General features: G+C 31.7%; 3 protein-coding genes across 5 annotated transcripts; 2 read left to right on the top strand and 1 right to left on the bottom strand.

The window, feature by feature from the left end:
• The first annotated feature begins 4134 nt into the window (after positions 1-4134).
• Positions 4135-17912, top strand: LOC139510753 (testin-like). Its single transcript, XM_071297283.1, has 7 exons — positions 4135-4337; positions 9269-9366; positions 10483-10717; positions 11398-11625; positions 13431-13646; positions 15662-15820; positions 17173-17912. The coding sequence occupies exons 1-7, from the start codon at positions 4299-4301 to the stop codon at positions 17401-17403; spliced, it is 1206 nt and encodes a 401-aa protein (XP_071153384.1). The 5' UTR covers positions 4135-4298; the 3' UTR covers positions 17404-17912.
• Positions 17913-36876: 18964 nt separating this feature from the next.
• LOC139510744 (prickle planar cell polarity protein 3-A-like) lies at positions 36877-91595 on the top strand. 2 transcript variants are annotated; one of them, XM_071297273.1, is made up of 6 exons: positions 36877-37247; positions 38920-39008; positions 67068-67251; positions 86918-87169; positions 87995-88198; positions 90100-91595. In XM_071297273.1, the coding sequence occupies exons 1-6, from the start codon at positions 37173-37175 to the stop codon at positions 91474-91476; spliced, it is 2181 nt and encodes a 726-aa protein (XP_071153374.1). In that variant the 5' UTR covers positions 36877-37172; the 3' UTR covers positions 91477-91595. The 2 variants fall into 2 exon arrangements, with proteins under 2 accessions (XP_071153374.1, XP_071153377.1); XM_071297276.1 differs by lacking the exons at positions 36877-37247; positions 38920-39008 and adding an exon at positions 66942-66963.
• Positions 91596-98111: 6516 nt separating this feature from the next.
• On the bottom strand, positions 98112-108221 carry LOC139510733 (uncharacterized). Of its 2 annotated transcripts, XM_071297260.1 has the most exons (8): positions 108004-108200; positions 105608-105731; positions 103917-103990; positions 103090-103176; positions 102094-102162; positions 100891-101020; positions 99300-99450; positions 98112-98796 (listed from the first exon to the last, which is right to left on the bottom strand). In XM_071297260.1, exons 1-8 carry the CDS (start codon positions 108032-108034, stop codon positions 98401-98403), a joined length of 1062 nt encoding a protein of 353 aa, XP_071153361.1. In that variant the 5' UTR covers positions 108035-108200; the 3' UTR covers positions 98112-98400. The 2 variants fall into 2 exon arrangements, with proteins under 2 accessions (XP_071153361.1, XP_071153364.1); XM_071297263.1 differs by lacking the exon at positions 102094-102162 and having other exon boundaries at positions 108004-108221.
• Positions 108222-114014: the final 5793 nt, after the last annotated feature.

The raw sequence follows: 114014 nt of genomic DNA, 5'->3' as shown, positions 1-114014 counted from the left end.
AGACGTCCTCCAAACGTAACAAATATGTTGTCAATTAAAGAATCAAGCATCTGAATAATGTCAGTTTCACGGAATTTCATGTTTGAATCAGAGTGATTCTTTACAAAGTAGGATGTATCCCTTCCGAAGACAAGATACTTGTATCTACGTTGGCCATTCTTTTTTTATGAGACTAAGCAATACCAACTCTTTCAATTTGTCTTTTAGTTTTGAAAAGGGAAATACTAGGTGTAAAGTGTAGAAAAGTTAAATGTTTTAGTACTATCTCAAGATGAGAGAGTCATAGATTGTATGTACTCTAAAAGATCTTTGGAATTCCTTAGTATCCACATCTGATTCACACCACCTATAGAATAAGCAGATTCACAATAACTTTTGAAGTGTGATCACATCATCATGAAATTTTCATTATGATGTGAACTTGTAAACCCTTTATTAGAAAGGCCATAACCCCCACCTAAGCGTACAAATCCTTGAAAAGATATACTGATTGTGCCTTAATTCTGATTCTGAGAAGAAGTTTTTTTTTAATGTCAGACTACAGATGATGTCAACCTTCGACAAAAAATGCACCAAGAATGAAATTATATTGGCATTTAAACAATGCCGGACTATCCTTAATTATCAAAATATTATGTTCGTTTTCTTCTTTCTAAATTTAGGTGAGTGACACAGGCTCTTTGGACCCTCTAGTTTCCATGATTTATTTTGCGTCAAGGGAAATTTTTTAAAACCATTACACAGATAGGTTGTCATGTCCTAGTACTTTGGCGCCATTATTTAACAACAAAATGTTTATTTTTGTTTGGATTTATCTAGCAAACTACGTGTCATTTTTAACTTTGAACCAAACAATGAAGTGTATGACATCTGTAGATTTATACTTTCATATGATTATAAATATATATTTAGATCTGTACTTTCATCTTGGAATAACTTGGACCCTTTACGTGAAGGCGTCCGTTTGGCTGTGCGCAATGATGTATGAAAACGCAGCCACTTTCTTTATTTATAGTAAAGGTTGCCACGCTCAATGCACGTTAAATAATTCTTGCAACCACTGACAACTCTTCAGTTTTATAGATCTGTAGGTAACCTGTTGCAATAAAATTCTTTCCCCTCTCCAACATGTCTTGGCTAATTTTAAATAGCAGTCAAACTGATTTCAGCCACTCGTTCTGGTAGACGGTCCACTTTGACGAACAATTGTATTTATTGTTAAGTTCGCTTCCTGAATATGAATGGAACAAAGATTTGCAACTGAACGGTATACTCAAATTATACTGGAGCATTTTTGTCAACCTTACACCACTTTGAACAAAACCATAACGCTACCAGCAAGTGCATACTCGGAAAACAAAGTAAAAATAACTTTGGTCTTGGCATATAATTTTTTATTCCAGACCGACTTCGTGTCTGTTTTTCAATTTTTGAACTTCATAATTTCATTAAGAAGCGTAATTGTCTGTATTTTTTTCGCTCTGTCTGTTGAGATTGAGCTGATAATGTGTTAATTAGTATTTACATCGAGTTTGCATTTCGTTCCAAATATGATATCATTCTAAAGTAATAGTGATCCAGTCTTTTCCTTATTTCAAAGGCAGGAAATTCTACTCTAGTTATCCCAAAAAGATACCAACCAGTGAGATAACCAGAATATGTTTTACTTGCTGTTATATATATCATACTCATCTGCAATTTACATGTAAACACTGTTACCTTAATTTCTTGTGAGATTTGCTAAATTTAGCAAATTTAGAATTTATCAGCTGTCAAAACATAGTGCGCCTTTCCAAAGTCGAACCGTTTGAGCTTCCGGATATATCATATTTTTTTCAAATGCAAATTAAAGTTTGTTTTTTCTGCTGATTATACAACCTTTCAATCTCAAGACTCACTCCCAACTAAAAAAAAATGAATAATACAACTTTTTTCTCCAAATGCCCAAATTTCAGTTGTAGTGTTTTTTTTGATAAACAGAAACATTTGCTGATTATGTTTAACCACATATGTAAATGACACGATGATTTGTTTCCACCATGCGTATGCATGGTTGAAAACTATCTACCGTAAGACGTACCAGTAATGGAGCAGAAGCATTCCACAGGAATCATAATGAACTGTTTTAATCTCATTCTTCAATGTTTGTGTTTTTAGACAATAAGGTCAAGTTATAAGCTACTACATATATTAAATTGGGAAGTACCCATGTAGCAGCAGTAAGAACAAGATATGTTTGAGAAAAGGAATCATTTGCCGTGTAAACTGCGGGTTACAAGTCCGAATAAAGGAGGAGGAACGTCATTTTACTTCTAATTGGCGCAATCGTATGTTTTATTTTTGGCGCAAATGATACCATATAATTTTAAAACAGTTGGAGCAAACGTAGCATTGGAGAAAAAAAGTTGTGGCGCAAGAGGACGCATTTTTGGCGCAAACGGATATCTCCCTGTAATTGATCCTCTTCATATTTGAAGAACACTACGTACACAGGGTTTTTGTATGCAACCATGTGCGACAAAATACGTCACGATATATATAGAGGCGTACAGCTAATCATATAACTTTTTCATTTTAGTCGATAATGGAAGAGCCTTTAGAGAGATGGACCATTTTCAAAGCTTATTTATATAGTCTTTCACATTTACAGATTACCTTTATTCGCTTTCTAAGGAGATGCGGGAATAATGAATACATGCTATTAGAATTATCGTTTTTATATAGAAGATCGTATCATCATACAAAGTACGAAAAACAGATTATTTAAGGGTATCATCTCGATATCATGATAGAACAATTTACCCCCCCCCCCCCCCAAAAAAAAAAGGACAGACGTCAGGTAATAGGATCTGTGTTCGTTATTACCATTAAAACAATTGTTTTGGCTATCGTCATGTAAAACATATTTTTTGTCAACTTTCCCGATTGTAATCGCAAATTACGATTGATTTTGCATGGTAATGATAGTGTACATAAGATTTTTATCTGTATTGCTGTTTACATCTGCTGAACCGATGACCGGTTATACGGTGTGCTATAAGAGGTATAGTTTCTCAATCAGAAATTTTGTGAAATTTCAATTCTTGAAACTTTGATCACACCCTAGTTAACTAAGAAAAAAACGCGCTGATATTTTTTACAACATCTTTGTCTAAGTCAAGTAGTTCAAGGTCGTACAATCACGGAGAAAGAACTCCCTTGCTGGTGCTAAGCCCAAGGAACAAGTAAGAAGTATACATTGGTGTCTGCTCTTTTTTGGGTTGTTGTCTCTTTGACACATTCCCCATTTCCATTCTCAACTTTATATCAATCATGAAGATAGTTGCTATATTCCATACAAGATATCAGAGAGATAACTCAGCGGACTTACCGCTAAAAAAAAAAAATGGATATCGGGGAAAAGTTCACATAAAATACAAAGAATTACCAATATCTTAATCGAATATCACTTTTATTAATGTTCTTCATTTAGATAAATGCTGAGAACTTGAAACGCTGACACCTCGCAGTACTACGATCAATTCGTCCTCTACAAATAACCATTATTTCAAGCTGATTATGAGCTACTGTACAGCTAACAAACATGAAATTTTGATGAAATATCAAGATGGGTTTATCCACTGTAAATATAGATCTTTTTCGCAATAACTAAATGAGAAAGACTTTGAAAAGGGGGTTAGCATATATTTATTCCCACATAGCGTGATAAAGGTTAAAAGTTAAAACATGTGTGCAAATCAAACGCGCATTTCATTTTTCCACGTGTTTTGTCAACAACTGGTATCCAAATTTAATGATTGTGCTCTACAATACTGAAGGCAATCGTATGCATATCATCATTAACATCTATAGTTTATGAAATGCAACTACGCTATATAAATATAATTGTTTAATAACTACTCCCTACTCTGGCCTTCAAGTCAGTTTGAAATCAAAGCATTCTCATAGCGATATATTTTTCTGGTGTATATTCATCAATCTAAATAAGATATCTCGAGTAGATAAATAGAGATCAATGATAAGCCACATAGGCATATCAGACGTATGGCATTATGGTGAAAGTTTCATACACTATAGTTAAATATTACTTATTGATACATATTGAAGTCATTTTCTCAACGAGAGGTGTGGTGCACAATTCTATTACGTCATCAGATTCGGCTGCTGTGTGATTCAAGATAGTTTGCGCATGTTTTTGAGGATTGCTAAAAGTGTAAAATCACGAACTGACCATAACATGTATATCGCTTGTTTCTAAAAATTTGCATTCAGACGTTGAAAAATATACACAGACATTGATGGCGGTTAACATTCATCCTGGAATTTCTGGAGATCAAGTGAGTTTAATGTGTTTTCTAATTATTTTAACATGTTATATTTCTTATTTCTTAACACTTTGGTATGACAACTTAAGCGTAAACATTCTAGGAAAAAGCTGAACACAAAAAGTTTATTTTATTTCAATTATACCAAAATATAAATAATGACCTCGTATAAGTGATAATCTTTTTGTTAATTATTTTTAATTGCGTAGTAACATAACATAAGAAAAAATCATCTGAATTCATAAAAGTGCATAGTAAAAGTTAGAGGACATCGTAGTCGACCCGAGTCTTGAAAAAAGTATCATTTCATGTATGGTTTTGAATTACACACACATGCAACCTAATCACACATGCAACCACATGCCTTTTAATTACACTTTGAAAATTATAATTAAGAAAGCTGAAATCTCTGTATAACAATCAGTTGACAACTTGCCAATACATTATCGTTATACTTTGATTTACTCTTTCAACCTTAGCTTTTAGTACATCTATATCGTCAATCTTCACATACATATGATGGATTTGACCATTTGGGAATACTTTGACATACATGTTCAACCCCTACCATGCCTACCGTCAAACAAAAGTGAAAAAGATAATAAAAAAAGAGTAAGAGAAATGAATTTGGAAAATTAAATTGAGAATGGTGCGAAGTGAGGGGGATGGGGAGCGGGAGGTAAAGATTGCACTAAGTAGAGAATCGTGTGAAAATAAGGATAAGATGGGAAAAAGGGGAGGTTGGAGGGGCGGGGTAAAATTAAACTCTGACATAAATGTTCAACACTCCCGTCAAACAGAAGGGAAAAAATTAAACTAAAAAGGAATATTAAAGGGAAATGGATATAGAAAACTTGAGTTGAGAATGGTGTGATAAAAGGGAAAAGGGGGGGGGGGTCGTACGCTGATACAAATGTTAAACCCCCACCGTCTAACAAAAGAAGACAATGTAAACAAAGAAGAATAAGGGAAATGATATAGAAAACTAAGTTGAGAATGGTGTGGAAAGGGAGGGGGATTTAAGATTTTCTCAGTTCTCTAGGAAATAAAATATGTAAATATGTCATAGACAATAGCATACTGTTTTCCGCAAACACATTCGGAATCAGAATGGATGTGTCCAATGAATTTATTTGATTATTTACTCATGAGCATATACCCAATAGTTTGTTAGATGCAAAGTGATGGCTATGTGAGAACCTGGTATGGCACTGTGTACTGTTTTTTTACACGCTTTAATGCTTTGAAGTTTTTTGGTTATGTTTATTTTAGTTCTATACCTTCGAATTTCATTTTTCAATAAAATAACTATCTTGATATAACAATTAACAATTCAATCAAATGTTTAAGAATAAGTTTGGCCTGCCATTTATACCCTCTTTGACCCTCTGTCAAAATCTGACATTAAAACTACAGATGTTTTCCCAGTAGGACATTGTATACAGTGGTCAAGAGAGTTCATGATGGAAGGTTACGATAACAGGGCAAATCAGACTTTTGTTTTTATTTCTATGGCATCTGGTTTCTATAGAAACTGGTAATCAGGTACAGTCAATATGAAAATGCTAATGACTAAACTCGCTTATGTTTTCATGTATACAAGTAATTCGAATATAACTATGATTTTAATAATCGGCTGAACTATGCTTTAAACTATGCCAGACTATTATCAGTGATTTAACTTATATCCATTTGATTTTTATTGGAAACCCTCATAAATCAAATAATAACACCAAATATATCGTAACGCAAGTTAAAAAAATCCGACTCGGCATGTCAATCGGTCTGTACAATGCACCTGTTATAATGTTATCATCCTATAATATGATTAATATTTGTCGCTGGACGTTTAACATCCATCATCCACTAAGTAATAATTAAGGGCCCGTTAGTCACATAATAAAAGAAAACACTATAAGATAAATATTTTTGAACACTTGTGTCCAAAACAATTTTAGTTAATGGAAGCCAGTAGATTAGAACAATCAGTTTGGGGGTATATTTGTAATACTTCAAAGTGCATCTTGACGTTAGTATGAAAATTATACCCCCGCTTTTAAAAAAACGGAAGAGGGGGGGGGGGGGGGGGTTGGGGGGTTGGGTACTGTTTTACCTCTGTCCGTCCGTCCGTCCGTCCCTTGAATATTTTTCGTTACATTTTTCTCAGGAACTACACTACCAGGGTTTCTGAAATTTTTTTTCTCAGAGTTTATATATGTCAGCTATACCGTGTGATGCGTTTTCAGATTCATCACTCAACAACTTCCTGTTTACCGAACACTTGTATCATTTTACACATGATAGCCAAGTTGAAAATTTTCGTCACAATTTTCTCAGGAACTATACTAAAAAGATTTCTAAAATTTGGTTTCAGGCTTGATATAAGTCCGATATACCGTGTGATGCGTTTTCAGATTCATCACTCGACAACTTCCTGTTTACCGAAGTTGAACACTTGCATAGAATCACATTCAAAACAGTGTGGCTGTGGCCATTGATTGACGACCTAAATTATCCCATTGACTGGGACATATTATGTGAACGTTTGTCTGTAATGACCACTGCTCACTCTGTACTGGTTAAAGACACTCAAACTGTGGGGTCACCAAAGGTTCTCAACACCTAAATAAAGTAATTCCAAAAATTAATCAGGAATAACACGATGTTTTGATTTATATCAATAATATAAATCAAAACATAAAGTTATTCCTGATTAATTTTTCGAATTATTTTAATATTAAAGGCGTTAAGAACCTTTGGTGACCCCACAGTTTAAATTTTATAATAAGTAAGTAGTGATCAGTGGTCATTACAAACAAACGTTCACATAATCTATCCCAGTCAATGGGATAATTTAGGTCATCAATCAATGACCACAGCCACACTGTTTTGAATATGATTCTATTTTTACACTATTGATATTATCCACTTGCCGCGGGGTATCATCAGTGAGCAGTAGCTCGCAGTTTCACTAGTTTTTAGTTCATTTGATATCTGAGCATGACAATGTTGGACACTGAAAATGCACAATTAAAATCAGTGAGCAGCCAGGAATTATTTCAACGGTATTGGACTTTTAACTATCAGCAAATGAGTCTCACAAACAAAATTCATACAAAAAAAAAATGAAAATAACATTTTATAAATGTCATGCTTTCGAACCGCTTTTTTTTAAAACCTACACCAGGAACGATCAAAGCCGAATATTTGAAAGCCAATGATGTATAAGAACTGGAGCAATTGAGGAGCTATTTGACCAAAAATGACATTAAAAAAATAAGCCAAATCGACCTATGGTCAACTTTGACGAATGGAGATGATACACAAGTTTCTTTATAATTTAAAATTTATAACGGACAATTTTATAAAAATATTTTATAATTTCCATTTTACGTAATTTGGGTTCAGTGACATGTAGAATAGAAAGCGAACATTGAAAACGTCCTCGCATATCTACAACTTAAAAGGCGTCTATAAAATACATTGTAAGCGAATGAGTTGTTCTAAGTTTATCTTTATATTAGTGCGAAACCAAAGTGATAAAATTAACAAGCTGTCTTTTGAGTATGGGTTTTTTCATCATGTACTTCAATTATTCTAATCATTTATTACATAATATACAAATTACACATTCACACAAAAGTTATATGAAGAATCATCTTATATACTTCAAAGTTTAATATTTGGCATGGATTACGTATTTATATTAATTTTGAGTTGTACAAATGACTTATGTTCAGTTTCATGACGTGCACATTTCCTTGCAGTCTGTAAGTGTTTATGAATGTAAAACTTGTGCACTGAAGGGAACATTTATAGCTTACTATACGGTATGGGCTTTGCTCATTGTTGAAGGCCGTACTGTGACCTATAAATATTTATTTCTGTGACATTTTGGTCTTTTTTGGAGAGTTGTCTCATTGGCGATCATACCACATCTTCTTTTCATATGTTTGATAATATTAATGTACGAATTAAAATTGAATGTCATTAGGAATATACATGTATATTGTTCTTAAAAACTTTAACCTATGGTATTACCGTATATTAGTTCGTGGAATATGATAACATGGGCAAAAATGTATTTTTTAACTGGAAGTAGTGCACGTGGGAACAAAAATGTAAATATCATTCATACATGAAAAATTAACTACTGTGACGCAATGAACGACATTAAAGATCTTCAATATGTAATATTAGTGCAGTGCAGTGCATTACATGTAGACCTGTAAATCGGAGCATGCACATCTTTTCACTGTAATTGAGAACACTTACTTTATTCTGCTACTCCACTATTACATGCATGACAAATCAATAGTGCAAATTGTATCCAGAATAAGATTCTCAGTTTAAGCTCGTCTAGACTCTGGGAAATTTACATTTTGTACGGCTTGACACAGTACGCAGGCACCTATCAATTATTGTAGTTCATATGTTGACATCTATAGGTATTTTTAATTCTATGTCATTGGGTTACTGTCTCATTTAACTATACACGAACCAAACACCTCCCACTCAAAAAGAGAAACCTGAGAATCATTGTCTAGGTAGGCAATGTCCCTGACTAGTAAAACGTCCTTGGAAGATATCAAATTAACTAGAAAGAAGAATTTCTTGCGACTGGATTATCTATTTCAACTACGAACTATTTTTATCAATGTTGAGAGTGAAAATGAAACCCCCCAAAATGCATCTAATATATATCTGATGATATTTATTCGAAATACTTATAAATACTTTTATTTTATAATACTGTGTTTTCTGGAAACTTTTTAGACGTATATATATAATTCATCTATTGTGTACATCATCTATTTTCCTAACGACCCATGGCCAACGCTCTTACAAATAAAGGATTATGACTTCCAAAAATAACCAGGAATAGAACATTTTTTTTTATAAACTATTCAATGATCTAGACATTTTTCTTTTTTCTTTTACAGAAGAGCCCAATACTTCATTCTAATTTAACAGAAGAAGGAAGACCAAAATGTTTAAAGTGCGATGACAAATGTCCCGGCCTAGAACAACATTATTGGAGGTAAAACCCGAGCTCTAGCTCGAACTGTAACTCGAACTTCAACTCGAACTATTATTCAAACTTCGATTCGGGCTATCAATCGAACTCGATGGTTTTCAGCACTTGCTGAAAGCAGAGATATATATTCCAACCATACTGCATGTGTTTGTGGAATATTTTTAATAAGGTTCGCCCGAGACCAAAAGTTTGAAAAGCAAAATACATCAAAACATTCTAAGCATCAAAACATAACCGCGTCGTTAATAACAGTCAGCGAAAGTCAACTTCTCCTAAGAAATCAAAGGTTTTAACTATGACGAAAACAGTTCAGAATAACACTGTTCGAAACAAACTATAATGGCAAATATCTATAATACCGGTATAAAACTTTACTGGATGAAGAATGTGATAACAAGTACATGTATATGTATTCATTGACAGTACATATCCAGAACTGAGCAACTTGTAATAAATAAGGTATAAGTGTCAATGCGACAACTCTCCGCCCAACTCATAATGTTTAAAACACACATTACTAGGCACATTATAAGTAATGTGATGACAAACAGGGCAAGCACAGCATAGATCCGAGGCTGAACTTGTGTTGTGACACAAACATGTGTCTATAGATTTGTCAGTGCTAGCAATTGTAACATGTGACCACAAATATCCAGAAAGTGTACCTTATATCCATTGGGAGATTACTATTTTTATGTAAGTTGTGATGGCTGGAATCCACATTTAGACAACTATTGAACTGTTATACTTTTAAAGCAGTTGACCAGGGTTATGAAAAATGCACATACTGAATATCGTGACAAAGAATATTACAAAATATAAGCCAAGAGAAAATAATCCACAGAATCTAATGCTTGGTTAACAAAAGTACAATTGTAAATAGAAGTTTAAATCCGTTGCTGATAAGCAAGTTCAGTACAACAGACGCCACACCATAAAATTAATGACTGGTGCAACCGTGTATGCCTGTTGTCACAATTGTTTATGCTGTTTAGGGATAAATAAGTGAAAGAATTTCATTAACTTGTAGTTCCTCTTAATACGGGTACAATCTTATTCGTGTTTATAGGAATTCATGTTATCTGGCTTGCAGTTGTTTAAATCTTTTTCTTTCTTCAGAAAAGTATGTCGAAATTGCCGATGCTCAGTTGACGATCATGCAATTCAACCAACAGCCGAGTCAAACGGGCGAGAGCCTATCAACTTGCTGCTTGATACTATTCCACGACAAGGAAGCCAACGTGATCTTTTGGAACGTCTAGAACGGTTAAACGTTGATGATTATGACACTTTGTCACACATTACAGATCCAGAACACGACATTGTGCTGTCCAGAATTATTACAGAAAATATGGTATGTTATCAAGTTATTGTGATTTGTAAATCATTTCATAAATTTGTTGTATTTTATATAATCTCTGTCATTTCAGCAGTTTTTTTCCAATATTAAATGTGAAATACAATCGGATGAACCAAAAAGAACATTGAGGATTGCAATATATTGGTGTGCAGTTTCACATACACTGGAAGTTTTATCAATATTAACGATATAGAAATAGGAAGAAAATATTGTCAACAGTTAAACTAAATAAACATACTACTGATATAAACATAAGGTCTTCCCATTGCCACTATTTTATTTAGTATTGGGAATGCCTGTGTATTATCTTAACTTGAGTTTGTCCTGTGGGTCTTTCTTGCCAATAACAGTACGGAAATGATGAATATGTTAAAGAGACATCAATCCAACCAAAGAGCAGATAACAATAAAATTGAGAATGGAAATGGGGAATGTGTCAAAGAGACAACAACCCGACTATAGAACAGACAACAGCAGAAGGTCACCAACAGGTCTTCAATGAAGCGAGAATTTCCCGCAGCCGGAGGGGTCCTTCAGCTGGCCCCTTAACAAATATATATACTAGTTCAGTATTAAACAATGTATGTCTTTTTTTTAATGATAAGAGGTAATTTTTGGGGATCAGGTTTTGACGATTAAAAAGCAAAATGATTCATTTCGATTTTTGTTTCCAGAAGTCTCAAAAATTCATTGCCATGCTTCCAAAAGACAAACAAATGTTTGCTGCTCAGTTAAGGAGAAGACAACTCCAACGACAGTTACCATTGCACGATCTTCATCAAAAATTTTGTGCTAGTCTAACGGAAACAGAAGTCCATAAATTCCATAAATTTGTTTCAAAAAGAAAACACAAAAGTGCTGGTATTGGACGGATTGGAGATGTGCCGAAGGAGTCACAGTTTGTGAGTATTATCGAAGAAAGTTATCATATCATTAGTATTCATATTAAGTTAGCATATCATTAGTATTCATATTAAATAAGCATATCATTAGTATATATATTAAATTAGCATATCATTAGTATTCATATTAAGTTAGCATATCATTAGTATTAGCGTATCATTAGTATTCATATTAAGTTAGCATATCATTAGTATTAATATTAAATTAGCATTTCATTAGTATTCAGTTTAAGTTAGCATATCATTAGTATTCATATTAAGTTAGCATATCATTAGTATTCATATAAAGTTAGCATACCATTAGTATTCATATTAAGTTAGCATATCATTAGTATTCATATTAAATTAGCATATCATTAGTATTCATATTAAGTTAGCATATCATTAGTATTCATATTAAGTTAGCATATCATTAGTATTAATATTAAATTAGCATATCATTAGTATTCATATTAAGTTAGCATATCATTAGTATTCATATTAAGTTAGCATATCATTAGTATTCATATTAAGTTAGCATATCATTAGTATTCATATTAAGTTCCAATTTCAAACGGAAACATTTATGTTCCTGCTGCCTCATTTTACCGATTCAGTTATACTGATATGGCTCCATTCTCATCAAAACTATGTTTAAGCTATACGGAGATTTTTTTTCGAGAGAAACAGTATATTTTTCCTATTCTCATTGCGTAAAAAATATGGCATTATAAATATCGGGAACGGTGTGACATCACACACTTTATTTCTCGTTCATATCGCCAAAGATCAACGTATGAGATTTTTTTTAATACCTGCTTTGATCTCGTGTAGTTGTTGCACCTCCAAAACATCAATGTAAAGACTGTAAACGACCTTTCAAATTTTTATATTTCTTTTTATACCAAGCAAATAAATAAAACATCTGTTACAGGCACAGAACTATTTCATTGTTATCTATTACAAAAATCAGTTCCATCAGCTGTGAGTTGTCTGTTTCAAGAAAACAAATATACTCTGACATCACCCCTTAACCGGAACTGGTTTTCTTTTGTTTTGATCATTATCATCAAGACTTGATTATAAAGCATATCTGCTAAAGCATATCCAGATGATTATAATGATAATTTTTCGATAATCAACCTGCAAATCTTTTCACATAACACTTGTACGCTCAGCTTGTACGATATGCAGGATCAGTCTATCAGTATTGCACCTCTCTTTGATGTAAACAACATAATTTTATAATTAAACCAACAAAAATTGAAATGTTGGTAAGTCTACAAAAAATATAAGAATTAAGGGGAAAAGTAGAAATCTGATAAAGAAAAAAGTACCACAAGGCAGTAACGGCGTTCCATGAGTTTCCATTAGATTAAAATTATTTGATTTTGAATTCATCATGTTGTCATGATTAATTTCTTGTACATTTTTTATCGATACCATGCTAGAAATATCCATTGACAAAACAATAGATCCTTTCAAAATCAAAACTTCAATATAAATGAAAGTCTTTGTAAGTATATGTCAATAAGACGAACATTTCATAAATGGCCATTATGTGTAAGAATATACAAGTATTCTTTTAACGAGTAGTGCCACTGTGGATGGTTAATGAATTTGAAAATGAATCACATTATACATAGCATGTAAACATGAAGCGTTATACAACATTTCGAAAAGCTCTGATATGTAGCTCATGAGAATATGGGAATGACGGACGGATAAAACCAGTATTACTAGGAGCCTATAATAGTCCCAGATATGCAGAACTTGAAATATCTTTACCTAACATATAATAAATATGAATTACTATGTATTTATAGACTTGTCATAGATGTTCAAAAGTAATGGAACCAAGGGGGATAACTGTGATAGCAGACCGACTCGGCAGCACTACATATTGGCATCCGGGATGTTTTACGTGTACGACTTGTAAAGAACTTTTAGTGGATATGATATACTTTTACAGAAGTGATGATATATATTGTGAAAGACATTATGCAGATTCCATTTATCCTAGATGTGCAGCTTGTGACGAGGTAAAATATCCAATAATAGTTTATTTATACATGTATTCATTGTCAAAGCATAAGTTAATTCATACTTGTATTCATTGCCAAGGCATAAGTGTATTCATACATGTATTCGTTGTCAAAACATAAGTTTATTCATACATGTATTCATTGCCAAGGAATAAGTGTATTCATACATGTATTCGTTGTCAAAACATAAGTTTATTCATACATGTATTCATTGCCAAGGCATAAGTGTATTCATACATGTATTCATTGTCAAAGCATAAGTTTATTCATATATGTATTCATTTCCTAAGCTTATCTTGTGACGAGATGAAATCTTCACTAATAGATTATGCTTACATGCATTTCAGTATTGTCTAAGCTTATCTTGTGACGAGATGAAATCTTCACTAATAGATTATGCTTACATGCATTTCAGTATTGTCTAAGCTTATCTTGTGACGAGATGAAATCTTCACTAAAAGTTTATTCTTACATATATTCATTGCCCAAGCTTATTTGATGAAATATTAATTGACCAATATGTTTTATTATTTATATTTATACCTAAAAAATCAACTTGAAAAGTAATTGCAAACCATTAAAAAGTCCTAATTATAAACGGCCTAAATGTGGTAAACTACATTTATTTAGCATCAAAAGTTGCTGTATAAGTATATGATGACGTCGTTTTAGACGTACTTTCTTTGAAATCTGACCAACAACTCTAATTTGATATTTGAAAACCAGTCCTAGCTATTTATAACACAAAGTGTGTTAAACTGTAGTTATTTAGCATCAATAGTTGCATGCTATATCAGTATTTTACTATAATTTAATCTTTAAAAATATATTTCATTGAAGAAAACAAAAACGATATAAAGTAAAATGAAAACTTGAACGAAAAGTGCAGCAGATGACGGTATGTTTTCTTTGAAGTGAACATAATGTTCATTTCTCTCAATTCCTCGGAACGTTTTGGTAATTAAAAGACTCTCTCGAGCCAATATACCGACCCAGGGAGCACACTTGCATTAAGACATTATATGGAATTTTCATTAGAGAAACAGATTTGTTGATACAACTCTGCCAAAAATTGTGAAATTTCTACACTATCGATTATTAATGTACTTGTTTTTGTCATCTTGGCTTTCTAATGGCTATGATGTGATTCTGTTGTTTATTTCTGTTACATAAATATTTGAGAAATGAAGTAATTTTATTGACAGTTGGTGTTGAAACATTGACCTGGATAAATGCCAGTTATAAATGAAATGTTTGGGAAATCTGCTCTGTATGACATAATTAATTTAATATGTATTATTCAAAGTGCAGTTACTATTACAATGAATTAAACTATGCTAAGGAATTTATTTGTATAACTACATTTTCCCACATTTTTCATTTGTTCTTTTTCTTTCTAAGTTGAACATGAAACAACAGAAGCGGTTTAACTTACAGATTTGATATACCGGTATAAAATCGCTGTATGTAATGAAAATCACATAAGATACTAGCTAAACTAAATACAACTCGACCTTTTTAAACAGATGGAGCCAAAATCGTTCTTAAATTGCAAGTTGTTCCTTCAACATGGTCGTTTCTGAGTTTACTTTGGGACGTTTTCTTATTTTTTTTTTTAAATATTATGAAATTGTATTCTTAACAAAAGTTCTAAAAATGTGTGTAGGCTTTCTACCCATAAACCACCTATTGAATGTTTTTTAGATGGAGTAGTTCTTCCATTCATTTCATTTCTGAGGAATATAGTAGGTAGTTGAATCATGGACAAGATATTTTATAAACGGTACACTTACATGTATGTGTAGTTCATTCATGCTCAAACTGCTTTTTCTTTTCTTTGTATGTTCACCTGTTTAATTATTGCGTTTTGTTTGTTTGTTTGTTTGTTATCTAGAAAATGTCTTTATATCGTATAATGCTCTTTGTGAGACCTTTATATGGAAAAAAAGCATCTTCTTCCAGCCAAATTGTTGTGGTGAAAAGAGTTCAGTCCTTCATATTTCTATTTACAGGTCATATTTGCAAGGGAATATACACAAGCAGAAAAGCAGGCATGGCATGTACAACATTTTTGTTGTTGGTTTTGTGACGCACCACTTGCAGGACAACGTTACATTGCCAACAATGGAAATCCTTATTGTGTCTTTTGTTTTGATAGACTATACAGCAAGGTAAGCCACTTATGAATTTCTGTCAATTCTTTATTTGTTAAAAAAGTGAAATAATAAAAATACCGAACTCCGAGGAAAATTCAAGACGAAAAGTCCGTTTTCAAAAGGCAAAGTCAAAAGCTCAAACACATCAAACGAATGGATAACAACTATCATATTCCTGACTTGGTACAGGCATCACAGTTTTTTTTAATGTAGAAAATGGTGGATGAAAGTCGCATTCAAACAAACACGTTATGACAATATTTAGCATTGAATAATCCATAGAGGGGTCTTTGTAGGACATCCTTTCTTCGTTTATTTTAATTGCCTTAAAAACTAAACGAAACTAAACTGGAACCATCTTTCACGGCATCATACAGGCGAAAGTAGTTTACCGATGTTCAAATCACGGAAATCGATTAAAGATTTAAGATTTAAAAGACAAATCGAAATAACAAACAAAAAATGATAGAACAGCGAGGACTATAAAGGAGCGAAACCGAGTGCGTCGACAAGATAGAACAGCGAGGACTATAAAGGAGCGAAATCGAGTGCGTCGACAAGATAGAACAGCGAGGACTATAAAGGAGCGAAACCGAGTGCGTCGACAAGGTATATAGAACAGCGAAGACTAAGAAGGAACGAAACCGAGTGCGTCGACAAGGTATACGCATGCATCAATCGCCATACAAATGATTTGAGTTAAAAAGACCAAATCGGTAAAACTTCAAATTAGACGACTATGCTGGTATCTAAAAATATGAAAACACACCAGATACATTCTTTTGTAATAATAGGAAGTCAAAGCATGTGTGTTTATTTTTAATTTACTTGTATATTATGTTGAAAATTATATTGTAATTATTCTGCTCATTTTTGGCACCGTGATTGGCATATAACATATTTGTTCGTTTATTTTTTGTGGATGCGTATGTATATTGTATACAAGTTGCAGAATGTATGAAACAACCCCCAATAATTTGTTATACACCCTCCAAAGGAGTCCTTGAATTCCAAATCATAACATATCTTTTAAGAAATATGTGTAGTTAAAAACACATCGTTTTAATAAAACAAATAAATATATCGAGAATATCAAGTAAACAATATAATAGTTATGATAGTTTTATGTAAATGACAACTGATTGCTTAAAATGGCTATCAAAATTAAATATTAGCGACATATATCATGATTGTGAAGTGAATATATATAATTGGTATCTTAGGGAACACCACATTATGCCTTTATGCATACATTGTACATTATTACTAATTATATCAATACGGGAAGATCGTAGTTGTGACAAATTGTCTTAGTGATCCCAATTTGTAATACGAACTTCATTATTGATTTCAATTTCAATTTTCAGATTTGTCATACATGTGGAAAGACAATAACAGCTGATTCCCCCGGTTTGTCACATGGAGAATTTAACTGGCACGCCTGTCCACATTGTTTTAGTTGTAATGGGTGTGGCAAGAATCTTATAAACAAACAATTTTTACTGAAGGACGGATTTTTATTTTGTGGTCAAGATTGTAAACAGAAAAATCCATCCAAACATAATAACCATGTGTCGGCAACCCATTTCCATGCATAAAATCAATTTTCATTTATGTCAACGATGCAAAAGCTTGAAGTTTTAAACAGAAAAATCTTGCTGTAATATCACATTTTGTGTTTCATCAAACCTTGTGCATACTTCTTTTTCTGTGTGTTTCAGTGATGCAAAAATGTGTTTTGATTTTTTTTTTCATATTAACATCTTCCAATTTCTTACCTTATGGTGCTTCTACGATATCTCCCAACATATACTATATACATTTCTTATAGTGGTTCCCAATATCAGTGTTCAGTTGATTGACTTTCTATGTAAAGTCGAGCAGTTAATTGATTTGTTTATTTGTTTCTCATCTATGATAGGTTTCATGTTTGTATCATGCCAAAACAGAGAATATATTATCATTTTATTGGAAATGGAAACTTGTTAAAACATTTATTTTTTTCATAAAATATATATTAAAAAATAGATAACAATTACTGACTTATTCACGAAACAAAGGATATGTAGTGAATTAATAAAATTATGAATTGCTACCTAAAAAAAAAGCAAAATTTAAAACCTTTATTTGAAGATATACGTAAAGATATACTAGAATTAAATTCCTTTATAAGTTATTTGAAATTTCCGTCAATTTCATATTTTCCGAATATATGAAGACAATGTGTACAGAAGACACCAGTCACATGATTAGTTGACATAGCGCTTTCTTACAATTGCAACGTTAAATTTGTCTTATAAAGATTATATATGGTCATGAAGAAGAGTAAATCTGAGAACAGGATGGGAAAGCATTGGTGGCCTTCAGTTGTTGCCTGCTCTATTGTCGGGTTGTTGTCGTTTTTACACATTCCCCATTTCCATTTTCAATTTTATTCTTTGTTAATAGTTTGGAATTTACATAATAAAACAGCGAATGAAATGTGTGCACATTTATAAACCTTGTATCAGTGATGAGTTTTTAACCGGATTTTTTAAAGAATAATTGGTTAGTGGTTTGGGGATGTACGGCGGGTGGGTCTGACTTCCAAACAGTGTCCGTTCATTCACATGAAACTGCTTTCACGAAATATTTTCAAACTAAGATATGTTGTGTCGTATGACTGAATGAAGTTCAAGTTAATTTCACGATTTTACCTGTTCTCAATATTGAGTTGTAGACCGTTTGGTAGCAAAAGTATTTCTCGAGTTTTATACGAGTTTGAGTTATTTCCCTTTGAACAAAAAAGGTGTAATTTAAAATAAGTAATTTCTATGTCATTTGGTCTCTTGTTTATTTTTAGTTTATTCTCTTTGAACAGAAAATCAAATGGTGTATTAAATAAGTAATTTCTATGTCATTTGGTCTTTTGTTTATTTTGAATTATTTCATTTTGAACAGAAATGATGAAAATAATAAGTATTTCGAACAGCGATATACTACTGTTGCCTTTATTCATCAAAAAATAAATTCGTGGGGTTCTTTGATATGCTGATTATGACAATGTACAGCCACTTGTATTAACGTAAATTAGGACAGTCGACTGGCAGGCTTTCTTACACATTATAACAAAAAATATCAAAATCTATGTTTTTACAACATGAAAGCAATAAAAATTTGAATTACAAATTTGAATGGTTCTAAATGACATTCAATGGTGAAGAAAGGCAAAAGGGTCACGAAAACACTACACACTCTCAGAAGTACTAGTAGCTACAACTTTTTTTGTCTCTTTGGCACATTTACTGTTTCCATTCTCAATTTCATATCACTTACAGTTATCAAAGGTACAAGGCTTATAATTTAATACTAAAAATATCGTCTACACAAGACTCTCCAGTGACGCTCAAACAAGTACAAAGTTGAAGACATTGAGATTCAAAATTCCAAAATACGGCTAAGGTATGCCTGGGATAAGAAAATCCTTAGTTTTTTGAAAAATTGAAAAGTTTTGTAAACTGAAAATTTATAAAAATGACCATGATATCACGGATTTTCATGTTAGCACGGAAGTGCTGACTACTAGGCTGGTGATACTCTCAAGGACGAAACGTCCACCAGCTGTGTCATAGACCCAGTGGTGTAAATAATTATCAAAGGTACCAGGCTTATAATTTTGAAACGGTAAATATGCTAAAATTCTTAACATGGTTTTGCAACATGTATTTTCCTTCCTATTTCCCAAATAGCATAATCGTTATTAAATGTGGTTGACAATATCTTATCTGCGTGTATCAACACTGTATCACACTTCTACACATTTGGGAATTGCTTGTGAAATATATAAATCTGGATTAAATAAGGCAACATTAGTTAACCGATATAACATAAAAAGATACAAAGAAAGAAACCAAACAAAATCCAAGGGAATCGAATTTACTTAAACAAAAGCTAGATCGGCTACAAGTCATATGTACCGGAGACGCCAGAACAATATCGGTGGACTACTGCAGTGCGAATCCACACTCAGCCAAAATGTAACAATCGGAAATAAAAATGGATAATATTACACACGACTATTCTGGTATTTAAATACCTTACATGTAAGACCATGTTGCTGGTGAGTTTAGACACAAAAAAACAATAGTTTGGGTCAACCACAGTGATGATTTCCGTCGTTTTCGTCATACCTCTGTTCGGGCAGGTTTTCTTTTAGAAACCCACCCCTGTTTATCAAGTCCGTACAATGTAAACCTGTACGAACGTTACGTATCAAAGAGACATGAAAACATTATACGACGGGGAAGAGGTTATGTAACTGATGAGAACTGGGAAGTTTACAACTGGAAACCAAAATCATCACGTTTTTAGTTGATTCTAGTTTGGAGTCGTCCATTTGTGTTTAAAATTTATATAAAAGATACATGTATAAAATTCAGCATAAACTTCAATTAATACTCCCAACTGTATAATTTAACATACACAATATTTAGGTAAACTATCAACCTATAAAAGCATATATTGTAATCAGTGAAAAAGACAAATGTCATCAAATATAAAAATCTGTAATTTTGAATTAAAAAAAGAAATTCGAGTTATCTCCACTTTACTGTAAATTTGCAAAATAAACTGGTTAATATAATGTGGACGCCTTAATATAGAATGGTATCTGGCGATGTCACTGTGACCATACATTCATTATAGATACCAGGATTAAATGTTTTTTGCAAAATAGATATTAGTCAAAGCCTTGCCTATCTAGATATTTTTCGCATATTAAAATCTTTGTAAAGTACACAGTATGATTATTTTTTCTGATTATAAAGCCTTAATTCAATTCTAAATATTAGTGACAAAGCCAAATAATGAGGATATTTTGGTAGTTATATGCTTCTTTGTGTTTGGGGGACGACCATTTGATTTTCGGGAGGGGACAGGAAGATTAGGAAAAGGTATATCCTGGCATGGTAAGAACTGAAAATAAATCTTGTCCACAATAAATTGAAAATGAGTATCCTGCATCACAAAATGTATTAAAAAGAGAAAATATAAAAGCTGAGGGAAAAAAATAAGCATGCGTAGTAGTCGATGACAATAAACAATAAATCCGCTCCTTTTTCTACCCAGCCAGAATAAAATGGTTGTTTTCTAAATGCATGGAGTGTGAAAATCAAATACGTAATTAGAGGCAACAGTAGTAAACTGCTGTTCAAAAGTCATCAATCGATTGAGTAAAAACAAATCCGGGTTACAATCTAAAACTGAGGGAAACATCAACTACTAGAGGAAAATAACGAAACAACAGAAACACCAAAGTGCAACAAAAACAAACAAGAGAAGACTTATAACATTTTTTTTAAAGAATCCAGTCCTTAGCAAGGAAGAAGAAGAAGAATTAAATGACATAAATAATAATGCCTGGCAGACAAAAGTCTAAGAGATATTTTATCTACTTTAATATACGCATTATTTATTTATTAATTATTGTCTTTAAAACCGTCACAGAATAAAAAAAAAACAAGGTTAAATTGGTGAAGTTTGTTCCGCCAATTACGTGCAATATTTGTAGAAAAAGTAAGATCTATGGTAATGCGTTCATAAATTCAGGTTAAAAAATGCAACTAGTTGTGGATTCTTTATAATCAGTTAAAGCGAGATAATAAATATAAGAATAACGAACTGGTTGAAAGCGACTGTGTTAGATGATTTTCTATATTTGGGTACAGTTTTTTCTAGAAAAGGTACTTTTCACAAAAATAAGGCTAGACTTGTACAACAAGCTAGAAAAGCTATGTTCTATGTTTTATGTAAGGCGAGAAAGCTTAGTTTGCCAATATATATTTTGTTACAATTATTTGATGCAATGGTGGAACCTATTTTGTTATATGGTAAAGAAGTATGGGGTTATGAAAATAATGACATTATCGAGTCTTTACATTTAGAATTTTGCAAGTATATATTAAAGGTTAAAAAATTTACGCCAAATTATATTGTATATGGCGAACTTGGTAGAACACCCATGTCTATATGCATTAAAGCTAGAATGGTTGGTTTTTGGCAGCGAATTTTGAATGGCAAAAAAGAGAAAATATCTCGAACATTGTATGATATGTTGCATAAACTGAATGAAGGTGATGTGTACCATTCTAAATGGTTATTATATATAAAAGATATTTTAATTGAATGTGGTTATGAAAATTATTGGTATGACCAATCTGTATTAAGAAATATAAGCCTGTCTAAAAATGTAAAGCAAGTTCTTCATGAAAAATTTGTAGAAGGTTGGAAATTACAAGTATACGACTCACCGAAGTGTATAAATTACCGTATTTATAAATCTGATTTTAAATTTGAGAATTATCTCACCGTACTTCCACCTGACTTAATGTATAATCTTATTAAGTTTAGATGCGGTAGCCATAAATTGCCAATTGAAGCTGGTAGATTTTTTAGTATCAATAGAGCTGAAAGAATTTGTGATCTTTGTAATAAGCAAGAACTGGGTGATGAATTTCATTATATATTTAATTGTAACTTTTTTACTCAAGAAAGACTAAAGTTTATACCTGATCATATATATAAAATCAAAAATACTGTAAGCTTGTCAAATTTAATGAGTAGTCAAGATAAGTATGTACTTGTTGGGTTGGCAAAATTTTGCAAAATTGTTATGTCTGTATTTAAATGATAATATATGGATATTACTCTTTCATCTGCATACACCTACTTCATATGTATATATGTTAGTTCATGCATTACTATTGTTTGTTAAATTTATTGTTTGTTAAATTTATTGTACTATTATGCCTCATGTGAGGCCTTTAGTGAAATAAAAAGTTTCAAAAGTTTCAAGTTTCAAAGACAGCGTGTTATATATTTTACGAAATTTGAAAAGAAAATCTAACATTCTATGATTTAAGGTAATTGTGTCATTTAAGGAGGCATATTTATTTTTATTACATTTCTAAAACGATTCTAATTTGTTACATCCTATTGTTTATGATAGAATATTTACTCCTCAAAATAATAAATCAGCATAACTCATAGTTATTTTTTAGTTATTATTTTACATAAAACTTGTTTTTTAGTTTGTTGTTTGCGATAGGGTATCGGTTAAATTGGTGAAGTTTGTTCCGCAAATTACGTGCAATATTTGTAGAACTAGTAAGATCTATGTAATGGGTTCATAAATTCAGGTTAAAAATTACCATGGCAGAAACAGAACAAACAATATATTTCACTTTGTATGCAGATTTGAACTACTTGCTGTTTTGATTGGATTATCCAATAATCTTTAAATTAATGCCATATAAATTGGATTAACTGAAATAACCTCGATCGGATTAATCTGGATAAAGAACCAAATCTAAAATTCATTTCTGTTTGAACTCCCGTCCCCTTTGCTATCATATGGTTATACTGAAATGAAATTTAACAGCTGTACGTTCCGAGTATGGTGGCAATTATTATAGATAGAATCACAGTTAAAACCCATCGAGCTACATTTGCTCATAAGAGTTAACAATAAAGATTCGATGGGAACCTTTATTGCATCACAGCTACCAAATACTGTGGATTCATTATTATTCGTTGAATACCATTTTTTGTAGGTAAAGGAGAACCACGAATCTAAATGTTCAACAAATAACATATTTTCTATAGGCTCTACAGGCAGATATTGGCAAAACCATGAAATCAAATATTCGTGAAAATGCCAGTTTTCCTCAATCCATACAAATTGATACCGACGAAATTAAATGAATCCACTGTATAAATAGTCAAAGATCTGCACGAAACGAGATTTTAAAAAATTTATTTATAATATTACCCCTATGAAATTCCCTAAAAAATCGTTCAGTGTTATCTAAATCTGTACTATGACCTTCTGCGTACTATTCCGTCTATGATTGGAAGATATTGCTGAAGTTACTTCAGAAGTGATAAACCTCGATTAGAAACATAGTCGAATGGAATCGAGCAAAAATCATTGGACTGAATAGTTTAAAAGAAAAAAAATGCCAATTTATGACTAAGTTTTCCTAGATGACAAGCTTAAGTTTTTTGAGCCTTTATTCCCAATTCTTACTCAAATCCGTCTTGAGAAGGAGCATTCCTGTCAATGAGTCCTATGTTTTCTTGTATTATAAACAGCAAACAAAATGTTTACCTGGGCGATTAAGTACATCAAGCATAAATGATTGCACTGTCCTGTGATAATATGAAGTTAATACAATACAGCACAATATTTAGGATCATTAAAAAATATTTTACTTTCAAGTCATCTTGTAAGTAAAAATGAACATAATGTTCTGTTTTTATATACTGTAGATGTAAAAGCTGAATCAAAATCATCATATTACGCAAGCAGACAATCAACAGAAAAAAGGACACTGCCGATAACTGCCATGGTTTCCTAACAAGGGCATGCCCATAATACTAATTTATAAAGCAAAATCCTTGACGCTAATGTTTTGTTTCTCTAATGTTTTGTGCTATCTTCACATTTCTTGATCGGTGTGAGAAAAACATTTCTCCTCACTAGTAAACTATCTGTTCTTGGCAAATGATTAGTCGAAATTTGATTATGACATCAAAATGTTTTGTTTTCTTCTAAATTTCCTATTGTGACGTCATGAAAAAAAGGCGACCTTGCCTGGAAACGTCGCATATAAAGAAAACAAGTTTCAGAAAATCTTTGAAAAAGAATGATAAAAATCATCAGAGAAACAGATTCCGACACTATAACTCTCGACAGTTAAATTTTAATTATTTAAAAGGCTCGGCAAGCTTCGGACTTTAAATAATAAAATTTAACTGTCTGGAGTGAAGACATATCGTAATACACTTGTTGCAGTGTTGGAATCTATATTTTTGTAATGAAAACGTTACACACATTGAAATCAAAGACACAGCTAGTATTCTACAAACTCACATTTAATGAAACAATTTGGGAATTTAAAATTAAAAAAATAACATCTCAAAGAGAATACTAGTAGTCTAAATAGCCACTAGTTTAAACATCGTTAGTCTATTGTACAATAAGATAATCACGACGGGAGCACAAACTATCGGTATTTCTCGAACTCCTACCGGACGAAGTCGGTTAATATGTTTTATGAACAACAGTGCAGACATAAAGGATCTATATAGTTATCGAATGTACTAGGATTATAATTTAATACGCCAGACGCGCGTTTCGTATACACAAGACACATCAGTGACGCTCAGATCAAAATAGTTATAAAGCCAAACAAGTACAAAGTTGAAGAGCATTGAGGACCCAAAATTCTAATAAATAGTGCCAAATACGGCTAAGGTTATCTATTCCTGGGGTAAAAATATCCTTAGTTTTTCAAAAATTAAAAGTTTTGTTAACTGGGAATTTTGTAAAATGACCATATGATTGATATTCATACCAACACCATTGGTTTTTTGTGTGTTAAGGCATACCACTGTAGAGGTGAACTGACTCGAGAAGGCCACTATAGAAAATTTCAAATAATGATTTCAGTCCTCTTCTTACGTGACAATTCGTTTTTTATTTATTGGTTTGTACACATGCCTCTGTTTGAGTTAGAAGACAATCTTGAATGTCAAATGAAATGAGATAAAAAGTGACATCAGAGGAATAGATTGTTGCAATATTCTAGAATGGTAACTTGACTATTTGAAAAAATGAGTTCATGGCGTAAGCATTTTAAAATATATATGTAGGACTCTCAAGTGCGATGGTGCTCTAAAGTACGATGGTCACGCTAAAGTGCGACGGTGTACGCTAAAGTACGATGGTGTCTCACGCTAAAGTGCGATGGTTGTTTGTTCGCTAAAGTACGATGGCATATCACGCTAAAGTGCAATGGAGCAATAGGGTAAAGTTCGAGGGCAATAAACTGCAACATATAAACAATGACTCAAATGCATCCACTCGCTTCCAATAAAAGCAGGATACAGGATATCTATGCGAATACTACTTGAATCTATAGGGCCTTTAGTGAAACGGTCGACAGCAGGATACAAGTTCTTCTTCCAGCACACGACACAAATACACATTTACTTCAGTCGACAAAGCACGTTTAGGTGTCAATTAAGTCATTGACATTTGGGTGAAAAGTTCTTATTAATCAAATATTTTTTATTTGTCTTCCGGTGTGTTCATTTTTAGTTTGTATAAACGATAGTTAACGTCATAATCCATCTACGTTTCTTACGTCTATACTTTCGCAAACAATCGGACTTTAGCGTATGGAGGATTCGCACTTTAGCGTAGACCATCGCACTTAAGCGTCCCTATCGCACTTTAGAGTCCTGCATATATATATATATGAAACAATGATGCAAAACTATCAAAAACCAAACCAATTGATAAGTCATAGCTCAAAAGCAAAAGCCAACGGTATATCATGGAAATGAATATTAAAATAAAGAAGCTTTTTTGTTTTGTTGATGTTTTCAAGATAGTTGAACATATACTACAAGTAAGAATATTGTAGTAAGTCTATCTAGGCCTTTCTGGTTTGTTTTTTAATTCGAGCTTCTCTGACGAGTCTTTTTTTTTAGACGAAACGCGCGTCTGGCGCAAATGCAAAATTTCAATCTTGGTAGCTATGATGAGTTTATTTACAATTACATAGAAACTTGTATTTGCTTATTATTGGTATTCAGCAGAAGGTACAGTTGATAATAAGATTTTCGTAAATTTCAAGCTTGGAGATTAAGGACTAGATAGTGTTGTGATGACCATGTATATATTACTTAGCTTATTGCAACGTCATTTGCTTCCATTCATATCCGTTTTAAACCATTTTGAAATTGTGTGGCAATCTTACAAATGACGCATTGTGGTCTCATAGTTATGTGTTATATGTTTCAAATACTATATACAGTTGAAGTCTTTCGGACACTAAAGGACGGGTGTATGTATATACTTTTGTGGGGAGGAAATATGCAAGGTGAATGGTGAATACCAATTTTTATTTTTCAAAAATCATTTTCATCTTGAAGTGTTCAACTTTGTCAATCGATACCATACTTTTACCTAAGTTATTATTTGGACATATATTTTGTGGTTTTGACCTACCACATTACATATTTAATGACTTAATCTTTGTAATAAGGATTAAAGATTATCAGATTTCTGTGGTTTATAAATTATATTCGCCTGGTTGAAGGTGTATATGCCTCAATGAAATAATAAGTGTTTTAGCAAGAACTTTCTTTCATTACATTAATTAAGAATATTGTTTCAACTTGTCAAATTACCATCATTACCAATTTCTCAGTGAGAAAGTGGTTGGTATTGGAATCAATTTCTGCAATTATGCAATATTATTTTCATCTGAAAGCGATTTCCAGATTGCAGTCTGGATTTGAATGAACAGTTATATTTTTCTTTAATTATAAGAGCTAGCATCTTGTTGACATTTCGTCACTATTGGTATCATTTTGTAACTGAGAATCTAAAAAAATATTTAGTGAGGAAAAAACTGCATTCTTCAGCTGTCATGAAAATGGCGATCATGACTGAAAGGAAGTTGCTAATGGGACTTACATTTAAAATCGATCACCTAAAGTAGATGATGTAAATAGTTTTTCATCGATTTTTATTAAAAAAAAATAATTGATATTTAATTTGCAAAATGGCGGACGTCGGCTTGACATCATTATGTACACATAACATGCCATTTTTCGGTACAGGTTCTGATTTACCGTTTTTGCAAAGAGTAAATCTGTATTTGGAATCAGTTGAAAATGCTAAAATAGAATGTGATCGAATATTAGAAAATAAAAATATCGTTGAAGTAAAGGGTATGGAAACATTTGACAGAAAACAAAGATTTAGAAGGACACTGCGAATTTTTCGTGCAAAGGAAAAAGGACAACAAAAGCTTCATAAAGACAGATGCAATAGTGAAACAAAAAGCATTGTTAAACATTTGTCTATGCCGAATTATCCATACTTTTATACGGGCAAAGATATTGACATTGACGTTGATGTGTCCCAGGGAAAGACATCTCTTCGTGTTGGAGACAAAAAAGGCAGTTCTAACATAAGGAGTAAAGGGAAAGACAAACATAATGGGAAAATATCACATTCGGTCAAATACAATTGGAACAACCCTGAAGAAAAAACAATTGATTTAGATCATACCAATAAAAGCTTTAGCGTTGGAAATAAAAACTTCAAGAAAACTTTTGATATGAAAAGTTGCTTCTACAACAAAGAAGATTTCGAAAACAAAGACAGTTCTGAGAATACATCTTGTAGAAATACAGAAGTATTGATCCCAGAAAATGACGAAAACATTTCCGCCGGAAAAGACAACAAAAATAATACGAAAAAAGACCCGATTTATGAAAATCATTCCATAATTGAGGAAATGAGTAGACTGGAATATACTGATGATCTATTGAAGGTAGGTTAAGTACTTGATGACTTGACTGAATGTCTTATACACTTTGACAGATCAAAAAGAAACTGAAGCAAAATTAGTCTCAGTCCGTTGTCACCAACTATCATGCCATTTAGGTAAGTGACTACAGGGCTAAACAATGGGGAAGGACACTGTTTTCACTCCCTTTGAAGTTAATGTCACAGTGTGAATGATAAAAGAGTTTCAATACTAAACTTGTTTAAACGTATCACAATAAAGTCCAAAAAAATATATTGAATCATTCACACTGCTGTTTAAGCCAATAAACTTGATATTTATAATATTGGTTACTTGTGAATGTTTCCATTGACGGTAAGCTAAACCCAAACTAGTTTTTGGCACATTTTGTTTTATTATCATTATTGAAAATAGCCTTCTCGTGCATGAATTGTTCAGAAAAGTACCAAAATTCTGTCAATTCCAAAAGACGAAGAGCTAATGATTATTCTGAGATGCGTTAGTACATCATACTTTTCTTAAAGAAAAAAGTACAGTGCGACAAAGTACTAGAGACAGTTTTAATCTGGTTTTAAATGGTCCTTTTAGTCGAACCCATACATTCAGTGTACCGCTTCTACAGCATAAATACCAGGATTAAAAGTAAATATTTCTGCCAGACGCACGTTTCGTCTACAAAAGACTCATCAAATAAAAAACTGTTTAAAAGACCAAAAAAAGTTCGATGTTGAGGAGCATTGAGGACCAAAAATTCCTAAAATGTTTTGCCAAATACAGCAAAGGTAATCTATTCCTCAGATTGAAAAGACTTAAAAAAAAATTTTTAAATTGAAAGTTTGTTTAACAGGTAATTTATAATTCTAACCATATCAACGATAATTCATGTCAACACAGAAGTGCAGACTACTGGGCTGGTGGAAATATTTTCTTTGATAAAATATTAATGCATGTATCTCGCTCGTATATAGCTCTTATATCTTGTCCGGGCTTGATTATACTTACTGGTAATTGTTTTTTTTTAATTTTATTATATCATCTTTTTAACGTTTTCATTGGTTTTTTTTTTATTTTAAAATATGTTGACCTGGAGCATAATTGATCATATGCAGGTTTATACTATTACTTGTGGATGCCCGACGCGTGATTTGTCCAAAAAATGACTCATCAGTGTCGTTAAAACGAATAGTAAAAGGGCTATTAAAAGAAATAAGTTTAAGAGCCTAAAGGGCCAAAAATTAGGAAAGGTTTTTACCAAAAACAGCTTAGGTATAATCAACATTCCTTGGGTAAAAAATCCTTGGTGTCTCGAACAATTCAAAGTTTTGTGAACAGTTAATCATTTGGAGAAATGAACATCTGGTAGAGTAAACTGGAAGAGGAAGTACTTTGATTTACTTCTTTGAACTATGGTAATTTATAATATGACCAATGTCTCATCTTTCTTTATATGCAAGAAATTATGAAAATAATGGAATAAAGGACCAGGTTAAAGGATCAATGAAGTCTATAACATACTTTTACTTTTAAAAGTAACCAACACAAGTTTTAACACAGAAATTTTCACATTCCTATTTTGGTTTATAGTGGGCAATATTTCCCTTTTTTTCTGAGCAGCAAAATATCAAAATCACCAATATGATTGAACAAGGGTCTACCACTTTTGCCTTTATAGATTTTGCTATATATCTATACATGTATGCATCATAATGACAGGAATAATCATGAACTATTTCGGCACGGTATGTTACAGAACGATAGAAATCTTTCTGTCAAAAACGGTGATCATGGATTAGTTGAGAGTAACAATATCTGAAGGTTTAACGGTTACATCAGATTCATAATAATGTTGTCCTCGAAATATTAACCTTTTTTATTTCTTTGTCGTGACTCTTAGTTCTGAATCAACGTATTAGTTTGTTCGCTGTCGTCGTTCGTCTTTTCCACTTTTTAAAAGTTTACCAATGGTGTTGTTTGTCTTTCGAGTTGTCCGTTTTATCTTGCACCCTTGGTATCTTTTTATTTCAATGTTGCACATCACAGTGCTATCAACACAAAGTTATATCACAGTCATGTGTTCATATAAACTGGCAAATATTGATGAGAAGTCGGGTTTGGTTTGTTAAATGACATCAATGCAAGGAAATCTGTTTATTATAAAGTGATAAACTCCGCAATTGAATGCTAACAGAATATAGTCCGAATCTCAATATATAAATAACACATAGCTGAAAGGGTGATAGAGCAGATTGTTACCCCGCAGAAAACATTGTCAACCGCGGCGAAACCTTGAAATCGTGCAGGTTCATGTTTGTTTTATAAACTATGTTTCTATGATGCTAAATGTTGATAATATCTGAGTGTGGTTCGATTTAAGTACAAAAGAAACTCGTATATGTTTAATATCTACTCACTAAAAAGGTTTCAGGGTGTCTGCAAATGTGGTTTGGCAACAGGAGAAGCTAACAATTAGTCTGATTATTACTCAACTGTAAGGTTGTTATTGTCGAGAACAGGCTAACTGAAAAATGCATACATATATACATGTATATAAAGTGTTGGCTGCTTATAATGTATCATCAGATATAGGTAAAAAAATAATATGTATTAAGATGTTCGATTTCCATTGGCCAGATAGTTTCACGGGTGATCTTTTTGCGTAAGGGAATTCATTTAATTCATACATCACCCCGAGAACATTATTGCGAGTCAACTGGACTTGTCTCATTCTCTTATATCCTGCATCTTTGACGCGGAAGCAGCACACATGCAGGTTTGACTCAAGCAGAGATTTAACTCAGTGCATGCCTCCCCTAATAGAGACAGATATATGAGATATCGATTAGAACCGAAACAAATCCCCATAATGAAATAAAACAGCAAACAAACAACTTGATCTTAAAACATAAAAATATTCAAAATCAAAGCATGATGCTAGAACAAAATATAAAACAAACAAAAAATCAAAAAGTTAAAAAACAAAATTACGTAAACAGAAACAAAAACAATAAAACCAACCTAGCTTACAGTGTAAGCATGTAACACATGGTTAACTTACGTAAAACAAACCATCGAAGACGATGATTTTACAGAATATACAGTAAATCCAGCACAATTTATGATGCATTTCTACATCAGACTGTACATATATACTGATGAAGGATATAGATATGTATGACGTCTAGATAATTACCAACGATATTTCTTAGAGGGCGTCGGATGGTTATGAAAAACGGTACCATACATAAAAAGTAAATAATATATACGCTTAAAAATCATACAACAAGAAAATTACCAAACGAAAAAGCAAATAATTACAAATTATAATGAATATTGTTGATAACCGTTATCGTCATCAGTATGAAGTGTACAAATGAGTTTTATTAATCTATGGTGATTTAACAAAACGAAAGCTTAAACGCAATTCACATTTAAGGAGACGAAAGATACCAACTCATAACTTATAAACTCACGAGCAGAAAATAAACTGACAACGACATGACAAACAAAGAAAAAGTATCCAAAACACAACATAGAAAACACTGAGCAACACGAGCCCCACTCTGAAAGGGTAAAAAACGGAACAACACTTGTATAATTAGAAAATCTAAAGCAAATCAATAGATGCAGCTTTGTATGTATATGCATCCCAAATGAAACTACACATTGTTTGGCTTGGTTAGTACTGTTAACAGTTTGAACTTCACCTTTTTTTCATTAATGGTGCCAACGTTTTTAATTTTCTTATCCAAAATCCTTCCCAACTGAATGACTTTCTCCTTCCTAGACCAAGTAACGTTGTGGTTAATCATGGTCAGTCAATCGATGTGTGCCATATATGGTCAGGTGTTCTTAAATGTCGACTGAAGGGAAGGGCTAGGTACGTTTATGGTCACTACGATGGCCGTTCATACGTTTGTGAAATGGTTGTTTGCACTAAACAATACACTGTTTACCATATTTACTCAGTAGATTAACATTTTAAAACAATGTGAATTGCATTATTTTGTTATCATTTTACAATTTTAATAAAGAATCACTGGGTATTTTTAAAACACACTGTTATTAAACTAAATAGTCCTCACTGTGTCATGTATTTATGTTGTTTGGCTTTTTATATTGCTGTCTCATTGTGTAAATATAACGGAATTTGATGAGACTGTCATCAAAGTGAGAGGGTTAGCGCTATAACACCAGGTTTAATTCACCATTTTCTACATTTGAAAATGCCTGTACCAAGTCAGGAATATGACAGTTCTTGTCCATTCGTTTTTGATGTGTTTTGTTATTTGATTTTGCAATGTGATTATGGACTTTCCGAATTGATTTTCCTGTAAGTTCAGTATTTTTGTGATCTTACTTTTTGGGTATATATACCCCATAATATCTCATTTTATTTATACTAAAAACTATTGTTAACCAGTACATGCTTTCTTACTTTTCCTTTCAAAATCCATAGTAAAAAGACATTCAGTGTTTTTTCTTTATCTCTTTGTTTATAAATTGTTTTCATGTTTTCATGGTTTGAGTAGGATATGTGATAGTCTTTTGAGTTCATTTTAAAGTGCTTCTTCAACTTCGTACGTTATCTTGCCTTTCTATTTTTTATGCGAGCTTCACTGACGAGACGTATGTGAAAAAACGCAAGCCTGGCGTACAAAACTATCACCAAGGTATACATGGTGTTTTAAAACCACTGAGTTGATGCCACTGTTAATGGAGGTTTCCTCCCGTCTATTTCACCACCCAAGTAGTCAGCATGTCTGTGTTAACATTAATTATCATTGTCATGGTTATGAATTATCTGTTCACGAAACTGAATTGTTTTAAAAAATATACTTAAGATTTTCTGCTACAGGAAAAAGAGTATCTGAGCTGTATTTGGCAAAGCCTTCCAGAAAATTTGGTCCCAGTGCTCTTCAACTTTGTACTTTTTTTATATTTATTTGTTTTGTTTTATACTAGCTTCACTGTCTTTTGTAAAAGAAACCGGGCGTTCAAAATGATAAACCTGTTATCTTTGATGAGGTCTAACTTCTTGCAGTTTGGATCTTCATTTATACTATTTCAAAGTAATATATCATACTCATCCAAACTCGTGTTAGGTTATATTGATATAAAAATGGGTCAAAGACTCAAACTCAGTTGTGCAGAAAGATTCTTCAACTCTTTACTATTTTGATCTGAGCATCACTGGTGAGTCTTATGTAGACGAAAGGCACGTATGGTGTTTTATATTATAAGCCTGGTACCTTTGATAACTATTAGCATGTCGAAATATCCTATTGTAATGTTTATTTGTGTATTTCTCTTTCCTGGATGTTCTTGCATTCATTTGTACTGTAGTCCTGTCAAGTAATGTTGTCATTTTAGTGTTATATTTAACATTGCCATCAAATCGCGAGGTTTGGCTAGTCGCAAAACCAGGTTCAACCCACCATTTTTTCTTAAAATGTCCTGTACCAAGTCAGGAAAATGGCAGTTGTTATTTTATAGTTCGTTTTTGTGTGTGTTGCATTGTCGTTTTGGTTTTTAGTTGCACTTCAGTGTTTCTGTTGTTTCGTTGTTTTCCTCTTTAAATATAGTTGATGTGTATACCTCAGTTTTAGTTTGAAACCCGGATTTGTTTTCTCTTAATCGATCACAGGCGGATTCAGAAATTTTCATAAGTGGGGGCCCGCTCCAGTCACGCTTCAGTGATTCCCTATATAAGCAACCATTTTTTTCCCAAAAAGGGGGGGGATCGGGCCCCCTGGTCCCCCCTAAATCCGCTTCTGTCGATTCATGACTTTAGAACAGCGGTATACTACTTTTGCCTTTAGGGAAAACGATACTATTACATTTTCCCAGCATTAGGTTGCCTTTTTGTGTACCCAAGGCAGGTGAAGGAAGTCGACTTAGGAGCGCTGTTATTTTATGTAAGGGTACAATATAATTTTTTTTAAATTTATCTATGAATAACTGCAGTGTGTAGATTTACAATATGAATTTTGAAACCTATTGAAATATTTTCTAGGGAATTATTTGAAAAGACTTGGAAAATTTCATAAATTTGGTGTAAAATGACGGTGGGCATGCATAAACAAGCTCCGTTGGAAGTTGGTCATGATACTATTTAGCTTCATTTTTTTTTTAAATAGAATAATAAATTACTAACACCACACATAACTGTTTTATCCAGGTTCTCATTATAAAAAGTGGTAAATTAAAAAAAATGTTAGTATAGTCGCCCATGAAGAATAAATAGTACCGTTTTCCCTTTATCTCTACTGAACAAATAGCTATATATATGTTTGATCTATTGAAACTTTTCTCGGGACATGATGTCGTTTTGCCATTCCATTTTTGCATGGATGTCTCGTGTTCGCCTCTATCTAACTATCTAAGGGTTAAATTCAATGCTGGTCAGGTCAAACCAAAGATTTGATCTTTGCTTCTTTTTCGTTAAGAACTTGGAATTTATGAGTAGCAGCAAAGATTAGTCGGTCAGAAGACAGAGTATCATAATCACGTTTTCTTTCGGTATGTTACCTTGTGAATTATCTTGAACGTTGAAAATCTGGCTCAGCGTGTCAGTCCAAAACAAAGCACTGTCCATATTCATATCACATAAAACATGTTCTAGTAAATAAAATGCATTAGTCTTGCCCACTGGCATAAAATAGCCATCCATCGGTCATTTCTGACATGAGAATAAGTTTTAAACTTTGTTAAATTAAGACAAATGTAGATTTTGTCTGTTTTTGAAATCTGCATTTTGTCATTTTTACGATAAATCAGTTCAAATCTCTAGCAATATGTACATCTTTTCGTAAAAAAGTTAAAAACCATTCTTTTTTTCTGTTGGTATTTCTTTAAATCTTTGTATTGATTCTCTCAATTCTTAGTGAGAAAGGGGAGATTACTCTATCGCACTTGCAGAATCAGAGATAAAAAAAAATATCGCTATATATTTAGAATTTCTTATTTCTAAATGTTTTATCAAGGGTTGGGTGAAATGTAACAGCTATTCAATAACTAAAAAAATTGATACTTGCATAAAATAATAGGCTCTTATAGTATAACCAGAGACTAATACATGCCTGATTTTCATATGATGAAGACATAATCTTTCTATCAGTTTAGTCTAAAGCTGGCATGTCAGTAACTGCTTGTATAGTCTTTTGTTAATTTATGTATCATTGTCATTGAGTTTAATTTCTTATTTTACCAATTCTGAAATCGGACTCATATACTTTTTAAAATTGAGTTTTACTGTTCGTATTGCTGTTTGTTTGTTTATTCTACATTGGCTAAAGGTAAACGGGGGAGGGTTGAGATATCACAAAACATGTATCCCCCGCCGCATTTTTGCGTCTTTCTTAAGTTAGGAGCCTCTGGTCTTTGTTAGTCCTGTATATTTTTTGTTTTAAATTTTAGTTTATTTTTATGTTTTGGATTTTGGTGTGACGTCGATTTTTATTAAACCAGTACACATTTTGTTTCGGGGCCAGCTGAAACTGAAAGCCGCCTCCGGGTGTAAGATTTTCTTTATGTGTAACAAACGGAAGTTTTTAACGACCTTGACTGGCTATACAGCCCTTGCACGGTCTTTGTGTTAAAGACCCGTTTAATAATATATGTACAGGGGCGGATCCAGCCATTTTAAAAAGTGTGGTGCCTAACCCAGGATAAAGGGGGGTTCCAACTACATGTTCTCATTCAAAAGCATTGATCGCCAAAAAAAAAGGGGGGGTTCCAACCACGGACAACCCTGGATCCGCCACTGATGTACCATTTAAATTTGGTATTAAAAGACCCCAAATCATTCTAAATTTTGGCTACTGTATGCTATCATGGAAATTCAGTCTTTCCTGTCACTAAAGTATTTCTGCTGTAAAAAGATTCATTCCCGTTTCAGTGTCGTTGAAAATGTTAACAACTGTCAAATTTATAAACTGAATTTAAGCAGGTACAATCTGAATTGGTGGGCAAAGCGAAAGCTACTTTTTAATATTATTGGAAGGTTAATTTTTAAAAATTTATATAGGCCTAACAGTTCAATTTTCTATGATCTGTAACGGCTAATGGTTTAAGACTGTGTACGAGTTCCAATTTCTAAATGTTAGGCCCAGTTTAATGTAACCAAATTGTCCAAAAATGTAACATAAAATGATGGCGAACACTCGATCAAACAAGAACTATCATTCAAAGCAGTGACATATAATATCTGAGATTATATATATTATATATCTCTGTTTAAACCAGAGACTACTATAACACGTAATGTGTTGTAGTACTAAACCTTCACAGGTATGGGACTATTAATGTATTAGTCCTGGCACAGGACGTGAAAATACCTGATATATTTATGGCTGTGAAATCCTCAAAAAGAAATAATAAATAAAACAAGATTTTCTGAAGAAAAACACCAACAGGTCGTCCTAATCCTTTTGTTAAATCACTTTTTCTCACGGGTTGAACGGGGGAGATTACACCATTTTAAATGGTAAAATTCTTTTAATATAATTAATTAGACATCAAAGACGTTATACACTACTAAAACTCAAACGGATTAATAATTTCACATTTCTTGTAACTTATAATCGGTTTAGCTTAATTAGTAATTAAGAACCGCAATCAAGGTGTAATCAAATGAAATCCGATAGTTCCCAACAGCTGGAGAACTCATCCTAATGTGACGTGCACCTTGTGGGCGGAGTCAATATTCATGAGCGTTTAAAATTATCAAAATCTTTTCCACTGTCATCGGACAACCATTGAAGACAAGGATATTTTATTCACGAAGGATTTTAATATTTAATTTGGAATTACTTTTCAATTTTAATTAGTGAATTCTATTGTTTTATAATACTTTTAGTTAGGAGTTTTCAAGTGTAAAAGGGGTGGGCTTGCTATTTGTGAATATAAGCGGCGTCCACATGTTGGACAAAACATTTGATTTGTTTTGAAAATGTGAGTGCTATTTGACAACATCTTTTTGAAGAAAAGAGAAAGTCAGGATGGCTGCTTGTGGTGGTCATTCCCCGAGTTTAAGTCCATCTTTCATGGCAGATGAAAAGGGATGTTACAATTCTGTAAGTAAAGTAATTTTGATATTAAAAGTTCAGTTATAAAAATCAACAACGGGCACCTGCAACGATCTTTTATTCATGAAATTACCATAAAAAGAATTAGTTCATCGTGTTATGTTAATCTGAGAGCAAAAATTTAATGGACTTTATTTATACATTATATAAATCTCTTAATGAGATTAAGATTTTAACCTATGTACACAAGTTAACTATACCCTTTTTTTTAAATAAAAAAAGATTTATTTAGATAGCATAATTACTTCAGAGACACATACAGTGGCGGATCCAGAGGGGGGGTTGGTTCCGGGGGTTGGAACCCCCTTTTTTGGGCCGATCAATGCATTTAAAAGGGGACATAGTTGAAACCCCTCCCCCCCTTTATCCTGGGTTGGGAACCCCCTTTTTGAAATGGCTGGATCCGCCCCTCATTTATGTCTCTGCTTACTTACGGCAACTTTTAGGCATATTTACTCATATGAGGAAGAGGATCTTTTCCCATTCTACATTGTTCACTTTTTTGTAAAAATTTATTACTTTTCAATATATTAATTTCTTCAGCTTTTCCAATGTAATCTCAAAGAACCATGATTTATAAATTTAATTAATTACCTACGTAACTGACTCACAAATATAATTTTGAAATTCAGTCAAATTTTATGTCTTAAGAGTTGAGATAAATAAAGTTGTTCTGAGATATACCGGTTAATAATGTGAACAGATATTTTATTTTACATGAATGAGGGTAGTGTTGCCTTTACCGTCAGCGGTCAAATGTTAATTTTGGGCTACTGTTGGTGTCAAATTGATTAAAATTTTACTGTAATTTGTCAAAATATTCTTATTGTCAGAGATCTCAAATAATTATCCTAACCGTTGATTTTGGAAAAAAATTAACATGATTTGCCAAAATTATTTGATTTTTTTATTGTCTAAAAAAAGTTGTTATTTATTCGTTAAGCAACAAAAAGTACCGTTAACGTCATTGGCAAGCATTTTTACTGTTATTGGTCATGAAGGTAACCCCACCACCCTCATGAATACTTTGTTTTGTAAATTGATTATTAGTCAAAACTTTTCTTTGAATACAAAATTTACCATTTTAACTGATCAACAACGTTTATGTACATCCCTAATCCTTTCAAGTGCCTCACAAGAAACATGGTAAATGTTTTTGCTAAAATGTAAGCTGCAATATACATGTAATTTAAAAAACTAGATGTGTCAAAGCGTCACGAATGGCACCGTCTCGAAAAGTTGAAAAATCTGCAATTTTAATAACACATGTGGACACAAACATGATGGTTGTCTCACATATCAAAAATCAGCTCAAAATATGGATGCCTATAGAAAATAAGTGCGTATAACTGTGATTTTCAACAAGTTGTAAAGCCTTAATTTTGGCTAAAATTAGCAGAGCGGAACGAAACTTAAACTTGATCTGTAACTCATCATGAGTTACTCATATATACCAAAAAATCGGCACAATATCTGAAAGCGTTTAGAAAAAAAGTCTGTATAACTGTGATTTTCAACAATTTATCAAAGTCCATAGCCCGTATTTATTATTTCAGCAAAAATTTTAAAGATGTTAAAACAATTCAAATAATCAGCAGTACAAGTGTAAAGGAATTTCAAAATATGAAAGATTATCACTGTACTTTCTTTATATTTTCAGGGTCCCCCTTTAGCACATCAAATTAAAGCTGGGAGGCCTTGTTCTAACTGTCCAAATGTATGTCCTGGGTTTGAGCTGCATTATTGGAGGTAAGTCAGTTGTATTTTAGGACAAGACTTCATTGTTGATTTAACAACTGTCCAGGAGATCCCCTACAAAAGATGTTCTACAATAGGTTTATAGTTCTTGAACTTTGTAGAACTTTTTTGAAACATCAAGAACTGTTCTTGAGTCACTAAGAAAGTTCTAGAACACAATTTTGTCTTCTTGTTACATGTAGCTCTGAAATGTGATAAAGAGCAAGTTTATAGTACACCAATCATGCTGAATCAGCAGTTCTTATTTCATGAACCTGCTGATGGATTATATTTGCCACTAACCATATATTTCAGATTCAACATTTAACATAAGGATTGAACTTCATTTGTTTCTTCCATATTTGAAGAAGTCATTTTCGTTGAGGAGAGGGTAGCATTGGCCAATGGGTGAAGGCAGATTCAGCGAAATGAATCTCAAGCATTCATTAAAACACAATACATTATTAGTTGAACATGCTATAAAGTGTCACTTTTTCAAACAGCATAAGATTTGAAAATCGAACTATAGGTACGGTATGTTAATTAATAGATTGCAGTCAGCTTAAGGGGCAAATTTATTAGTTACATGTACCCTGTTTAATCAGTACAGTTTGTTAGTATAGTTGTGGTTTTAACAGTCTATTCATTCATGTTATCAATGCTTTCTGACATTTAAATTTGGGTACAAATTTTATTGTCAAAAATCATTGTCAGATTTTTTTTCTGAATAAACAATTCATTGAAGATAATATTCAAAGGTCTAGTTTCCAGTTCATAAAGTTTACCAAAGCCACAATGTAAATCAAATATTTTTTCTTTAAATTTGTGATATGTTTAGTTAAACAATTTTAAATGTAACTAACTAAACATATGCCTTTTAGAATACAATATACAATAAGGGACGTTCAAGAATGGACCAGTTCCACTGGCTATTATACGTGTTTTGAACAAAAGGACAAAATTCACATTATTGTGTGATCTGACTTCATTTTGTCTTGTAAATCGTACAATTTAGTTTGACTGCTTTCATGTAGATATTTTCCATCAAATAATGCAACAGATTTCTCAAATGTTTAGTGATCAGCATTTTTTATACATTTAATTAAGCTACTGATGATCAATACTCCAGAAAAGAGATTTACAAATATGATAAGCTTGTCTTCCATGTTAAAGGCCACATTATGTTTTACAGCAATGAAAAGTCTGTTTCTTTGCTTTAGTTGTTTTGCCAAGTGGCGAAGTGCCTATATGTATTTCGCATTTCGTGGTGTTTCATTTAATATCTTGCTGGAAATGTGGTACCCATCGTGACATGTAACAGTTTCTAATTTTTTTTTATAGAATGTGATACATTTTTCTGTCTCAAACACTAATTTGACAAATTAGGATAAAAACTCAATATACATTTGATGCTTCGAAGATCTCTTTCATGTAGCTCTTCCATTCCTTTTCCTTAAATAAAAATCAAATCGAAACATGATTAGAAATGACTCTGATGCCAAACTGAAAGTTATATCATATTGTAAAAAAATAATAAAACCGAAATTAAAAATTCATAATATGATTTTAGATAATTGAATCTCCATGTTTGACATTGTCAACATGTATGTTTTAAGACCAATGCATACATGTAGATGTTTGATTTGTTTACATTTAAAGTATTGAATCAATGAATATCTTCAAACTACAGGGGTTCAGGGAATTTGTCATTTATTTGTTTAATTTATTCCAGTAATGTCTCTTTCTTTGGCAAGATTCCATATGGGTAAATCAACAAATTTTGACTGAAGATTTATTAATATACCTGTTAATGTGTTGGCTTTTTCGCAGTCATTTTTTTTTTCAATTCAAAAAGGTTTTAAACCCTGATCAATAGTTTTATTACACCTAACTATTTTCAGGGTAAATTAATACTTTGTAAGTGTAGTTTTGATTAAGCAAGGTTTTCAAGGCTTTATGAATTTGATCAATACATTTATATGGTACTCTGATTGAAATTTATATAACTTTTTAAAAACCCTATGTAACAGGGAAATTTAAAATTTCAGTTATAATATTTCATGACGTAACACAAATGAATACTTCATTGATCTTCTTTTATATACAAATATACGTGGTTAAAACTTAAAACAATAAAGTTCAATGACTAAAATGGATACTAATTGTCTTTAAGTCAGTCTGTTACAAATTGAAAAAAAAAAATTAATTGTGCCTGTAAAATTCTGTTTGGTTTCAATTTTTGGGCATGAAATCTAGATCAGTGTATATATTACACTGTATTTAAAAGTACCATTTAAATCCAATTAACTTATTAAAGTCAAAACTTAGCCACTAGTTTCAACATAAAACTGCTTAAAAAATACTGATACTGATGGGAAATTTTCCAAATGTACATGTACATCTTTCAACAATGAAGTGTGAATGTCATAATACCTTGTATACATGTATGGGTTGACACCAAGTTCCTTAATTTATTCATTTATATCATTTATTGGTGATTTATGAATATCATTATAAATCAATATAAGGTTGTCAATTACCTCACAATACCTGAAGGAAATAGACAAAGTTGTCACTTTGTCATAACCAGATGTGTTTATTTTTATCTCAAGTTTCAATTAATAAAGTAATAAGGACCCCCAGGTATGGTTACTCTAGCTATGCACTGAGATTGTTTGGGACAGGAATTAAATAAAATTGAGAATGGAAATGGGGAATGTGCCAAAGAGACAATAACCCGACCATAGAAAAAAACAACAGCAGAAGGTCACCAGCAGGTCTTCAATGTAGCGAGAAATTCCCGCACCCGGAGGCGTCCTTCAGCTGGTTTAAAAAAATGTACTTTCGAAAAAAAAGAAAAATGATTTTTGAATAAGGAAATAAGGAGTGTGTAAGTGCAGCCATATGATATAACATTGTAAATAATAGGGTGGCTTGATTTTTAGTCCAGACAACTAATTACTACATCTAAGAATATATTAGGGAAAAATTTTCCACTCCAGAAACCACTAAAAGCTGCACATAACAAAATACTTTAATTAATTCTCACGCAACATGCCTCTAATTGTTTCTAATGGTAATTACAGTCAATTATAAAATACAGGGAGAAAATTAAACAATAAAGCACATGCAAGTCTTCAACATGTTGATGTAAAAGTACTACAATATGATAAAGCACATGTGGGGATTGTTGAAAAATAAATTCCACTTGATTATCGTATTGATAGGGAACAATTAAATGAATTCCTACCAATCTATTTGTCCTTGGTGAAGCTAGATGGGAAATTAATACCATAGTGGAACAATTAATGAAAAAATGTTAATGGTTTTATAATTGTTGTGGGTACTAACTAATGTTGGTTTGACAATTAACTTTCTACTGTTTGTACTATGGTACCAAATGTTGCTTGTTTTGATAGCAATACTACAAAGGATTAAAAGCATTTTAAACACATTAACATGATTAAAGCTGGACATTCAGCATGCAATTGCTAAATCATAAAAAAAAGTTAGATACTTGTTTTATATATTGATTGTTTATTCTAAATGTCCTGTGGTTATGTATTATAAAAGAAAAAAAACAATAACTGTGATTAAAGTAAAGACCATGGCCAGTATATTGAAAATAGATATTGTTTGGCCCTGAGGCTTTGGTATAATTACCTGCAAAACTTATAAACACTGGAGTCCATCATGTTTTTTTATTTGCCCTGAGAAAAAACTTATGATTATTATTGCCTTAATGCACACGTTTACATTGCCAACTAATTTGTACTTTTAAAACTAGCAAAGAAAAAGTAATACTAAAGTCTTTATTTTTATAATCAGTCACTTATCAAGGATTAATATGTATTATCTAATTCAAAAATATTTTGAAAGTAGTAAAAATAATGAAAATACACACAATGTCATACTGACTTTCCTGAGGCAGGCCAATTAAAGCCAAATCTTTGATGTTTAATGGTATTATTACTGGACTCAGGTGTGAGGTTGTGGGTCTATTAAGACATTTATAGGACATAATCATACTATTTTATGTCTCTATATTGTATTATCTCTTACTTATGTCTTTATATTCATTGTTGATGTAAATATTGTGATGTTTATTATCTGATTAAACTGGCTTGGGGAGGTCGAAAAGCCAGGTTTCAAATCTGACCGTTGAATTGTGAGATCTTTATAATCTTTGATGTTCCACAGAATATATGAAGAAATATTATTTTGTTTTATTAATGTTATTTTGGCATAACAACATCCCATGTTTAGAAAGCAATTTAGCCCAGAGTTATGCTGCAACAAGATCAGGTGAATTCACATTTTAATATTATAAATATATATATTACAATGTACTTCACATAGATCTACAGTCAAAATTTACTTTACAGCATTGTGTACAGTTCACACATGTTAAGTCTGGCAAAACTAGCCTGAACCCCAATGCTAAGGGGGTTGAGAGTCCATACATTTTTGTGCTAAAATTGAGGATTAAAGTTCAGGGTAAAAGATGACCTTTACTAAATGCTTGTAAGAAGTAAAAAGTCAATTGAAAAGCAATTCATGTTATGTTGAGAATGTCAGATACTTACATCACTGTGACCACATGCAAATTACATTCCAAGATGAAATTATTCATAACAAGTCTAGACTCCAGGTTATTCAGAGCTTCTCTGCATGACTTTTTTGAAGAAAAAAAATTGTGGTTGGGTTGCTGTCTCATTTACATTAACCCCATATCTCTGGCTGACATCTCCTGTTATATGTTTAATATATTTAATACAGGATGAAATACATAAAACAATATTCTCTTTTTTAAAGGAGCGAAGTACATGGATAAATTTTGAAATTTCTTTAGGGATTGGAAACTGCAAGAAACACAAGACTACAAATGTCAATCATGAAGCTGCATAAAACCAAACATCAAATATTTAAAACATAAACTTAATTAATTCCCACAAGTAATATTCACAAAATGTATTACGTAATATCATAATCTGAACAATCATTTGAAACTTAATAGCTTCCATCTCAAATGTAACATAATTAATAGCATTGTTTGTATTCTCTCTTTGGGGAGTTTTGTTAAAAATTATTTTGTCACTGGTCAATTTTTATCGAAATCTCTTTCATTTTGATTTTCTTGCCATTCAGAACATGTACAAATGTAAAGTATTATTGGGGTATTTTTTGGAAAACATGTCTTGTGGCCCGAAAAGGATAAAACTGTGAAGTAGCACCCCATTCTCAATACCTAATGTACCAATTCCAGGAAGGTTTTGAGTTATAAAGGTTTGAATCACCATACTATTGTACAGCATTGACATTTTTAATTTAGATGAATTGTCTTTAGGGAACATTGATAATTCTTACTCCCAATAATCTTGCTATAATTTAGAAAACAGATGACTACTAAAGGAGCATTTCTACAACAGAGAAACTCGTAGAACCATGAAGAATCTTCCAGAAAATGTGCAAATTATTGTACCACATTAATAATCATAAATAAGGAAGAAGCGCAGATTTAGATCTACTTGTGTGTAGTCTTTAAAAGATCTGTTTTGTACAGATAATTTAACCTTTTGGAAAACCTCTCTCACTCTGACAATAACTTCTAGGTGCATTATTTGTAGCATTTGTTGAGATAATTACACAGAAGCAGCTGATTGTGTCTAATTACTAATATATTACATGAAAGGGTGGGCACTACCCTAAACTATCAACACAGATGTTATAAGGCATTAATCCTAGCTATATTTATATACTTAACATCCAATTTAACTTTGCTTAATTTAAATATTTATAGTATACATCCTGTCAACCATACTTGAGAAGCCATTACACAATCATTTGTATACTTTTCTTAAAGACCCAGCAGTGTAGTCCCAAACAAGTATACTGGTTGCTCATTTATCAATGATTTGGGTATCAATGGAGAAGCTTTTGAAGTGTAGATATATAGGAAGGATATGCACATACATGAATATTCTGTCTTGTATCTATCCAATACTCAGATCACATTTTTTGCATATTTTATATGCAGGCAAATTTTGAAGTTTGAGATTACATGAAATATAATGCAAGACAAAGTATCATTTTATATCTACAAAAAGATCTCGTTATCACCCTCTAAACTGTTTACCTGGACAGAATTTTATTAAATTTGTGGATTGTGTCAAGATTTCCCATTGTTAAAAAGTTTAATATTGACACTATCATGAATGGGAGTGTCAGTGTTAAAAAGCACATTTTAATAGAATTTGGTTATAATGCAAAAGTTATGTAATGTGAAAACTATGTCTTTTCAAATAGTCTGACATTCCTTAATTTTAAGATTTTATGGTTTTGTAATTAGTAGAATATGAGTTTGTTTGGAGTACAGGAAATGCGATAAGAACAGATATTTGGTATTTTTTGGACGTCAAGCTGTTAAACATGAATTGTCTCCTCAATTGCTCAAAGAAAAAAAAGTGAAGACAAATTTTTCTGTTAGATTTATCAAGAATATTTATAAAACGCACTGGTTTGATTGGTCCACAGAGATGTCTGTTAATCCAGTATGCATACATTCATCTAAAAGTATAAGAAACTCTGTTTAATTTATTCATATTCTTTTATTTTGGTTGCACCAGACTTAGAACAAGTCATGCAAGTCAGATAGAGGATTGAGCATACAATTTCTTTAACAGTATGCATGTTTTAACAGTGCTCCCACTGACCTGGTAGATGTATAACCGCCCATTTTTATCTGCACTGGCAGAATGCTTCTAAAGTTCATTTGGTAGAGTATGTGCCACTGGCGTCCTGGATTCCAATGCTCTCTGGTTAGGTGGTAAATTTTGGAATAAAGTTTCTGCTTTGCTGATACAATTTAATTAAGGTCTAAGGTGTAAAGCAGTGATACACATTCTTATTACTTGTGTGTGAGCACGCTTAAATGTACTAACATGAAAAACATGACAGGTGCCACATGTTGCACAGGATATTCTTATGCTTCCAAAGCACCTTGGATCACCTCCAGTGTATAGTGGGGTTTGTGTTACTCTGAGTCTTGGATCACCTCCAGTTTATAGTGGGGTTTGTGTTACTCTGAGTCTTGGATCACCTCCAGTTTATAGTGGGGTTTGTGTTACTCTGAGTCTTGGATCACCTCCAGTTTATAGTGGGGTTTGTGTTACTCTTGGTCTTTAGTTTTCTAAGTTGTGTTTTGTGTACTTGTGTTTTGCTCATTGTTGAAGGCTGTGACCTATAGTTGTTAATGTCTGTGTCATTTTGGTCTTTTGTGGATAGTTGGTCTCATTGGCAAATCATACCACATCTTCTTTTTTATATTTTGTCTGTTTGTCTTTTTCTTTTTTTTAGCCATGGCTTGTTAGTTTATTTTAACTAAGGAGTTTGAATGTCCCTCTGGTATTGTTTGCCTCTCTTTCACATTGTAGTTTAGTCCTGGCAAAGAATTTTCATTTTGAGGATTATAGAACTTTCAATATTCTTCAACTTTCTGCTGATGAAGTTGTAATTACTACAATATACCTGTCCAGAGAAAACAGAGAAGAATTTGTGGTTAATCTGGTTACTAATTGGCACTTGTATGTTGATTTGTTTGGTTTGATGTACACTTATTATCATTTGGTATTGTGGCTGACCAATGAAAGATGAGCTTTATCAGTAAACTATAACAACTGACCAATAATAATATTGATAAACATTGTTAGGGTAATTGTTTCTGTGTCTAGGTGCAAATTACATACATATCATAGATTACATATTTTGTTCAAGCTGTGGAACCTACAGTATACAAAATTTAACCTTTCTTTAAGGTTACACATGTGCATTCCAGGGATGTGCCAAGTTCAGACTGTTTCGTCTTGTTACTGTTTCATTTGTTGTGAAAAATATAAGGCCTCAGTTTTGACCAATTGTTAAGTTTTGTGTCCACTTAAGACAGCAAAGGTTGGAAAACTGTTTAAGAGATCTTCTACTGCTTTTGTATCTGGCTAAATTCTGCCAGTTAAAACACACCTCCACAAGTTGGGCCACACAGTATTGAAATTGTGGAAATATATCATTGGAAAAACATTGCAATCCCATAACCCCAAAAATCTTTGTTATATATATTGTATTGTTTGGTTGAATCCTCTCATTGACATTTACCACTTACAATGTAATGTGGTGGATTCCATCTTATTTATTTTCGTTGGTATCCATTTTCGTTGATTGTAGAAAACTTGGGTTTTTTCGTGGATAGAAGATTTTCTTGGTTTAGCAATATCTGTATACAAGCCGTTTAACGGTTATAAAATTTGTAATTCAATAAACATTTGAAGTCATGGTTCACCTGCGCCCACAAAACCCACGAAAATTTGTGTCCTACGAATAATGAGTCCACAGTATCCCTGCTGGAAATACAACACTTGTCAAAGTAGCATGTATGGTTATGAAAATGTGAGCAAACACCAATATGACAGCAGCCCTTCAATACCAATTCACAACAGATTCATATTTAATATATCAGGTAACACAAGCTGAATTTGAGTTGTAACAGTGATACATACATTGTACATACATGTACTTTTATGTCCATAAAAAAATTTAATACAAAAAACTTAAAATTAACAATTGGATCAAAAGAAAATAGCATAGTTATTTATTTATAACAGCCTATAGGTTTTTTCGTTTCTTCTTTCAAAAATCGTTAATTCTGAATATATATAAGGAGAAACATACATTTTTTTTACCTGAAGAAAGGTTAGACAAGGTCGTATATCAAAGAATAAACAAAGCAGACTAATGCCCTTCAGTTTACATACACTAGAAAGGATTTAGTTTGATCTTTTTAAGTCTGGGGGTTGTTTTTTCAAGTATTAAGTTAAACATTTTTGTTGAGAAACATTTCCTCAGATATTATTAATGCATATATATATATATATTTGTGTTGTAATATATTGGGATATTAACCCTTCAAATCAAGTCCGTTATCTCAACCGTACTGTGTTAATGTCCTAAGAAATTCTTATGAATGAATATTTTATGATTCCGATAAACAGCTTCAATTGTGAATAAAAGCCATTAATAAATTCCATTTGAAAAAGTTGTTTCAAATTTTTTAAGCAATTGGAAAAGATTTAGCCATCTTCTATTAAAGAACATTAAGATTACTTAGAGCTTAGTGTCCTGCTGTGAATTAAGACTTTTCCCTTTGCAATGTGGTAATAATCATTCTATTGGACACTGGATTTGTGAAATTGACAATTTTGTAAAGATTAAAGGTTATGAAGAATCACATAACGGTATTCAACCCACATACCACACACATTACATATAACTGGCTTTTTCTCTTGTTTAAATTGTTTTACATTGTCATTCGGGTCTTTTAGCTGACTATGCAGTATGGCAAGTCAGGAGTCTGTAATTTAGAAGTTGTTGTTTGTTGATGTGTTGCATCTTTTTTATGTTTTCTGGTCTGTGCGTCTGTTCGTTCGTCTGTGCATCTGTTTGTCCTGTTTCAGGTTTAAGTTTTTGGTCAAGGTAGTTTTTGATGAAGTTGAAGTCCAATCAACTTCAAACTTAGTACATATGTTCCCTATGATATATCTTTCTAATTTTAATGCCAAATTAGATTTTTACCCCAATTTCACAGTCCACTGAAAATAAAGAATGATAGTGTGAGTGGGGCATCAGTGTACTGTGGACACATTCTTGTTTGTACATAAATTAGGCCGTTAGTTTTCTCGTTTGAATAGTTTAACAATTGTCATTTCGTGGCCTTCTATACAAGTAGCTTAATGCAGTATGGGTTTTGCTCATTGTTGAAGGCCGTGGAGTGATCTATAGTTGTTAATTTCTGTGTCATTTGGTCTCTTGTGAAGTTTGCTTATTGGCAATGATGCCACATCTTCTTTTTTATATTTGCTCATTGTTGAAGGCTGTAATATGCATTATCACTGGAAGTTCAACACCAATCAATCAATCCATCCATCAAACAATGACAATATCACCATCTTTGACAATTGTCTGACACATATATATAAAAAACAGGCACTTGTCTGGAAAAAAATTACCTATATAACTTAAGATATTTTAAAGGTATAGTATAGGTCGGAGTTTTTCAGAGACAAGTGCCCGTGGTAGAATATATGTATTTGATCTAAATGACTAAAATATTTGATGTCAACTTAGATTATATAATACATTCAACCTTATTGTACTGCACTTTTTCATTAGGTCTTTTAACCTTTGCACTTCTGAATGGAGTTCTAATATTATTGATATGTTTCAAATCTGCTGTAATCTGTTTTTAGAATCTGTTTCTTTTATCGTAGTATCTAAATAATGTGTGAAACTCAACATTGAATGTATTGTCATTACTGTTATGATACTAATTTTACAGATTGTTCTAAGCTCTCGGTCTTTATTAAATATCAGAGTATCCAGGAAACGCCATTACTGATGTTTTCCTTTAGTATTACTTGGTATTTGACTTTCATTATTACTTTCCTGTATAGAAGGTTTATTATCAGCTTAGAGTCAGTAATAAAAGATTCAATGAAACCTAAATATGTTCAAGCTCATCAAACAGTTATTGTAATTTAAAGATATTTCATAATGTATCAGTAAAACTACATCACCACCCAAGTCTGTTAAAGGTAGAATTACATTGACTCTTTTGAGTAAATATGTTGCATTCAGAGGTAGTGGATTGAATGATTTAACTGTGCATATTCAAAAGATATTGTCTTTTCTCAATACCAACTCATGCTCAAAAGTTTCACCCAATTGCAGTTGCACCATACGCAACTGCATCTTTATATGTAAAATTCTATTTGGACTTAAAAGTTAAAGTAAGTCTTTCCAAAACTTTATTTTAAGCCACATAAGAAAATTTTGGTGCACCCTGCAGAATTGCAGTTTCATTTCAAACTAATCAACTGATAAATAAAGGTAAATAAAAATTCAAATTTAGTGAATATTTTATCCTTTGGTGTAGTAAAAGGACAAAACATTTTGTGATTCACAGGGACTAAAATTTCCATTAATTTTTATGTCTAAATTATTGATTCATAGACAGATAACGAAAAATAAAAATATTGTGACAACTTTGTTTTGAAGTTTCTGGTAGCAGTTGAAGTGTTGACCTTTTTCTGTTTGAATAAAAGTTTTATCTACCTACAATGATTATGTCATTAAAGGTGATAATCCATGTTATAAGGTAAATCTAACCAGAGTAAATACATTTTATCTGTTTGTAAATAGTGTGATGAATTTAACCAAACTTTCCCATTCTATAGTAAAGTTAGTGATTCAGTCGCCCCCATCAATGTTTGAAGTGGTTTGGAATTCGATGAGAAATTCCCATTCCCTATTTTGCACATTAGACCAATCTTAATTGTAATATTTAGAAAAAAGTGAAAAAAAGAAAATAAAAAACTACTAGTGGTACACATGTCTATTTCATCATTTTTTTGGTCCATGAATTCAGTCATGCTTATATTTTTTTGGTCCAAACTTTGAGTTTGTACATGTATATGTGTATAGTGTAAGAAAATATCAGTGGCAGATCCAGAAATTTTCATAAGTGGGGCCCACTGATTGACCTAAGAGGGGCCTGATCCAGTCACGCTTCAGTGATTCCCTTTATAAGCAACCCAATTTTTTCCCCAAAAGGGGGATCCCGGCCCCCTGCCCCCCCTGAATTTGCCTCTGAGCATTAGACAACGAATCATAATGAGTCAACACAGTTCATTTTAAAAATTTTATGATAAAAAAAAACTTTAAAAGAAAAATAATGGGAAAGTTTTTTTGGCTATTTGATATCAAGAGGCATTATAGTATTAATAAAATAAAATTTTGGCATTGATAAGATTTTAACATAATACAAATTAGTACAAGATATTCAATATAAAATACATGTCATTTTAATGTCTCTATTATCATTAATTATTATCTAATTATTACTAAAATAAAGTTTAATTGTTATTCATCATGACATGCCAAGTTTGTTCCCAATCTTATCAGATTACAAAATCACCAAATTTAAAGATTACCTTAAATATCCTGGACTTATTTGTTGAAATTACCTTTCAGGCAATTAAAGATACAATCATGTCAGAACTAAATGTTCCCCATTACACTCAGAACCTGTTTTTGTGGACTATTTTGACAATTTGTTTCTAATTAATTCTTTGATATTATCAAAACGTTTATATTGAATGGTCATTTTTTCCCTTATAAGAAAAATCTGATTTGGCAGAAAATTGGAATTTTAATAGGTCAGGCAAATAGGTGAGGAATTAAATTAACATTGACTTAAATCAAGGTAAAGTACTCAATGAATGATTTATAAACATAAGGAGGATAAAGGAACTGGGGTTTTAAGGTGTTATTGATTGGTGATGTTATTTGACATAAGCCATAATTATTATTTTTTATTAACACATAGCTTTTAACGGCATCCAACTTGTTTTTAAAACAATGGACCACTTCTCTTTTAGCTAATTCTGGTCACATCTAGAAATTTGGTAACCAACCCCTCTATTCTGAATGCATTTTATGAGAACCATTTGCTGTCGTTGAGTTATCTTCCTTAAGTAACATTTAAGTACTGGTAATTTTCTTATGTACAATCCTTACAAAGCATAATGAGAAGTTCAAAAAGAAGCATGACATGATGCATGATGGTTTATTCTTTTATTATAGTTTTGAAAAAAAACCTCCAATAACTTCATTTGTCAAGTATTGAAAAATTGTACAATGTACATTGTATTGTTTACATTACAATATAACCAGTCGCAGACAGTTCTGAAGATTAGCACTTTACTTGTAAGGTGAAATTATATCCAAGTGATATTCCCTCTTCTCAAGAAGATTCATTCATGTAACTCTGATTTGTTCAGATTCAGTACAGATAAGATTTAATAAGTTTATATACAAAGTTAAAGCTTGATTTCATTATATTTAATTAGACCAACAGCCATAATCCTTAGTGTTTCATGGAAAACACATGGATACAAGATGCTAATCTTTGAGTCTTATCTTCAGCTACTGTTTAGAAGTACATAGCCTCAGGATGGAATTTCATTGCTTCACTTCCTTTGATCAAAAATCAATCAACCTTATACAGGGCTATAACCAGAACATAAGAATCCCCTTGTCTCTCATGTCTGCGGTTTTATGACCAGCATTAAATTTCATGTTGAATACAGGGGAGGTAATATGTTGACTGGGTTTTGGTAATTTGAGGGTGTTGGGTTTCATACTAACCAAATGATTCTAGACAGTAAGGTGGTCCGTTTTATGACCCTAAATAACAGGTTACAGTGTAGATTAAGGTTATATATAATCTTTATATTAATTTGAAAACAGTAGGGTTTTTGCTCATGTGAAATTTAACAAGAGTTTAAAGTAATAAATTGAAGAGGCCTTGTGTACTGTTTTGTTAAATATAAGTTCATGGGACCTTAAATATAATTTTATATACTATGATTATAAAATTTGCGATTCAGGTACATAAACATATGTAAAATCGTGAACTTTCAACTAATAAATTCTAGATTGTATGATTGCAGAATCAATCATAAAAAAGCAAACATTTGTTATAAAAAATGCTGACTAAAGTACAATTTAATAAGGTAATCAATATTAAGTTTTATTTACAGACATTTTAAGACTTGAGAACATTAAAACAAAATAGATAATTTGATTTTAAAACGAGATTGACAGAGTTTTTTTTTCGTGCTGTTTAGATATGAAATTTACAGGTGTTAGAGTATTTTGAGATTTTCTTGCCAAAGAACTGATTATAGGAAGCATGTACACCTATCTGTTTATAATCCTTCCTTTCTCCTGCAAATAATCCTCTCTTATCCTATCTGACACTTTAATGACAACTTGATTAGTAAAAGTCCCAAAATAAATAAATTAAGTTATTTGGGAAGTTCATGCACCTATAAGTGAAAATATTCCTAAATTTTTTTTGAAAGCATTGCAAAAAAGTAAATTATGAAGGATTTTACGATATGTTATTTTGTTTTGTTTGTAAATCTCATTCATGTTTAATTCCAGTTGCTACTCTTCCACTTTCTTCTGTTTTTTGGTCCATGGGTAGATCTCCTCCTTATTTAGGAGGAGATATAAAAGTAAGAGGGTAACACCTGTTGTTAGTAGCATTTGTAGTATTATTTATACTTTAAGTGGTAATGTACTGATAATATAATATTGTCATACACTGGATATTTCATTTCAAGTGACCTTTAAAGGAACACTTGAACCGGGTCAATTGGGGGGATAAAGTTTTATTAAATACAAAAAAGTGACGAATAAGATCACAAAACAAATACTGTAGTCCTTTTGTGATAACGTTTGATAAAACTGGTTTTTGTCGAGCCTGCAACTTTTGTTGCAGAAAGCTCGACATAGGGATAGTGATCCGGCGGCGGCGGCTACGGCGGCTACGGCGGCGGCTACGGCGGCGGCGTTAGCTAACTTCTTAAAAGGTTTATATTTTAGAAGGTGAGAGACCTGGATGCTTCATACTTTGTATATAGATGCCTCATGTTACGAAGTTTCCGTCAGTCACATGTCCAATGTCCTTGACCTCATTTTCATGGTTCAGTGACCACTTGAAAGAATTTTTGTAATGTTGAATTCTCTCTTATTATAAGTAATAGGATAACTATATTTGGTATGTGCGTACCTTGCAAGGTCCTCATGCCCGTCAGACAGTTTTCACTTGACCTCGACCTCATTTCATGGATCAGTGAACAAGGTTAAGTTTTGGTGGTCAAGTCCATATCTCAGATACTATAAGCAATAGGGCTAGTATATTTGGTGTATGGAAGGACTGGAAGGTGTACATGTCCAACTGGCAGGTGTCATCTGACCTTGACCTCATTTTCATGGTTCAGTGGTTATAGTTAAGTTTTTGTGTTTTGGTCTGTTTTTCTCATACTTTATGCAATAGGTCTACTATATTTGTTGTATGGAATGATTGTAAGGTGTACATGTCTAGAGGGCAGATGTCATCTGACCTTGACCTCATTTTCATGGTTCAGTGGTCAAAGTTAAGTTTTTAAGTTTTGGTCTTTTTATCTAATTTTATATGCCAAAGGTCAGCTATATTTGGTGTATGGAAATATATTATGATCTATATGTCAGTCCCGCAGGTTTATTTGACCATGACCTCAATTGCACGGTTCATTGCACAGTGTTAAGTTTTTGTGTTTTGGTCTATTTTTCTTAAACTATAAGTAATAGGTCAACTATATTTGTTGTATGGAACTTTTGTTAGCTGTACATGTCTGCCTGGCATAGTTCATCTGACCTTGACCTCATTTTCATGGTTCATTGGTCTTTGTTTAGCTATCTTGGTTAATGTTAAGTTTATGTGACAGTTGTAATAAAGCTTTATACTTAGGACTATCAACATAATATCAATGATTAGTAAAGAAGGCGAGACATTTCAGTGTGTGCACTCTTGTTCAAATAATTTGGCAATTTTACAATAACTATCTTAACATGTCAATATAAATATTGTCAAAGGTTTATTAGGCTAGGTCGGCTTTTCTTATTTTTTTTTAATTTCTATTTCTTTGTTGACTTTTTTTAATGAAATTTTTAATATAATTATATTCTGACATATTCTTTTTTTTATTGAGCCTTCAAAATTTAAAACTGAAGCTAGGTTAATGTAAATTTAATTATAACCAGAGACATATAGTACATATTATATGTCTCTGACATAACAAACAAAGCTGTTTCAGTTCACAATTGTTTTGAATCAACCATGACCTTTGTATTAAAACTTCTACTACATTATTGCATTATAGCATATTTTTTACCCTTTTTAAAGGTGTTTATGGTGTTTGATTATCATCATTATACCACCATGAAACAACATGATGGCCAAAATACTAAAGGACCATATACACAACATTGGAATGAACAATATCTCTAGATGTCTGTAAAGCAAAAAAAAATATCTATGAGTGTCCATTGTTCTCATTAAAGCTTTATAATTATTTTAAAACTTCACTTTATAAAAAGTCCACCTGATAAAATAAACTGGTTTCGAGTTAATATTTACTTTTTAGATACTGGTTTGTTCATTCTAAAGTGGTTTAATAACATTATCCTTTGTAATTCAAGTGTCTTGGTTCAAAAAGATTGACCTTTTATTAAAATATTCAAAAGATGGCACTATTTCAATATTTTGAGAATGTAAATCTTATACAAAAATGAAGTTAATGTTCATGATTTAATAGCTCAAAACTGGTTGATATTATCATTGCATTAAAATATGTTTACATGAGAAAATAGTCAAATGGTAAGGGAAGGATCATGGCCATGGTGTAATGTTAAAATATGAATTAAGGCTTTAACAAATGATTGGTAATACTTTTGGATGTGTTACTTGATAGACAATCGTCTATTTGTAATGACTAAAGTCTTCAATATACTTGGGGAAAATTTTGATAAAAGTTACATGAGGCTCTCAGTGAAGCTTTCATCTAGATTTTGATTTGATTTTTGGTGTTTTAACACCACTTTTAAGCACTTCATTTAGGCTATTTCGAGGCAGCCAGATTTTCTTGGTGGAGGAAACCAGAGTACCTGGAGAAAACCATGACCTTCGATAGGAAAACTGACAAACCTAAGTCAACTAAGATTTGAGTTGAGTGCATCTGCACGAGCCTTACATCTAGAAAATAAATGTCTGTGTGGAAAATTGTAGGATAGTTGAAAATATTTTACATATGCATTAATGTGAATGATGCTAAAATTCAAGACATAAAAAATAACACAAATTATGTATAGTTTTCATGTTTAATCAGTTCACTGTTGCTGTTTACTCAAAATGGCCACCTTACATTGAAAATATTGCTGAAACAACCGTCAGGAAATCTGCCATAGAAAAATCAAATGTGAACCATTCTTGTCGACTGTATACTTAATGATTAACTCAACTCAAAGGAATATTTTCTTTTCATGTATCTGAATCATTAAAATAAACCCCTCTTTGAAAAATCCCCACTTTGCCTTAATACATCCAAAAAGGAAGTAGTCCAATTGACTTAACATGTGTAAAGGGAAAACTATTATGAAACCTATACTATCATTTAGTGGGAATGTTCACAATTGCCTTTAATATTGAAGTTTCTTGCTAAGTGTACATTTGATTGTCATCTTAACAATCCTTATCCAGGATAATCCTAACATGAAGCTACAAGTGTACTCTAGAAAATACTGAACTCATTTGCAGCATCTACATTTTCTGATTATATCGGACCATATATTTTTTTAAATGACTGGCCAGATAAATGCTACTGTACTATTTTCATCAACAAAAGACATTCCTATATAACTTGTATAAATAAACTGTCTGATAATAAGAAATTATTAATGCTCCAGACAGACTTCTTTTTTAATGGACAATTTGTCAAAGTCACATGCTAGTTTGATGTTATAATCAACCGGAAAATTGTAGTTGCAAGGCACAATTCTCTGGCAAATTTTCACCCAATTCATTTCTATCAACAGATGTTTTGTTACCAAACTGGTGAATATACAATGGAAATTTTATGACAATGTTTTCAGGCTTTAAGCCAAGTTCTGTAGGAGGTAGGATCTATGGAAGACTTGGAACTGTATAGTACTACCCAGTAGCAGATGTTTCCTGTTTGAGCAAATCTCTTGTTGATTTAATGTGCTGAAAAGCAACCAATAGTTTTTAGTTTGAAGGTGATAAAAATGTGAGGTATTTTTGATTAGCTTCATTTTTTATTTGACATTTATCTTAAAAAGTAACAGAATTCAGCTACCTGTTTAAAAAAATGAACATTTTTTGCTATAAATCATTATTCAAAATTTTATGTAACGTTATAAATAATTCTGCAAGTGAAGTTTAATAAAAAAATCACAGTTTATAGGTTAAAATAAATTCACACTGCCATTACTTTAATGCTTTTGAGTACTCTTTGGCATACCTTTTAATTTTCAATAAAATTTAATTTTTATATCCCATATCGTTCATGGTGTATAATTAAAATAAATTATAAATATTCATTTTTCCAACCATTACCAGTACTTAAAAGAAATAAAGACGAAATTGAAGTGACTATAGAAATCAAGTATTTTTTTATCTTCGGTGTGCGTTGTTGCATTTTGGTTTTGCTGGCTAAAATTTGTTTATTGAAAATCTACCTGTACCAATTTCCTAATCAGTCTTTGAAAACACATCAGTTTTTGTCAGACTTTCGGTACAAGCCTAAATGTCTAAGTTCTTAGGTTCAATAAAAACAATTACCCATCAGCGTCATTTGGTGATTCAGCATTGGAAAGATACATACTATTTTCACTTGAAAGAATAACTCTGAAAAACAACAGAACAGCTGCAGTGATTTTTTTCAAGAGAATATATGTAATTTGAAGTGTGCAGCAACATTTATCTTAAGCATTTTGTTGGTACTTCTAAAGCAGTTAGTTTTAGGTAACTGCTAAAACATAAACTGACAGTGCCATTTGTCGGGTTTATACAGATGCAGGCAGTTTTATAACTTATCTATTTCTACTCATCAATTTGTATTTTAGCAGAACAGACAAAATCTGCAAAAATCATTTAAATTACTATCACTTTCTCATTTCTATGGAAACAGATTGGGAAATCTTCTACTTTCAAAACTTGTTTGAATAAACCAAAGGGGATCGACAGACACACATTGACTAATTCTTGCACAATTACATATCTAATTCTGGCATAGAAATCTGATTGTTTCAGAAGAGATGTTTGTTTGGCAGCAGGACAAAGACCTGTCATCCATGTCTGTGCTTATACAATTAGGAATTGCTCAGATTTGCCTTATGTCTGTCAGTCATCTACAACTGGAGATAAATACATGTCATTTGCTGTCTTTCATGTTGTGATTTACTTATTCACAATTTCCAAGTTCTTTTCTATTTTTCCTTCTCATCAACTTTTTTCCAAACTGTTCATTTCTTTTAGAAAAGATGGCTGTCCATTTAAGATTGAACAGGGCAAATGATGAGAGTTACAACTTTTTAGATAAAGGGCTTTTTCGTCTAAATGATAACAAGTTACATGTATAATGAAATTTCATGAATGCATATAAAGTTTGATACTTAAAGTACAAGGAACATAGTGCATAAAAAGATATGACTTAACTTTGAAAACGAATTGAAAAAATTGTATTTGGAATCTTGAATGCATTTTATATATATATTTATATATTATCCATTTAAAAATCAGATGACTTGTTTTCTTTGCCAATACATTTAAACCTTTGCCTGTTTACTTTGAACTATTTATCAGAAATATAAGATTATTATCGATTACAATCTTTCTTTCAAAGATTTCAAGGATATTTTTTAGATTAAATTTAAACTTTTTTATATTGACTATTTATAAAAATGTAAAATCTTGAATTTCCTCCATGTTACTTTGTTGGATATGATGAAAAGATAGATGTTATTTTGATACATCTTTCCTTATCAAATAAAAACAACTCAATTTGTATTCGAAAAAGATTGTTGATAAGATTTTGTCAGCAGATACATGCTGTTGTGTATTACCCATTTATTATGGCAAACCCTCGAAAACATTCTTAATTACAAAACAGACCCTGAGTCTGAAGGTTTTGGTGCAGTGCTTTTGTTTTTCCTCAGTTGTTGGACAAACAGTTTAATGTCTAGATTCTATAAAATATATATTTACCTAGAGGCAGCATCTGTCTAACAAAAATAAACTATGATACTTAAAGTACAAGGAACATAGTGCATAAAAAGATATGACTTAACTTTGAAAACGAATTGAAAAAATTGTATTTGGAATCTTGAATGCATTTTATATATATATTTATATATTATCCATTTAAAAATCAGATGACTTGTTTTCTTTGCCAATACATTTAAACCTTTGCCTGTTTACTTTGAACTATTTATCAGAAATATAAGATTATTATCGATTACAATCTTTCTTTCAAAGATTTCAAGGATATTTTTTAGATTAAATTTAAACTTTTTTATATTGACTATTTATAAAAATGTAAAATCTTGAATTTCCTCCATGTTACTTTGTTGGATATGATGAAAAGATAGATGTTATTTTGATACATCTTTCCTTATCAAATAAAAACAACTCAATTTGTATTCGAAAAAGATTGTTGATAAGATTTTGTCAGCAGATACATGCTGTTGTGTATTACCCATTTATTATGGCAAACCCTCGAAAACATTCTTAATTACAAAACAGACCCTGAGTCTGAAGGTTTTGGTGCAGTGCTTTTGTTTTTCCTCAGTTGTTGGACAAACAGTTTAATGTCTAGATTCTATAAAATATATATTTACCTAGAGGCAGCATCTGTCTAACAAAAATAAACTATGATACTCTTTCTTTGTGTCTTTCTGCTTTGTAACATGGGTGTTTTGGCCCATATTCATATTTAAAAGTACATTGATACTAAAAATTGCCATTCAATTTCACTGTTCTGAGAAAAGTTGTTTCAAGCAGCTTAATAATAATTGCATTACTTGAAGTCTTCTAGAATTTGAATCAAGTTACATATGAGTGACTCTCACTAACCTTTACATATAAGCTATCAAACAAAGTTTAATTATTTTGAAAACAACCAAAATTGGTAATTCATATCTTTTTCTGAATATATTTTGTAAGATATAGAAATTTTTTAAGGTCTGTCCCTTACACCTGTCTTTTACTAAGTGCCAGTATTGTACAGCTGTATATATATATATAGATAATTTCATAGGTTACACAATTGACTGTAATTTATTATGATTAAACAAATCATTGCCATTGAATTACTATAATTTTAGAAAATTAGTAACATGTCTGATTGATAGACAATCAATTATCAAATTGTTATAATGTTTCATTCATCCTGGTGGTGTAAATGTAACACCTAGTAAACTCACACCTTTAAAAGGTAAAGAGCTGGAAAAAGAGACTATTATGTGAAGGTATGTCCCACACCTAATTATATTCCATACTTGTAAATGATGATATCAATATATCACCTCACCCATTGAAAGTTTGGATTGCTTTTAAGCATTGTGTCCAGGTCATTTGCAACTTTTTGTTTCTGAATTTCTGAGGATGGACATGTTGTATTGAATACTTGCATACATGTATATGTATTATAAAAGAAAAATCTGAAAAATCGGTCATTCAAATCTTGATGTTAGGTAAGTTCCTGATTCAAAGTATAAGATAGTGTTTCATTGAGAATTTGAACATTATGACATTCTGTATTTATTCAGGATTTTTTCTTTACTTAAATCAAGAATTGTTTTTTATATAGATAGCAGTACACATTTTTTCTTAAAAGTTCAAGTTGCAGTGTTTTTTTCTGCAGCTACTTCTTATATGTCGGAGACTTAAAGCATCCTATTTGTACTTTTGTTGTTGTAGTTACTGGATCCTATTTGTAATTTTATGTTAAATAAACACCACTTTTTGATTTTGACTAATGTAGGAAATGGAGAATTAACAGTAGCAGGAAATGGCTACTTCTATATACCTTTATTTCACCTGACTATACAGGTGTAATCTCTGGTGATTTAGATAATCCAGGTACAATTGTTGCATTTAATAAGAAAAGGAAGCTGATATGAGATAAAATGTTTTTTATTGTTATTGTGGAGAGGTGATGGTATGCATCTTAAAGTACAAGAGGTAGAAAAGTGATAGTATCTGGCTATTTGTGAAATCAACTTTCAATTAATTGCAACAAACAACGAATCAGTCATGGTTATGGCTATTGGAACAACAATTTTGGATAATATGGCTTTCAAAAAGTACAAAAGAGTTGGATCAGCCTTGACACAGACTTCTGATTCAGAATATTTAGCATCAGTAGCATTAAGGTGGGTTTTCAGAAAAAGAAATTCATATTAGCCACTGTTTTGCCATTATGTCCATTAGTTGTCAATTTCAATCAATATTCTCCTCAGCATTAGGTAACCATAAAAAGTTTGACCAATAGGTCCTATATATGTACTTAAGTTCTGAAAAGTACTGGAAACTTAAAGGAAAACGAATGCAATTTTATTAAAAAGTGGCCATTAAAGAAGAGCAATGGAATTCTTTTTTATTGTACTCGTTTGAAGTTTATGACCCTTTTTAGAGATATGCAACTGACAGAACCTACGTATTATTTATTAAAATATAGCAAAAATTAAAAAGCAAATCGTGACTTCTGCCATAGAAAATATATATCTATTGCTGTATGAATCTGCTTATTATAAACTGAACTACGCAAATTCTAAAACCAACATAGTATTTTACACAAATAAACCAATTAATGCACGTCTGGTTTCTGCAAAATATCATTGGTACGATAGACAAATTTGTTTATTAAATGCCAGCATTTCCTGTTGAATGCAATGGAAAAGAACTTTGCAGAATGATAAAAATGCATGTTTGATTGAAATATATAAATATTGCATCTTACAAAAATAAATATTTTGATATTTTTTATGGACTTCGTACACCAGTGACAGATTCTTGTAATAACAGATGTTCTGTAGCTTTATTGGTCCGTGTTTTTATATAGTTTTGTAATGCTATTAAGTTATTATGAAATATAAACATAAAAATAAAAAAGACAGGAGACAGACGTAGAATTTTAACTAACTGTTAAAACATATTGCTTACTAAAAGTGAGGTTTTTTTTGTGTCTCAGAAGCAAGAGCTAGAATTTCTTAATAACTTATTATTTCAGTTCTGATCTACACGAATGTATTTAAAGCCCTGGGGAAACTGACTTTCACAAATAACTCAGATATTTTAGAAATCATCGGAAGCAATGATCTGATCAAAGCAGTAAACTTAAACTTTTCTTAATTACTACTTTAAGAACTAAAGCTTCATTCAGATGCAGTGTGCATATAATGTGAGGTTAATAAACGATAAATTTTTGATAGAACAAGATAGCTTTGTGTTCAGGAATTAGTTTCATTAAGCCGTTTGATTGAGGAACACCCTAGTAGATTTAAAGATACTGAGTTTAGATAAAGAGAATAGTGTCAAACTTGTTTTTGTAATTTTAGTCCATTTTGTAATATTTAGACAACAAAGGTCACCAATCTGGGGTCAAATCTTAAATGGTGACAAATAGATAAAACGGAAGTGACAATGATGTTTACTGAGATAATGGTAAAAAGAACCTTGATGACTTCTAATTCAGGGGAAAGAAATGAGGAATTTGATCTCATTTGTTGCCCTTTTATCCTCTGACTGATAGGTAGAAAACAAAAAGTACATTTATTAAGAACACCTGAGTGCCACTTTTCACCTGGTAATGAGCAGATAATTACATCAACACCTTTACGATTTATTAGATTGTACTTTGTCTTCATTTGTCTCTTATTAGGTAACCACTGAGTCTACCAGGGTACTTTTGAATTACAAACTTATAAACCATACTGTTGTTGTATTTCTGAGTTGCTTAGTGTAGTATTGATGATCTACAGACTAATATAAATATGCCTATCATTATTCATACATGAACATTAACCTTTAATTTATAAAAGCTCTTTTAATGAAATGTGCAAAATAGCAAAAAAATATGTAAAGGGAAATTAAAAAAAAAACATAAATGTATGTACATATATCAATGTAATAAAATTAATTGATGTGAATGTGCAGTTGTAATATAGCTGACATTTTAAAATAACAAAACTCTTTCATAACATTTTTACCCATTACATGAATTGATGTGATCATTTTATTTGGCAGCAGTTGGTTTTTGTTTTGTAAACCAATATATGCTTTTAGTGGAAAGTTTTATCAGGAAATATTCTAGAAACCAATATCTGCTAAGTTTCCATGCATGTTTGATAGCTTATTGAAAATTCTTTCTTGTGTAAATGGAAAGACAGAAATTGTTTTCAGCATTGTTCGTAGATCAAATCTGTGTTTAGATCGGACAGAGAACAAACTCTTTACATCACATAGTGTTTGTTTTACCATTAATTTCCCTGATAAGCCTATTTGTCATGGAAAATTGACGAATTTCCATTTATTTATGGAATTTGTAATTCCAATTTTCTTCACAGTTTTGATCTATATAGAAATTTAGACGAGAATGTATGAATCATACAGAGTTTATGATATTATAGGAAGTTCCAACAAATTTGCTTCCTAAATCTCTGGTAATTGTTGTTCAGACCAGACTTACTTTTGACCCCTTCATGTATATTTATATTCCATCAAATGAGTGGTTTGAAAGAAAAATATAGTCTTTTTTTACCTGGCATCTTTATTTAATTTAGTTAAAATTATTTAAAAAAATTAAACCATTGCAACTGCTCATGTTTATTGAAATATAAACAAATTGACTGAAAACCTTTGATTACAGAAACAAATGATTTATTTGTTCCATAATTACCATTGACAATGAGTTTCAAAACTAATTTGCCTTAAAAGAGTGATAATCAAAGAACTAGAAAGATCAGAAAATAAATCCTTGTATACAAAATTCATCTGTGAAATTTTCAGAAGCAGAAATTTAATTATGTAAAATTTGTCAAGCAAAAGTTATGAAGCACTTTAATCAATGTTTTATTTGCATATTCTATCAAGAGTTTAGGTTTATTTCCCTGATTATAGATTCCAATCTTCTTAATGATAGAAATGACGCCTCAATCTTCTGTGAATATTAGCCTTAAATCTTGGTTCCATTAACCCTCATTTTAAACAATGGTTATATGGTACAACTGAATTAAGTGGCTTGATTGATGAATTTCATTGAAATCAAACACATAGTAGAATGCTGAGACTTAAGTCTGCTCTTGAAACTGTATGGGAATCAACAGTTGTTTTCCTATTTGCCAATCCATATTATCAACTAACCAAAGACTGAGATATTCTTTATGCCCACTCACTCACTATGATGGACTGTTAACCTGAAAATGTCCTTATGAAGGTACATCCAAAAATTTATAGTTTCCATTTGATAATACTTCAAAACTCAAAGATTATAAAATGAAATAGTTTGTTTGATAATTTTTCTGGAAAGCATCTTTATTATGTTTGAAGTACATTTGAAGACAAAAACTGTGTACATGGGTGTATTCGAATAAGTAGTGATTTTACAATATAAATGATGATTGCAAAAAGTAAAAAAATCTGTCTGAATGCATCGAAATCTGTACCACACCGATATTGTAATAATAGAAAAGATAAACAGAAGTTTGAGTACATCATATTTTCATTTATTTATGACAGGTGGCGTTTTGTTTGACGTAAAAGTAGACTTAAATCATTTATTCAATAATTGTTCAATTGAAAAGGATGGCAATGTTTAAAGAGCTCTTTGGAGAGTGAATTCTTTCATGAGAAACTTCAGTGTGGCATATTCTTATTTCTATTTGCCTGTAGCTTTTCATAAAACATTTCAAGAGTAATACATCAAAATACATCAGACTTAATTAAATACAATGACTGCAGTATTTCATAATCTGTGTTTGTTTGAGGTGTAAATCTGATGTGACTTTGAATTATTGCTAGAATAAAATTCCATTTTCAAGATGTTTAACATTGATTCATTGTGACTTGGAGCTAGTTAAGATTTTTGTTTGCCGATACAATATTCGATTCATTTTCTAGTATATATTGCATATTTCTTGATAGACAAAAGCTTATAATTTCACATAATTGCATCGATCACGAATTAAATGGAATAGATGGAAACATTTTTTTGGTTCGATGAGTTTTTCAGTCTCGTGAGACTTGGTAATACCGATTCTATACTTACGTTGTATTTTTCTATGCATTATTCATTGCTCTGACATTACCAGTGGAGGATCTAACTATCCAGATCATTAGCCAACAGTTATAAAATTAAAACATAGAAACAAAGGGATGAGGGAGTTATTGGTTTACTGCTTCAGGGCTACAAAGGTCAGTCTCAGTTTGAGATCTTCAATCCAATGAGCAGTTTGAAGTCTGAATTTGAATAGTACTTTCATCAGTTTAATAACCCAAGTACTGGTTCATGACTTTAGCAGACTTCTGCTTTTATTCACACTCCAATTATAACATGCTGTAAACACAGCAACCACCAGCTTATTTACTCTTTGTTTGTTTCACAGTACACAGGGTTAAATTCAAATAGTTGTTAAATCATACTGGAATAGGAATGTTGGGAGTCCCAATGATAAACAAAAAAACTGGATAAGTTGGAGCCTATAGGAGGAACCTAACATAACTATATTTACTGTCTGAGGTTTGAGTCATCCAAGAGATCACCATGTTGTGTACCATTCAGTTTGTACTAAAATGCAATGTGTTGTCAGCCTGCTTTGTTATGGAAGAAATCGTTTTTTGGTTTCCAAATCCATCAAGCATTGATAGAATTCATCTGTTCTTTAGTCAGGTTGTTGTCTCTTTGACATATTCCCGATTTCCATTCTAAATTTTGTGCCAAATTGAAAAATAATTGATTTTATAAAAAACAAGACAGAATAGATTTCAGTTCTTGTCCTCATTATTCATGCAGTTGAAGGTTGCATTTTTACTGGAATTGAATTATCAGTTTCTGAAGAAAATTTGTGGAGCTGACCAATTCCTTAAAGCTCTTAATTATTATTTCTATGCTACTGTCATCCATGGAAAAAAGTGTTTTTTGTCAAGGCCATTCATGTTTTGCATGAATGAAATTTGCTGTTTTCAGTATTCTTAGAATTCTATCTTTAGTGAAGTGATTGTGTTCAATTAGTCCTGTAGACACTTGGCCTTCATCACTTCTCATCAGAATCTGAATTATCACTTAAGTAGTAGATCATCAGTGTTGTCAGACAGAGAGCTATTAAGATTGAAGTGGCCAACTGTGTTGGTCAGTATTACATCCAATGGGGGGTCATAATCTCTGATGAAGGAGAAGTGTCAAATAGACATTGATGACATAGAACCATATTTCATTCTTGAAAATGTTGGAATTTGTTTACTGACAATTCATGTAAAAATTCCTTGGGTACCAATTTTAGTGAATTTCTTCATCAAAGAAAATAGTACCATAACCATAAAAATAAATGAATCCACCATAACAACCTGAAAAAGAGATCACATGTTTCCACTTTATTTTCCACTGAATAATAGCTCATGATTTATGAAAGATTTATCATTTTATGAGAATGTCCAAGTATAAATGCACTAAAGACACATGGAAATAATGGTAGATGACATTCTGTAGTCAATTTTTTTTTGTAAAGATCTAATATAAATTGTAATTCTTTCTTGGCCAATGTATATCCCTGATTTGTTCAGTTCATAAACAAGGGTATCTTTTTGCTTGTTTGCATGCATACAGGATTAAAGCAGAATGCTATCATGTCTTTTCTCAGTACTTTAAAGCTTTTAGTATCTATCAGATTAGACATATAAGTAAACACTCCAGAGACTGAGAGACATGGAACCTCATCTATCTCTTTCCAAACCATTTTCTGCTGATGTTGCATTATTGATTATGGATATTTCAGTATATGAGATTAGATGAGGTTCATTTGCATTTTAAAAGTCTTTCCTTTCAGATAAAATTATTGTGTCTCTTGGTAAGGTAAAGGATCTTCTGTTTCCGCCTTTCATTTAAGGGGGAAATCTCCAAGGAGTTATAGACTTACAGAAATTCTTAACTTTTGTTGGATAAAAGAAATTATATGGATATGATGCCTTTTCATGTTTCATAGGAACCTTTCCTGAAAAATATGAAATTACGTAATACAATATTGTTAGGATGGTAAAACAAATTATTATGTATTGATTGTTTCTGAAGAGTAACAAAAACTGTCATATATACTACTATTATAATTATGAAAAATTAAATGTTGGAAGAACGTTAGCATGTGATGCGAACTTTAACATGTGTAAATTATTCTGATTCGTAAAAGCATTCACACGTTAAAGAGCTGAAAATGCTGTAACTTGCATCAGAAAACCATTTAGGTATGATTTATTCATGTTTATTACGGGGAAAACTCTTTTCCAATGAATTTCAAATAGTAGCATTCTTTTCCTGATTACAAATATTTGTCCTCTTATTATTGTAGAAAGATCTGTAAGCACTGCAAATGTCCACCAGAAACCCACGATATGACGACAGGATGTGAACCAGATCAAACATTGAATCGGTTGATCCACCATGATGCCAAACGTAATTCTACCTCCGATGATGATAGTGGATGTCCTCTTGAGGAATACACATGGGTACCACCAGGACTCAAGCCAGAACAGGTAATGTCTATTTAAAACTCCTTCATTAGCTTTCTTAATTTTGAGGTTTCAAAAATAATAATTTTTGTATAATCCTAGCTTTGACTAGTCTAGCTGCGGAACCGTAACTCTTATGGTCCTTTTTTATTTTTTTTTATTTTGCAGACCATTCTATGGGTCCGCAAATAGTCAAAAAATAACATAAGGACCTAAGAGCTAGGGTTCCGCAGCTATGACTAGTCAATTTGTGTCTACAATGTAAGAAATCTGAACTAGAGAGGAGAAAGATACAATATGGATAGTCATACTCATTTATCCAAAACCAACTGACAAACAACAGTATGTAAAACACAACATAGAAAACTAAAGAATGAGTGAGCAACATGAACCCCACCAAAAATACAATCTCAGGTGCTTTGGAAGGGTAAGCAGATCCTGCTCAACATGTGGCACCTGTAAGTTCAAACCCTGTGATAAGTCTAATTCCGTATGTGACATTCAAGGTAAAGAGGACAGAATGGAGTTACCATAATTAGAACAACTCCTTCATCATTTGTGAAAATATTCCACAGTGGCCATCAACAAAAACTCATGATGGTGTCTGATCATGACTGTGATCATCACAAATTGTAAGAAATGCTGAGATTCACCGGAATTGTAGAATATTTCACATCTATAGTTAACAGGAAATACGATATCATAATGTGCTATTTTTTTTTACCAATACAAACATGGTGCTTCTTGGCATATAAAAATACTTGTTTGATCTGTTAAAAATACTACAGTTACACGCTGAAAACACTAACAGTATTGAAAACCTTTTGCAAACTGGCCCATACATTGATGTCTATTTTTGTTGTCTTTTTTATGCTGTAAGGTTGCTGCAAATTTATGTATTGTGACGTCACTGCATTTCCTTTCAATCACATGAATTTCATTATGCTTATGAATAATAATGATAGGTTTAGAAACTATGAATATGAATAAAGACTAATATTTCTCATAAGTTGCCATTGTTTTGACATTTATGATTGTTATGATGTTTCTCTTTTGGATAATTTACATATGATATGACTGGGATTGTTATTTTCAGTTTCCTCCGCAGAATATTAATCTTGTATGCACATATATAGTTATATCAGTAGAATAATAAACTAAAACAGAACATAATTCCGATAATAGACTTTTAACAAAGTGCTTTTAGAAATTCCAATAATAGACTGAACTGACAGAGAGCTTTAAGTTTAGTTCCATTAAATTTTAAGGGAACTGTTTTAGTGGTATTATGGCAGTGCATGTGCTCTCCAGAAGTAAGGAGATTTTTGGTGTGATATCATTCCAGTCTGTGTCAAATCCAAAGACGTCCTTACATGTTAATTTTTCAGATCACCATATTAATTCTGTTTATTCTGTTCTTCGTCTTTCTGTCTATGATTTGGTCATTATATACGTTTTTATTCCAGTAATGAAATTATACAGAACTTTTTATTGCTCAATTTTCTGACAGCAAAACATCTGTTTTGGGAACTATAAACAGAAGTAATGACCAAATTCTTGTTTTGCCAAGGTTCATTTGATGCAAAATTAAATTTTATGTATAAATCTATAATAGAATATAGCTTTTAATCTAGTGATCTATCTTCAAGAATCTAATTAATAGTTAATATAAAAATACAATCAAGATTTGAAATCTGTTGAAGTGTGAAACAAGTTGATTCTTTAAAGTTATTTATCATGCTATGTTTTATAATATCAAAGAGTTATGTCCCCTGATGGTGATTTTGCAGATATTTTGACGAATATGACTTGACAGATATTATGGCCAATAAATATTTCAATTAACTTTAAATACACAAGATAGGTATTACATTTTGGCAGTAAAATTATAAAGTATTGTAAAATCATATGTATAAGTATTGTGCAAAGCTATTAAAGATGTATTTAGGACTTCTGGGACAGATTTGGAAAATTATCTGCCTAAAGGGGAATCATGAATATGTCTCTACTAAAAGTGTTTTTATGTTGGCTAGAGGAAAGTCCCAACTTAGATGTCTGTCTGTAAATCATAAATAATATCTCAAACTGATCCCCTCTCTGAACCCCATGCATACACATCCTCAATCTCCCAACCCCATGCATACACATACACTCTTCTTCCAACCCCATGCATACACATACGCTCTTCTCCCAACCACATGCATACAACCCTCCTTTCTCACAAACACATGCATACACCCCTCCTTTCTCAAAAACACATGCATACACCCCCTCCTTTCTCCCGTCCACATGCATAAAACCCTCCTCCCTCCCAACAACATGCATACATATAAGAATTTAGTACCTTAGGACTTGCTGAGCGTGGCAGTTTGTAACTATATATTGAAAAGATAATTGCTTGGCAGAAAATCATCCTGCAGTCTGATATAATATTTATTGTCTGTAAAGATATAATATAAGATAGGACCCTTTGAGTGTTATCAAGTAATTTGGGTTTTTGTCCCGCCTCAACAAAATTGAAAAAAGTGGGAACCACTCATAATAATTTAGTCAATGTTATTTGCCATAATTTGGTATGCAATTGTATTGGCCTTGGCTTTTCTCATTTCCTCAGAGTTTGTTTGGGTCCTACACCTTCAGTCACTGTTCATTGACTTTCAGTGTTTAGCAGAGTTTGCATTCAAATTCCATGAACCATATTCAAGTATTATCACTTTAATTTCAACACATTGCATTATCAAAATTACGTAAAGGTGAAACATATCTCTGTGTCAATTTTTAATTTGTTTGTGGTTTTGATGGTACTTTGGTATTCAACTTTATTTATTTTACCTTTTTTTTATATAAACTTTGCTGATTAGTCTTTTGTAGATCACATGCATGTCTGGATTATCTATGATAAGCTTATTTGCATAGATGGAGATCATTTATTTAGATTAAAGCTTTCAGTAGTTGTATTCCTTTTATGAATATAAATGCATGATTCTTGAATAATCAGGATATTGAACACAAGATTCTCTTCCTCTTTCATGTAAGCCATTATTAGGCCCATTATATGCTTTGTGGGCAAAGAGAATAATGTTAAAAAAACCTTTGAGAACTTATTGTATCTTTGATGCCTTCCGATCATAAACAAGTAAACTCTCAAAGCCGTTAAAGTTGCTAATTCATTGCATTATAAACAGCACAGACAAAACATAATTTTACTTTTATTCTAAGCATCCATGTGTTGTGATGATAATGAATACCAGATTCTCTCATCTTCAGTTTTGTGTATTGCAAAAAATTAACTAACTCAGCGTGATTGTAATTAGAGGTGTGTTCGTTTAATCACATGTTGTAATTCCCAATGTATTCTTCTTATTATCTCCGTTTGTAAAGTAAGCAGATTTTACGAGTCTATAATTGAGGAATGAAGTCAGGGATTTTTTAGGTGTTAAATGGAATTTTCTTAGCTCAATATTTCATGATAAATCAAGCAGCTTGTCACTCAATTAGGAAATCAGTTGGATTTTTTCATAGTTTATTTGTTGTATTTATTTATTTATGACTGATAATATGAAATTTATTATAATTTCTTATTAAATTTTATTTGCACCAAAGGGTCTATAAAAGTAATTTGTATGCCATTTATAATGATAATGATTATTTATGATAAGGGGTTTTATGTTTAAATTAAAAATAGAGAGTAGTTTTTGTAAATATTAAATTTACAACTGAATAAATAGAAGTTGAGAATAGAAATTGCTGGTTTTCTGGCAGCATTGATTTCGTTAAGCTAGTCTCAGTGAAAGGGGGTGGACTTAATTGAAAAAGAGATCACAAGTTTTGCAAAACTAAACATATTTTGATGGGTTATAAATATTTGGTCAGGTTTTTGGGTGCATTTTAAATCATTGGTCAAAGTTAACCCTGTTTCAGTTGTTGTTTCCTTTTCAATTAGGCTCTGTAACTGCTGTCAGCAATTTTGAAAGCAAGTTTTAGCTCTGACTGTATTTTGACCAATGCATATACAGGAGATACAGTATTTGTGCTCAAGATGTTATGATCAAGTATATAAGTTTGATGTTTTCTCTGTCCTTGAACTTCCAATGTAAGTCCTTAACCATCTGTTCTGACAGTATATCATCCCATCTGATGTTGATGGTGTTAAAGAGGTTCTGATGCCTTATAATGATTACAGATGGTGATCTATTTTTAAGTTCCTTAGGAAGATGCAGCATTTAAAAATGGACGAATTTATTACAGATAAATTTGAATGAGCTCAAAATTTAACTGGCTTTAATATTACTTTTTCGTATTATGGATAAAGCATCAGGAATGTTTTATAGAACAAATACATTATAACATGATATGTATTTAACAAACATGTTGTTTCTTTTGGTTGCTTCTGATGGAGATGTTGTAATGTTGTAGGAAGCGTACTAAGGCAAAGGAGTAGGTTCAGTAAAACCCCTTTTTGGCCCCAAAATATAGCAGTTTTAGAAAATTGTGAAAATGTAATCTTTAAGCTATATTTTGGAAAGAAAAATGCTTCTGCTACATAAATATGAGCTGTTTTTGACAATATAATGCACAAATATCGCATTCTATTATCATTAAGTCATGCTAAATTACTGAAATCTTCAAAATTTTAGCATTTTGGTTAATTTTTAGACGGTTTCCGTCTAAAATAAAAGTGGCCGCATTTGTCTTCATTCATGATATTGTAACGTAAGTTGTATTTGATGATAATACAAAATATATATAAAGTTTGAGGATGAACACGGATGCGGCCACTTTCATTTTTGACAAAACCATCTGAAAAGTGACGTTTTTTGGTATATTTGATAGATTTTCATATTTAAGCTTGAATCAGAGCGTTTTTAATGACTAAATCAGTTAAAATCTTTCACATAAACTAATCCAATCAATTGAAATAGACATTTAAGTGTTTAAAAAGTGTCCAAAAACTTTCGTTAGATGAACCTAAAATTTGAGGCCAAAATCGGCCCTTACCGGACCTACTCCTTTTGTTTTATTTCATTCATGGCACACAAATAGAAATGGTAAAGTAAAGAAAAAAGAAAAATTGAGACATTATGATTAAATGTTCAATGTATTAAGTATATCATGAAAATATCTTGAATTTGGTAAACTTTTCAGTGTAGGACGATGAACTGCAATTATCATATTTTCATCTTAAGAGCAGAATGATGAATATACATCTGTGCACATATTGCATGTTCAACATTGTACATGTATTGTAAATGAGTAAATTGTCATGTACATGCTCTTATTAAAGCATTCACAAAATAACAATGACTTGTCTGCACACCTGGTTTCTAATTAAAGATTGAAAGCTTTTGCTAAAGATGTTAGTGTGGTATGCCCTGTCTGTGTAAGTCAATCACAATGTCAGAAATGTACTCAACAGTTGTACAGATATCACATGACTTTGATCCTCCTAAATAACATGATCAGATGGATTAAAATCAGGACAAACACAAGGTCAATGATGGGTGATACTGGGATATGGATTTATAACATTGGTACTTGGAAATCAGACAAAAGCATGAATTCCCTCATGGATTTATAACATTGCTACTTGGGAATCAGACAAAAGCATACTGTCCTTCGACATGGGTTTTAAATAGTTGTATTTTGAGGAAGCGACTCAGCTGGGTTTTTTTTTATTATTAAGAACCAAAAGATATTTTTGAAGACTTTTTTAGGCTATAAATATTGTGTTCACTTTTCTCAGTTTTCTGAGTTATAAATTTGGTTTAAAATTAAGTGTACATGGGCTGATCCAGCAATTTTTAAAAGGGGGTTTCCCAACCCAGCATAAAGGGGGGTTCCAACTCTTTGTCCTCATTTAAATGCATTGATCGTCCAAAAAGAAAGGGGTTTCTTTTAACAGGAGCACCATGGGTAATGGTGTAAAGGAGTTTTTCTTTTCGCCTTTTAAAATTCTTTTGATATCTTTATCAACACATTTCTGATTTACTTTTGCACTCTTTGATAGCCCTAACCCTGCCCCACCCGATATACAGATGTTTATACATTAAAAAAAGAGTTGCATTTTATTTTATTTGTTCAGATTATTACATACATGGGACATTTGTCAGTTTGGAAAATTTCAAAATGAAAGTTGAAAAAAAAGTAATGATTAAAATGATAGATTTTGACATATATATTGATGAATTAAATTCAAGGTGTTTCAGGTGTTACCTTATTAATATTGAATGTATTTTAATTGATTTATCTGTCTATTTTTCCTAACCACATTTGTTTGTTACACGTCAACAGATCATTAAACTTTTTTATCTGCAAAATCATTGAAAAACAGCTGTAAATGACAATAAATCTGTGTTTTTTTATTTTTATTTAAAGAATACTTTATTTAATGTGCATTGCAGCATGAATGTGAATCTTGGTCTTCCACAACTGCCATTAGGTGTAGATCATTAGTTTGATCCTTGACACTGGGGTGAAGTAAAAAAAGTCTTGGTGGAGAGTTGTCTCATTGGCAATCATACCACATCTTCTTTTTTATATTGACTAAATACTAGATATAAGAAGATGAGGAGACATTACTCTCCATCCAAGTAATAATTTGTAAGAGTAAACCTTATAGGTCAAAGTTCAGTCTTCAACATGGAGCTTTGGCTTTAAAGTCTGCTTAAAGTATCACCCAACAGCGGGCATTTAGGAATAAGAGAAAAGACTGTGCCTAGATAGGGATGGAAAACTCTTTTTAAGGACTAGCAGATGGGCAGTGGGTCTGACCTTGTTAGCAAGCACTTTAAATGTCCTTCTAGTTCAAAGTAGCATGCATTTGATAAATATTGAACAGTTATTGCATGTTGCTTTTTGCTGCTGGAAATAAAACCAGCAAGGCCACAATTAAAAATATTTTGGTTTGTCCAAACCCTACCCAAGGTTGAGACAGTGGGTAGGCATTTTTTTTAATTTTTTTTTTAAGAAATTGAAGTATTGGATGTTCATTAGTCTTTATGCCTATCTGATTAAAAACAATTCTTCAAATCAGGACAATAAAAGAATTTGAGTAGGCAGCTTTTTTCTGGGTAGGTAGGGTTTGGGCAAATAAACCTATTCTTTTTTATGGCCCAACCAATCAGTCTATGAAATATGTCAAAAATTGCTCCTAAAATGCTAAAAACATTTCAACTTTATTTTAAATAGTTTTAAAGGATTCCTTAACATTTCAAGTAATCAAAAGTAAAATAAATAATAAATTCTATAGACTATAATGTCTGAAAAGAAAGGTAATACCACAATAAAAACAATATGATTTAATTAAGATTCCTTATACAGATCATGTTTTGAAGAAATCCCTGGTGTAATATTTGCTCATTAAACTTGCATGCTCTTCACAGCTTTTGTATGACAATTACTGTGTATTAGTATACAATATGTTTTGAAAATTATTAATGACTACTTAGGGAGCTCTTATCTCTAGGAAATAGGTTTCTGCAGCAACAGTTTATTAAAATGGATAAAAGATTGATTTAACTAATTAGATGATTGCCTGTCCCTGTGGATACAGGAAAGATTTTATTAATTTGATAACTTCTGAAAGATTTATAAAAATATTACGGATTCTATCAGTTTTGCCAGGGAGACAGGAAGTTGCACTTTCTTGCATTTCTGGGTTTTCTAAATGTTTATTTGATTGCATTGGAATAGTTGGCAGAAGAATAATAAGTTTTGACATGCAGTGAGGGCAACAATGTGTTTTATCTCTGTTTTCACAGCTCCTAAGGGTATTCATAAACTATCATACATAAACAGATGATAGCCAAGAAATTGGCTTAAGTTTATTAATATATATATTGTACAGGGATATACTTGTCTGTATAGTGCCAAAATATGTCTAATAGTTTGTATAAGAAGCATGGGTGTTATTAACATAAGGTACAGTTCGTTTAGTGGGTCTCTTACCAGCAATGTGCACTATACATATTTTTCATCCTTTGTAATGTCTCTTTTGCCTAGTCTAGATTAGATATTAGTTTATCATTGACGACTGCTTGTATTCCTTTAGATGTCCTTTTTAGTTTTATTGTTTTCGGCTAACCAATATTTTTGTCATTTCACCAAGTTTTTTGTGTGTTAACAGTGAAGTTGATATCTCTGAAGCATTCCCTCAGCTTATTGACATAACTGATTCAATTTTTTAATATCAATCATAGATTTGGCCTTCATCTTCAACTTCATAATCAGACAAACATAGAACTGTAATAAACTATAAGGCATGTCCCTGAAAACAAATTTCTAAATGAACATTTTATGGACTATGCATATAATTGTGAATAAAGTTACCTTGATTATTTGACTTTTAACTTTTAGTATCTTTGTTTAAGATAATAATCAGCCAAAAGCTTGATTTATTCCATAATTCATATAATGGTTTTAATTTTTTTAATTTAAGTTCAAATTGTTGCTTTCACTGTTGTTTAATTACCAAATGTAATTATATTAAGTTTTCAATTGATCATTTGCAAGAGAAAAGGTGTTAGGTTTATCAATTTTGCACAATTTATTTCTGCTATATAATGCATTTTATGAACTTTTCTCTCATAAATATCTTATTAGTTGTGTTGGTGCTAATGGAAAATTCACATTTTCTTGCTGTATTGAAAATATAATAAAAAAAAATACAATTAAAGTAATTATATATAAGGTGACAGTACACTTAAAGTTGCATTGAGTTTGTTGATTTTAGGAGTTGGACTTCCTCATTGTGACCTCGATTCTGATTGGACAAAATTCTAAATCTTATGTGGTCTGTTCTACAATACTTGACAATCAGGTATCACTTCCAGATATAAAAATCAAAGTTTTATTTATTATTTTCAGCATTTCTTTACAATTGAAACAGCAAAATTATGTTAAAACAATGAATCTTGAATTTTGATGTTGAAAAGTAACATTTTTTTGGGGGGGGGGCCGGGGGGGGGGGGGGGGGGGGGAATTGCTGAGGTTTCAACAGACAATTTTGTTTGAAACTATCAAATTTTGATAAATGTAAAAAGAATGATTAATTTATAGTTATTTTTGGGAAATTGAAAATCACAAGGAATCATTTATAATTATGAATCCACATCATTTTAAAAGTTTTAGATGTGCAAACCATCACAACCATGACAACTTGAGAGGTGGATAAAAAAGTTTATAAATTAATATAATATATAATATATTAAGACAGGATAAATTTTGTCTGTTATTATTATCATCAAACTTTGATTGAAATGTTAAAACTTTATTGCAAACTTCAACAAAAATTTGAAGCAATCTTATCCAATGAAAAATGTACTCCAGAATAAATAGTTATTTCTCTCTTTAATTTTGAAGGTGATGGAATTTGCATGGTTTTTTTTCAACACAGTAGGTCTATTAAAGATTTGACAGAAAGCACATTTGTGACTACTTTTAAGTGCATTACTGAGTCTATCAATAAGTATGTTTTATGGTTTTATACTAGTAATTTTTGAGGCCCTTTATTATAGCTTGCTGTTCAGTGTGAGCCTAGACTCTGTGTTGGAAGATTGTACCTTGGCCTATAACGGTTTACTTTTATAAATTGTGATTTGGATGGAGAGTTGTCTCATTGACACTCATACCACATCTTCCTATATCTATTTAAAATGTACTGAATATAACTTTCTACTCATGTTGGCATTCCAAATACAGGTATTACTTTTGACCAGTCAAAACAATTATATACCCCTTTACATTTGTCAATGGGTACTGTTGTAAAGCTGATCCTTACAGACACAACAATTATATACCCCTTTACATTTGTCAATGGGTACTGATGTAAAGCTCATCTTTATATTTTCTGGGTAATTGAACTTTTCTTTGTTTTCACTGAGTTACAATTCAAGGTTCAGGATATGTGTTGGAGATTTTGGCCTAAATTGTGTCCCCTTCTTAGCCTAAAAACAGAGAACTATTGAAATGATTGTTTAGTATACATTAGTTGTGAGTTTGAACTTGGTTCATAGTAGGTGTGTTTGACTTCTATCTTCATTGACTCAAGATTATGCTAGTTTTGTTAGTAAAGGTCGATGGTTCTCTTCCACCAATAAAACTGGCCACCACAATAATAGCCATGAGTGCTGAAAGTGGCATTAAACAGGCCAAGCATGATTTAAAGTTGATATACATGTAATTAGAAGTGCTATTAGTTTACAGTTATTTTTTTATCCAATTACATCTGAATATTCAGTGAGAAAATTAATTTGATGTTCATTGCATCTATGCTATGGTGGTGTTGCCAACTTTCTAATGCTTTCTAAAATGATAATCACAATTCAAGATGCATCAAGCCATAAGACAATATCTTGTCAAAGATTTACTCACCTAATTTATTGTTAGGTAGCCAAAAAATTCTTCACATGTGTGAGGATGACTATCAAAATAAACAAGACAAGAAAATTGCCTCTTGAACGATGCAGTTTTGGCATACTCTAATGCATGGTCTGAACTTTAAAAATGGAGCTGTAGGTAATTTTTTTTTTCAAAGATAACGACATACTATGAAATATGGTCTGATATTAATAATGAAACCAAAAAAAATGTAGCCATGTACACTTTGGTCCGCAAGGGAAGTTGTATGATTGAAAAATTTGTTTGAAAATATGCCATTAATAATTTTGAAGATGACAGAAGAATTAATTTATCATTGTGAAAAGTATGCTAAAATCTGTCTGCTTTTCTGAAATGAATAAATGTCTGATGATCTCATAGTGAAAATATCAAAATAATATATCGAAATTTCATCGATCTAAGACTCTGATATGTAGACTGTACAAGTATCTGCAGTTGAATCTTTTTAAAATGATATAAGCATTCAATCATGTTTGTGCATTACATAATAGAGATCACATATTTCTTCAGATTTTATACCCAATAACCATGATTAAAGTTTCCATGGAAAACTTTTGTGATATTTCTAATTACTATTTCTGAATTCTGTCATTTTCATTTTAATTCATCAGAAATTTTGTGCATTTTTTTTATTTTTTAAACTTTAAATTGATCACTTTTTCTGACTAGTCTTTATTATTTCTTTTTAGAACAAAATTTGTTTTGTCATTTCCAGTATTCCTAATCAATATTTTGGCTTAAAATTGTAGGTAACATGCTTTTATTTGTAAAAAAAATAGTAATTGGTTTTACAAAGTGATGTTTTAATTGCAGTTTTTTTCTTGTATTTATAACCTCTTAAAGCTTTAAATTCTTAGAAATTGTTTATGATTTAATAAGTCATAAACAAAAATGGAAATCCCAGTATTGATTCTTTGGCACTTATTGGACAAATATGGTAACAAAACGATAATATGGGTTAATTTATTTAAGCAATTAACCATACCATATTTCCTTTGAATTGTTATTGGATTAATACTTGGATGGATATTTTTTCTTCTTCAAAAGATGGGTAGTGGAAAGGGTGTTTACTTTGGGAAGAGGACTTAACTTAACTGATAATTTACATGATTTTAATTGCAATATTTTTGCAACACATGTTAACTTAACGTATCTTGATTAAATTGTTCCCGTTTTCATGAAGTAGGAAATTTGCCCTGCAATAAGTCAAGGAACTTGAACAAGAATTAATTTACAAGTGTCATGCATAGGGTTGTTAGAAACTTGTTGGTAGATTCATTCAAACCATCGTAATTGAATCAATTTATCCCATTGTGGCAATAAAAGAAATTCGTCATGTGACTCTAATGAAAGAAGTCACTTCTGGTAGAGGTTTTGATTAATCGTAACTTGATTTTTATCCAACAAATTTGATATTTTTGTATTGCTCACAATGGCCCCAAATGACTTCAGTTGCTAGTCTTTTAAAATCATTGAATTACATTTCCTTATCCTTGTTAGTGATGGATAGGTGAATATTCTACGTTCTAAAAGATTCATAGGAAATCAATTTTCACAAATGTTCTTTTTTGTCAAATCTTTTAACTATTATTATTGACTATTGATGAAAATCCTGCAGAGATGTTACAACAAATATTGGAATCGTGTGAGAAAACAAACAAAATATTTGATTCATCGGATAAAAACAAATGACCAACCACCTGACACAGCTCTTATCGGCAAATTTATAAATTGATCATATTATTTGATATCATTTTAATTTTTCTGCATTATCAGTTTTATAAAGAATCTGTCAGCCCCGTTTAAGTTATCTGTTTTCAACAGCCTTGTAATAAAAATCTATTTTGTCACAATAATAGCAGTTTGATTGGGCATTAATAAAACACAAATCCTGACACATTTAATCATTTCAATAAATATGAATTGATAATCTTGTTTCGTAATAGAAAAAAAAGTTGGGTTTGTTCAATAAATTCAGCTATGTAATTTAATTCTTCAATAAATTCTTTAATTGTTCTTTTAAAAAATCAATTCTACATTTAAAAAAATGGAATATTACACTTTTACAAATACCGGTAAACTATATTTCAATGCCAACTTATGTAGCATCTTTCTTTAAATGGATTTATTTTGAAACGAAAAAGTTCTACTTTAACTTTCGGTACATTTTCATTCATAATGAAATTGGTAGCTACTGTAAGTAACTATAAAAAATTTCTATGGAATAACACCAAATTAAGCTTTCTCAGTGTCATGTTACACATAAAACAGGAGATTTATTTGTATTCAATATTGATACAGTATAATGTTCAGAAACTATTGTTATTGATAGAAGGATAGACTGACAGTTAACTTGTTGTGTGCCATCACGATTCCCATTTACCAACAAGTGGCAAGACAATTTTCTGTCTTCCAATGAAATACAGTTTTATTGTGAACTGTCAGATGCCATGATTAAATCTATCTCATTTGAATGTTTTAATGCTAGATACAAGATAATTGTCTGATCAAGAATATTAAGAATTATGATTTATTGCAATATTTGAAGTAAAAGAGTGGCAATTTTTGATGAAAAAGAGTTCCTGAAGTTATGTTCATCATTTTAGTTTTAGCACATTGTATGTACTTTGATTGAAATTATAGATAACCAGCGGGGAATATTTATGATATTCCAATTTTTAAATGATCTAACTCTGGAAAGTTGAGAATTAATTTTTTGTTGGTTATGAATTACAAAAAATATCGGTGCATTATATCTGATGGTGAGAAAATTTTAAGAAATTAACTGTGATTGTTAGGAATAACAGGAAGGTATGCAATTATGCTGCAAATTTTATGTAAAGTTAAAACAATGCCTTCCTTCCCTACTTGATACAAAGCTATAGATACTCAACTATAGATGTTAATTATTCAATCAGACAGCAACAATCATCTGCAGAAACTTTTTGTAGAAATGGACAACTATTAAAGGTCATCAATTTAAGTTGAAACTGCTGACTTTGAAAATTTTGATTGATTGAACCAATCAAAGGAGTAGGTCCGGTAAGGGCCGATTTTGGCCTCAAATTTCAAGTTCATCTGACGAAAGATTTTGCAGACATTTTAAACACTCAAATGTCTATTTCAATTGATTCAATTATTTTTTGTGAAAGATTTTAACTGATTCACTCATTAAAAACGCTCAGATTCAAGCTTGAATATGAAAAATCTATCAAATATGCCAACAACTGTCACTTTTTATATGGTTTTTGTCAAAAATGAAAGTGGCCGCATCGGTGTTCATCCTCGAGCTTTATATATGTTATGTATTATCATTAATAACAACTTACATTTCAATAACAAGAATGAACACGAATGCGGCCACTTTCAATTATGACAGAAACCGTCTAAAATTTAACTAAAATGCTGAAATTGTGAAGATTTCAGTAATTTAGCATGATTTAATGATGCAAGTACCCAATATATGTGCATTGTAATGCCAAAATAAGCCCATATTTACGTAGCAGACGCATTATACCTTGCAAAAATTAACTAAAAGTTTACATTTTAACAAATTTGTAAAACTGCTATATTTTGGGGCCAAAATGGGGTCTTACTGAACCTACTCCTTTGATTAATACAGTCCTGTCATTTGCTTTGATATAAATACGCAGATATGAAACTTTCCATCTCTTTTTTCTCAGCAGCTACAAATCATAAGTTTCTTGATATTCAGGTATCAAACCTTCTTATAAGCTATATATGTAAAGCATTTTCAGATCCTTTGTTTCTCAATGTCCTGTGTACCTAATGTGAATGAATAAAAGAAGCGTTGGGGTAAAAACCATTAAGACAGCAACCTTCAACACATAAAAACACAATAAATATGAGTGTCGATACAATATATGTTGTGCTCTGAATTATTCTTAGGCTTGAAAAGTCATACATATGACACTGTTACTAAGGGCCTTAAACAAGATTTATCAAGCGGTATTTCGAAGTTCTGATATCTCTTGTTAACAAAAGACATTAAATGTTTAGCTGTTTAGATTTTGTTATTTTTGTTATTTTTGTCACTTATTGTAGAAAAAACATAACATAAAGATAAAAATTGTTTAAATTCGCACTATTCACATTTTTTTGTGAAATTAAAAGCCATTATGCTGAAAACTTGTGGCATATTAAGAGATAAAAAATGTGTTAATGCATTTTATGCACTCTGGGCTCTCACCAGGTGCAATTATAGACAGGAACTTAGATTGGATACATAGTTTATGAGTTTAGCAGAATCCATAGGAAGTTGTTATAACTTTTATTACCATATAATATCACCACAGATAATCCATCATATCAGATATTAACAGGGTTTTTTTTGAAGATTTTGAGTGTTGATTTTAGAGAAATCTATAGCGAATCTTAATGGGATGATTTTATATGAAATTAGGTAAAACTAATATATAGATATGAGTTACAACGAGTGCAGCCAGGATAAGTTTAAACTTTGTGATAAAAAAATAGTGTTCCTATATTTGCAACAACTAAAAAATGTGCAGCATCACAGCTAAAAATGACATTCTTGGTCATCCTGTGCCATTGGATTGCTGTCTCATTGTAAACACCACATTTTCTGTCATTCTTATAAAATATTTTGAAGGCTGTTTCATTAAAGACCAGGAAAAGCTAATACATAAAATAACTCAAATTAATCTGAAAATTAGATAGTCCTTGACTTTTATCTTGTACCCTGAGCTGACTATCATTACTGGTAGAAAACAATCATAGTATGTTCTTTTTAATATTTACGGAAACATGGTTTTCTACCGATAATGAAGCTAAATGTCATGATTTTTAAACACAACATGAGGCATCCTTCCCTTAAAAGAAGTCAAAAGAAGTCCTGTCCTCAATTATCATCTTCTAGATATCAAATCTGGCAGCTGCTAAACATTGAATCAATGGGGGCATTTATATATCTCATACAGAAATTATACAGATTTCTAAATTCAAAATAAAACTGCTATTTTTAATAAATGATTAAAAAATTTATGAATTGCAAACAGAGTACTTAAAATGATGAAGTTATTTCTTAATTGCTGATAATTTATAATATTAAAGAAGAATGAAATTGTTGGCATTGCAGCCAGATGTAAAGTTTATACTACACAGAAATACTATTACATCTTTGTAATTTATGGCACAGATGAGGGAACAGATTAAATGTTCATCATCTTTACTACAAAAAGATAGCTTGCTGTTCAGACTGCAGACATTCTGCAATTACATAGATATTATAAACTATCATAGTCACACTGGGGGCCAAGATAGGAACGCAGAGTGTTAGAATCGTTGTGTTGTTGGTCTGTGTTGTATAGGTTACCGTGTCGGGATAGGTATGATAAAAGTGGTTTAAAAAATGCCCAGATGATGTGCCCACAGTGGTATCACATAGTTTGCAAGATGTGCCTAAGTTTCACTGTGGGGATTGGTATGACAGTGTGCAGTGTTAGGATGGTTGTGGTATTGGTCTGCGTTATAAAGGGTACAGTGTTAAGATAAGTAGAATATATGCATAGGTTGATCCGGTATCACATAGTAATCAAGATAGTTCAGTTAAATGTGCTTGAAGTAGCTTAAACCAAACTGCACAAGTTAGCCATGCTATTTTATATAGATTATAAATTACAACATCCTTGTTCTGATAGCATTTATAAAGTTTGTCAAAATGTCAAAATTGGAATCTCTAATAATGGTTATGGCTTCAATGTGGCAGACAGGGGCCCATGATGAAAAGTATCCCATACTTACAATACTAAGTATATAGCATTGGATAGCTGTGATGATAAGAATCATATTTAGTTCATACTTTCAGTGCTGGGTTGTTATGAGGATAGAAATCCCATATATAGTTCATACAGCTTCAGTGCTGGGGGACTTACGTGGTATTAATGGTGATGTGAATGCCATGCATACTTGGGTTTTAAGTTCAGTTGAGAAATCATAAGCTATGCTGATAGAAATCTCATACTTACAGGTTAAAGCTCAATAGCAGAGGCGGATTTAGGGGGGGCCCGGGCCCCCCTTTTTTGGAAAAAATTTGGTTGCTTATATAGGGAATCATTGAAGCGTGACTGGAGCGGGCCCCCTCTTAGGTCAGTCAGTGGGCCCCCACTTATGAAAATTTCTGGATCCGCCACTGAATAGTTCTAGTATGACAATGATGCATTTGGGTCTGTAATAGTCCTTTATGTAGGGCGTATAAAAAAGAAGATATGGTATGATTGCCAATGAGACTGAGTGAACTCTCCACAAAAGACCAAATGACACATAAATTAACAAAGTTCTATAGATGCCTAGTTTGTCTGAGAATTATACTGTCCATTATGAGATCGAGATTGAAATATTTCATGTAGCAGTAGTGATAGGAGAGTTGGTGGTATTGGAAAGATTGTAGCAAAAAAAAAACAGCCAGAGAAAACCCTAAGCTACACCTCTAAATTGTAACAGTTAACCTATTTCTTAATTCCCTATGGTTAACTGCTGGTATCATCCTTAGTATACTATAAATATTCCAGTGATCAAAGCTAATCATTGGCACTGCCAATCAACAATTAGTAATTTATTTTTGTTTTTATTGTGGGGTATGTAACATATCAGTATTATATAATTAACTTTTACATCAAGTGCTTCCAATATAATTTTCTCAATTAATTTAAATTGTGATTAATTTTGTAACTTTGCCCAGATTTAGCGTCTTTGAGATGATTGAATGAATTGATGATATACTGTAACACTAGTCATCTTAGACTTGGTTAATCATTGGAAACACAAGAAGATCTCTTGCTTCAAATAGACTTTCATTAATTGTCTATCCAGTGGATGGAGGTAGCATTCAAAGCATATCGGTGATAGATTAAGCCATAACTTGAATAATTCCTATTCCGTCTACGTTCAGTTGTTAAGTTAATTAAGTCAATAGGAAGACAAAATGACCAGTTGTAGACCATTCAACTTCAGTATTGAATATTGGGGGATGATTAACTAATACAGACGTCCTACAACCTTATTTATAATGTCCTCCTCACTATTGACAAGGGAGGTTGGCTCTAGGCTGAGAGTAAGATGGTTATATAGGTATTATACATATGTGGATATCTATTTTTCTTTTTTTTTCTTTTTGGGCTGCTTGTTTGTTATCTATATCAACCACACTTGTAATAAAATGCATTAGTATAAAAAAAAACCAACATACTATAGATTCTTTATCTACGTATTCTTTAAGAACTTAAATAGTTCTCGTTTAACTTTTTTTTTTTTTTTTATCTCATTGTTTGTATTGTATTATGAAAAAATTATTGATGTTGTAATGTTTATGCCCTTTGGGGCCCATAATTGGAAATAAAAATATCTTATCTCTTATACCACTTGACCATTGAATTTAATAAAAAGACGAAGCAAACCCAGAATTATTTTGACCCAAGATCTTAAGTTTTTTTTTTAAGAATTACAATTTAACTAATATGTGTCCAACCCATATAAATACAAAGGGTTTCGGTTTTAACAAAGATAATAAAAGGATTGATCATTCAAATAGAGAAGATATGGGGGTATATGTCACTAAAATAGTGACCCAACAATACAAAAAAACAATGTTTAGGTCAACATATAGTTTTCACGATTGACAGGTGTCTGTCTACATACAATGTATGTTGAGTTCTGAATGACCCTAAGTCAAAATAGTTTGGAATAAATTGAAAAGACTATCAAAGATCTGCCATGTGTATTCATATTAAGTTCCCTTGTAAGTTCAGAGTTAGTCGAGGGTACTTAAATGATGAAAAATAGGAAAATAGATTAAAACATCTGAGATTACTATGAATGGGGTGTAGATTTCTTGAGATTGATTTTAATGTAAATTTTACATGCAATAGATGTCTAGATTAAGTACCAGATTATAGAAAGATTGTGAAAATAAAAAAAATGTGAAATATTGATGATTTGTATTCTATTGGATAAAGGAAGGATTATTTTTGTAGCCAGAAAAGATAACATGACAGGATTTCACATCAGAGTGTTAATTCATTCACTTTACAAGCATATTAGATGACAAAATTGTCCAAATTATCTGTAAACTGTTAGCTTTAATATGTTTTATGTCAAATAATATAACATTTTGAATTTGGTACTGAATTTATATCTCAGATCTTATTAACTCTTACAATAGCATACTGATACAGATAGTATTTTTAGGTTTTTTAAGTGGGAAAGTGTCATTTCCAAGGAAGAAATTCCAATGTTTGAGTCTGTCTGCAAAGTGTCAATTTTTGAGGGGAAAAAAAATTCAGGAGTCTGTCTGCCGTCAGACAAGATAATATAATGCCAAGAATAAAACAAGGTAACATCAATCTAAATATTTTCTTTGGACTTTCAATTTTTTTTATCTTCCCTCAATAGTGAATATTTTTGTGAATTAACATGTAACCTATATTTATTTGTCCTATATACTGGATTTAGTTTGGCCTCTTACAGAATATTTTTCTTCATATAACATTACTTGGCCTTTGTTAAATTTCCATTCATTCATAAGCAAGTATAAATACAGCCTAGTGGAAAATACAGAAAACAGTTAGCCTTCAATATTACGAGACAGTAGAATAATGATAATATTTAAGTAGACGTTTAAATTAATACCTAAGGTATACAATTACGGCATATTTTACTATGCTATTAGATCAAATTATTTAAATAATAAAGAATAGACGCTATTTAAGGTATATTATTAACCGTGGTGGAATTAATTGTAACGGGATGTGGACCGTCGAGTTATATAAGTAGGTTATATGGATGTAGATGATTATTAAAGGTTAGATGTTTTAAATAGTGGGTATTTGAAAGGTAGATTTTTCATTGATCTTTATTATGGGGTGATAATATGTTAAAAATTAAGCTGTCATGTATTTTCAATGTGTTCATGGAATGTGCACATGTTGGCTTTGTTTGAAGTAGAAATTTGCAAATTCTAGTAATTAAAAAACAAACTTAACACTTGTATCAATTTACCTTACCAATCCCCTTCCCAATATAAAAAAAGCATGTATAAAATAACCTTCACATAGACCTACCAAATATATATATAAAAAAAACTCAACAAATCTGTTGAAGATGAAAATTCCATTTGTCTATTGTATCTCCTGCTAAGACTTAGATGTGCTGTTTCCATCTCACCAACAATAGTTTTAACAATTGTTTGATAAGATAGCAAGGTAACACAGGTTAAGCTTTCTCTATTTTAACAATGAAATTTTCCTTTTTATAGGTTCACCAGTATTTCAGTGGATTACCAGAAGATAAAGTACCATATCTAAACAGTCTGGGTGAAAAGTACCGTGTACGACAGTTACTACAGCAGTTACCTCCCCATGACAATGAAGTGCGATACTGTAATGTTCTCAGTGAGGAGGAAAAGAGGGAACTACGGATGTTTAGTTCCCAAAGAAAGAGGGAAGCCCTGGGGAGGGGAAGTGTACGACCATTACCCCTCACCATGCAGGGCAGTATATGTGCAAAGGTAAAACCCCTAGAAATGTCTTATTAGAAGGGTTATCGGTGAATCTGTATTGATTGTTAACTTTAAGACATCAGTCATATCACAAATGTTTATAGCCTTCATTAAAGAATAAATAGGTAACAGTTTTCCTACAATAGTGTGATCATTTATCTTTAATGTCAGGGTTTAACATAATGATAACCTAACGCTTTAGGTCTGGGATGGTTTAATAATATAACAATATAATAATTCAGTCATGGTGTTTAGTAAATTACACTCAATCAGGAAAAATGTACTGATTTAAAATAGGATGACTTTTACTAAATGTGCTTTTCAGATTTATGGCCCTTATAATATACAAAAGTTGCATATCATAAATGCATATTACCATTAAGTGCACTAGAAAATTGCTGCACAATAACTGGTTTTATAACTAAAGTAAATTACAGTCAAATGATAAATCTCTTTCACAAAGGCTGAGGGTCATAGCTCAAAATAATGAGCTGCACAATTTTTAGATCACTATCTTTAAGTGCATTAGCCTTGCAATTCAAAGAGAGATAACTCTAAATTTGTACTTGATTGTAAGAAAGCATAGTTTTGCCATTCTTTAATAGGCTCAATCATTATAAGAATTCCTCAGATGAACAAAAAAATTTAGATTACAAGAGTTCAAAAAGAGTTCAAAGTTTACCAAGTTGCTGTTATAATAATTATTTTGTTTTACATTGTGAACAACAGTCTTACATAAAAAGTATTGAACAAATTCCACTGTCAATGCTCAGAATAAAAAACTTGCTTGTATGTTGTATGAAATATTCCAATTAGTTTTACGTATTTTTTCAGTGCCAAGAAATGATCCCAGGAGGTTGTATGGCCGTGTTTGCATCTCGTGCAGGACACGAGAAATGTTGGCATCCTAAATGTTTTACTTGTCTGAGTTGTGATGAATTATTAGTAGATTTAATCTATTTCTATAAAGATGGATTCCTGTATTGTGGCAGACATCATTCAGAACTGATCAAACCACGATGTGCAGCCTGTGATGAGGTAATTAGTTAAGAGTTGTGCCCCCTTTTTATATAGTCGCTGTTACAATATAAAAAGTTACATTAAATTAGCAACAGTATATTTCAATAATATTGCTTCTCAATAGAGTTGACAAATTTTATAAAAAAAAATGCATGCATATTGACTTATTCATACTTGTTTATACAATAACCAATGTATCAGGAATGTAGATCTCCGATTGTAGTTAGTTTATGTTTTGTCGTAGGGTTGTTGTTCCATGTTTATCCCGCATATCCTTTTGTTTCTAACAATATACAAAAAGCAAAACAAACAAAATTTCATGTTAGGTTCAGCAGGTACAAACAAATGTGTAGACAACTATTATATTTTGTATCAGCAAATGGTTGAAAGCTTTGGAAATTATAAAAAAAACACATTCCCAGGCCACTGAAAGACAATATATATAAAGGACAATGTATGCATGATTGATAAAGGTACATACTATTTTATCCAATTTACTGAAAAAGCCATTATCTAGACTACAAAAAACATTTGCACATGTAAAATGCATAGAAATTATTCTAATTTCAGATGAAGCAAATAATAAATTTTAGTAGGTGTCAAATATTCCCCAATAAGATCCAATACCACAAAAGAATAACCATATCCCATTTCATAACCAGTACAAAGAATCAATTTGATGGAGACATTTAATAATATATTCCCTAAGTGACTGTAGCTGATAATGAATTTAATCAGTCTATACACCACTATATTAGCCGATTGTTAATCAATAGCAGACCCATTATTATACATCAGATACTGATGATGGAAAGTCCAAAGTTCTCTAGACAAAAGTTCCATGAAGAAAAAATCAAACGCCTTTCCTTGTGTGATCTGTCTGGCTTTTGGTTTTATTATTCAGAAATCAAATGTTTTTTCCTTGCAGAAATTGACTTTTGGTAATATCTTGTTTTGTGAGTGGTATAATATGAATAAAAGCAAGACAGAAGACACATAAACACTCTAAAATACATTCTAAGTTGGTTCAATTTCCCTTATACATTATTATTTACAGAGGATAACTTTTATTATAAAAAATGCTGGAAACTTTTATTTATCTGGATGTGATTTTGTAATTTAACTTTAACATAAAACAAGGAGATGTGGTATAATTGTCAATGAAACAACTAGGAACATAAGCTTTTCTTATTACATATGCATATTGTGTTATTTTGTCTCGATAGAGATGTATGGTTTTCACTTATTTTGGTAAAGTATTAGTTTTTTACAAAGGAGTAGGTCCGGTAAGGACCGATTTTGGCCTCAAATTTCAGGTTCATCTGAGGAAAGATTTTGACCACTTTTTGAACACTTAAGTGTCTATTTTATTTGAATTAATTAGTTTATGGGACAGATTTTAACTGATTTAAACATTTAAAACGATCCGATTCAAGCTCAAATATGAAAAATCTACCAAATATGCCGAAAAATGTCACTTTTCAGATGGTTTTTGGAAAAAATGGAATCCATGTTCATCCTCAACCTTTATATATGTTATGTATTATCATCAAATACAACTAACATTTCAATATTAAGGATGAACACGAATGCGGCCACGTTCGTTTTACATGAAAACCGTCTAAAATTTAACTAAAATGCTAGAATTGTGAAGATTTCAGTAATTTAGCATGACTTGATGGTGCTAGTACCGGATATATGTGCATTGCATTGTCAAAAACAGCCCATATTTATGTAGCAGAAGCATTCTACTGTCCAATAAATTACTAAAAGATTACATTTTAACATTTTTGTAACTGCTATATTTTGGGGCCAAAAAGGGGTCTTACTGAACCTACTCCTTTTATCAATAATAAAAGATATTTTTTGGTTTATTTCTTTCATGTGGTACTTGGCTATATAGTCATTTTCTTTTTCAGATTATTTTTGCTGATGAATGTACCGAAGCCGAGGGAAGGAGTTGGCATATGAAACATTTCTGTTGTTTTGAATGTGATAAACAGTTAGGGGGACAGAGATATATTATGAAAAATGGACGACCATACTGCTGTGTATGTTTTGAACGAATGTTTGCTGAATATTGTGACACATGTGGTAATAATATAGGGGTTGATCATGGACAAATGACCCATGAAGGTCAACACTGGCATGCGACAGAACATTGCTTTAAATGTCATACATGTCAGAAGTCATTGCTTGGACAACCATTTTTACCAAAACATGGTGTTATATATTGTTCTGCATCTTGCAGTAGAGCAGGTTCTATGCAGACCCAAACACCGCGACGAGCAGAAGATTATTTATTACAAGATCAAAGTGATATAAGACTTGGTTCCCCTATAAGTCATGCTTTACAAGATAACAGTGTGGCAAGTATACAGGAAGTTTTGCGACAACAATATTCATTGACGGACAGTCTCCCTTCATCAGACCGTGACCAGGGCTATGCTACAAGTAGTAATAGTGAAGTATATGCCCCAGGAATATATGAACCAATATCTACGCAGATATCAATGATTAAAGATATGCATGATGATAGTTATAATTTCGAAGGATTTAAACAATCATTACCAATACAGGAACCCAAAATTACAAATCGTCTTTCACAATTTTCTATGCCTGACTTGACAGTAGATCCCCCTATTATTCCCGCTATTGAAAGAAGACCTGCTTTTGATCCTAGAAATAGAAGTAGATCAGGCTCAGAAAAGAATTTGTCTGTGCATTTTCAAAATTACGAGGAATTAGGTGCTACCTATTATGATGTTCCTTATGTACATAACAATAATAACCACCATGAATGCCATAAAAAAATTCATAAAAGTGGGTCAAATAGTAATCAAGGTTCATTCAGGTCACATCCGGAATTGAGAGAAAATTTTTCACCACAGACTGCTGATCATAATACGACACCAGTGAATGAAGAACAGAAAATGAACCCCATAACACGTCCAAAAAATGTGCAATTTGAGCCAAATCCTCAAGTATCAAGATATCCAAGAAGTCGAAGTTTTGAAGGAAAACCTCGTGGACATTATTATGATAGAAGTTTTCAACATGAAATGCCTCAAGGTTATGCTGAAGGTTATGATGACGACAGATGTAGTACGTGTTCTAGTTCTAGTGACTCTGATGATTATCCTTATTACTACGAACCTCCTCGCCGTAGTGCTGGCCCTAGAATTACTTATGTTGATGATATGGGTGTTGGACTCGGAGGTAACAATACCTACCAAACATTACCTCTAGGTAGAGGAAGACATAAAAATAAAAATAAACAATGTGTGATATCTTAGATACTTAAATATACATGTATAGTCTATAATTATGACGTAATATAAACTTCATGTGCGTTGTTGTGAATATAAAAATATTTAGATTGTCAATAGGTGTACAATATATGAGAATTTTTATGCCCCACCTACGATAGTAGAGGGGCATTATGTTTTCTGGTCTGTGTGTCCGTTCGTCCGTCCGTTCGTCCGTCCGTTCGTTCGTTCGTCCGTCTGTCCCGCTTCAGGTTAAAGTTTTTGGTCGAGGTAGTTTTTGATGAAGTTGAATCGACTTCAAACTTGGTACACATGTTCCCTATGATATGATCTTTCTAATTTTAATGCCAAATTAGAGATTTTACCCCAATTTCACGGTCCACTGAACATAGAAAATGTGCGAGTGGGGCATTCGTGTACTGAGGACACATTCTTGTTATGTTCAACTTTAACTTTAACCACCAATAAAGAAAAAGAAGTCCATTGATGTTCCAATTTTGAAGCAAAAAAAAAAACTTTATTTTAATCAATTACAATTGAATTCACAATCAAAATTTAAGTTGGACTGCAACATTGTACATATAGCATGTTTTATGTTAATTCACAAAAAAGACGAAAGACAACATATAGTAGAATAAATCACCTGAATATTTATACAGTAAACATAAAAATTTAGAAACAATTTCCCAATTTTGATATTATATTTTATTGTTCAAAAATATTGTTTTTTAAAAGATATTTCATGTCCAGATTTGTGCCAAACTATTTTATATCTTAATTTAGTCATTATAGTATTGAAGATGATGAATTTTCAGCACTTCCTCATTATATTAAACAATAATTACACATTTACATTTACCTATGTATACACTGTATATGCATTGAAATAATGTCCTATATATAAATCATTTTAATATATACTGGTATTAATACAGGGTAGATTGAATTAATTAAAATCTAGTCATTTATTAACTAAGATACTCTATATTTATAGCAAATGCTGGACTTCATTCCTTTCATAACAAATGCCACACATAAGTATGCACCCACTCCAGAATATCATATGTTAATAATGCACATTGCTTTCATGATTTAAATTTCGAGATTGGTAGTGTCAGTTTTTGAGAGAGGGCATATGTCAGTACCTTGAGCTGGTAAAAATGTTTGAAATTTTTTGACAAATAAAAAGTTGCTGTTCAATTTTTTCATGGATTTAAAGTGTCTTGTACTTTCTTACTCTGGATTCCAAACCATTCATCTTTTAAAACACTACAGTATTTATTGTTTTATTGTAATCTTCAAGATGCCTCTGTTATTAAACAAAAAGTGCGGGTTATGTAAGAAGAAAAGTAAATACATGTATTGACTTTTTGATCTTCAAAACAAAATTGAAATTTACAATTGAGTTTTCAAAATTTCAAAATGAGATAGTACTCAACTGATATTGCTAATTAGTAACTTATAGTTTTTGTTAACATTTTGTTCTTCTTGCAGTAAGCAGACTGTAAAATTCTGGTTGTCTCCCTTTGTACAAAATGTATTATCCCATAAATGAAATACTGACATATATTTCATAAAAGAAGTTGTGTCTCATAATATTTGTTATTGATGTTAACAAAAACATTTTGTTGTCACCTGTTGAAAGTACATACATGTTGATGTCACATGTGTAGAACACAAACTTTTTGATGACACCTTTTTAGAACAAACACTTTTAATGTCACCTTTTTATTGCTGTTAATACAGTGACGATTGTTGTGAATTATTTGTATATAGTTTAAACCTGTATATAATGTTTTATGTACATTTTTGTTACTATAAGTATAGTGCTGACAATATATTGAAACATTTACTTACCTGTGATTATATAAAATAATGTAATGTTGTATAACGGAAAGGTTTAGAAAGCTGATAAATGTATTATTAAACCTTTAATTTATGTATTTGTGTGATAGTTTACAAAAACGTATACATTCTAGGCCAGTAAGTATTTATAAACAAGTACCCTGAATAACAGAAATAACTGTAAGTAAAAATATTGTTGCCTAATTGTCTTTTTTTCAAAACCACTTATAAATATGTGCAAACATAATGAATAGTGAGTAAATATGTGTGAAGGTCATCTTTTTAATCATGTATCAAAATTTATTTTATGAAAAAATTATGAATTTTAGTTTCTTGTAGTAAAAGATGTTTTCGAGACAGTTTTTTTTTCAGTTTTGATATTCATTTCAAGGTATGGAATGTTTTATTCATAAGAATCTAATGATTTTTTTTCTTTGAAGAAACTGTAATGTTATCCTTGTGTAATATCTTAGTGTTGGCTCTTATTATTTACACTATTTACAACTACCCAAAATGCAATGAAAAACAAACTTTTCCTATGGAAAATCTTTAGAATGCTGATCTAGTATTACAAATAACTGAGAGTTCAATACATGAGTTTTTGCACTATAATTCACAACCATTTATATATCAGCATACGTGTATTAAAATAATGTGCAGGTTACCTTTCTTTGGTGCAAAAAATGGCTTTTGTCATAAGTTGAAAACAGATCACAAAAATTAGCTTACAAATTTTGGTTATAGTATAAAGATGGAAATTGATAATCAGTATTGCATAACAACTTATTTGAATAATTACTAAACAAGGAACAGAAAAACAAATTCTGGAACATTTCTGTATGTCTTATTAAAAAGAAGGATGAGAATAAGGCTGATAGTCAAGATATAAATTATTTATAACCTCAATGTCACAAGTGAAATATGATCTCTTACAAAACAAACATGACTTTTTTGGTGAATGTTTAGTCAATTAGAAGAATGAATTAGATATTTCCCTGATAAAAACATGAGCAACAGTTACACTGTTTTGAATTATTTTGAAATATTTTTCCTGTTTATTTTGTTCTTTGCTGTATAAAAGACTTTTTTGGGAAGTTTTTTTTTCATAAAGTAATGTTGGTTCAATTTTTATTAACCTCAATATTTTTTAACAGTGATGTTCTCTTCTTTTTTTTAAGTCATGTTTTATCATAGTCAATTTAAGATAGTTGTTTACAAGGTTTTAATAAATTCTTTGCAAATTTTGTTCCCTTTAACATCTAAAATATAATTTTGATATCAAATCACATTTGCCAAAAATATGGTTATGAATAGTTTTTATGATGTTGTTATAGTTCATTGTCAGTAGAAGAAATATTCAGTGGAAAAGTCCACAAATGTACTTTCGAACAATCAAAACATTTTTTTACACAAAAGAAATTTTGTTTTTGAAGTGAATATTTGTTATAAAGTCACCTGTATTGTGTTCAATCTCTTATTGCTGCTTTTGTGCCTTTGTAAAACAGTTATGCAACATTTGTTTTGAGTAGGCATATGTAAATAAATATATCTTGATACATGAACATTAAAAATATCAACTGTTAATATTGTTTATAGTTTATCTATGGCCTTTTAAGGTTCACATTGCTCTCTATCCGTTATTAAAAAACACATTTTAAAATTCCTGATACTAAACTGGTAAAGAAAATGACCATGCAAAACTATATGCAGTTAGGGACTATATACAGAAAGACTATATGAAGCAAGATTGTAATATGTACTATACTAGCAAGGCTAATTTATGACTTTATTCGCTTGCATAAAACCATGAACAGAACAAAATATAAAAAGAGAGGACACTAGTTTTAGTAAGTTACATGTTCCTATCATATCAGGAAGCTCGACGATTGTCCAAATAGTATTGTCTTTTTTGAAAGGAGTAGGTCCGGTAAGGGACGATTTTGGCCTCCCAATTTCAGGTTCATGTGACGAAAGATTTTGGACACTTTTTAAACACTTTAAGTGTCTATTTCAGTTGATTCAATTAATTTATGTGAAAGATTTTAACTGATTTAGTCATCAAAAACGCTCCTATTCAAGAGTAAATATGAAAAATCTATCAAATATGCCAAAAAATGTCACTTTTCAGATCCATGTTCATCCTCAACCGTTATATATGTTATGTATTATCATCAAATACAACTTACATTTCAATATTAATAATAAACACAAATGTGGCCACTTCAGATTTAAGTAATGTAGTATGACTTAATGATGCTAGTTCCCGATATATGTGCATTGTATTGTCAAAAAACAGCCCATATTTATGTAACTTTCCAATAAATAACTAAAAGTTTACATTTTAACAATTTTGTAAAACTGTTTTTATATTTTTGGGCCAAAAAGGGGTCTTACTGGACCTTCTCCTGTAGTGTTTAAGGCAGTTTATAGAATACTGATGTACATCGTCCCTACGCCCCGCTTGGTCATGTTATAACTGTAGACCCTTGCATCGTAATCAGTAAGAACAATACATAGCTGCGTATTAAGAGGTTTTATTTAACATGTTTTTGAAGTTCCTACCACCATTATTTCTAAAGTAAAAGTTGGCCTTCAAAAATATTGTGATGAGGTATGGTGGTGTCAATAAGACGTAAAATAAAAAAAAATGAAAGATCTATCCAAAATCTTCAATCACAATCATAACAAAACCAGATTGTTCTACTAATATTTCCCATGCTCAATTGAAAGATCGATTTCATTGTCTTATTAAACAGAATTTTCTACAAAATTACAAACTCGCTGATATGTATAATTCAGTAGAGCAGGACGGGATTGTAGTTGAGACAATTGGTACATATGTGAAACAGATATTCAACAGCTATCAATCAGCTGGTGATGGCGTCGGTAAAATTTACGAAGAGATAATTTCAAATTCATCCCTTAATTGGAACTCTGGGTTCAATAGCTCTCCTGTGAGCAGCAACCCTCTACCAAGGAAATCATGATCGTATCAACTGGGAGATATGTAAACTCCATATGAAGGCGATGCTGGAAAGTTGCTACATAGAAATGGAAATTTCATAATTAGAAAGCGGAAACCATCCCTTTTGTCGTAAAGTTTTGTTTTCATCCGACCATTATTTCATCTTTAGATGCAAGTCAAGATCAGGCAGACCTTTCGGTATCTGTTGTATCCTTTATCTCTTTTTCGATGGGAAAGATGCTTTCAAAAGTAAAATCACAAAAATACTGAACTCTGAGGAAAATTCAAAACGGAAAGTTCCTAATCAAATGGCAAAATCAAAAGCTCAAACATTTCAAACGAATGAATAACAACTGTCATATTCTTGACTTGGTACAGGCATTTTCTTATGTAGAAAATGGTAGATTAATCCAGTTTTTAGATCTAGCTAAACCTCTCACTTGTATGACAGTCGTATCAAACAAACATAGTGATCAACAGTCACAATACTTAATTATTTAGTGGGAGTACATCATCTATATGGAGGAAAGTGAAGTTGACGGATAATTCTAACTATCTTTTCATTTTCATAAGAAGGTCCTGTATAAAATTACAGTTAATCATACCAAAATTTGTGTGTCAGTCTGATTCCATTTAGTTTCTCACTTGATTATTAATTACCTCAAGCAAAGTTGACCTTTTAAAGTTTCTTTTTGTTTATATAGCCCTGCAACTGTTTCGGTACTTATACATCCTTGGTCTTCAAATATTCGGTTGTGGACATTACTGTTGTCAAAGGTAAACAATAAAAAACCTTTGGACACATGACATTTCTAACGTGTTGCGTGTAGTTTTAAAAGTTTCCGAAAAATTTGATGTCCATTGCGCTGAAATAGTTTTCGCACATTTGTTTTCGTAGATCTCTTTTTGTGGTTTTCAATCATCTTATTTTTTGGTATCACTGACTACCGTACGAGATGAGTTGGGTTAATTTTGTAACAATTTTCATCTGGTAATAGACAGTATATCTGGCATAACGAGATGAATCTTACTGTCGTATTCCAAGAAGCTTTGATTTGTATTTATTGGAAAGGGGACAGAAATGAATGTGTTACGGACTGGAAGACAGAGGCAAACCGGAATATTAACCATTTTACAACTGGTGTGTAACAATGCTTTGGCTGTAATGTTTAAAACTTAAATTTTGTGTTTTGTCATAGATTTGTTTATATATAAAAATTATAACTTAATAATTGTTCATTTATAGTTTGAAAGATATGGTTATACGACTACATCAACTTACAAAAATACACATTTAAACATATATTAAGGAAGTTAGCATACAGATAATTCGCGGTTGTGACCCTATTTATTTCTAAAACAGCCTTGAATGTTTGTTGAGGAAACATTTCACGAACCAGGTTAATGCAAATGAAAATTGACCTTTGACTATTATATTGCTTTGAATTACTCTCATAGTTTTTTTTTTTTAAATAAGGAAGGAATTAAAATAGAGATATTTGTTTGTCTTTGTAAATTGGCCATACATGTATCAATTTTTTATATATCTCTTTTAACCTTGGTTTTCCGTATACACTGTTTTCTAATAATGATAATATCGGTATTTAAATATTTTTTTTAGATGTTTATCTTGTCTATAATTAGTTATCAAAGGTACCAGGATTATAATTTAGTACGCCAGACGCGCGTTTCGTCTACATAAGACTCATCAGTGACGCTCATATCTTTGTATTTGTTTTATATTGAACTCCTCTGATAAATTATGTAAACGAAACAAGCATCTGTCATATTAGCTTATAAGTCTGGTATCTTTGGTGTGGGTTTTGTCAGATGGCAAAATAAAACAATGCCATTTCTTTCCTTGGCTTTTTATTTAAGTCTAGATCTTAAGGACGGATATAGGCAAATACTTGTAGACATAAATAAAGGCAACAGTACAATACCACTGTTCGAAAGTCATAAATAGATTGAGAGAAAATATATGATTATATAATTTCACATTTTGTATTGACTAAAGATTTTCAAACTTTTTTCCTAACTGATATCAAAAATAAAATCAGAAAGTTCTGAAATTTCATTTAAACTGGCTTTGAAAAACTGTCTGTAACTTAAAATCATCGTTAAATTTGGTCGTTTATTCTCTATTTCATTTCACTGTAATGATTTTCAGATTTGATATCCAATTCGTCTGTTGTTGCATAGTTGTAAACAGCGTTTTCAGTCTGATTGTCTAGCACATTCAATGGGGTTTTTGTTTGATCCTCATCTGCATCAATGAATGTAATTGGATTACTTTTGTTTTCTGTCTTCTCGTTTTCATAATCAAACTTTTGCGTTGGTGTAGTTGGAGAATCTAGGTCCACATAATCGTTGCCTTCTTCGGGAACTGGTTGTTCATAGGCGAACATTTGTTTTACTGCTAATTTACTGTTATGTGGTACTTTATTCAGACTTGATTTTCTGTCTGTAAAAGATTTTCTCGATTTTGATGAGGACCATGAAAATATTCGACTTCTTACCGACGCCGAAGAACGCTCCTGTAAATAAATACATTTTTGTTTAACAGTGAAGTATTATAAATCCGTAAAAACTCTAATAAATAAGAAAGGTTTTCCTCCTTACGGAAAACTTCTAATAAAATTGCTTTAAGTTCAATGTAAAATTCATGAAAAAAGTCTTAAAAAATTCAAATAAACTACTAATAGATATCTTATCAATTCACAAACCCTTTACATATTTGTTTTAAAGGTCGTTCGGTTATTCTTGGTTATATACATTTGCTTCCGATAAAAATGTACGAATATATATTTAAAAATTATTTCTTAAAAACCATTTCTAAAAACAAAGTTTAAAAGATGAAATATTCAAAAAATATTTCCAATCATTATTGTGTATTACGACATATTTGTTTGGGAGAAACACATTCTGAAGACAAAACATCATCATTTCTCCTCTATTCGACGTTCAATGTCTCTACTTTCACCTTTGAATGATTTTCTAATCATTTTGTTTGTTCCATATTAATTAGCTACACACTTACTTTTGGTGATTCTTCTCCAACGTTTACAGGTTGACTATAGTAAACAGACGCTATCTCTCTAACAAAGGCTACAGATCCTCTTTGCGTACGCTCTGGCTGTTTCTCTTCATTGTCAACGCTCAGGTCTAAATCTAAGTACGTATTTTCCTGTCTAAATAAAAAATTAAATTAAATTAAAATAGTTACACATAATGTTTGAATAGTTTAACTACAGTAAATAAAACAAAAACAATCTAGACTCTAATAGATAAACTGAAATTTTACAGAACATCGAAACTTTCTTGCTTTTAATACCAAGAAACACGACACTTTCGTCTACCTGATTGTGAAAGGAGTTGTGTTGGATTGCCAATGAGACAACAATTGATCAAAGACAAACATGTGAAAAACTAAAGGAACCTTTGCTAAACAAATACATATTCAGGACGAAAATAACGCCGAGTCTGATTTGTAATGCACGGGAAAAAAATGTACCCCTTCCGTTTTTTACCTATTCTTCAATATCTTCAATAGCGTGTACTTAGCTGAAGAGCAACAAATAAAGATTTTGAAATCTTTGGTTTCACTAGGCGGAAATTCGATTCCACGACCTCAAACACTCGAAACGAGAACGCTTCAACTAGACCAAGGAGGCAGGCGAAAATGAAAGACGTATCAAACTATTACATTAAATTTGAATCATGACAAACATAGACTGAATGGAGATATTAACTTCCTTTATTGTTGACTTCCAGGAAATCAGCTAAATATATATTGCGAGTCCTGAATATCAAACACAGGAAACCGTTTTTTAATACAATGCAAGTCATAGTAATTTGACATGATTATTTATTATACTTTGGTCGTTGTTTGTTTCAATTCTAGTTCCTCCATTAAAAGGGGAAGATCGAAACACGTTCTAATAGTTAGTCATTAAAACGATGGCAAATTTTGATTATATAAAATATTATGCATATTTCCGTGTCACAAAAAACTTTTGATTTTTTTTTAACACAAATTATCAACCATTTGTCATCAAATAATGCAAACAACAAAGGCCTTTCCAATGTGAAATATTTGTTTGCTGCTCTTAACTTTAAATTCCGATTAAAATTAATGTCACAATTGTACAATGAATTAACTATCCATACTAGTGAAGGGATTTGTTTTAGTACTGTTAGAAAGCTGTTACGTTTAGTTTTTCAATGTTGTGTTTTGTGTACTGTTGTTGGTCTTTTCGCATTTTTTTTTTCAGTTTTTTACCATGCATGCTATGTCCTTTTTTTGGCTTATTATGTGCTTAAAAATCTCTTTGGTATATCTTTCGCCTCTCTCTAGCATGTGTCAGTGACCATTGACAAGAACCACCAGAACTTCAATTAAACAATAAATCTAAAACACTGAAAATTCTTTCAATGACAAAATGGTAGGCTAATTTTATAACACTGTCACAGCCCTTACTTGAAAACAAATCATAGACAGTAATGTTTCAACAATATTTTTCGTAAAAACCCGATTTTTGCTAGCACAATTTTAAAAATGAATGCAGCAACGCATGCTGAGTATATTAAAGGCTTACTGAAGAGTATTACGAGGTTACGAATAAACTCACTTTGAAGTCTGGTCTTTCATCCATCTGATATAAACAATAAAGATTATGGATGTAACAATAACTCCTGTTAAAATTCCCCCAATGAACATAACTGCGAGGCCAACTGGTGTCATAGGAAAAGTCTCGTCATCTGCCAATTAAAACTAAGTGCTAAAGTGCTATATAGTGTTAATGTTTTATATACAAAAATAAGTTTAACTGCTTGTTATTTTATATTTGATTTTGGATTTAACAAAAATAAAATAGAATTGCGAACATAAGGTCACTTTAGAAAAGTTATGCCAATCGGAAATTATTCCTCAATATATTAACAGACATGAAAGCACATAAGTGTGCAGTTTTAATTCATTAACCCCTAAAATTTACAATAGTCGTTAATCTAGTTATCATTCTATCACAATACAATATATATTTTCTAGTTTGCTATTTAATGTTTCTTTATACAGCTTAAACCTGTTTTGTAACTATAAGCAAGTTCAGAGAATAGAAAGGTATGTATAAATATACAGAAGTAAGTGAAAGGAAGATCATAACAACATGCTTTTTAGTTTTTCTGATTGTAAGTTTATTTGTAGATATGTGTAATAATATATCTGAATCATTAAAACGTATACACAGGTGTATTCAAGTAACACATTGTAGTACAAAAAAGTGCAAAATTCGTGTTATCACAAAAAAATATCCGTTATAATTTACACATGCATATATATTATTAATGTTTCTATAAGTGTCATCATTTTAAAGATACAACAATACTTTGGTATCATACAAATAAGAATACGCATCTATTTAGAATTGAGATAATAACAATGTTTAGTGAAATATCTGAGTGTATTGCTTAAGCTCAACAAATACGAATCTTAGAGTCCATACAAAACTAATGTTGGTCGTTTAGGCTCATTTCAATGTGTTCACGTTAATTCAAAGTTACAAATTATATGGTACAGTTTTATCATATTATACGGGGAAATTCTGAAAAGAAAGACATTACAAAGCTTTGACATTTATTTTCCTATTTCATTAGTTTCTTTATAAAGTGTAATTAACATTTCTTATGGTAACAACATTTCTAAAAACATTATTTTATTGTATAAAAGTATAATCAACATATTTGTGATTAAGGCGAACTAAAAATATTCAAAGAGAACCAAAGGCTTCTCATTTGGTAACCGTTGCTGTATTCAAGGTAACAAAGACTTTTACCTGTCAAGGGTATGGTTGATGTTAACTTATTAGAGTTGTTTCCATATTCTGATTCATTAACACCACAGCCTACTCCAAAAGTAAGAACACATATAAATATTGAAAAAAAATAATAGGTCAACATTTCGGAATTCATCCCGCATTTTATGAACATTTACCCACAAAAATAAATACCAAACATACAAAAGCATTTATAGAGGACACATTTTATCACATGTATTACTCAACTTTTGCCAGTAGACGGATATCTTGTTTTTAAAAAATAAAACCAACAAAAAACGGTTGATGGAGCAGCAGTTAGATAGGCTATACCGTTGGCCCACCAGATGGCGGTCCTTTTCGCATTTTATCTGACATTTCAACTGACAACTCCTTACACATTTGATACTGACAGGTCACTATGCGTAAATTGACCTCTACGTATTAATTTTGGATGCATGTGACTAGTAAGGTTATCAATATAACTTTGATCAATATATCAATGTTGTGTCATGTTTATTATTATTTGTCTGTTTGCCTTTTAATTTTTTAGCAATGGAGTTTTTACTTTAGTTTCGATTTATGAGTTTGACTGTCGCTCCTCTTTCTGTATTAGCCAAAAGATATGAACGGTAAACGTAGTTGAGGAAAAAATAACAAAACAAAAAAATATATATAAAAACATAATTATATGAGAATAGTGTATTCGAAAAGTTGCGGTCATCAATTGCTAAATTGATGGTCGAAAATTTAGTTATTGGCCATGCAGTAGCAAACATTCATTCCCACAAATCCCCAAAAGTAATACTGTAATTTCAATTATAATGCAACTGAAAAATATGCCATGAAATCATGCACTTAAAAATCGTATGGCATATTTGATAACGTGCACAATTTTAACCCATAAAACATAGAATGTTTGCCTTGAAATGTTTAATGTTATTGAAATTAAACGTTACAAATAGTTTTGCTTACAATTGAACATAGACATGCAAGAAAAAAAATCCTACACTTTACCTTTTGACATGCATGAGTTGTCTGGAAAGTAGTCCCCAGAGATGCCAATATACTTAGATACTGCACTTAGTTCTTTTAGGTAGGTTACTAAAACGAAATTGAACATTTAAGAATAACACAAAAATATGATTGACACTTACCATTTTCTCTTAACTGTAGTGTATATTCCTATTCATGTGCTTTTTGTGTGCTTAGTTTGCTTTCGCTTTTTTTGCCCTTATTTTCTTTCTTTTCAACTTTAATGTGTTATATAACTTTGATTCTTAACTGGTCAAACGTTGTACTATGTCTTTCTTGTAAACTAAAACCCAGTTAATTCAGGAGACACTCAGAAAAGATTAGTCTATAAAAGATTTATCGTTGACCTCGAATCATAGCAGTTGGAGAGACAAATTATCTACGAAATTGTAGGGCATTGACAAAAAACAGAATTACAAAAAGTTGTGCCGAATGCGACTACGGTTTTACTATCTATCCATGTGGGTAAACTAACCATGGTGTTTCAAATAATTCAACTAATTGAACATGGTATACACAGTAAACTTTCAGACAATGGACAAATTAAAGATATGTCATGTCAACACAGAAGTGCTGACTACTAGGCATTTGATACGAAACGCCGTACAGCAGTAGTATAGACCCAGTTTTTTTTTAAACTAAAAAAAATAGCAAAGCTTATAATTTGGTACACAAGACATTCGTTTCTGTATCGTCTACATTACACTTATCAGTAGCGCTAGAACTTAGACAGTTGGAATGAGAACAATATTGAAAATCAAACACTCTACACTTTCTCTTCCACTTTTTTCTTGTGCTTACTAACTTACGATTAGGAATGAGGTCAAGTCTACAATCACTCTTGGAACCATACAGAGCCATTGTAACGACAAAATCATCTATCCTGATAAAAATAAATTTCATACATCATTTCATTAACAAAAATTCATCACAACATGGTAAAACATCAGGGCTACAAGATTTGAATATTTAAAACCAAGTATAGATGAAAAGGACAAATATGTGAGGTATTTGAATGATACTATAATATGCAAAATTTACCACAAGGGTGAACAATATTGTTCTCAGCTAGTGTTGGAAGCAGCATAACATTCATATAAGAACAGTGGTTGGTTATTTTATTGCTTCCTTACACCCACATAGAAAAATACGGATGAAGTGTTTCATAACCATGGAGGCAACTATATACAAAGCAACAAAAGAAGAAAATTAAATAGTTTACATCTACTAGTTTACACAAAATGTTTGGATATGCTTTCCGCCGGCAGTCCAAATTTTGGTACTAATTATGTGAAATTCACGTTTAAATCGTTCTTTTTTAACGTGTGAATTCCATGAATCTCTTTGGATAAAATATCTACCTGTGTGGCGTTTACACTCTGGCGTCAAACATGCGATTCTACGTCAGAGTCAATGTTAATCTAACCCTTCGGTCCCACTTTTAAAAATCTTTCAATAGTTTATGGGTTGATTTAACATACATAAATAAAATCCCCCCCCCCCCCCCCAAAAAAAAGAAAGCAATAAATGAGGTTGTTAAATTTGATATATGCCTTTTTGTGATTCTTTGTTTAATATTTGTTTGTTGTTATTGTGATTAAGATACTTGTTGTACTTGTACATCTATCCTGTCGTATTCTTTTCTTTCATTTTTGCTAATGTGCGTTGTCTATATGATTTTTAGTGTTTCTTCGATACATATAGCGTGGCTCTGTACTTATACATCCCGATATTGTGCTATTGTCAAACCTGTTTGTAGGCTTGTCGTTCATTTTGCTATGTGCTTTGTCTATATGCATTTTTATGTTTCTATGATACATATATGACGAGACCCTGTGCTAAAACATCCCGTCATTGTGTAATTGTACTATAGTAAATTTGTGTATTGGTCTTAACTTTTTGCCAACATGATTGGTCTATATCCCATTATGTGCTTCTTTGTTACTAATATTCTTGTTTCTTTTTGTGATTAAGATTATAATAAGATGTTGACTGCTGTGCCCCTATTTTTGTGTCTGTTTGTTTTGTTCACGCATCGTTGTCAATATAATGAAATTTGATGCGACTGTCATACAAGTGAGAGGTTTGGCTAGCTATAAAACCAGGTCCAATGAACAATTTTTATACATTAGAAAATGCATGTATCAAGTCAGGAATATGACAGTTGTTATTTATTCGTTTGATGTGTTTTATCTATTTAATTTTGTCATTTGATTAGGGACTTTCCATTTGAATTTTCTTCGCAGTTCAGTATTTTTGTGATTTTACTTTTTGTTTCATCTTGAACTAACTTTAAGTAGATGTTTTCAAAATATTTTTTTTTATGTTGATATCTTGTAAGAAAAATTGGCGTTTATTGTAACTTTCAGTTACTATTATATATATATATAATTATATATACATGTAGTTCATTTGACTTGAAATTCAGGTTAACAATTTTATGTGTATACTAGTAATTCTGGTACAGTCATATAATGTTTTCTAGTAAAAAATGATATACCTGAATACACAGCTATCATTAGGAATCGTTAAACCACACGTGGCTCTTTGCATTAACAAACATGCAGGCGTCGAAACAACTGATGCAGACCCTTCAGAATGAGTTGTCATCACAGCAAACAGATCTGTTATAATATGAGAACTTATATAAAAACTTTATATGGAAGAAGAAACTGACATTAAGTGAGTGTTTGTCAAGTTGGACAAGCTGCTCCCAAAAAAGAGCAAAATATACTTTAATTAAACTAGTTTCTTTTAATGAAACGACTGTAAAGACGAAACTCTGAAGATAATGCGGGAAATATGTGGAGCGGCTGTTGAAATCTTAAACACACTCGCTTACTATGACAGTATCAGTAACATGAAAGTTATCTCTTGAAAATCATTGATATAAAAGACCTTTATAGTTTGTTTATTGTTTTGTGAATAAAAAAGGCGAGTAGTTTTCTCATTTGAATAGTTGTAAGTTTGTCATTTCAGGGGCCTTTTAAACCTTGATATGTGGTATGGGTTTGGCTATTGTTAAAGACCACATGGTAACAAATATAGATGCTTTAACAACTGCGTCATTTGTTCTATGGAGAATAACTGTCTCCGTTGGTGTGTTTCTCTCGGTTTTGGTTTGTAGCCCAGATTTGTTTATTTTCAATCGATTTATGAATTTTGAACACTGATATACATACTACTGTTGCCATTATTCATACATCTTCATTTCTTCATATAGTGATTGACACTAAAGAAGTAAAAAGCAACTTAACATAAGCATGATAACGTTATACTTTATTATAGTAATTTATCTTAATTGAAGTAACTCGACACGGAATAAGACAAAATTGGTGATATGGCGAATTTCGGCAGATGAATCTTATATAATACTTACACGTTAATAACCAAATTAATAGTTATTAATCTCTATTTATAACTGTTATGAAATTACAAGCAGTTTGTATCGACAAATGATAAATTCCATAGGCAATAAGATAACACATATGTAAACAAAATATTGCCATATCCACCACTAAAACCACCAGAAAATCACTAAATGTTTTGTGGGGTTTGGAAGACCCGTAAGGGTTAAGTTCCTGATCCATCATACAGTGGCCTCCGTTCTTTTGCATGACCTGCAAAGTCCTGTTATGAATCGTATTCGGTTGTATGTTATAACGGGATTGCAACACCGACAAATGGAACATGGCAATGTGTGATGCATATATTATCCGTAAAGATTTAAAATAGCACTACCGTATAAAAGGTTCGAAGAGATTAATCTTTTTGTTAATGATTTACAATTCTATTTTTGTTTTAATACAATTGTAAATCATAAAGTAACAGTTGTTTATCGATATTTAAATTTCGCATAAAGGCCTAAATTTATGAGTATTCCGTGTTTGCATGTGGTCACATATATTTTTTTTCAACTTGAAAATCATCAGAGACCTTCAAACCGTCTCCAATCCAATTCTTGAATGAATATTATTCTAGCAAAAGAGATTGTTTATAGGTAAATAGTTATAGTGAAATAAAAAAATACCGGACTCCGAGGAAAATTAAAATGGAAAGTCCCTATCTAATGGCAAAATCAAAAGCTCAAATACATCAAACGAATGAATATCAATTGTCCTATCCCTGACTTGGTACAGATTGAAAGAATTTAGCAATCGATTTTTTTCAAAGGGCTAACGTGGAATGGAAGTATAGTTTTACAGTAGCAAAATTCTGAACAGCTTAATTTCAAGTCATCAAAACGGATTTGAAACCATTAAAATGACATAAGTTTGTAAAGGCCGATAGCGTGCATCTCCATCTAATTTTAGTTTGGGAGAAGATTTATTTTACACATAACATAACTTTACAATTAAACAATGCATAGTATGTATATAATATGAAGGACATTCCTATGTGAATTTCTACACTACATAGGTCAAAACAGCTAGGTAAAAATTTGTTTAGTTTGTTCGAGAGTTTGTTAAGCTAAGAAATCTTCATTGTTCAATGTTAAATCAAGTTTAGATTGAATATGTTAAAAGCTTGTGAATGGCATATGATTTCCCTATTTTGGTTGTGTTCTGCCGTTCGCAATAGGCATAGTTCTATAGAGATAAATATTAAATATGCACGTTTCCGTTAACTCTTTAAAATAATATCTACTCTCAATTTGGTATTGCTTATAATTTCGGACATTTATTAGTATTAGTTTCTGGTTTCATCCTTTCTAAATTTAACGAACCACGGCCTTGATATATGCCAAAAGCTAGTGTGACAAACAAACAAAAGAAAGGCTTAATTAGAATTGATAAATTGTTGTGATTCTCCAAAAGTGCCTAATGTCAACAAAATCTATGTAGCAAGATGTACACACCAAATACAGAGTTTAAAATAGCAGACCATCATACTTACAAAAATAAATCCAACTTTCAATTAACTCCATTTTGTCCAAAATATGAAAGCGGAAGAGACACTTTCGTAACGAGACTGTAACAAAGTGTCAAGTTCGATGGGTTTCAAATATTATAATTTTTCCGTTTTGAATCTATTGATCATAATAGGGAAGTTGATCAAAGTTTAACGACATTTTACGCACAGTGATATACTGTGAAAAAAATGTAATGGAAAACACCTGATTAAATCTTTAATCAAGAGTACATTTCTCACCTCATTACACAAAAGGATGCTTATATAACATTGTCGTTTATCAAGGACATTTTTATACATATTTTAGCCGAACACCCAAATATGTAGCAATAAAACTTTCGATATAATCAAAATGTGATGATAAAAACAAGAGTTGATACATAAAGATGTAACGCCTGTTACAATGTTTGAATAATTTTAAAATACCATTATCTCAATAAAGGAGATCAAAGCCAAATAAAACACATCTAAAGCACATGTTAATGTAATGAAGTCACATACTAAGTAATTTCAATATTTCGTGTGTAATTTTAAGAAACAGGTTCAACACTTACACCTGATCGTTGTAAATATAATAGAATTTGATGTGACTGTCATACAAGTGAGAGGTTTAACGCTATAAAACCAGATTAAATCCACCATTTTCTACATTTGAAAATGTCTGTACAAAGTCAGGAATAAACAGTTGCTGTCCATTCGTTTGGTGTGCTTTATCAGTTGATTTTGCCATATGATTAGGGACATTCCGTTCTGTATTTTTCTGTAAAGATTTATATTTCCGTATGTTTATTTGATATGGGATATTTTATATATTTCGAAAATTACGAACCAAATCTGAATTTGGACCTGTAATTATCTGGAAAATGTTTGCATTAGAAAGTCTTTTACGATAAGGTCCTTGTAGTTCCAAAATGCCAACCATGTGTTTTAATTTTGAAAAGTGTATCGTTTGCCAGAGAAGAAGTACTGAATCGGTCACTTCCTATACTGTTAAGAGTAAACGTTGCTTCTTTAGTTCAGTTGAAAGACGTAATGATGGAATCTGCCAGCAATTTGCTGAAGAGTATGGGTCGTTTATTAAAATTCCTGATTTGGTCAAGCAATTCGAAGTAAAGTATCTTATGCACTTTCCCTACCTTCCTTTGGCCAATCACTCACAACTTACACAATATTTTGGCCACGAGCATCACTGACGAGACATGTTTTGCCGAAATGCGCATCTGGTGCAATAAAATTAGTACCGTTGATTTTATTACAACAGTCTGAGAGAAGGTATGACATTGGTTCAAATGTATTGATGATAAGAAAAGTAAAACATTCGGTGACCTCGCAGCTGACTATTATAAAAATATGACCCAATGCTTTTCTCTATCGCACACAGAAAGCAGACGTTTTTGACCGCTACGGCATGAAAAAAAGTCGTCTGCTGAAAAGAAAATGCCACACAAAGACTACAGCTTCCGCCAAAGTGTATCAGATTATTGAAGTGAGAAGGATTCCTGACTGGAAGAATTTTCTATCTGATACCAGCAGGCTCTCCCAAATTTCTTTAGTAATTGTTTTCTTCAAAACTATGGCAAATCACCTATGAGTCCACATTATGGTGATTTTTACTCAGCCGGAACGTTTGTAAATTCCGAAAGTGACAAAGTTATTTCAGACATAATGTTAATGACTGTCGTAACTTGTTTAGCACTCAACAAGGACCAATACTCGTTTTATAATTAATGCCTTATACTTTGACATGAAGGTCTTCCAAGTGCTCCACGAAACCTCTTTCTAAATTATTAACCTTCTATTTTATCAGCAATCAAAGACGGGCTTCAGAGTTATTGTGAAACTGCATATTCTAGAGGGGGCGTGAATCAGATGTGGATACTTAAAAATTTCAAAGATCTTTTAGAGTACATACAATCTAACTCTCTTTCATCTTGTAACAGTATTAAAACATTTGACTTTTCTACTCTGTACACTAGTATTCCACATTCCAAACTAAAAGACAAATTGAAAGAGTTGGTATTGCTTTGCTTCGTAAAAAAGAATGGCCAACGTAGATACAAGTATCTTGTCTTGGGGAGGGATAAACCCTACTTTGTAAAGGATCACTCTGATTCGAACAAATAATTCTCTGAAACCGATATTATCAAGATGCTTGATTTCTTGATTGACAACATATTTGTTACGTTCGGGGGACGTGTTTTTCAACAGACTGTCGGCATTCCAATGGGAACAAACTGTGCCCCTTTACTTGCCGACTTGTTTCCTTATTATTATGAGGCTGACTTCATGCAGGAACTTCTTAAGAACAAAGATAAGAAGTTAGCAATACCCTTTAACTCTACTTTTCGCTATATAGATGATGTTCTTTCACTAAATAATTCAAAATTTGGTGACAATGTGGAACGCATCACTCCAATCGAGCTAGAGATAAAGGATACTACAGATACAGTTAAGTCGGCCTCATATCTTGACTTACATCTAGAAATTAACAATGAGGGTCGGTTGAAAACGAAACTTTACGACAAAAGAGATGATTTCAGCTTTCCAATTGTGAACTTTCCATTTCTAAGTAGCAACATTACAGCAGCACCTGCATACGGGGTATATATCTCCCAATTGATACGATATTCCCGTGCTTGCATTTCCTATCATGATTTTCTTGATAGAGGGTTGCTGCTCACAAGGAAGCTATTACACCAAGAGTTCCAAATGGTGAAGTTGAAATCATCCCTTCGTAAATTTTACGGACGCCATCACGAGTTGGTTGACCGTTATGGAATAACCGTTTCACAAATGATATCGGATATGTTCCTTACGTCGTAACTACAATCCCCTTCCCTTTCATGAATGTGACCTACCGAATTAGACCATTTACCGGATTTGTTATCACATAAGCAACACGACGGGTGCCGCATGTGGAGCAGGATCTGCTTACCCTTCCGGAGCACCTGAGATCACCCCCAGTTTTTTTGGTAATTTTGGCAAATATTTTTACCCATTCACCAACTATGTGCTTGCTCTTCCCCAACAATTTTTAAACTGCTGCCAGATGTACATACTCCTACCGGATGCGACACAACTTCGTCTCTGTTTTGAGTAGGCAAGAACATAGTCTACAAGACTTTGATTGACACGCACACTTGTGTTAGGTACAGAGCTTCTGAAGTACTGACAAAAATGAAGCCTGAAAGAAAGTTAGTTTCATAGATGTTTGATCTGAAGAATGTCTTTAAATCATTCCATCATGATATGAATAAAATGCGCGTCAAGCTTGCCACCAGTAAAGATGTAGGTTTAGTCAGATTACTTCCCTGTGAAGCGGCAATTTGGACTGCATGACACATTGCTAAACCTAGGGGTACCTTTAGAATACGGTTGGTGAAAATTAAAACAATCATTACACCACGTGTATTTTGAAGGGCATGTGTCAGCAGAATTCTTGCAGGATCTTTTGTGATCATGTAAGAAAAAAATCTACATGTAAAAAGGCATGTGTTTGTTCAAAACAAAACCTTACATGTACGGAGCTTTGCTCCTTTCAAGGATCAGAATTATGTCAAAATTCCTTGACAGATGAACCCTAAATAAAGGCAACAGTAGTATACCACTGTTCGAAATTCATAAATCGATAGAGAAAAAACAAACCCGGGTTACAAACTTAAACTGCGGGAAACGTATCAAATATAAGAGAACTACGACACAACAGAAACACAACATTAAAATGTAACACACAGAGAAACGAACTATAATATAACAATGGCCATTTTCCCGACTTGGTACAGGGCATTTTAAGAAAAAAAAGTGGGTTGAACCTGGTTTTGTGGCATACCAAACCTCCCGCTTTAAATGGTAATGTTAATTATAAAAATGACAACATTACATGACAGGACAACAATACAATTAAACAAATAAACAAATTCAGAAGATACTTCTAGAGGAAATCTGTTTTGTTGATCATTTTGATTGGATTTTTGAATTGTAACTGTTTCCGAGGTAATAAGTGGTTTTTGATTGTAATAAATTACATGCATGAGCCTTTGCAAACTAAACGTTCGGGATAGTAGGCTTCAATTGAAAACAATATTTATCATTTATTACCACTATAACTTTAACGGAATTTGTATTTATCTTGTATAGTTAATAGTTAATATTTTATTTCAAACCAATATAATAGATCAAGTGTTTGAAAAACACAAAATTTCAGAATTAATCGATTACTAATTAATAAGTTCCTTTTTTCACGTTTTCGAGATAATTCATTGTTAATTGATTTGACAAAAAATGTCTGTATCTGAAATTTAACACAAAATGCTGCTTATATACTTCAATTTTAAAATATAGAAGGGAAAAAAACAACATAATGTTAATCTTTGACCTTAATTTATTCAAATCTTTTCTTTTTGACGACATCGATATTCCAAAAGTACTTATTTTGCCGATTCCAATGATATATAATATAGCCATATAGTATGTTTGACAATTAATTTTTTTTAAATTGGGTCTGGTCACCGTACTATATTTCATTAACATATTTGACGGAATTGAAATAAACCATGCATACAAAAATACACATACTAGTACCAAAATTACCAAATAACGCTGATTGGAGAACTGGAACATGAACATGATGTCAACATAAAGTATAAAAATGTGGTTTTATTGCCAATGAGCCAATTCCTCAAAACGAAATGATGTAAAAGTTGTCAACTATATGTAACTGTACAGCCTATAACAATGAAAAAACTTACACAGTATAGAAAGTTAGAAAAAAGCCGGGTCTTTAACAATTTAAACTATTGATTAAAATAAAAAACAATTAACTTTAAACAATTATCAAATATGATATACATTGCTTTTATATACAGTTAAAACGGCAACCACTGAATTACAGGTTCATAGCGTGTGACAGCCAGCCACATATATGTGGCGGGGATATGTGGTGGGGTATATATGTTTGCTTACCCCAAACTCTCCCCGTGGTGTAGCAGTACAGCAGGGTTTAACTCATCAGATTGATACAAATCACCAAAAAAAAAACACAAAAAACACACAAAGTGCAGATCTGAGAGAACAGGCAGCTTCTGAAAACTAGTACGTAGTAATTCAAACAAAAAATTATCTGAAACTGACATTATCAAGATGCTTGATTTCTTGATTGACAACATATTTGTTACGTTCGGAGGACGTATTTTTCAACAGACTATCGGCATTCCAATGGGAACGAATTGTGTCCCTCTTCTTGTCGACTTTTTGCTTTATTGTTATGAGGCTGGCTTCATACAGGAACTTCTTAGGAAGAAAGAAAAGAAGTAAGCAATATCCATTAACTCTATTTTCCGATAATGTTCTTTCACTAAATAATTCAAAATCTGGTGACTATGTCGAGACGCATCATTCCATTTGAACTAGAGATAAAGGATACAACAGTTCATAAAATTGAAAATGGAAATGGGGAATGTGTCAAAGAGACAACAACCCGACCATGGAAAAGACAACAGCAGAAGGTCACCAACAGGTCTTCAATGTAGCGAGAAATTTCCGCACACGGAGGCGTCCTTCAGCTGGCCTCTAAGCAAATATATACTAGTTCAGTGATAATGAACGCCATACTTAACTCCAAATTGTACACAAGAAACTAAAATTAAAAATACTGTAAACCAACTTTATTTCGTGTTTTACCCTTTCTTGACCACTTCGCGGCTATTTATTTTCGCGATTTTCTTATTTACTTGATAAAGGGTTATAAGGAAAGATCCAAGTTTTACATATTCGCGACAATTAATATTCGCGTTATTTTCCTACTCGCGAAAGTCGCGAAAATAAATCGATCGCGAAAATAAGTTGGTTTACAGTAATACAAGTCTAACAAGGCCAGAGGCTCCTGATTTGGGACAGGCGCAAAAATGCGGCGGAGTTAAACATGTTCATGAGATCTCAACCCTCCCCCTATACATCTAGCCAATGTAGAAAAGTAAACGCATAACAATACCCACATT

This window comes from Mytilus edulis, chromosome 1 (genome assembly GCF_963676685.1).
Source record: "Mytilus edulis chromosome 1, xbMytEdul2.2, whole genome shotgun sequence".
NCBI lineage: Eukaryota > Metazoa > Mollusca > Bivalvia > Mytilida > Mytilidae > Mytilus > Mytilus edulis.
This window is presented reverse-complemented; position numbering and strand designations above follow the sequence as displayed.

Bases quoted from the DNA above. Each gene is read 5' to 3' on its own strand.
- LOC139510753 (XM_071297283.1), top strand. From the start codon at position 4,299: ATGGCGGTTAACATTCATCCTGGAATTTCTGGAGATCAA. The intron at 9,367-10,482 runs GTAAAACCCGAG...TTCTTTCTTCAG, and splicing joins CTAGAACAACATTATTGGAG to AAAAGTATGTCGAAATTGCC. The intron at 15,821-17,172 runs GTAAGCCACTTA...TTCAATTTTCAG, and splicing joins TTGATAGACTATACAGCAAG to ATTTGTCATACATGTGGAAA.
- LOC139510744 (XM_071297273.1), top strand. From the start codon at position 37,173: ATGGCTGCTTGTGGTGGTCATTCCCCGAGTTTAAGTCCATCTTTCATG. The intron at 37,248-38,919 runs GTAAGTAAAGTA...TTATATTTTCAG, and splicing joins AAAAGGGATGTTACAATTCT to GGTCCCCCTTTAGCACATCA. The intron at 88,199-90,099 runs GTAATTAGTTAA...TTTCTTTTTCAG, and splicing joins GATGTGCAGCCTGTGATGAG to ATTATTTTTGCTGATGAATG.
- LOC139510733 (XM_071297260.1), bottom strand. From the start codon at position 108,034: ATGGAGTTAATTGAAAGTTGGATTTATTTTT. The intron at 103,991-105,607 runs GTATATCATTTT...TATTTTTATCAG, and splicing joins AATGATAGCTGTGTATTCAG to GATAGATGATTTTGTCGTTA. The intron at 98,797-99,299 runs GTAAGTGTGTAG...ATTTATTTACAG, and splicing joins TTGGAGAAGAATCACCAAAA to GAGCGTTCTTCGGCGTCGGT.